The 117,114-nt window shown below is 40.4% G+C and overlaps 5 protein-coding genes, 1 long non-coding RNA gene and 1 pseudogene across 6 annotated transcripts; 4 read left to right on the top strand and 3 right to left on the bottom strand.

Annotated features, from left to right (window-relative positions):
• Positions 1 to 14,365: 14,365 nt before the first annotated feature.
• Positions 14,366 to 21,250, top strand: LOC133871555 (uncharacterized). Its single transcript, XM_062308985.1, has 5 exons — positions 14,366 to 16,077; positions 16,174 to 18,128; positions 18,489 to 19,105; positions 20,035 to 20,201; positions 21,102 to 21,250. Exons 1-5 carry the CDS (start codon positions 14,427 to 14,429, stop codon positions 21,248 to 21,250), a joined length of 4,539 nt encoding a protein of 1,512 aa, XP_062164969.1. The 5' UTR covers positions 14,366 to 14,426.
• A 6,712-nt stretch (positions 21,251 to 27,962) lies between these two features.
• LOC133871554 (uncharacterized) lies at positions 27,963 to 31,347 on the top strand. The gene is made up of 7 exons (XM_062308984.1): positions 27,963 to 28,100; positions 28,787 to 29,121; positions 29,489 to 29,564; positions 29,817 to 29,997; positions 30,069 to 30,224; positions 30,986 to 31,100; positions 31,344 to 31,347. The coding sequence occupies exons 1-7, from the start codon at positions 27,963 to 27,965 to the stop codon at positions 31,345 to 31,347; spliced, it is 1,005 nt and encodes a 334-aa protein (XP_062164968.1).
• A 5,142-nt stretch (positions 31,348 to 36,489) lies between these two features.
• On the top strand, positions 36,490 to 96,476 carry LOC133870369 (uncharacterized). Its single transcript, XR_009900704.1, has 4 exons — positions 36,490 to 36,607; positions 94,925 to 94,994; positions 95,151 to 95,203; positions 96,245 to 96,476. It is a non-coding gene; the product is annotated as an uncharacterized LOC133870369 (long non-coding RNA).
• On the top strand, positions 44,084 to 50,096 carry LOC133870209 (NADH-ubiquinone oxidoreductase chain 2-like; annotated as a pseudogene).
• Positions 70,669 to 73,428, bottom strand: LOC133870519 (cytochrome c oxidase subunit 2). The gene has a single exon (XM_062307680.1). The coding sequence runs from the start codon at positions 73,426 to 73,428 to the stop codon at positions 72,322 to 72,324; it is 1,107 nt and encodes a 368-aa protein (XP_062163664.1). The 3' UTR covers positions 70,669 to 72,321.
• A 1,774-nt stretch (positions 96,477 to 98,250) lies between the features above and the next one.
• LOC133871553 (secreted RxLR effector protein 161-like) lies at positions 98,251 to 98,559 on the bottom strand. The gene has a single exon (XM_062308983.1). It carries the CDS (start codon positions 98,557 to 98,559, stop codon positions 98,251 to 98,253), a length of 309 nt encoding a protein of 102 aa, XP_062164967.1.
• Positions 98,560 to 104,011: 5,452 nt separating this feature from the next.
• On the bottom strand, positions 104,012 to 105,208 carry LOC133871552 (protein JINGUBANG-like). The gene has a single exon (XM_062308982.1). The coding sequence runs from the start codon at positions 105,206 to 105,208 to the stop codon at positions 104,012 to 104,014; it is 1,197 nt and encodes a 398-aa protein (XP_062164966.1).
• Between the last annotated feature and the right edge of the window lie 11,906 nt (positions 105,209 to 117,114).

Here is a 117,114-nt window from a genome sequence, read left to right as displayed (position 1 = left end):
GCACAACAGGTCAAAATTCTTGGCAAAGGTAAAACATTTTTTTTAGGATGATTCCTACTTGTTTAAATATTGCTCAGATCAAATTATAAGGAGATGTATCCCTGAGAGTGAGCAGAAAAACGTCCTCTTCTTTTGCCATGATCATGCATGTGGAGGCCACGTCAGTTCTAAAAAGATCGCTATGAAGATTCTATTGGCCATCCAGTTTTTTGTGATGCCCATGCTTACTATTTACCATGCGAACGATGCCAGAAATTAGGGAGTATTGGAAGAAGGAATATGATGCCGTTGAACCCGATCCTGATTGTGGAGCTGTTTGATGTTTGGGGCATTGACTTTATGGGACCCTTCCCAAATTCTTAGGGGTAGTTCTACATCCTAGTGGTTGTTGACTATGTTTCCAACTTCTTATGAAAGTGGAGGCTTTACTCTAACTGGGCTGGTGACTCTTAGCTCGATAAGGGAGGAAGGGGGAAAGCACTTTTGCAATAAATTTTTCGAGCAACTCATGAAGAAGTATGGTATCACTCATAAAGTTGCAACTCCCTATCATCATCCTCAGACAAGTGGTCAAGTTGAGCTATCTAACAGAGAAATCAAGAGGATACTAGAGAAGACGGCGAACCCGACAAGAAAGGATTGGCTTTTGTGACTCAATGATGCAACTGTGGGCATACCGGATAGCATTCAAGGCTCCGATTGGCATGTCTCCCTACCGACTTGTGTATGTGAAGGCTTGTCATCTACCTGTAGAATTGGAGCATTGAGCATATTGGGCCATCAAGCAGCTGAATTTTGATCTCACCAAGGCTGGCTCTCAAAGGAAGCTCCAACTCAATGAATTAGAGGAGCTGTGAAATGATGCTTACGACTCTGCCAAGCTGTACAAAACTTAGATGAAGAAGGCCCACGACCAAAACATTTTGCGAAGATCTTTTGAAGTTGGTCAGAAAGTCCTCCTCTACAATTCACGTTTGCATCTATTCCCAGGGAAGCTAAAATCTCGATGGACTAGACCATTCCTAGTTCGTACAGTTTTCACTCATGGAGCCATTGAGATAGAAGATCCAAAGAATGGATACACTTTCAAGGTAAATGATCAACGGCTGAAACCATTTCTAGAGTTGAAGATCCCTGAGATTGAAGAACTGCCCTTGGAGGACCCAACTTATCCTCACTGATCCTCATATGTTGTGGAGCATCTGGCTAAAGACGGTAAACTTAGCGCTTGTGGGAGGCAACCCATCTTTCCCTTTCTCTCCTTGCCACTTTATTTTGTTTGTTTTGTTTTTGTTGTATTTTTTAGGACATGTGTCTGCCATTCAAGTTTGGGGGAGCATTCTTTTACGGTACAACCGGCTTGCATTGCCCATTCGGTATTGTATTTCTAGTCACATTGGGGACAATGTGTCATTTTAGTTTGGGGGTGGGGTAGACATTTCTGTTTGTTATCTTTATTATTTTTGTTGTTGTTTTGCTATTATTTTTATTGCTTTTGAAAAAAAAAAATTGTGTTATGTTGTTGTTTGAGCATGATTACATCGCAACTGTGGTTTGAATATCATTGGTTTGTTTAACAATTTGAATCTTTTGACTCATCTGTTGGATTAGAGAGACTTCACTTGTTTGAATTATTTATCACAAGCACATTAACATTAGTTCTATGAGGTATGAGATTTGAATTGAGGAATGTGTCTTAAGATTTGTAGGATGATTTGTTGATGAAACATTGGCTTAATTCTTTTTTTTTTTTTTTTTTCAAAAAAAGAAAAGAAAAGAAAAGAGAAAAAGAAAAATAATAATAATAATATCATCAGTTTGAGTTCTCATTGAGTAACCGGGCCTCTTGCCTCACTAAGCATTGAGTATGAGAAAATTCAATTTGGTTGATTGTTTGGCTAGTTTGACTTCGTAGCCTTTTTGACTTGAGTAATTAAGCCCTTAGGGATGTTTCTACATCTAATGCCCTAAAATCATCTGGTTTGGGAGACACTGGCCCAACACTCGTTACTTAAGTTAATTAGAAAGCTTAAGGGAGTTAAGCATTGCATAGCCTATTAAAAAAAAAATGCACATTTTGATTTAAGCCTTGGTTATATTCATCTGATGAAATTCCTACGAATTTTGGGGTATACAAACTTTGAGAAAAACTGAAACCTCATGAGTCTTTGTTAATCTCACTTTGCACACATTTGAGCATGAGTGTCTCAATTTTCCAGCTGTGAGTTAATTGATTTTGATGTCCTGATGATGTGATTGTGATGTTCATCTTGTTAAACCTACTCATGATGTCAAAATCAGGTGTTTGTATGGAAGTCATTGTTTGTCAACAACACAGTGCTTTCAAATGTTTGTGGGTATCATTTCTGGCAAACCCTCACGAGATGTCACTTGTCAACTAGGGAGTCCTAGGGGTTTAAAAAGCTTGTTGCATATGCTAAATGCAATCGTCTCTCCCACGACAGCGGACTTATGTTTAATGCTTTGATTTTATTTTTCATTTTGTTTTGCTAAGAGACTAGCAAAATGTAAGTTTGGGGGTATTTGATGAGTGCAAAATATTGCATATGTGATACCTTAATTTGCATTTGTTAGACATTTAGTTTTGTTATTTTTTAATGTTTTTGGTTAGTTTTTGGTGCTTTAGCATTTTCCAGGACATTGAAAAGAAATTGTGGTACTTTTGTGGAATTACAATCTAAAAGAAAAGAGACAAAATTTGTGCCCTTGGACTTGAAGAAACAACAAGAATAATAGTAAAGTGTCTCATCAAAAGCTCAAATTAACATAAGAGAAAACCAAAACTTCAAGATATCACATTTCCTGAATTTGAGCCACTTCGGCCTCTTGCTCCTGAAGCCGGGAAACCATAGACTAAAAATTTTCAGTCACTTGAGTCTTCTAGCCCGAAACTGATCATCCGCAGAAAGAAATCCTCTAGACAAGTGGTCTGCAAGATGATAAAGAAGATTCACTACTGAATCTCTAGCTGGTACAGATCTAGAGGAAAAGGTTACGGAAGACTTTGTATGAGCAGAGGGAATGAGCTCATCTAAAATTTGAAATCTCTGGAACATATGATTTCAACACTGGTCTGCTTTCCAAAGAGCCCTCTGTCTGACATTATGCTGGAAGCCGCTAGATAACATATTCCTGAAAATATTTAAACAGAATCTATCCAAAAATAACACCACAATGAAACCAAATGAAAATAAATATTAGATCCTGTTAGTTTCAAACAGAATGTGGTATTATGATGGCTATCAATTGGATGCATAAAGAAATACAAAAGTAGATATAGCAATCCAAAAGGCATAGATTAGTAATATCCATCCAACATAAAGGCAGAAAAAGATATTCATGCACAATCTCTCAAATCATAATCAATTAAAGATTCCAATATTCTAAAAAGAACCATAGCTTAAGAGAATAAGGAAAGTCAAAGGAAATACCTGGGAATGAGAAAAGATGTGTAAATGCCAAAATCTCGGGATCAGTCCGAGAGAAAACACACACAACACAACATGATAGAATAGGCAAAAACTAGTAGTATGTGATTGGCAGAGAAAGCAAAATGCTCATGTCTGGACATGGTACATATTCGTCCGGACGGCATGCTGTCAAAAAAGAGATCGACAGAGCCAAGCGCGTCCGGACTCAAGAACATGTCCGTCCGGATGCTTCACACGAGAAGCTGAAAAACAGAGGGAAATATGAAGGAAATTTTTTTTTCCTAACGTTAGATTCAGAACACGCATGTATAAATAACTGATAAAACAGTCAAATAGCATTTCAAAAATATACCAAGATATAATTGAAAGTTAAGAGTCAATAAGCACAAAAATTTCTCTGCAGATAGAAATTTTTCAATAGTAAACTTAACTCATGCAATGTGTGTGTGTGAGAAAGCATTCTCAATAAGGTATGAAGTTCACTGGTATGACTTAAACCAACCGGATTTTCTAAATAAGAGAGAAAATCAATGATAGATCAGTCAAAAGTCAAACCTTATTTTACTAGGACCTAGCCACCCTCATCTGATACACTCCCCCTAAGCTGCAACACTTTTCTTTCACTTCGTCCTTTAGTGACTGTCTATTTTCGCAATGATTTGGTCACTGACTATTTCTATAGGGACAAGTTCAAGAATAGATTTATAGCAGAAAAGCAGTGGATCATTTTATTTATCAATATTTATTCAGTTTTGAATGCTTTTTATCATTTGGTGCTGCAACCTAGAGAGAAAAAATATACCTTAGGGGAGCTTTGGATAGTGCACAATTTTCCATCGCATAAGAAAAGCAACTATCTAGCATTAATATGCAAAGAAAAACTTAGTAGATATCAGACATAAACTCTCAATCATATATAAGCATACTCAATTAATGCACAATGAACTGAGATATCAGGCAAAAACACATACAATATCTGAAAAGCAACTCTCAAAAAAATTAAAATTCTGCATCTTCTCCCCCAATTTTTATTTTTTTTGTTGAAAACAATAAAATAGAAAAAACAAGAAGGACATGCTTATGGAAAAGGAAATAACATCTAGTCCAGCATGTAAGGGAAAATCAAACATGTCCTTAGGGAGAGAGGTTTAGAAATACCAAGACAGAAAAGCAGCCGCCTGACTTGCTTTAACTGTTATCCCCAAAAAAAATATTTGCAGAAGTTTCTCAAGACAACAAGAGAAAATATGGGGATAGAATAAATGGTTCCTTAAATAGAATGCAAGGTACGAATAGGATATGACATGATAAACTATGCAATGCAAAACATACCTGACATGCACTAGGATTTAGGAACCAAAAAGGCATGGTAAGACTTCACCTCTACTAGGTGAGTCCACTCCCCCTCAAGGGGTGAATGGTCTCATCGTTCCTGACCCATACCTGCTTGACCCATGGCGGTGGTTTGCAGGTCTTGTTCATGTTGTCCATTCTTCTTAGCATACATTGCATTCGGCTCAGCAATCCTTCATAGCCATGGTTGCTAATGGGCTTCTGCGGCTTTCTCTTGTAGCGCCTTGATTTGTTCTTCTTTGATTTACCACTCTAATTGGTAGGAACCTACTTCAGCTGTCGCTGCTGATGCCGTGGAGCCTGGAATGCAATCGGAGGTAGAGTGCCTGATGTAGCTCTTATTGGCAGCTCCTTCTGAACCTTCGACTTCTAAGCCTGAAGATGTAGACATTTGGGTCGGATGTGACCGGTGATGCTGCAGTGATGACAGGTGGGCAGGCTTCTTTTGTTGGAATTCTGCTTGACTCTCTCTGCAGAAATATGGTTAGCATTCTTACAAACAATATTGCCCTTACCTTTTATATGTCTCCTATGCGGAGGGACATATTTTGATGAGAAAGAATCTTCAACTTCACTTTTCCTTAGAGCATCCTGCTTAATCCAAGGCCTGTGGGATTTCAACAAATAACAATTTGGCCTAATACGACCAATCTTCCCACATAGGAATAAACTTACCTTGTATTCCTAATTCCTTGGAGTTAAGCATCACATGATTAGTTAAACAAGAATTATCTAAATAAGTTGTATCTTCTATCATATGCTTAATATCAATAGAATCTAATTCAGAATCAGAAGCATGTGAAGTAGAAGTACTTAAATCATTAACAATTAAATCAGACTTGTTAGAAATATCTGTATGAATACAAAGCATGCTTTTCAAATTATTACTAGAGAATTTTTTCAAGAGATCCTCTGATTCTTTTAATTTATTCTCTAGTGCATAAACAGTATCAAAAAGTATGGTATTCTTAGATTTCAAAGAGTCAATCAAAACATGTGATTCAGATGATTGTAAAATCAAAGACTCTTTTTCTTGCTTAATCTTCTTGAGTTCTTTATTAGATTTCTTAAAGAGTTTACCTATCAAAAGGGTATCTTTAGAAAAATCATAAAATCATCTTCAAAGAACTCAGGAAGAAGTCATGATGGATCACACTTAGGAAATAAATCCAAACACAAATGTACCCGCTCTGACACCAATTGAAAAAATAAAATAATGACTTCTAAAAGAACCAAGTGTGTGTTTGTGTGCAACAAAATATCTTAAATGAGGAATTTAAAGAAGACAAGATATTTGTTGACGAAGTAGAAACTCTATGAAGAGAAAAACCACTCTCGGGCAGCCAAACCCAGGAAATTCACTATCTAAAGACAAAGCAAATTACAAAGCACTCGTACTCACAAAACCTATTGCAGTAGTCATACTTCTAACTATAACACGAAGCCCATCGTGAACGGTTCCCAACCAAGTCTCCTACTTGAAAGGGTGTTTGATGGATTCCTTTACCTTAGGGCTGACCCCTAAGATAGACTTCACACGAACAAGAAGCACACACCGGCAACGGCTTGAGAGCTAGCAGATCTTAAATTCTCCCTAAACACCCTCTTAAAGCTAAGAGAATTCAATATCGAATTATGTACAAAACACATGCCTAGAGGCCTCTATTTATAGGCTTCAGAAAACCTAATTCTACTCAAAATCAGAGTCTTATGGACGGCGTCCGGACAGCAAGCAAAGGGCGTCCGGACGGTCAACTGTTTCCATGTCTGAAAAGGAATTCTGAAATTTCTCAAATTTCTAGCTGCCGTTCGGATGCTACTTTCTTTTCTTCTGGACGTTTCTATTTACTGTCTATACATTCAAGTTGTAGGAATTTTTCTTAGCTTTCCAACGACACCAATTTCGTCTTAATCCGATACTCGAACAGAGAGGTATGATAAAAACACTGAGACGTGTGCAGAAATCTTCCTGAAAACCTAAAAAGCGTTTGGACGGTGTTGACCTTACGTCCCGACGATTGACCTTACGTCCTGAACATGAAATCCAATTTCTACTCGGATTCTGAATAGCTGAAGCTTCTAGACACTGCGGGGCGTCCAAATGCCTTCAAAGGCCCATCCGGACGGTTGCACAAGAACCGGCTGTTCTGACTTGGAAATTGCACGGAATCTTCATGGACATCTTCTTAGAAACTTGTGACCATACACATGGCATGAAATGAGATACTATCCATATTACTTGAAGACTCTGAATAGAACCGATAATTCTGTTAAAAAGCAAACGTTATATAAAGTTTTTTTGTCAACCAAAATGTTGCCAATATAAAATAGGGGTAATTACCTTTTCCCCCCATCAACTACCAGCCATTGTCAACCTGCCCCCATGAACTGACACCTCGACCAAAAGAGAGTATCCAACTACCAACTTTACATACTTTGCCCCCTTCCGTCAGGGAATTCCGTTAACTTGGACGGAATATTCCATTTTTGGGCGTTAATTTTGGTTTAAAGACCAAAATGCCCTCCAACAATAATTAATAAAAAAATATAAAAATTAATATATTTAAAAAAGTGATGGAAACCAAGGAGCTGGACATGCTGATCATACACATGGGAATGGGGCTGAAGTTGTGCAAGACCCTTTGTCACTTCCTAGTGGCCCAATTACAAGACTTAGAGCCAAACGTTTCAAGGAAGCATTAAATGGGCTAATCCAAGAGAATTGGGCTGATTCTAAAAAGACCAAGATGGGCTCAAATAATAATCAAGGCTTAGTCCATGTCATCAAAGCAGTTGAAGAGGATAATTAGCATGCAAAAACGTGACCAGCTTGGTTTGACCATTAAAGGGTGTGAACTCGTTGAGTTTCAAGGATATTAAATAGGGGAATGAACTTGGTCTTGGCTGGTTATGAATTTAGTCATTTAGTTATTTTGGTTGCCTCTAGAAGTCCAAAGAGACCTAAAAATATTGGGACTTGTTTATGTTGGCACTTGTGTTGCTTTTAAAGCTATAATTAAGACTTTTCCTATTCTTGGAGGGTTGTTCCAAGTATATATATGGGCATAACGAATTTTGTAAGGGATATAGAATTTTGTTTTCAGAAAATTATTATTGTGAGGTCTTGTGTTCCTCTTTGTTCTTGAAAGAACTTTTTGAGCTTATCAAGTTAATCTTGTGGCGTTCAAACAACCAAACTTATCACCTTGATTCTTGAAGAGATTCAGATTCTTGGTGTGGCGTTTCAATCCTTCGTAGTCTTGGTTTCTCATCTAGTTAGGTGACGGGTCAAGCCTCAACAATTCTTGTCTACACGATCTTGGGGTTTCAAACCATCATTGCTATCGGGTTTCATCACATTTGTTGGTGGAGTTCATATCAAAAAGTTGAGGGCATTTATGTCATTTTTGAATTTGAGTTAGGGTATTTAAGTCTTTTCACGAATTAGACTGGCGGAAGGGGGCAAAATATGTAAAGTTGGTAGTTGGATACTCTCTTTTGGTTGATGTGTCAGTTCATGGGGACATGTTGACAATGGCTGGTAGTTGATGGGGGGAAAAGGTAATTACCCCTATAAAATACTAACAATTGTAATGACAATCAATACTAACACATAATATTTTCTAACTCTAATTTCCCACTTAACTCTTGAATTGCTCACTTAATTTGTCTAATTAATGTTTTTAACACCTAATTAATTACTTGGACATTACATAACCCATGTGATCTTTATATATCTCTATTCCTCTATTATGGTGCAACTTAGTTTGCAAGCATGCATGAACATAACTACAAGACAACACACACATGTCATAAAGCATTCAACTGAGGTACCAACCTAGTAACTAGCTAATGTCAAATTGAATTTTTTAGCCTGGATGCTTTCCTTGTATATTTCCATGTAATTTGAGTTGCATGGGATGTAATTTGAGTTGCATGGGATGCAATTTGCTCCTTGCACTACAAAAAAACATGAAATTACTAACATGTAAAATTTTACACGTGAGTGAGTTTAGTAACTTGACACTAATTTCTGCGTTACTGAAATATATAGTTACGTGCAAAATTTGACACGTATAACTACGTTGTAACGTGTAAAATTTTGTGTGTTACTAGGTAGTAACCTGGTAAATTTACACGTTACTACATAGTAACGTGGAAAGATACATGTTACTACATAATAACGCGGTAAATTTATGCGTTACTACATAGTAACCTGGAAAGATACATGTTACTACATAATAACGCGGTAAATTTATCCGTTACTCTGTAGTAACGTGGTATTGTGCATGTTATTAAATATATAGTAACGTGCACATTGATCACGTTACAATTATAGTAACATGATAGTTTATTTTGTTACCATATTTGCCACGTCTTAAAATTGTATATTTTATATGCATGTAAACCCTAAACCTCCCTAATTAACCATATATACCCTACATATTAGTAATATTGTATATATAGTATTCATGTATTAGTATACTATATATATATATGTGTGTGTGTGTGTGTGTGTGTGTGTGTGTGTGTGTGTGTGTTATGGTATAACACATGTATTTAATGATTAAGTTGGTAAATTTAAAGTATATATTTAAGCCTTAAAATAATTTTTAATTATTTGTTATACCATATTTATATTTCGCAGTTGATATATTTCCATTGATTATCAACAAGCATAATCATTAAAAATCAAAACATTAATTACAATAACAAAATACAATATACCTTTGTCATATATATAATCATTCAGTCTCCACACAAAAAATAAAACTATTGTTTTTTTTTCAAAAAAAAAATAAAAATACAACTATTCTAAAGGGGTGGATTTGTCACGACTATCTATATCAGCAGTTGTCGTCTAATCCGTATGGGCAGCACCATGGTGTTGAACCGTATTAGCCTAAACAGCAGCACGTACGAATGATAAAAAAATACAAAATAAAAAAGTTAACAAACAATATGATATAATACCCACAGATGATCTCACAAGCTAGCAAGGTGCGATGACGTGTGACAGGTGGGAGGGTATCCTGATCAAAGGCTGTGATCGTTGACGTATTGTGGCTCAAACGACACTATTAGCCTCGCGCCTTGCCCACAAAACATTGAATTGTTCCTCTGCCGCCTTGCGCTCTCTCTCTCTCTCTCTCTAAATAGCCTCAATCTCAGTTGCGCGCGCTTCTCGTTTAGCCTCCAATATTAAAGCGTAAACTCGGTTGATTTCTTCTTGTGAGGCCGGGGTGGAGTGCCTAGCACGCTAAGATCGTCCCTGTGTGGGGGTATAGTATGTGTGTGTGGTCCCTAAGATAGGCCTAACATTCTTCCCAACCCCTCTAACCTCTGCCTAAGTACTCGGGCTTATTCCCAAACGCATGGGAATACGCATCGTGTGGAAGTTAGTACACCATCCCTTCAGTGACGCTCTCTGATGCAGCAAGGTCATTTGGTATTAGATCCTTCATTCTTTCCTATATTAAATTAGTGACATTAGACATATGTCAATTGTAAATAAATAATTAATAAACAAAAGAGCATTTTACATACACATCTCTCCCGCGTTATGTCGTTTGGATAGGTAAAATTTGGTATACATACATCCTCGTGTGACACCCTGGCAAAGCTTTTGTTGCCGCAACAATGTGGTAATCGTTCAGATTTCATAAACCCTTCATATGAGTGGCGTACTCCTACACAATTCACATTTCCAATATGTTAGTTATATGATATGCACAACGACATGAAATTAGGAAAAGTACAGAAACTAGTAATATAAGTCCTCGATTATAACCTACGTACTTGAAACGCCTTGTCACACCATCTGGCCAATAACTCTGTCATGTCTTCAAGGTCCCACCCTGTGAAAGGCACATCCCCTACTCTTTCCCGTACCATTGCAGGCGTTTTGCCCGGTTGAGTTTTAAGCTTTTGCTTTTTGTAGCATCTCCTAGTTCGCATCTTTTGGCTCACGTCCATGAAGACTTCTTTTTTTACTTCCTCGGAATTAAACTGAGGCAGGATGAAGAATTCTGTCTGTGCAATTTAAATTTTGATATATTAAATTCTAGAAGAAAAAAAAAACCAAAACAAAAACAAAAAAAAAAATATTAATAATGTGTTATGGATATGACATACCATCAATGCCTCCCATAAACATGGCCTCTTAACAAGGTCTACACTCCCCCATTCGTCATGCATATTGACGAAGGCCCCATTTCTAATTAACTTGCCACGATTTCGTCTGAATTTGCCAACGCTCAGTCCTAATGGCTGGTATAAATTATTGAATTGCAACACTATCTTCTTTCCCGGTGGGATCTCCCAATACGAAGGCGGTTTCGTAACTACTTCGTACTAGGTGTCCCCATTGGAATTGGTACCTAACACATGCACATTATTTATTAATGATCTAAATTTGAACTATATATATATGTATAAAAATATTTGATATATATATATATATACCAGTCAACATGAGCTGGTCAGGGTGCAGCAGCTCCTATTCAGTAGGGTCAACTACATGTGCACCCTGCGGGCCCTCCGGACCATGCGGCACCCCAACATCCCCATGCTGTGTCTTAGCACCACTAACGTTTGGCATACTTACATTAGCGGATATGTCTGCCATCTGAGTAGGGGAAGGAGTATCAAAATTAGTCTTGAAATCTGGCATGTCTGATAGGTGTGGTGAACCATGCTAGGTGTTGGACTAGGAATTCGTGATGGGCCCCATGGTAGACCAAATCTTAAAGATCCCTTGCAAGTTCCAGATGGGCCAATCACAAGGTCAAGAGTGAAGAAGATCAAGGAAGCAATGCAATGATTGGTGCAATCCACTTTGGCCGAGTTTGCAAATTTATCAAGCAAGACCCTAACATTCAAGATCGGCTTGAAAGAAGAAGATCCAACTTTGATCCATGTGATACAAGCGGCAGATTGAGGGTGGCATAGCCTAGTGGTTTAGTGCAGACTTTTTATTTCATTAAGTATAGGCGTGTAGGCCTATTTTTATGTTTCTATGGTTGTAGTCTTTTGGGCCTATTTATTTCATTAAGTGGACTTCTTTTGTTAGCTATAGAAGTGTGGTTTATGATGTTTTGGGCTTGAAGATGTTTAATCCATGTCTTTTAATTAATGTAGGCCTTAGCAGGTTTAGGGTTTCATGGAGAGATTTTAAAAAGACTTATAGCCGCATTTGCTAGACAAGTTGAAGGTGAATGAAGTTTTTGTTCTTTATAGAAAACTTTTCAGTTTTCTCTACTTGTTCTTGATTGAACTAATAACTTATCAAAGGCAAACCCTTTGTGGCGTTCTCATTGAATCTAGGTTCTTGAAACAAGATTTCAACGGGTCTAGATCTTCTTGACTTGATTCTTGGCTTTCTTGGGTAGGTTTTAATTTGATTGTGGGTTCAAGAGAGTTCGATCCCACGGGTTCACATCATTTGGTATCGAGCTCAGTTCCAAATCAGGTCTAATTTATCCTTTTTAATTGTTGCATTTGGGTTTTTTTTTTTTTTTTTTTTTTTTTTTTTTTTTCTTGTCTTAGGCGTGTTCTAAGGTTCTCTAGTCTCATCTCCAATTCCTTCTTCATTCTTGTTAATTTGGTGTGTTTGAATTCAGATCTATGATTTTCACAATTGATTATTCGTGTACTTGATTCAAGAATTCAAATCTGCGAATTCTTTAATTGACTATACAAATCTTTGCTTTAATTTCTAGATTTGAATCATTGCTTTAATTTTCAGATTTGAATCTTTGCCTTTAATTTCCAGATTTGAATCTTTGCCTTAATTTCCATATTTGAATCTTTGCCTTAATTTTCAGATTTGAACCTTTTCCTTAATTTTCCAGATTTGTATCTTTGTTTCGATTTTCCAGATTTGAATCCTTGCTTTAATTTCCATATCTGTAATTTTCCAAATTCGAATTCCATTTTCGTTATCGTTTGTCCTTTGTCTATTTCCATTTCTTGTTGTTGAAATCAAATCAATTTTTTTCTTTCAGAAATTGCAATTCAATATTATTGCTTGTGACCGAATTTGTATTCAAAAAAAAAAAAGGCAGCGTATTCAAAGGTTGTTGCATAGTTATAAAATAAAATAAAATAAAATAAATAAATAAAAAGAAGAAGAAAGAAATTTCGGAAATAGTTGTTTGATATACTTTGCAATCCGAAAATTGAAGTGATTTGGTGTTGATTGATCTTTATCTTCAAAGGGATCAAATGTGATGGAAACCAAGGAGCTGGACATGCTGATCATACACATGGGAATGGGGCTGAAGTTGTGCAAGACCCTTTGTCACTTCCTAGTGGCCCAATTACAAGACTTAGAGCCAAACGTTTCAAGGAAGCACTAAATGGGCTAATCCAAGAGAATTGGGCTGATTCTAAAAAGACCAAGATGGGCTCAAATAATAATCAAGGCTTAGTCCATGTCATCAAAGCAGTTGAAGAGGATAATTAGCATGCAAAAACGTGACCAGCTTGGTTTGACCATTAAAGGGTGTGAACTCGTTGAGTTTCAAGGATATTAAATAGGGGAATGAACTTGGTCTTGGCTGGTTATGAATTTAGTCATTTAGTTATTTTGGTTGCCTCTAGAAGTCCAAAGAGACCTAAAAATATTGGGACTTGTTTATGTTGGCACTTGTGTTGCTTTTAAAGCTATAATTAAGACTTTTCCTATTCTTGGAGGGTTGTTCCAAGTATATATATGGGCATAACGAATTTTGTAAGGGATATAGAATTTTGTTTTCAGAAAATTATTATTGTGAGGTCTTGTGTTCCTCTTTGTTCTTGAAAGAACTTTTTTGAGCTTATCAAGTTAATCTTGTGGCGTTCAAACAACCAAACTTATCACCTTGATTCTTGAAGAGATTCAGATTCTTGGTGTGGCGTTTCAATCCTTCGTAGTCTTGGTTTCTCATCTAGTTAGGTGACGGGTCAAGCCTCAACAATTCTTGTCTACACGATCTTGGGGTTTCAAACCATCATTGCTATCGGGTTTCATCACATTTGTTGGTGGAGTTCATATCATTTTGGTATCAGAGCCTTGGTTCTAAGGCAAGTTTGACTATCTTTTATTATTGTTTCTATTTTTTTTAATCTCCTGTTCCCTGCTGTGAAAAAAAAAAAAAAAAAAAAAAAAAAAAAAAAAAAGAAAAGAAAAGAAAAGAAAAGAAAAAGTACTCGATTCCAGTAAGAAAATTTCTTACTTTCTATCTTGTTTCTCACCTTATTCAAGTTCTTGACCTTTCTGAGTAAGAAAATTTCTTCCTTTCTATCTTGTTTCTCACATTATTCAAGTTCTTGACCTTTTTGATGAGTTTTGGTTATTTCTCAATTGCTGCTGGATTATTTTGAATTAGTTTCTTGAAGTTCGATTAAGAACTAAGAAGACACAAAAGAGTGGAAAAAGGCAAGAGTGTGTGAGACCAAAAGAGGGTAAAAGCCGTTTAGAGTGAAAACACGAGTGTAAGTGTATTAATTCTTGAGTGAAACACGTGAGGGAGTGCTTGTGAGGATTCTAACCTTGTTTTGCAGATTCTAAACATGTCCAATAATCAAGAAGAATACACAACCGAAGAATTTCGACAACCCGCAGCTTCGAACCTCCAAATGCAAGCGTTGTTAGGGGAGATGAGGCGTATGTTGAGGGCTGAATTAGAACCTATTCACGAGAGGTTGGACAGGGTAGAAGCAGAAACTCCTAGGGGACAGCAACAAGACAATCCCAATAGGCAACAAGGTGGGCGTGTTCCGTGGCGGAATGTTGAGGAAGAGGCGGAGTTGGAGGAATTTGATGAGCCATATTTGAACCGAGGCAGGTTTGAGCGTGGGTATGGGAATAGAGAAGCTAGGATGGGTAGGCCTAGGAGGGATAATGATTTAGGAAACATAAAGATTAAAATTCCGTCTTTTCAAGGTAAAAATGATCCTGAAGCTTATTTGGAGTGGGAAACTAAAATGGAGATGGTGTTTGATTGTCACAACTACTCGGAGATAAAGAAGGTTAAGTTGGCTGCAATTGAATTCACAGATTATGCCATTGTTTGGTGGGATCAATTACTGATTAATAGGAGGAGAAATAGAGAGCCACCCGTGGACACTTGGGAGGAGATGAAAATGCTTATGAGGAGGCGTTTTGTACCCAACCATTATTATAGGGGATTGTATCAAAAGTTGCAGAGGCTAACTCAAGGTTCCAAGAGTGTGGATGAGTATTACAAGGAGATGGAGGTAGCAATGATCCGGGCTAATGTAGAAGAGGACCGAGAAGCCACCATGGCTAGGTTTTTGCACGGTTTAAATCGTGAGATTGCAGATATAGTCGAGTTGCAGCACTATGTTGAGTTAACAGATATGGTGCATCAAGCCATAAAAGTGGAGGAACAATTCAAACGAAAGGGATTGGCTAGGAGGGGACAACCTATGGCTACCACCAGCCCATGGAAGACAGCTCCAAAAAGGGACGAGCAGCTTCAAAATAAGCAAAAATTTGAACCCTCTAAGAATGCCAAACCAACAACCACCACTACTTCAGGTAACACCGAGGCTTCTATTTCTAAAACACGTGATATTAAGTGTTTTAAATGTCAGGGGCGGGGACACATAGCCAGCCAGTGTGTAAACAAAAGGGTGATGGTGATAAACGCCCAAGGAGAGCTTGAGTCGGAGAATGAGGAAGAAGTAGATGATGATGACATGCCACCTTTGGAGGATGCCGATGATGAGCAAAATGCTGTGGTTGGAGATTTATTGGTAGCAAGGCGAGTTCTCAATGTGCAAGTTAAGGAGGAAGAAAGTAACCAAAGGGAAAACTTGTTTCATACTCGGTGCTTTGTAAATAACAAAGTTTGCAGCGTCATTATTGATGGTGGGAGTTGCACAAACGTAGCCAGCACTTATTTGGTGGAGAAATTGGCCTTAACCACCTTGAAACATCCTCACCCTTACCGGCTTCAGTGGCTGAATGAATGTGGCGAAATCAAGGTGACAAGGCAAGTGTTGGTGGCATTATCCATTGGCAAATATGAGGATGAGGTGCTTTGTGATGTGGTTCCTATGCATGCATGCCATTTATTGTTGGGAAGACCATGGCAGTATGATCGGAGGGTTACGCATGATGGATTCACAAATAGGTATTCTTTCACTCTTAAAAGGCAACCCATTACTCTTGTGCCATTAACTCCAAAACAGGTCATGGAGGACCAACTAAAGTTACAAAGATCAAATGAAAAGAAAAAAGAAAAAGAAAGGAAGGCCGAAAGTGAAAAAAAAGAGTTGAAAAAAAAAGAAAGAGAGAAAAACATTGATCAGAGTGAAAAAGAAAGAGAGAGGATTTCGGCCATAGTGAGAGCAAGAGAGGAAAAATTCAGTTACATTGCAAAAAAAAGTGAGATCAAGAGAGCATTATTTTCACACCAGCCCCTTATTGTACTCATGTACAAGGAGGCTCTTTTATGTACTAATGATCTCGTCGGTACTTTGCCGAGCAATATTGTTTCTCTTTTGCAGAAGTTTGAAGATGTCTTTCCCGAAGAGGTACCTAGTGGCTTACCTCCAATCCGAGGGATTGAACATCAAATTGATTTCATACCCGGTGCATCAATTCCTAACCGACCTGCTTATAGGAGCAATCCTGAGGAGACCAAGGAACTTCAGAGGCAAGTAGGTGAATTATTGGAGAAGGGGTATGTGCGTGAAAGCATGAGTCCTTGTGCGGTCCCGGTGCTATTAGTTCCTAAGAAGGATGGAACATGGAGAATGTGTGTTGACTGCCGGGCCATCAACAACATAACGGTAAAGTATCGTCATCCTATTCCTAGGTTAGATGATATGCTGGATGAATTGCATGGTTCTTGTGTCTTTACAAAAATTGATCTTAAGAGTGGATATCATCAAATTAGGATGAAGGAAGGTGATGAATGGAAAACTGCTTTTAAAACTAAATATGGTTTGTATGAATGGTTAGTGATGCCTTTCGGCTTAACTAATGCGCCAAGCACATTTATGCGTTTGATGAACCATGTTTTGCGTGCATTTATTGGCAGATTTGTAGTTGTGTATTTTGATGATATCCTAATTTATAGCAAAAACTTGGAAGAACATGTGATGCATTTAAAATCTGTTTTGGAAATCTTGAGGAAAGAAAAGTTGTTTGCTAATCTCAAGAAGTGCACCTTTTGCACGGATAAGCTTGTGTTTCTTGGTTTTGTTGTTAGTAAGAGAGGAATTGGGGTGGACGAGGAAAAGGTGAAGGCAATCCAAGAGTGGCCAACGCCTACAACAATCAGCCAAGTGAGGAGTTTCCACGGCTTAGCTAGCTTCTATAGACGGTTTGTGCGTGATTTTAGTAGCTTAGCCACCCCTCTTATTGAAGTCATCAAGAAAAATGTGCCGTTTAAGTGGGGAAAAGAACAAGAAAATGCATTTAATCTGATCAAAGAAAAGTTAACTAATGCACCTTTGCTTGTTTTACCTAACTTTGCTAAAACTTTTGAAATTGAGTGTGATGCTTCAGGAATAGGTATTGGAGCTGTTTTGATGCAAGGTGGTCATCCAGTTGCTTATTTCAGTGAAAAGTTGAGTGGGGCAGCCCTAAATTACCCCACTTATGATAAGGAAATGTATGCCTTGGTAAGGGCTTTGGAAAATTGGCAGCACTATCTATGGCCAAAGGAATTTGTGATTCACACAGATCATGAATCTTTGAAGCATTTGAAAGGACAGCAAAGGTTGAACAAACGCCATGCCAAGTGGGTGGAATTCATTGAAACATTTCCTTATGTGATCAGATACAAGCAAGGTAAGGAAAATGTGGTGGCTGATGCATTGTCCCGAAGGTATGCTTTACTTTCCATTTTAGATACAAAATTGCTTGGCTTTGAATATATTAAGGATTTGTATGCACAAGATTCTGATTTTGCTGATGTGTTCAATGCATGTGAAAAAGTGGCGTTTGATAAGTTTTATAGGCAAGATGGATTTTTGTTTCGGGAAAATAAACTGTGTGTGCCTATGTGTTCTTTGCGTGAATTGCTTGTGAGAGAAGCTCATGGTGGTGGTTTGATGGGTCATTTTGGTGTAGCTAAGACTTTAGGAATTTTGCATGATCATTTTTTTTGGCCTCATATGAAACGTGATGTGGAAAGAATCTGTGAGAAGTGTATCACGTGTAAACATGCTAAGTCTAAGTTGAAACCCCATGGTTTGTACACCCCTTTGCCAATACCTAGTGAACCTTGGACTGATATTTCTATGGATTTTGTTTTAGGTTTACCTAGGACTAAGAGGGGGAGAGATTCAATTTTTGTGGTGGTAGATAGATTTTCCAAGATGGCACACTTCATTGCTTGTCATAAAACTGATGATGCATCACATATAGCTGATTTGTTCTTCAAAGAAATTGTTAAGTTACATGGCATGCCTAGGACCATTGTTTCTGATAGGGATGCAAAGTTTTTGAGTTACTTTTGGAAGACTTTGTGGGGAAAGTTGGGAACCAAATTGTTGTTTTCTACTGCTTGTCATCCACAAACGGATGGTCAAACTGAAGTAGTAAATAGAATTTTGTCTTCTTTGTTGCGTGCTATCATTAAAAAGAATTTGAAAACATGGGAAGATTGTTTGCCACATGTTGAATTTGCTTACAATAGAAGTATACATTCTGCAACTAAGTTTTCACCATTTGAAATTGTTTATGGCTTTAACCCATTGTCACCTTTGGATTTAACTCCTTTACCTTTGAGTGAACGTGTGAACTTAGATGGCAAAAAGAAGGCAGAATTTGTAAAGATGATTCATGAAAAGGCACGGCTGAACATTGAAAGGAGGACTCAACAATATGTCCATCAAGCCAACAAGGGACGCAAGAAGGTAGTATTTGAACCAGGAGATTGGGTTTGGTTACACTTAAGGAAGGAACGTTTTCCAGAGAAACGGCGTTCAAAACTCCTACCTCGGGGTGACGGACCATTCCAAGTAGTGGAGCGCATCAATGATAATGCCTACAAGCTTGACTTACCGAGTGAGTATGGTGTTAGTGCAAGCTTTAATGTTGCTGATTTGTCTCCATTTGATGTAGGTGATGATTTGAGGACAAATCCTTCTCAAGAGGGGGAGAATGATGGAAACCAAGGAGCTGGACATGCTGATCATACACATGGGAATGGGGCTGAAGTTGTGCAAGACCCTTTGTCACTTCCTAGTGGCCCAATTACAAGACTTAGAGCCAAACGTTTCAAGGAAGCACTAAATGGGCTAATCCAAGAGAATTGGGCTGATTCTAAAAAGACCAAGATGGGCTCAAATAATAATCAAGGCTTAGTCCATGTCATCAAAGCAGTTGAAGAGGATAATTAGCATGCAAAAACGTGACCAGCTTGGTTTGACCATTAAAGGGTGTGAACTCGTTGAGTTTCAAGGATATTAAATAGGGGAATGAACTTGGTCTTGGCTGGTTATGAATTTAGTCATTTAGTTATTTTGGTTGCCTCTAGAAGTCCAAAGAGACCTAAAAATATTGGGACTTGTTTATGTTGGCACTTGTGTTGCTTTTAAAGCTATAATTAAGACTTTTCCTATTCTTGGAGGGTTGTTCCAAGTATATATATGGGCATAACGAATTTTGTAAGGGATATAGAATTTTGTTTTCAGAAAATTATTATTGTGAGGTCTTGTGTTCCTCTTTGTTCTTGAAAGAACTTTTTTGAGCTTATCAAGTTAATCTTGTGGCGTTCAAACAACCAAACTTATCACCTTGATTCTTGAAGAGATTCAGATTCTTGCTGTGGCGTTTCAATCCTTCGTAGTCTTGGTTTCTCATCTAGTTAGGTGACGGGTCAAGCCTCAACAATTCTTGTCTACACGATCTTGGGGTTTCAAACCATCATTGCTATCGGGTTTCATCACATTTGTTGGTGGAGTTCATATCAAAATGTATCATCTTTAATATCTTGTTTCCTAATTGCTCTTCCCTCGTACAAATTCTTTTAGATCCGTGTCAATTTTATTCCTTTCTTGTTTCTGGAATCTATTGCTGGTTGGAATAATACAAGGTGGTGTCTTGATTTTTAGTTCAACTACTTCTTAAAGAACTTGAAAGGGAAAATAGGTGAGGTGAAAGACCAAAAGAGTGAAAACACGAGTAGAGTGACAATATTTGAGCGTAAACACGTAAGGGAGTGTGTGAGGTTTTACCACTAACATTTTTTTTTGTTTTTAGTGCATTGAAAATGTCTCATAAGAATGAGTCAACACCTAAGGAGGAGGCAGATAATTCATTCTTTGTATTGCGGGCCATGCAACAACAGTTTGAACGGTTGAATTTGGTGTCGGAGGAGGTGAAGGATAGGATGGATCAGCAAGAGGCAGTGATTAGAAATCTGCAAGGTGGGCAAGATAGGAGGAGACGTGCACCTAGCGTTGAAAATGAGTTTGCGAACAAAGGAAAGATGATGATGATGAGGAAGACATAGCATCTGAAGTTGGAATGGGTGGAGTTGACAGACCTAGAGGAGGTAGGCGTGAAAAGAGGACATGGGAGAAATCCAAGGGGTCAAGATGGGGTAGATAGGAACCTTGGGAGCATCAAAATGAAAATATCATCTTTCCAAGGTAGGACTGACCCTGAAGCCTATTTAGAGTGGGAGAAGAAAATAGAGTTGAGTTTTGATTATCACAATTATTCAGAGGAGAAGAAGGTGAAGTTGGCAGTAATTGAGTTCATTGATTATGCAATTAATTGGTGGGATCAATTAGTGACCAATAAGAAGACGAATCATGAGAGACCTATAGAAACATGGGGTGAGTTGAAAGCTCTCATGAGGATGAGATTTGTACCTAGCCACTACTATAGAGACCTCTACCAAAAATTTCAAAACCTTACACAAGGGTCTAGGAGTGTAGAGGATTACCATAAGGAGATGGAGGTGGCTATGATTTGGGCTAATGTAGAGGAGGATCAAGAGGCCACAATGGCCAGATTTTTAAATGGTTTGAATAGGTACATAGCCAATGTAGTTGAGTTGCAACATTATGTGGAGGTAGAAGACATGGTGCACATGGCTATGAAGGTGGAGACGCAGTTAAAGAGAAAGGGGGCAGCAAGGTATACTTCAGTTTCTAGCACTCCTTGAAAACCAAAGTGGGATAGAAATGATCAAGCTGTAGTAAAAGGGAAGGCTGAACCACATAACAGAAAAGATGAGGGAACTAGCAAGAACAAACCCAAGGTAGATTTCCAACCTTCAAGGAATAGAGATATTAAATGTTTTAAATGTTTGGGTTCAGGGCATATCGCGTCTCAATGTCCAAACAAGTGGGTGATGGTTATGCGAGACAATAGGGATGTGATGACTAATAATGAAGATGATAGTGATGAGATGCCCGAGTTGGTCAATGCTAGTGATGATGATGGAGTGAAATACCCCGTAGAATGATATGAACTCCACCAACAAATGTGATGAAACCCGATAGCAATGATGGTTTGAAACCCCAAGATCGTGTAGACAAGAATTGTTGAGGCTTGACCCGTCACCTAACTAGATGAGAAACCAAGACTACGAAGGATTGAAACACCACACCAAGAATCTGAATCTCTTCAAGAATCAAGGTGATAAGTTTGGTTGTTTGAACGCCACAAGATTAACTTGATAAGCTCAAAAAGTTCTTTCAAGAACAAAGAGGAACACAAGACCTCACAATAATAATTTTCTGAAAACAAAATTCTATATCCCTTACAAAATTCGTTATGCCCATATATATACTTGGAACAACCCTCCAAGAATAGGAAAAGTCTTAATTATAGCTTTAAAAGCAACACAAGTGCCAACATAAACAAGTCCCAATATTTTTAGGTCTCTTTGGACTTCTAGAGGCAACCAAAATAACTAAATGACTAAATTCATAACCAGCCAAGACCAAGTTCATTCCCCTATTTAATATCCTTGAAACTCAACGAGTTCACACCCTTTAATGGTCAAACCAAGCTGGTCACGTTTTTGCATGCTAATTATCCTCTTCAACTGCTTTGATGACATGGACTAAGCCTTGATTATTATTTGAGCCCATCTTGGTCTTTTTAGAATCAGCCCAATTCTCTTGGATTAGCCCATTTAGTGCTTCCTTGAAACGTTTGGCTCTAAGTCTTGTAATTGGGCCACTAGGAAGTGACAAAGGGTCTTGCACAACTTCAGCCCCATTCCCATGTGTATGATCAGCATGTCCAGCTCCTTGGTTTCCATCATTCTCCCCCTCTTGAGAAGGATTTGTCCTCAAATCATCACCTACATCAAATGGAGACAAATCAGCAACATTAAAGCTTGCACTAACACCATACTCACTCGGTAAGTCAAGCTTGTAGGCATTATCATTGATGCGCTCCACTACTTGGAATGGTCCGTCACCCCGAGGTAGGAGTTTTGAACGCCGTTTCTCTGGAAAACGTTCCTTCCTTAAGTGTAACCAAACCCAATCTCCTGGTTCAAATACTACCTTCTTGCGTCCCTTGTTGGCTTGATGGACATATTGTTGAGTCCTCCTTTCAATGTTCAGCCGTGCCTTTTCATGAATCATCTTTACAAATTCTGCCTTCTTTTTGCCATCTAAGTTCACACGTTCACTCAAAGGTAAAGGAGTTAAATCCAAAGGTGACAATGGGTTAAAGCCATAAACAATTTCAAATGGTGAAAACTTAGTTGCAGAATGTATACTTCTATTGTAAGCAAATTCAACATGTGGCAAACAATCTTCCCATGTTTTCAAATTCTTTTTAATGATAGCACGCAACAAAGAAGACAAAGTTCTATTTACTACTTCAGTTTGACCATCCGTTTGTGGATGACAAGCAGTAGAAAACAACAATTTGGTTCCCAACTTTCCCCACAAAGTCTTCCAAAAGTAACTCAAAAACTTTGCATCCCTATCAGAAACAATGGTCCTAGGCATGCCATGTAACTTAACAATTTCTTTGAAGAACAAATCAGCTATATGTAATGCATCATCAGTTTTATGACAAGCAATGAAGTGTGCCATCTTGGAAAATCTATCTACCACCACAAAAATTGAATCTCTCCCCCTCTTAGTCCTAGGTAAACCTAAAACAAAATCCATAGAAATATCAGTCCAAGGTTCACTAGGTATTGGCAAAGGGGTGTACAAACCATGGGGTTTCAACTTAGACTTAGCATGTTTACACGTGATACACTTCTCACAGATTCTTTCCACATCACGTTTCATATGAGGCCAAAAAAAATGATCATGCAAAATTCCTAAAGTCTTAGCTACACCAAAATGACCCATCAAACCACCACCATGAGCTTCTCTCACAAGCAATTCACGCAAAGAACACATAGGCACACACAGTTTATTTTCCCGAAACAAAAATCCATCTTGCCTATAAAACTTATCAAACGCCACTTTTTCACATGCATTGAACACATCAGCAAAATCAGAATCTTGTGCATACAAATCCTTAATATATTCAAAGCCAAGCAATTTTGTATCTAAAATGGAAAGTAAAGCATACCTTCGGGACAATGCATCAGCCACCACATTTTCCTTACCTTGCTTGTATCTGATCACATAAGGAAATGTTTCAATGAATTCCACCCACTTGGCATGGCGTTTGTTCAACCTTTGCTGTCCTTTCAAATGCTTCAAAGATTCATGATCTGTGTGAATCACAAATTCCTTTGGCCATAGATAGTGCTGCCAATTTTCCAAAGCCCTTACCAAGGCATACATTTCCTTATCATAAGTGGGGTAATTTAGGGCTGCCCCACTCAACTTTTCACTGAAATAAGCAACTGGATGACCACCTTGCATCAAAACAGCTCCAATACCTATTCCTGAAGCATCACACTCAATTTCAAAAGTTTTAGCAAAGTTAGGTAAAACAAGCAAAGGTGCATTAGTTAACTTTTCTTTGATCAGATTAAATGCATTTTCTTGTTCTTTTCCCCACTTAAACGGCACATTTTTCTTGATGACTTCAGTAAGAGGGGCGGCTAAGCTACTAAAATCACGCACAAACCGTCTATAGAAGCTAGCTAAGCCGTGGAAACTCCTCACTTGGCTGATTGTTGTAGGCGTTGGCCACTCTTGGATTGCCTTCACCTTTTCCTCGTCCACCCCAATTCCTCTCTTACTAACAACAAAACCAAGAAACACAAGCTTATCCGTGCAAAAGGTGCACTTCTTGAGATTAGCAAACAACTTTTCTTTCCTCAAGATTTCCAAAACAGATTTTAAATGCATCACATGTTCTTCCAAGTTTTTGCTATAAATTAGGATATCATCAAAATACACAACTACAAATCTGCCAATAAATGCACGCAAAACATGGTTCATCAAACGCATAAATGTGCTTGGCGCATTAGTTAAGCCGAAAGGCATCACTAACCATTCATACAAACCATATTTAGTTTTAAAAGCAGTTTTCCATTCATCACCTTCCTTCATCCTAATTTGATGATATCCACTCTTAAGATCAATTTTTGTAAAGACACAAGAACCATGCAATTCATCCAGCATATCATCTAACCTAGGAATAGGATGACGATACTTTACCGTTATGTTGTTGATGGCCCGGCAGTCAACACACATTCTCCATGTTCCATCCTTCTTAGGAACTAATAGCACCGGGACCGCACAAGGACTCATGCTTTCACGCACATACCCCTTCTCCAATAATTCACCTACTTGCCTCTGAAGTTCCTTGGTCTCCTCAGGATTGCTCCTATAAGCAGGTCGGTTAGGAATTGATGCACCGGGTATGAAATCAATTTGATGTTCAATCCCTCGGATTGGAGGTAAGCCACTAGGTACCTCTTCGGGAAAGACATCTTCAAACTTCTGCAAAAGAGAAACAATATTGCTCGGCAAAGTACCGACGAGATCATTAGTACATAAAAGAGCCTCCTTGTACATGAGTACAATAAGGGGCTGGTGTGAAAATAATGCTCTCTTGATCTCACTTTTTTTTGCAATGTAACTGAATTTTTCCTCTCTTGCTCTCACTATGGCCGAAATCCTCTCTCTTTCTTTTTCACTCTGATCAATGTTTTTCTCTCTTTCTTTTTTTTTCAACTCTTTTTTTTCACTTTCGGCCTTCCTTTCTTTTTCTTTTTTCTTTTCATTTGATCTTTGTAACTTTAGTTGGTCCTCCATGACCTGTTTTGGAGTTAATGGCACAAGAGTAATGGGTTGCCTTTTAAGAGTGAAAGAATACCTATTTGTGAATCCATCATGCGTAACCCTCCGATCATACTGCCATGGTCTTCCCAACAATAAATGGCATGCATGCATAGGAACCACATCACAAAGCACCTCATCCTCATATTTGCCAATGGATAATGCCACCAACACTTGCCTTGTCACCTTGATTTCGCCACATTCATTCAGCCACTGAAGCCGGTAAGGGTGAGGATGTTTCAAGGTGGTTAAGGCCAATTTCTCCACCAAATAAGTGCTGGCTACGTTTGTTCAACTCCCACCATCAATAATGACGCTGCAAACTTTGTTATTTACAAAGCACCGAGTATGAAACAAGTTTTCCCTTTGGTTACTTTCTTCCTCCTTAACTTGCACATTGAGAACTCGCCTTGCTACCAATAAATCTCCAACCACAGCATTTTGCTCATCATCGGCATCCTCCAAAGGTGGCATGTCATCATCATCTACTTCTTCCTCATTCTCCGACTCAAGCTCTCCTTGGGAGTTTATCACCATCACCCTTTTGTTTACACACTGGCTGGCTATGTGTCCCCGCCCCTGACATTTAAAACACTTAATATCACGTGTTTTAGAAATAGAAGCCTCGGTGTTACCTGAAGTAGTGGTGGTTGTTGGTTTGGCATTCTTAGAGGGTTCAAATTTTTGCTTATTTTGAAGCTGCTCGTCCCTTTTTGGAGCTGTCTTCCATGGGCTGGTGGTAGCCATAGGTTGTCCCCTCCTAGCCAATCCCTTTCGTTTGAATTGTTCCTCCACTTTTATGGCTTGATGCACCATATCTGTTAACTCAACATAGTGCTGCAACTCGACTATATCTGCAATCTCACGATTTAAACCGTGCAAAAACCTAGCCATGGTGGCTTCTCGGTCCTCTTCTACATTAGCCCGGATCATTGCTACCTCCATCTCCTTGTAATACTCATCCACACTCTTGGAACCTTGAGTTAGCCTCTGCAACTTTTGATACAATCCCCTATAATAATGGTTGGGTACAAAACGCCTCCTCATAAGCATTTTCATCTCCTCCCAAGTGTCCACGGGTGGCTCTCTATTTCTCCTCCTATTAATCAGTAATTGATCCCACCAAACAATGGCATAATCTGTGAATTCAATTGCAGCCAACTTAACCTTCTTTATCTCCGAGTAGTTGTGACAATCAAACACCATCTCCATTTTAGTTTCCCACTCCAAATAAGCTTCAGGATCATTTTTACCTTGAAAAGACGGAATTTTAATCTTTATGTTTCCTAAATCATTATCCCTCCTAGGCCTACCCATCCTAGCTTCTCTATTCCCATACCCACGCTCAAACCTGCCTCGGTTCAAATATGGCTCATCAAATTCCTCCAACTCCGCCTCTTCCTCAACATTCCGCCACGGAACACGCCCACCTTGTTGCCTATTGGGATTGTCTTGTTGCTGTCCCCTAGGAGTTTCTGCTTCTACCCTGTCCAACCTCTCGTGAATAGGTTCTAATTCAGCCCTCAACATACGCCTCATCTCCCCTAACAACGCTTGCATTTGGAGGTTCGAAGCTGCGGGTTGTCGAAATTCTTCGGTTGTGTCTTCTTCTTGATTATTGGACATGTTTAGAATCTGCAAAACAAGGTTAGAATCCTCACAAGCACACTCCCTCACGTGTTTCACTCAAGAATTAATACACTTACACTCGTGTTTTCACTCTAAACGGCTTTTACCCTCTTTTGGTCTCACACACTCTTGCCTTTTTCCACTCTTTTGTGTCTTCTTAGTTCTTAATCGAACTTCAAGAAACTAATTCAAAATAATCCAGCAGCAATTGAGAAATAACCAAAACTCATCAAAAAGGTCAAGAACTTGAATAATGTGAGAAACAAGATAGAAAGGAAGAAATTTTCTTACTCAGAAAGGTCAAGAACTTGAATAAGGTGAGAAACAAGATAGAAAGTAAGAAATTTTCTTACTGGAGTCGAGTACTTTTTCTTTTCTTCTTTTTTTTTTTTTTTTTTTTTTTTTTTTTTTTTTTTTTTGCTCTTTTCTTTTTTCTTTTTTTTTCTTTTTTTTTTTCACAGCAGGGAACAGGAGATTAAAAAAAAATAGAAACAATAATAAAAGATAGTCAAACTTGCCTTAGAACCAAGGCTCTGATACCAAAATGATATGAACTCCACCAACAAATGTGATGAAACCTGATAGCAATGATGGTTTGAAACCCCAAGATCGTGTAGACAAGAATTGTTGAGGCTTGACCCGTCACCTAACTAGATGAGAAACCAAGACTACGAAGGATTGAAACGCCACACCAAGAATCTGAATCTCTTCAAGAATCAAGGTGATAAGTTTGGTTGTTTGAACGCCACAAGATTAACTTGATAAGCTCAAAAAGTTCTTTCAAGAACAAAGAGGAACACAAGACCTCACAATAATAATTTTCTGAAAACAAAATTCTATATCCCTTACAAAATTCGTTATGCCCATATATATACTTGGAACAACCCTCCAAGAATAGGAAAAGTCTTAATTATAGCTTTAAAAGCAACACAAGTGCCAACATAAACAAGTCCCAATATTTTTAGGTCTCTTTGGACTTCTAGAGGCAACCAAAATAACTAAATGACTAAATTCATAACCAGCCAAGACCAAGTTCATTCCCCTATTTAATATCCTTGAAACTCAACGAGTTCACACCCTTTAATGGTCAAACCAAGCTGGTCACGTTTTTGCATGCTAATTATCCTCTTCAACTGCTTTGATGACATGGACTAAGCCTTGATTATTATTTGAGCCCATCTTGGTCTTTTTAGAATCAGCCCAATTCTCTTGGATTAGCCCATTTAGTGCTTCCTTGAAACGTTTGGCTCTAAGTCTTGTAATTGGGCCACTAGGAAGTGACAAAGGGTCTTGCACAACTTCAGCCCCATTCCCATGTGTATGATCAGCATGTCCAGCTCCTTGGTTTCCATCATAGAAGGTGAGTCTCTTGTTGCTAGGCGTGCTCTCAATACGCAAATTAAGATAGACGATATGGAGCAACAGAGAGAGAACATATTTCATACTAGATGTTATGTAAACAACAAGGTATGTGGTATATGATTATAGATGGGGGAAGTTGCACCAATGTAGCTAGTACCACCCTAGTTGAAAAGTTGAGCTTACCTTTACTGAAGCATCCTAGACCTTATTAGAAGTTGCAATGGTTGAACAAATGTAGGGAAGTCAAGGTCAATAAGCAAGTTTTGGTAGCTTTTACCAATGGGAAGTGTAGTGATGAGGTGCTTTGTGATGTAATTCCTATGCATGCTGGCCATATTTTGTTAGGAAGGCCGTGGCAGTATGATATGAGGGTGATTCATGACTGGTTTAGAAATAGGTACAACTTGTAAAGGATGGAAAAACAATCAAGCTTGCTCCTTTAACCCCAAAACAGGTCTATGAGGACCAACTAAAGCTGAAAAGTGAGATTGAGGAAAAAAAAAGAAAAAGGGTGAAGCCGAAAAACAAGAAAGAAAAAGAGAGAGTGAAAAAGAAAATAGAGAGGTGCCTAAGAATAAAGAAAAAATAGTGGAGCCACGAGAGAAAAAAGAAAGAGAACCTGCAGAGAGAAAAGGAAAGGCAAAGATGAGTTTTTATGCAAAGGCAAAGATGAGGTTAAGAGGGCCTTCTTAGCAGATCAGCCTATGATTTTTCTCGTTTACAAGAATTCTTATCTTAATCTTAATGAAACTAACCAATTTCTTCCTAGTTTGGTTGTTTCTTTGTTGCAGGAGTTTGAGGATGTATTTCTGGAGGAGATTTCGAGTGGGTTACCACCCATTAGAGGCATTGAGCATCAAATTGTTTTTATACCTGGAGCCGTTATTCCAAATCGACCAGCCTATAGGAGTAATCCGGAGGAGACCAAGGAGCTTCAAAGGCAAGTTGAAGATTTGTTAAGTAAGGGGTACGTGAGGGAGAGCATGAGCCCATATGCAGTATCAGTGCTACTAGTGCCAAAGAAGGATGGGACTTGGAGGATGTGTGTTGATTGCAAAGCGGTCAACAATATTACGGTAAAGTACCATCATGCCATTCCTAGATTAGATGATATGCTTGATAAATTGTATGGCTCATGTATTTTCAGTAAAATAGATCTTAAAAGTGGATACCATCAAATTAGAATGAAAGAGGGAGATGAATAGAAAACTGCTTTTAAGCCTAAATATGAATGGTTGGTTATGCCATTTGGACTTACAAATGTGCCTAGTACTTTCATGAGATTAATGAACCATGAATTTATTATGTGCGTTCATAGGCAAATTTGTAGTTGTGTACTTTGATGATATCCTAGTGTACAACACGAATTTAGATGAACATATTGAGCATTTGAGATGTGTGTTAGATGTGTTGAGATGTGAAAAGTTGTATGCTAATTTTAAGAAATGTACCTTTTGCATGGAAAAAGTTGTTTTTCTTGGTTATGTTGTTAGTGCAAAAGGTATTGAGGTGGATGAAGAGAAAGTCAAGGCTATCAAGGAGTGGCCAATGCCTAAAGGCATCACTAAGGTAAGAAGCTTTCATGGTTTAGCTAGCTTTTATAGGCGTTTTGTTAAGGATTTTAGCACCATTGCTGCACCACTCACTGAAATAATTAAAAAGAATGTTGGATTTCATTGGGGGAGTGATCAAGCAAATGCATTTGCTACTATTAAAGAAATGTTATGTTCTACACCTGTGTTAGCATTACCTGACTTTAACAAAACTTTTGAGATTGAATGTGATGCCTTAGGAATAGGAATTGGAGCCGTTTTAATGCAGGATAGGCAGCCCATAGCCTTCTTCAGTGAGAAGCTAAGTGGGGCAGCCCTGAATTACCCCACTTATGACAAAGAACTTAATGCTTTTGTTCGCGCTCTAGAGATGTGGCAGCACTACCTTTGGCCTAAGGAATTTGTGATCCACACCGATCATGAATCATTAAAGCATCTCATGAGTCAAGGTAAACTAAGTAAGCGACATGCTAGATGGTAAATTAAATTTGTGATCCCTATGTCATCCGTTACAAACAAGGTAAGGAGAACATTGATGCTGATTCTTTATCACAGAGGTATATACTTCTTACTTCTCTGAGTGCTAAAATACTTGGGTTTGAATATGTGAAAGACGTGTATGCCAATGACGCTGATTTTTCTAATGTGTATATAGCGTGTGATAAAACGGCATTTGGTAAGTTTTACAAGCATGATGGTTATTTGTTTAAAAAAAGCAAATTGTGTGTGCCAAATTGTTCAATGCGTGAATTATTGGTGCATGAGGCACATGGTGGGGGATTAATGGGACATTTTGGTGTGAGGAAAACCTTAGAAATTTTACATGAACATTTATTTTGGCCTAGGATGAGAAGAGATGTCACTCGAATATGTGGTAGGTGCATTACATGTCGCAAGGCCAAATCTAAGGTTTTACCACACGGGTTGTATACCCCCTTACCCGATCCTAGTGAGCCATGGGTAGATATATCTATGGACTTTGTTTTGGGGCTGCCTAGGGCCAAAAAAGGTAGAGATTCTATTTTTGTGATAGTGGACAGATTTAGTAAAATGGCACATTTCATTCCATGCCATAAAACAAATGATGCTACCAACATAGCTGATTTTCTTTCAAGGAAATAGTGCAACTCCATGGTGTAACTAGGAGTATTGTTTCTAATAGAGATGTTAAATTCCTGAGCTACTTTTGGAAGGTTTTGTGGGGAAAATTAGGTACCAAACTTTTATTTTCCACTACTTGTCATCCACAGACTGATGGATAGACTGAAGTAGTCAATAGGACTCTAACTCAACTCTTACGCACTATCATTCAAAAGAATTTGAAAACTTGGGAGGACTGTTTACCATTTATAGAGTTTGCATATATTAGGACTATGCATACTACTACTTATTCTCCCTTTGAAATTGTTTATGGTTTTAATCCACTTACTCCTTTAGATTTGATGCCTTTACCTATTGATGAAAGGAGTAGTTTGGATGGACACAGGAAGGCCGAATTGGTGAAGTTAATTCATGAGAGGTTACGGCTTCAAATTGCACAGAAGAATGAAAAGTTTGCTTCCTAAACCAATAAAGGTCGAAGGCGTGTTATCTTTGAACCAGGAGATTAGGTTTGGGTTCACATGCGCAAAGAAAGATTCCCAGCCCATAAAAAGGACTAAATGGCATCCTCGAGGCGATGGACCTTTTCAAATCCTTGAGAAAATTAATGATAATGCTTATAAAGTGGATCTTCCTGGTGAGTATAATGTCTCTGCTACTTTCAATGCTTCTGATCTTTCTCCCTATGATGCAGGTGATGATTCGAGGTTGAATCCCTTTGAGGAGAGGGGGAATGATGGGCCCATGGTAGACCGAATCTTAAAGATCCCTTGCAAGTTCCAGATGGGCCAATCATAAGGTCAAGAGCGAAGAAGATCAAGGAAGCAATGCAAGGATTGGTGCAATCCACTTGGGCCGAGTCTGCAAATTAATCGAGTAAGACCCCAACATTCAAGATGGGCTTGAAAGAATAACCAACTTTAATCCATGTTATACAAACGACAGATGGGGGTGGCATAGCCTAGTGGCTTAGTGCAGACCCTTTATTTCATTAAGTATAGGCGTGTGTGCCTATTTTTATGTTTCTATGGTTGTAGGCTTTTGGGCCTATTTATTTCATTAAGTGGACTTCTTTTATTAGCTATAAAAGTGTAGTTTATGATGTTTTGGGCTTGAAGATGTTCAACCCATGTCTTTTAATTGATGTAAGCCTTAATAGGTTTAGGATTTCATGGAGAGATTTTAAAAAGACTTATAGCCGCATTTGCTAACAAGTTGAAGGTGAATGAAGTTTTTGTTCTTCATAGAAAACTATTTAGTTTTCTCTACTTGTTCTTGATTGAACTAAGAACTTATCAAAGGCAAACCCTTTTGTCGCGTTCTCACCGAATCTAGGTTCTTGAAACAAGATTTCAACAGGTCTAGATCTTCTTGACTTGATTCTTGACTTTCTTGGGTAGGTTTCAATTTGATTGTGGATTCAAGGGAGTTCGATCCCACGGGTTCACATCAATGCGGGGACTGGTACCCCGGCTCATCGGGGAGTGTCAGTTAGTAGATTGCCTGTGTTTGCACAGTGTCGCCAGGTCCCGACCCCTATGCACTAGTGCTAGCCCCGTCATCCCTAGACAGTATCTGTAGTTGTGGTGGCCTCTATGCTGTGTGATTAAAACCCCTAAAACTCCTAGAACTCATCGTAACCTGCGAGTTAGAGAAAAAAAATTAGTAAGACAAACAACAATTCAAATACATTTGATATTACAAGCAATAGACCACTTATTTTTATATTCAAGGGCGTTCTCGTAATTTCAAACGTGTGAAATTATGAAAATGCCCCTGGATAATTTCAAACACCTGAAATTACCCAATTGGCACATTATGTATGCTGAAATTGTTTTGTAAGCAATAGACATCTTAATTTTACATTTAGGGGCGTTTTTGTAATTTTGAACACGTGAAATTACAAAAATGCCTGTGTAATTTCAAACACCCAAAATTACCCAATTGGCACATTATGTACACTGGAATTGTTTTGCAAGCAATAGACGCCTTTTATTTTACATTCAGGGGCGTTTTCATAATTTCGAATGTGTGAAATTATGAAAATGCCCCTGTGTAATTTCAAACACTTGAAATTACCAATTGGGACATTATTTATACCTAAATTGTATTTAATCAACAGACGTATTAATTTTCTATTTAGGGGCATTTTTGTAATTTTGAATGTGTGAAATTACGAAAATGCCCCCATGTAATTTTAAACTCCTAAAATTATCCAATTGACACATTACATATATCTAAATTGTATTTAATCAACAGACGTCTTAATTTTACATTCAAGGGCATTTTCGTAATTTCGACCGTGTGAAATTACAACAATGCCCCTGTGTAATTTCAAACACCTGAAATTACGAATTGGCACACTATTTATATTGAAATTTTTTTGATTCGACAATGAGCTACTTGTTCAACTATTCCAGCGCAATTTGACTGGACCCGCGTTGACTTGGTTGGTGAACACTGACCCAAATACCATTTGTACATGGCCAAATTTGGCTAACGCCTTTGTGACGCACTATGCATACTATAAAGATACTCAGTTATCAAGGCGTAAGCCCACGCCACTACCTCCTAAAGTTAAGCCGTCTTCAATCGAAAGGAAAGATATGCAGCTACCAAGGTCTTCTCTCTCTTCAGCAGTCTTCCTAGCTACAATCCTTTAAGAAACATTATGTACAAGAGTTAAGTGAAAAATTTATTTTATATTCTTATATATATTACAAGTCGGATCATGCAGACTGACGAGATACGCACTCCTCCTATTCAAACCAGAGTTTGAAACGAAACTCCTCCTCTTATGTGAGCATGTGAATTAACATATGCTCAACACGTGTAACGTGTATCGCACATTAGCTTATAAGAATTAGCTCTTGCGAGCTACCTCTCTTTCCTCGAAATTGAAATAACCCACCTAGTCCCCTCTTTTATGGGGTCCTCTCTTCGGATTCCTTTGCTAAGGTGGTTTCTCTCTTATTAGCATAGCTGAACACGTTGATTTCTCTTGTCCAAGACCAAGCTCATTTATTTTATATAATATATAATAAATAATAACTCATGGGCTTTGCAAGCAACAGACATCTTAATTTTATATTCAGGGGCGTTTTCGTAATTATGAACGTGTAAAATTACGAAAATGCCCTTGTATACTTTCAAACACTTGAAATTACCCAAAACCCCAAATCAACAATCCTATACTAAAATTCCCTCCCAAGTCCAACATAACATCGTAACCAAGCATTTGATTTCACTGCCAATAGAGCTACAACACAACACAAGCATCAAAACAGCTACTACACAACACAACACAACAATCAATGTCGACACACAACATAGCAAAGAACAATACCCAATCCGATATATGGAGCATCAAAAGAAAATTTGTAGGAAAAAAAAAACAAAAACAAAAATGAGAGATAGATGATCAGGGATACCTCTATTAATCGGTGTTCGAACTAGAATACTGGAGATAGAGACGAGAGAGAGAGAGAGAGAGAGAGAGAGAGAGATGATCGAGATATGCAAAGGAAGCTAGCCGGCCGAGGAAGAAGAAGAGCTTTAGTAACGTGGCAATTTATTGCATGTTACTATTATTATGAAATAGTAACGTGATTAATATCTGGACATTATTGATATAATAGATTAGTAACATGTAGAACATCACGTTACTAGAACGTGATAACATACTGGCGTTACTGCAATTGTAACGTGACAAGGACAACACGTTAGTACTTCACTAACGTGGCAGTTTCTCACGTTTCTAAAAATTTGTGAATGCGCGAAAATTCCCGCAATTTCCCGAGAAAGGTATACTAACCTGTGAAATTGCCACATTACTATACCAGTAACGTGGACAATACACATTACTAAAAATTGTAATTATTATTTTAAAAAAAAAGAAAAGTACACATATCCCCTTCAAATTATCAAAAAATGTTAATGTCCCCCCTAAGACCCACAAAAAGACAAAAAAGACCCTAATTTTTTTTGAATAAGACAAAAATGTCCTTATAAATTCGAAAAATAATAATAATAATAATAATAAAACTGAAAAAATTATTTTTTACAAAAATTAAAAAATTAAATAAAAAACGAAAAAAAAATTTTAAAAAGAAAGTTTTTTTTTAAAAAAAAAAAACGAAAAAAAAAACTGAAAATTGTAAAAACAATTTTTTTTTTTTTTTAAAAAAAAAAACCAGTTTTTTTATTAAATTAAAAAAACGATTTGTTTTTTTTTTTTTTTTTTAAAAAAAGAAAACCATTTTTTCTTTTTTAAAAAAACAAACGAAAAAATAACTAAAAATTATAAAAACAATTTTTTTTTAAAAGAAAAAGAAAAAACAGTTTTTAATTTTATTAATTTTATTATTTTTGTATAAATTTTTGTTATTTTATATTTTTTTAGTTTTTATTTTATTTTAATAATTTTATGAAGGGTATTTTTGTCATTAGGGGACATTGACATTTTTTAGTAGTTTTGGGGGGGACATTGACAATGTGGTAGTAGTTTGAGGGGATTATGTGTACTTTTCCTTTAAATAAAAGTTAAAAATAAAAAAATAGGATCAATAGATCATCCGATCGATCGTGATAGATTAATAGGATCGATAGATCATGCAATCGATTATGGTAGATCATTCGACCGATCGTGATAGATTAATAGGATCGATAGATCATGCAATCGATTATGGTAGATCATTCGACCGATCGTGATAGATCAATAGGATCGATAGATCATCCAATCGATCTTGATAGATCAATAGAATCGATCGATCATGATTATCAATAAGATCAATAGATCAAGCGATCGATCATGGCAGATCATCGACCGATCATGATAGATCAATAGGATCGATATATCATCTGATCGATCATGGTAAATTATCCAACCGATCATGATAGATAAATAGGATTGATAGATCATGAGATCAATCACGATAGATCATCTGATCAATCATGGTAGATCATCCGATCGATCATGATAGATCGATCCTATTGATCTATCATCCAATCGATCATGGTAGATCATTCAATCTATCATGATAGATCATTTTTCAATTAAAAATTAATAAAAAATTTAAAAAAGTAAAATAACTTTAAAAAAATGTAAAAAAAAATTAAAAAAATTAAAAATAAAAAAATAAAAAAGATAAAAAAAAAAATTGAAAAAAAAAATTAAAAAACTAATTTTTTTTTTTGAAAAAATATTGTGATCGACCAGAGGACGTACTGCTTCTTTCCAGCATTGTAGTTGAGCACGATGCATGCCTGTAGCTTGGCAAACTCGTCCTGGCTTCTTCAAAGGCGGACATGGCTAATTTCCTATCCTTCGAGCAAGCCTCGATCGGTTTCTAATGGTGAAATCAACGGCCTATAAAATCAGTCATGACGGCGTTGCAAACGGACGGTGATCAGAGAGGTTTTCAGGAAGATTGGGTTGCGGCTGGGAAATAACGCCACCCCAAACACCAATCAATTTTAAAATAAAATAAAAATAAAATAAGAAATAAAATTTTTAGTATTTTTATTTATTTTAATTTTAATTTTTTAAATATTTTGAAATTTTTTTATATTATTTTATATTATTATTATTATTATTATTATTAATTGAAAAATGACACGTGGCAGAGACAGATTCCTAAAGTAGTAACATGCTATTATACTGCACTTTTTACTACGTTTGTGACGTGTAAAGTGTTACAAGTTACTGTTGTGTAAAATAGTAACTTCTAAATGTTTGCGTGCTACTGGTATAGTTCAGTAACTTGCAATATACTATTTCTTTTTGAGACCCACGCTACTTAGGTTTCTTTCGCCCAGCCTGTTCCCCCCCCCCCCCCCCATTTTTTCTGAAATTTCAGAACTCTCCCTTAGCGTCTTCTCTCCCTCTCTCATGTCCGTCTCTCCCTCTCCCTCTCCCTCTCATTCTCACTCTCTCTTCTACGTGACTCTCCTCTCCAAGTAATTCTTGTATAAATTTTTACTCTTGTATTTTTTTTTTATTTTTTTATAAATACATGTATTTTATAAATTTATACATGTATTTTACTCTTGTATAAATTTTTGTATATAATTTCTTGGGTTGTGAATTCTCAATTGTGATTCAATGTTCATTGGAGATGTTGTTATGCTGGGCAAATCATAGCGCTTGAAATTTTTGTGGGTATTTGGGTGTGTTAGATTTAATTGATATTTAGGTTAATTAAAATTTTAGTTAATTGATTATTTAGATTTATCATATTATATAGTGGTATTTGATGTTTGTCCGTTATATTTGGTATATAAGTTGTTGAATTTTTTGTGGGTATTTGGGTGTGTTAAATTTAATTGATATTTGGGTTAATTCAAATTTTAGTTAATTGATTATTTAGATTTATGATATTGTATAGTGGTATTTGATGTTTGTCCGTTATATTTGGTATATAAGTTGTTGAATTTTTTGTGGGTATTTGGGTGTGTTAAATTTAATTGATATTTGGGTTAATTCAAATTTTAGTTAATTGATTTTTTAGATTTATGATATTGTATAGTGGTATTTGATGTTTGTCCGTTATATTTGGTATATAAGTTGTTGAATTTTTTGTGGGTATTTGGGTGTGTTAAATTTAATTGATATTTGGGTTAATTCAAATTTTAGTTAATTGATTTTTTAAATTTATGACATTGTATAGCTGTATTTGATGTTTGTCTGTTATATTTAGTAGATAAGTGTTTGATTTTTTTGTAGGTATTTGGGTGTGTTAGATTTAATTGATATTAGGGTTAATTAAAATTTTAGTTAATTGATTTTTTAGATTTATGACATTGTATAGCTGTATTTGATGTTTGTCTGTTATATTTGGTATATAAGTGTTTAAATTTTTTGTACGTATTTGGATGTGTTAGATTTAATTGATATTTGGGCTAATTAAAATTTTAGTTAATTGAAAATTTAGATTTATGATATTGTATAACCTCCTTTTACTTTCTTAATAATAAAGCCTTTGGCCTTTGTATTCGTTCGCCAAATCTTGTTCAGTTCCATCCAAGCTCGGTTTTGTCTGAATCTTCGTGGAAGAAGAAGAAGCGGTTCACCAGCCACTACATCTGTGGATCCCACCAAATCATTAAACCTGGCGGCTGCTCGCTCTTTGATCAGTGATTCACCGGCCACTAGATCGATGAAGAATCTCTCCAAAATCTGCTCTTTGATCAGTGATTCACCGGCCACTAGATCCAGGAATCCCACCTTATTCTAAAACCTGGTGGCTCGGTTGATTGGCACTCCTGTAGGCTCATCTTGCATACAAATTCTGGGGGTCTCGAGTCCTGCATCCACCAAGAACATTTCTTCCCTTAAACATAAAACTTCAGATTGTAAGGCGTTTCCACTACATAAGAAAAAACTTGAATTAGATCTTGGAAATGATCGACTCAAATAGATGCTCATCATAAGCTTTCTTTTTTTTTTTTTCCTCCTCTTCCTATTGATCAAAAGCATCCAGCAGCGCCACGCCAGTAGAAAGAGTTAAGCTACTAAGCTAAGCTGCTGTTGGGGAACTTGGTAGAAGCGATTTGCCGCTTCCGCCTCTCTAGGCTTCACAATAGCCCCCTATATAGAATGAAAAATTAGTCTTCTCCCCTACCGCCCCCTCCACTATAAGAAATCCGAAAGGCATTTTCAATTCCGAAGGATTACCCTTTTGTTTGAGCAGGAGGCTCCGAGTCCTGTGTTGACAAAGATCAGATAGGATCCTGCTGTGATCCTCGATCTCTTCCTTTTCCACTAAGTGATTGCTTAGGGACAGGGACCTTAGCGTACGATCTGGGAAGGAACTGCTCGCTACTACTACATACGATGCACTATTGAAAGGCTCGACCCGACCCGGAAGAGAGATCCAGGCATTTTTAAATCGTGATCCAAAGAGAGTCCTAGTCGCCATAGTCAGAGATTTAGATGTAGTTCCGGATGATCCAGACCCAGTCTATTTCGCAGTCGCGCTGTTGCCCCCGAGTCTTGGTTTGAGAAGCATGTGAGTTGGAATGTGGAATGTACTATCCTCCCGACCGGCCAGCGAATGACGCGAGCGCGACAGGTAGAAAAATTCATGATGTGACCATGACTCCCAAACATATCGACCCGAGTTGCGGAATAAGATCGACTTTTTTGAGCAGGGAACGAGTCGAGTAAAAAAGGCACGATCTCGAGGCAAGAGGAAGTGGAAGCACAGGGGGAAATAGAATCCACAAACCAAAAGTAAAAAGCAAGATGAAGAGGAATTCAGACCAATATAAGAGCAATAGAGTTGGCAAATCCACTGCCCGAGAAGACAGAAAGAGGTCTTTATTTGAAAAAGACAGAGACAGAAAAGAGGATATATTGTTCCAGGGGCAGAGAAGCCAAAAAAAGACATTAATCTTGCCACTGGACTATAAGTCTATCAAACCAAAGACAAGATGCGCAAGCAAGTCTATCAGAACGAGATACCGATACAAATACCGTCGGGGTAAGCCAATGGGATACCAAAGGGGTAAGGCAATCCGATAGAGAGATGCCGTTCTTTTGTGCTCTAGCGTAGAGCTCCTGTTACTTGAGTCACAGAACCCGAGGTAAAGAGCTTATCAGCATGCAAGTCGATAAAACCTAAAGGCAAGATGCGAAGATACGAGCTTGAAGTGTCCATAAGCTTGAAGCATATAGGGGCAGCGAGCCCTTATTAGTAAAGTAAAGCTCCAAAAAACGAGAGATTAACCTGCGGTGCGGATCTGACTCGACTAAGGAAAGATCTACTACGAAAGATCAGAGAAAGAAGAGCGTTTGATCTACTAATAGCGGCATAAGAACAGTAACTATACTGGCATTTGCTTCAACCTAAGCAAGACGCATTTTTGAGACATAGTGATCCATACTCTCTGTCGGGGGGCTTAGGTTTGGCGACCTAGACTCTGTCCACCAAACCAATATCAAATATCTCTGTTGGGGACCTAGGCTTGTGGCACCCCCTATCTCTTAAAGGCTGTTCAAAATTAATATATCTTTCTTTCTTCTCAGGTACAGTTGCTTTCCTTGATTCGGGCACAGTGTCTTCGACAAATCGTTGTCTCAGTCTCTGTCTCATCTCTGGTCCTGTGGGTTAGTCACCTTAGTCCAGTGTATCAGAAAGGACATCTGTCTTTCCGAGACATAAGGAGTTAGACTCAGCCTTGATATATAAGCAAGGTCAAAGTATAAAAACCAAAGCGAATCTCGTTAAACCCCGCTCCTCGGCTTTCTTTAAAGCCTTGTGACTCCCATCCCATCAAGTCAGGAACCAAAGACTGAAACTAGCCTAGCCCCGGTTAGGCGGAGATCAAGGGATGCGCGGAGCTCAATCCTTTTTGTTAAGGTTCGGGAATCATACATCCCTTATCTGTGAGTCGAGAAAGATTTCCATCGCTGGCGAACTTGAAGCAGAAAGCTATATTAAAAGAGAGGGAAAACCCCTCGATAGAAGGAGTGAGACTATACCCTTATCTATGAAAGACCGGTTTAGAGTGAAGCATCTGCCCATTTCTTCAACATAGGGGATATTGAACCCTAGATTTCCCTATCTACTTTCCCATTACTTCTTACCAGGAAAAGGCATACCAAAGATTTTGGGAAAGACACATTGAAATGGAAGTTCGAGGAGTAGGCGCCTGATCAAACACCTTACGTGATAGGGGCTTCGAGGTCCAGAGCTTTAGGAACAATAAGAACCTGTGCTTACCAGAATAGTTTGTCAATCAACCACTTGCACTTTTTTTCCTTAACTTACTTCACTTACCGCTACTCGCCCAAGCGCCTAGAACAAGACATTCTCGTTGTGTCGCACCCTAACTTCCTTCACTTTAACTAGCTCTTCCCGGAAAAGAAGTGGTTTTCTCTTTCTACTCACAAGGCTAGGTCTTACACCCGAAAGAGTCTTTCACTTTATCTATCTTAACTTATCTAAATAGGCTATCACCGCTAATAGAAAAAGTACTTGCTTGACCCGGCTTACCATTCTATTAAATTAAATGAAAGGGCTACGAAATACCTTTCGACAACTTACTAATGAACGAACCTTGGGACTCGCTAGCGCCTGTTAAGGCTAGTCATCATTAGCTCTTTGTCTTTCTAGCCGCTTTCCTTGCTTCGCCATACCGGCGAATGGACTTACTGACTAAGTTACTTAAGGTTTGGAACCCAACAAGCAAGGGCCGAGCGCGCTAGCACTAAAGCCGTTGCGCTAACGCGCTTTAGTTTTCTTGCTGCTTTTGTGGAAAGAAAAATCTCCCTTACTTTGTTAACTTACGTAAGGAGAGCACCTTTAGTACGCCTCCTTTTTGTTCACGCAAGCTGTCTAAGGTAGTGTATCGAGGGGACCGAGAGACACGTCTTTCTTTATGGCATAACCCGAAAAGAGTTGTCTTAGTCTTTCTCCTTCGGTCAGTGACTAGTACGTCTTATTCAAACAATTTAGTGGTCGCCTTACTCTAACAAGTAAGCCAGTAAACTACCTTCGACTTATATAAAAATGGCCGTAGGTTCCTTAGCACAAGCGCTAAGCGATAATAATTCCTTTTCTTCAAGTAACACTGAATGCATTCCATCAAATGTATTCTTATTTAGTGTAAGTCGTATTGTTGCTGGACATGTGGTTGCTATTCAGTAAACAAACAGTTGGGTAGCTTGGATTCAAGTTGACTGCTCTTCTTCATCATAAAATGGTTACACAGAATCTCTTTTAGCTTACAGTTGACAAACACGCTCCTCAGAAAACGTTGGTTAAAGTCGTCTAGTTGGGGCCAATCGAATGTAGAGGTTCAGGAAGCGCTAAGATGGCGAAACCAGAGGGATAGTACTAAGGCGGGGGTTAAGTCCAATGAGAGTGTAGTTTGCTAGTGTAGTGGAAGTAGTATAGTCAATTAAGCCGTAGTTAACTATTATCAGCAGGCAACGTCAAGGTCAAGCATTGAAGTAGCATTCTTTCTCTCTTTCTCTTTTTGTTTTATTCTGTAAGTTAAGCCGTATGTGGAATCTGAGTTTGATTATGTTTCTTCTGCAGCAGTAGATAGAGTAGAATCTGTCGCCTTTCGAAGACATTCACCCCTATCTCTAAAGGGGCTTACGACTTTATCGAAGGTAACGTCAATTGTAGTCAGTGCCTAAAAGCGCTATCATTATGGTAGTGTGGTTAGCCTACTGGATAGAGAGTTTAGTCATTAGCCTACTAAATCGGGAGTTTAGTACCAGTACCTAAAAGTTGGAGTTGGTACCTTTCCTTTGAGTCGAACCAGTTGCAAGCGGAGGCTGACGACTGAATATATAGTTCATGTTTCTCCCTCTATTCGTTAGGTGGTTTATTCAATTAAGGAGGAGTCGGCTTAGTAGTGAATAGGGACGTGAGGCTGCTGCTTCAGAAACTGAATCCACGGCTTCAAAGTAAACTCGATAGACTGATTCACCTAGATCCACTTCTGAAACGAGATCAACTGCTTCTCCTGAACCAGGTAAGGCTAGTTTCTTCAGAAGAAAGAGAATCAACTGAAGAATCTGCCTTCCTTTCTTTGAAGAAGTCATTGGGTGATCTCCTGCCTCTGGATTGCCTACGAAATGCAACTGGGGACATAGGAACGACCAGGCCTTTCCTGATAGTAGTGTGCCTCTATATCAGTAAGTAGTTTCCCGCTTTCCAGAAGAAGTCGCTATTGTTCCTAAAGGCAAGAGTAGGGTCCTGCTCTGTTCCCTACTAATTGCGTAGTAAGAGAAGCAGTTGCCCTTCCCCCTCGTAGGGTTGCTCTTTTCCCTCGGTGAGTAGCTTCCCGTCCTTGCTTGTCTGGTAGTTGAATAAAGGTTGTTTTGCTTTTAGCTTCCCCTTTCTGCGAGTGTTCGGTTCCGAGCTAAGATGCCTTCCGACTCTCTATTAGTAGTAGAGCTATTAGTAGTAGAGGTGAGGATAGGGGTATAGCTAACGTCCGCTTGTCCATCCTTTAGGTCTGTATCTGATCCGATGGGATCTAGGTAAATAGGTCTATACAGAGTAGCCACCTATCACCTATCTTTGTAGATAACTGCTTTTTTACTATAATAGGTGGTGGATGAGGAAAGGGGCTCTAAGCCCTTAGTAGCACGCACATTGGCGGGACCTTTCTTTCCTTCCTCTGTCCCACAAGGGAAAACCCGAACCAAGCCTATTTATTATATTATTAATTATATATTATTTACAAGTGAAATTCAAATCGAAATAGCGTATGAAATGAAATCCCAACCAATGCGCAAAGACTCCCATGCCTTTCTTGGTTGGACCAACCCAACCGGCGATTTCCGTCTTCCTGAATTAGGAGAGCAAGAACAAGTCTCTCTTTTTTTTGGGGGGGGGAGCAGAGCAGTCAAAGAAGAAAGCAAAGCAAATGAAAGATCTAGTAACCGATAATCCACAATTAAGTAATCAACAATTAATAAATTTATTTGATAATATTAAAAGAGAAACAAATAAGAGCATCAAAAATGAAGAAAAGAAAGAATTTGTAAATACAATGTTGGATTCCCTATGTAATGATCTAATCAGACATGGTAATCTAATTATAAAAAGAAAGAATATCCTTCGCCCGTTATCTCCTCATCTTCCTATTTATAAGCCACAGCTCACTTCAACGTTTCCAATTTCCCATAAAATCTCCGGGGCTTTCCTAGCCACTATAGTTTTGTTTTTTTTTTTTTTTATCTTCTTTGTCTGAAAATAGGTTTGATTTGCTTCACCTATGAGATTTTCTACCAATTCTTCTTTTTTTGCATCAAAGCTCATCCTAATCTACGTAGAGATTACTGCCTTAGCCCTGTCCTATCATCTGTTTAATGGGCTTCGTCATTTATTTACGGATTTTTCGGGATTTTTCTTTCTTAGAATTGGAAGAAAAAGATTGAAATGACTGTTAAAAATTTCACCTATACCTTTGAGATTAAAAAAAAATTGATTTTATTATGAAATGTTTATTATTATTAGCGTTGATAGCTCTCTTCTTTAAAGCTTATGCCGTAGAAGCTGACATCAGGCTATTGGCGTTTTATCCGCATCTTCCCGACCAAGACCCGGAAGGGGTTCGCTTTGTTTGGGATGAACTCGCAAAGACTCGACCCGAGGACTTCCCCCGTAGAGTGGCGTCTTTTATAAGACTCGAGTTTCTCAGTGGAACTCAAAAAAAAGAGTTTAAGCTCTTTTGGCTTACTTTTAGCCACGCGGGGCGGCTGGCTATCCGCATGTGTCCCAAAGTGACGTCCATTTTTTGGTAATGGGTATACTCGAGAGAAAAGTTTGGAATTCGACCTCTCCTTATACGCTCTAAAAAGGGGTCATGGACTCCTTTTTTGTTTAGGATCCCCTTAGCTTGACAGCTAAAATATTTCATAACCTTTCTACATTCAATTATTTATTGAGCCTGGTGTGGAATCACCATCATTGTTAGTCTGGCTGCTGGTCTAGCGATCCCTCCTAGCCGTCGCCGTCAATGTAGCCTGCCTTTTGAAGACCATAACGTAAGTAACTCAGTGCTCCATACGGGGGAAATGAAAGCAGAATTTGCTCGGATCCTCCCACATGTTCAATCTTTTTTTAGCGGTTTCCCCAGAGATCTTTGTCATTAATGCAACCTTCATTTTACTCATTCATGGAGTTGTATTTAGTACCTCTAAAAAATATAATTATCCACCGTTAGTCAGTAATGTGGGTTGGCTTGGATTACTTAGTGTTGCGCGCCTAGGAGGGCAGCGCGCTTTGGGATGCAGAGGAGCTATTATCGTCCAGCTCCCTAACCTAATGCGGCACCGGGTTCGAATCGCAGGGAACCGTAGCATGGGGGGACGTCTAATCCTTTTGTCGCCGCAAGGCTGGCTAATCGTACGCAGCAGGCTCGAAGACCCTTGGTTCTGGAAGGCACATGAGTCCGAACGCTATGTTGAATGTGCGACCGACACTACACTACGTAGGTACCTGTGCAGGTGAGGCGTCGGTCGGTCCTAGAAACGGCGGCAGCGGCGCGAGGAGTTAACGACCGGACGTGCTGCAACCTAGGGATCACCAGGCAGCTCTTTCCCTCTATAGGGATCGGGGGGGCATAGCACAATTCTTCTTGGAGGAGGGTTGGTTGGCCTGGGTGACTGATCCTGCCATAATGTACTCCTACCTATAGCACCGGCAACCGAAGTCGAGCATACATACGACGATCTTCATGCGTGAATAGCCGGGAGGAAAGAAAGGGCGGTAGATGATAATGAAAAAGGGCGCCACGTCTGGGCAGGCGGGCGGAATGGATGAGCGAAAGATGCCATGCCATGGAGTGAGGAATATCCCGAGTCTCATTTAAGACAACTAAATGCACCTCGAGGTGTTGCCGAGGAACTGGTGGGGGACCTTCTCGAGCACAGGATAGGCAATTGAGAGATAGAGCTAGCCTATTCGTTATGGGGAATCCATGCTCCGGGCCGAATAGAGCTTACCTCCGGCACCTGGCTTTCTCTGGCGCATATTAGCTTAGCTGCGCTTAATAGGCCGGTTTGGCTTCCTCTCTGGCGGCCACTTTCCTTACCTTACCCACGCTACACTCCCACTCCAAGCTACGCCTGCTGAGCAAGATGCATTGCGATTTCCTCTTCTTCCTCTTCTGTGGACGCACTGGAATATGATCCGGGATGGGAAGAGAAAGACTTTTTTCTTCGGTGGGCTTTCTCTCGTCAAGCCAAAGACGCCCCAAGACAAGGTAGAACTGTTGGGAAGGGGACATGATCCATAGAACCTGGCTGGATCCGGGCTGGGATAGTGGCGCCCATTCCTAACCAGTTCCGAAAAGGTTTGCTCATGCTGGATGGAGCATCCCCACTTAGTGATCAGTCCGCTAGTTCACGCAAATCCGAAGAAGTTATCACGGACGAGCCACATGCAGGGAAACTTGCACGTGTGGTTCTGGCCGGGCTTTCCTGAGGTATCTAATAACCTTGCTTCTGCTCGCCGCTGGCGCACCTCTCCTAACTATTGCCCATTTATTCTGGAATAATCTTTTTAGGAGGGACAATTTTACATATTTCTGTCAAATCCTTCTATTATTAAGTACGGCTGGTACCATTTCGATGTGTTTCGATTCTTCCGAACAATAGAGGTTTGATGCTTTTGAATTCATTGTATTAATTCCACTTCCTACTCGCAGTATGCTCTTTATGATCTCGGCTTATGATTCAATTGCCATGTATTTAGCTATTGAGCCTCAAAGTTTATGTTTTTATGTGATCGCAGCATCAAAAAGAAAGTCTGAATTTTCCACGGAAGCCGGCTCGAAATATTTGATCTAAGGTGCATTTCCCTCTGGAATATTACTGTTTGGGTACGACCGGACAACTACCGATATCTAAAAATATCCTTTCTTAGAATGTTGTTGTTAAATATATATCTATCTATATCGTAAACTATCGGATCAGGTATTACTTAGATGTGAAACTTGCAGACCTCATTGGTTGTGATATTGATCTTACGGGGAACGAAATCAAAGAATATATATATAGACTTGTAGAGACCCTCTATGTAGTTGTCTATCTAGGGCGATCGATCTACATCTTTCTCCATAGCCCTAGGGCTGTGTCTCGATCTCCTACGTGCGAAATCTGAGGGACTAGTTAAATTGGGGATTCCCCTTGGTCTAATTCCACGCCTTATGATGAAAGGAGGGTCGGCGTGGCGTAAAGTGAAGATTGAGGGAAGTAGAGCAAAATTCCCTTCTGGGGTATTCCGAAGGTGTAACCTGGGCAACGAAAAAGGGGCCCGATACTTCAACTAGAGGAGTGACCAGTTGGTTCACCAAACCCCGACCCAGCGTCACACGTTCTCCAGGTCCGAAGGGATCCAGTGCCCAACTACCGACTCCTCCCGGAATTGCGTTATCGGAGCCGAGCCAGGAATGGACGTTAGTGGACACCCACCACTTTTCACCGGTTAGAGAGGCCCTCTTTAATACATTAAGAAAAGATGTTCACAGGGGCCAGAAAGACTCGGTCATAGGAACTTAGACCACCTACGCTCTGGTAAATGAAAACCACCTCGACCGGATCAGAGTAAACAACAATGTCGAATCAGGCCGCCCCTTGCCTTGAAAGAATTCACACGCGGCCACCAGCTTTCCAAAAATAAGGGGAGATCTGCTGCTTACTGCTCACGAAAACATCCGACCTATACTATAGTCAAGTCATCCGCGTATCTTTCTGATCTCCTTTCCTTCTATTTATCATATTTTTGGCTTTGACCCATTCAAGGTGAAAAAAGGGGGAGAGAGGAGAGCTTTGGGGTACGCTCACTTCTGCATTTTTGTTTAGGTTATCGAGATTATCAATCGCTCTTTTTAGTGGGTCGGAATCCGTGTGATGGTTCGAGAGTGGTTTCAAATATTCTTCGCATCCCTTCGAGGACAACTTTATCCCGCGGGACTGAGTTAGTGGTCGAGTCGTTTTTGGTAATTGACACCCGTCGCATTAGGTTTCAATTCATATGTTACCATGAATGGTGAAGTAGCCCTCTTTTTGATGTCTGAGTGCCTTATTCTATCTATCAAAGTCCTTCTTTGTCTATAGCTCGGGTCAGTCCCCCACGGTCTGCTTTGATTTTCTCGAACTAATCCTAGGCACGTGGACTCTCGTGCGAGCCATGCAACGTTCTCAGGCAGGAACTGCTCCTTTCCTTGAGTTTAGTTCCTCCCAGGCGTTGATCTCGCAACGCCATGTCCTAAAAGTCTTCGATCCTTAGCATCTCGGGTGCCAACGAATGCCTTTGGTTTCGCTTGATTCGAACCATCTCCGTCGAGCCACTGCTTACAGCCTTCCGTAGTATGGGGACCTCGCCCCTACTCTCTAAAGCTTGCCACCCCTATTTATTAGTAAAGCTTGAAACACTTCCACGACCCCCTGTCCTTGGCCTTCCATGATGGTCCGCTAAGGACAGGGGGTCGTGGTTGGGTCTAGAGAGAGTGTGACAATAAATTACACTGAATCATTCGAAAGGGATGGGCAAGGAAAGTCAGAGCTCAATTTCGAAGAAGGTCGGAGGGTATAAAACCAGAACCAAGTCTTTGAAGTTTCGTATCTTGACCCAATGTCGGGAGAATTTGCTTACCGTGCCTCCACTGCTGTAGTTGACGTTACAGCTGGATCGGTTCATGCTTTGGCGAGCAAGCGCTAAAGCGCGCTTTGGGCTGGCATTGAGTGGTACCATACATCATCCCCTTATAATAGCGAAACTCAACAAGGCTCGACGCGAAGCACAAAAGCGCTTTAAGGCGCATTAATCAGGCTTTGAAGGTCACACAAGAAGGCTATTCGACCGACAAAACGTAGGAATTAGTGCGTGCTGAAAAATGGACTTTTCCTTTTAAGTGAAGGGTAGGAAAAAGAATCTTGCATCTATCTCGAGTTGCTCCCTTGAGCGATCTATCCATGGTTTTGTGACGTCGAGTTTGCTCTATTCTCTTAGCTCGGGCTCCTATCAAGCTTCGCTTCGCGCATGATAGCAGCATTATTGGGGAAGGAAGTCGCTCGCTAGTGCACCTCACCCAAGGTTCACGTCGCTAGGTCAATTCATGCTTCGACGCACTCCCGCCTCGTGTTTTCGACAAAGTGTTGTGCCATACTTCGAGAATGACACGGTTCGAAGGAACTCTAACTCATTTGGGCGAAAGCCCCTTCTTCCAATCCCGTAGAGAGGCTTGGAAGAATTGATTGATAATAACAAGACGATTGACCAATTGAATCATCTTAAATAAAGACATCATGCCCTAGACACGAAGGTGAGTAAGAGACCCAGGTGAATTCTGCGAAGATAGAAGAGCGGACTTCTGAGGAGACTGGAAGCCTATAAATAATAGGAATGGCGAACTGGAACCTCATCCTTCAAAGGTTTGGTGTATATTTGTCCTATTCGTAACGACCCTGACCTTGCGTCAGGGAAAGTGGGAAAAACCCTAATACTCTACGGGCTAGCCGGGCCTAAAGGAGCTTATAAAATTCCACCTATGTAGTGACTCGCATTCAAAAACTAAGAGTCTTCCTTAGCACAAGCGCTAAGCGATAATATTTCCTTCTCATCTCCTTCTTTGGAATTTAATTCTTCTTCATTTCCCACCCAGCAAACACGGAGGTATTGAAAATAGCTCGACCATAGGGAGAGGAAGAAAAGCCGTAGTGCGCGTTAGAACAAGCAACGGATTGAGCTGCCAACGCGCGAAAGCCGTTGCTTGTTGGGGTGAAGTTCTTTGGCGTGCCCCTGGAGTTTTGGACTCCCAATGGCTTGAGTTAGATTGCCAGTGCTGTTGGTAAACCACTGCACACAAACGGTCTAACTGCTGTTAAGAGCAGGATTTGTTTTGCTAGAATCTGTGTTGAGATCGATGCGTCTTCTGACTTTGTGGAAGAGTTTAATTTACAGTGTGGGAATGGGGATTGGACTACGGTTTTTGCAGAGCGCAGAAGGTCTCCTGCCCGGTGCCCTGCTTCTTGTCTTTTTGGCCATTCTGCTTCCGCATGCTTGAAGAAGAGTAATCAAGCTGCCCCTCATAAGAATAGAGCCACCACCTCTGAGAGTGAGTGGACTGATGTAAGGAAGAAGAGAAAAGACAAGGGGGTCTTGGTTGAAATCTTGGATTCAGCTTCTATCCAGCTTTCAGTGGAGGATGCTGCTGGTAGCCCTCCTTGCATGGCTGAGAACATTCTCCCCCCTTATTCGGGTGATGCTGCTTCGGTTGATCAGGTGGATCCTGGCCCTCCTAATCTTCCATCGGACAGCGCCCCTAAGGCCCCCCCCGGTCCTCCTCCGGATAAGGTTTCTGAGGCTCCTCTTACCCAAGCTGGTCCGTCCAAAGACCTGGGTACCGAAGAACCTCTGTCTCCTACTCCTGACCTGAATCCTCTTGGCCGGTTGGTTAGCTGCTGACTCTTTGGACAATAAGGGCCATGCTCAGTTACCCAGGATGAATAAAAACAAGAATAATTCCCCCTCTTCGAGGTGGAGGATAAGGTAACCCTGACTGGTTGTCTCTTTCTTTTGTCAGCGATGGTTTTTGCTTGCTGGAATGTCAGGGGCCTTAATGACCCATTAAAAGAAGGAGAGGTCAGGAAATTGATCTCTGAGCATCGTCTGTCCCTTTGCGGTCTCATTGAGACTAGGGTGAAGGAAATTAATAAAGGTTATCTTTTGATGGCTTTGGCTAGGGAGTGGAAAGCGTTATGTAATTATCAGTGTGCCCCTAATGGCAGAATTTTGCTTTGTTGGAACCCCTAGGGAGTTGGATCTTGTTCTTCTTGGCCAATCTGCGCAAGTTATTCATTGTAGAGTTTCGGCCAAATCTAGGGCTTGGAGTTGCATTCCTTCTTTTGTTTACGGTGAAAATTGTCATTCGAAGAGGAAAGCCCTTTGGAGTGATTTTTCCTCTTTTCCTTCTCTTGTGGAATCACGAGAGATTGGGTCGTTCTCGGGACTGGCCGGATTGGATGGGAGACCTTGATAATTGTGTACTTTCTGCGGGGCTCTTTGATCTTCGGTTTTGTGGCCTTCTCTTTTCCTGGTCTAATAGGAGGGAAGATGACCCCATTCTGAAAAAGCTGGATAGGGCCCTGGTTAACTGTAGTTGGGAGGCCTCCTTCTCCGGGTCGGAAGTTTCTTTCTTACCTGCTGGGGTATCGGCCACTCACCCATTAACCAATTCGCGCCAGTAACGAGGTCCTAAATAGTAACGTCTAAGGGATCTCGAAGATCCTGAATTAGTTTACACATGTGACGAATTCTTCCCTACCAGACGCCGAGCAGAAGAAAGATTTAATAAAAATTTTTGAGCTATTACCACTATCTGATAATCAAATGGTGATTCCGCCTATATCTTTTACAAATATTGCTTTTTCAACATTGCTACCAATCTATTGCTAGCACAGGTATCAATAGCCTTAACTACCCGTTCATGCCATGTTTGGAGTTTCTACGCACGAATCATAAGTTCTTTGGTTCGTAACGATCACAATGAACCATCCACAAGATAGAGATAGTACTTTATTAATGCCGTGATAACTATAATGTACGAGTTGATTCCCAGATCAGAAATTCTTTGATTGGGTCCACAAGCCAAATCGAACGCTTACTTTCTCAACCAACCTAATTCGGGGTTACATTCCATGAAGAAGTTATATGATAGAGAGAATGGAACGCCAAATTCATACATCTATTAACTTTTTCTTTCTGCTCACTCATTGATGTAATAGAGAGAGAGGGAATTGCCACACATTTATGGCAACTCACCGCTTCATCCGTGTACAAACCATTAAGCCGACCTTGGCAATTTGTCCCTTCCATCGATTTATCAATGCCTAGCACCTACCAAACGCCTACTCAAAACTAAGAGGGGGAGGGATGGAAGAGTAATAGCAGCATTCCAGCCAGCATACCTTTATCCGAGCCAATAATTTTTACATCCTTGAGTTGCCAGCCATTCATAGGTTTTTCCTCGTTTTGGGATAGCAAAAAAAAAGCCGAAGATCGGTAATCAATGCCAGGTGAAGCTGGAACCGTAAGGGCTATTGGGTGGGTGTCGATCTATGCCCCTCGCTTTTATTTCATCGAAAGGATCAAGTGGTTTTCGATCACGAAATGTCTGTCTCCCTCTCTCCAGTTGCTCAGATGCTACTACGCCTACGCCTGCAACAACTAATAAGGGCCCTTTTTCGAATGTTTGGAGAGGCTCACGTATTCTATATCGGACCCCCCAAACTCGCCTTTTGTCTTAAGAAAGATGGTCATTCTTCAGGTTTTCAAGAGCCGGACACATGTCGACAGACCAAGCAAGGACGGTATTCGCGATTCCTTCTCTTCCTTATTCCCGATATCGTACGACATGTACGACATATGCCTGCCAGATAGAGGCAAAGAGATGCCGACCCTTACAAGACAGTATTTGTATACAGGACACGAGCCTTTGCTACAAAAGCTAGGGAATGTGCTATATTAATTAGAGGAGTTTATGAACGTTACCAGCGGATCCGAGCCTTACCTTATATTGGAGAGTTGACCCTCTTGGCTGGGCCTATTCGCTTTAACATCGGGCTTGTCTTGCTTGATTGATTGGCTTACCCTCGTGTGTCGTGCCATATTCGCTATTGGCTTATAGTTGTTTAGTTATTCTTCTATTTGTTAAACCAACGTACGTACTAGCTTGAACACCGTGCTACAGTCATGTTGCATCCCCAAAAGCTTCTCCTTCTTTTGCACCTTTGGGTCATAGAAGACAGCTCCTTATTCTTCTTGCTTATGGGATTAAAAGATCTCTTATTCACCGCTCGGGCTTCAGGACTCGACAGACACAGGTCACCGATGTGTGGGTAGTTATTATTTCTTTTGCCAGTGATGAGATTCTCGCAAAGCCGCCTTACTAACCCTTCTATCCTGCATACCAACAACTTGTCACAAAAGCCCGATAAATTTACTTCAAAGATCAAAGAAAACCAGAGATGGCATTTCGAGAGAAAGCTGTGGATTGAGGGTTGCTTGACCCGCTAGACCAGAGCGCCAACCAGGTTCAAATTCAAATGAAAGATCTTCAAAAGTCTCAAATGAAAGCCAGGTTCGTTCAACAGCACGGGCAGATGCTTCGGGCCAAGCAGACTGATGAAGATGAAGTGGTGGTCATTCTAGAACTAGAGATGCTCTCTCAATCTTTGGAAAGCTTTCTCCTCTCGGAAGTAGCTTTCTCGATACCAATAGGGGGGCAGGTTTGGAACCCTCTTTATGTGAGCCTCGGGAGATAGTGAAGCTGTAAATTTTTGGTCTCATGGGCCAAGAAGCAGTTTCGCCATTTCAAATGAGACATTGGTTCCGGGACTCTTCATAGTGGACTATTGTCCGCTTTGACCGCGAACAGCTGATCTTGGCCAGTCTTGAATTGTGACTCGACGGGGCCGTTTGGGAGATCTCGATTGCCTTTCATTGGTATCTGAATGGAGGCGGTCTTCAACTGTGATCCTATACTCTTGCTCTTGCAAGTGCTGCATCTGAACCGAAGGATACACGGGGCTCTAGAGGACGAGCAATGGGAATTCATTCTCTACTTTCGACTTCCTTTCTCTCGCCGATAGGGCAAGCGCTACACTCTGCACTGCGCATACTTGGATACCAGCTCTGTTTGAAGAGTTCCTTGAGTGAGCCTTCTTCACACCGACTTCCTTTGGTGCCCCTCCTGAGACCAAGCCCTTTCCTGCCTGCAATGCTTGCTGATCGACGAGCGCCTTTGTCCTGTCTCCTTATCCTCTTTCCCGCTATGACGTCAGTCACTCCCCGAACCCAGACAGACCCTAACGGCTTCTTTGCTAACTCGCCCTATAGTAAGTATAAATAAGGAGAGGAAGCTGTGTTTTGGATGACTTTTCCACTCAGATAGATAACTGATCTGATCTTTATGCTCTTCCTGGTCTTGGACTATCAACTACCTACCGCTGCTTCAATCAGTGACAGTGTACCCTGTCTTTGTCGATGTCCGAAAATGTAGCCTTTTGTAACCCTCACCGTCATCATAGCTCCCACACGTAGTAGGGGGCTCTATCTAGACTACTGGACGAGCAAGCCTAGTCTCCCTTTTTTTTTGATCGAACGAATAGGGCCCAACAACGAACGCTTCAATATTCAAGGAGCGAAGCCCCCCACCAACCACTACCATGGTGCTCCCAACCTTTACCACTAGCCTATTAGCCATCTCATTCTTTGCCATCTAATGGAGTCAAATAGTAACTATTAGCCGCCTAACCAGTACTACTCCAATCCCACTTTCTTGCTTGGCGCATTCGTTCCTTTCGCTCAGAGAGCAGTGGGCTTGAATGTCCCTAGCAAGGACTACGCAGTCGAGTTACGATTGGCCGAGGGGAGTTCCATCATCATGTAGCTGGGTACAAATAAGCCAGTAAAAGACAAGTAGAAGCCAGTTAAAGACGAGTAGGCAGGGTACTATGAAGCCAGTGGGGTACGTCAACGGGGACAGATCACATGGTTTTGTACCGGTCAGCTTTGGGCTGGAGATTGATGATTGGTTGAGGTAAGATAGCCTCGTGGTTTTGTACTCTAACAGAATTGACGCTTCGCTTGGGCGCTCTATTATTGCCTCCTATTCCTGAGGGGGTGATCGAGGTTAAGCCGCGTGGCGAGACCCGCGAAAAACAAAGGACTATTCGCTTGATTTTTGGGGGTGGGCCTTTCGTACTACAATCCGTATGGGGAGAATGGAATTCTTCAGCGCACTAAAATCTAGTTTTTGGGTTCAATATTCATGAAAAGCCAGGTTTGAAATGATCCATGTTACGGAACCAAGACACTGCTGGGTTAAGGGCCTCAACGCCTATAAATAGAAGCTTCTTTCAGTCTCTATTTGGCAAAGGGAGACGGGGCCGAACTTAGAAGTCGGCAAGATAGAGCTTTGAGTAGCCATGGATATCGCTGGAAGACTTGATAGAATTGAGCAAGAAGTCAGGTGGAAAACGAGAAGCTCCAACGGGGGCAAATGCTGGGTGCGTTCTGGGAACATATGCCAGCTATCGATCAAATTCTCATACGAGATCGTATGCTTTTTCTCCAGAACGAAATACGCTCTCTCGAAAACAGGAAGAGGGCGCTGCTCGAAGAACAGCAAGAGCTCATTGTGCGGGCTGTCACCCTCGGTGACCGATCCACTGGGGAGACTAGAAGAAATGAAAAAATAGTTACAGTCTCTCCCGTCTACTGGTTTTTCCAATTTCAGGCCTACCCTTTGACTTATTCAAGTTTCGAAAATAATGTAGTTAGCATAATGCTTTTTAAGCTCCATAAAGGCTTCAGTGGTAGTTTATGTAGTTACAAAAATGAAGTTTTTCTTTTATAATGGGTTGCCCGTATTAGTTGTTGTGCTTCCTACTTGAAACAACCAGCGGTTGAGGCTGACTCCAACTAAGTTGTCATTGGCTCAGAGAGCTCTAGCTCTCCTTAAATATATATAAATTTATATATATATATATATAATATATATTTATATATTGATCCTCTTGTTAGGAGAATTGAGCAGGAAGACGAGTATGAGTGAGCGGGTTCCGGAACTGGAACTTCTGCTCCTCCTGCTCCTAAAACAGTTATTCTTCCTTTGTTTCCTTTTGTGCCTGCTTTGTTCTTTCCTTTGTGCCTGTTTGCTATAGTCTCACTTGGTTGACTCGATCCGTCGGACAAGGAATCCCCTGCTTCTTTCGCCTTCTCCTGCTCCTTATGCTGTGCCTAGCTGACAGGCAGGTAATGGACAAAGGTATGGGACTACAGTAACTTATGAATAAAAGCATCGCGGGACTAAGTAACGAAAGTCCATTCAACACTTCACTTCTCTATGTCTATGTCTATGTATCTGTATCTGTCTGTTCTTTTCTTAGTAGTGACTAGTGCTGTTGTAATAAAAGTGGGAAGGAGGCAGTGGTCTTGGTCTCCTCTCCTGGTCGAGTAGCCCACGGAGCGGTCGTTCGAGTAGGGCGAATAGGGATAGGGACTCGATTGACCGAGGGAAAGAGCGATTGATTCATTACACACGTATACGAGCACACCAGGTAATGAAATTGAGCAGGTATGTATTAGAAAGCAATCCCAAGCTGGTATATAGACAGCACCCCCGCGTTCCAGCAATCCTACCAGCTAGAAGAAAAGAAGAAGACTCACTTTTCCGCCAACAGGAAGCGGAATAGCAATGCCAATCCCTTACCTCCTTTTCCTACTCCTCCTTCTCATCGTTGATACCGACTAGTGGGTAGAACGAATAGTTAAGCATTAATCGCAGGCAAACAAGCCTTCCCATAGTCTTTCCGCCTCTGTCCCTTAGGCTCTCTGTCCTGCTCCCCGAAACAGGAAAGCAAACAAGCCACCAGCACTTCAATCAGTAAAGCTAGCCACTCAACTCGCTCTCTTCCAATTCCTTCTCACATTGTCTTTCAGATCCTCCACCTAGCCAAGTAGGTCTCAAAAGGTTCACCCCGCATATGCTTAGTCGCCGCAAGCTCCATATAGGTTACTTTGCGGGCTACTGAATAGAATCTGCGGTGAAAGGCGTCTACCATATCGGCCCAACTATTGATCGAGTTCGGCGCGAGGCGTGTATACCACGTGAATGCGACACCCGAAAGACTCGCAGAAAAGTGCTTCAGCAACAAACTCTCATCGTGAGCAGTATCTCCGCTGGCAATTTCGAAATGACTAATATGCTCTGCGAGATCTCCACTTCCATCATACAACCGAAACCAGCTAAGGAAGGAGCGAGGCGAGATCCAAGCGAGCGAATGAGCGAGACTCTATCCGTTTAGAGTGAGTGTACGAACATATTGAGTTAAGACTTGATTCAAGCGAGTGAGTTCACGAACGAGACTTTCTCTGTTTTAGCGAGCGGAAGGAACTTGCCATAGGCATCCTACTCGAACCTTCCCTTCAATCGCAACACCCGTCCCTGCAACAGCAACTGAAATAGAGCCACAGGATAGAGCCCATAGAGGTAATAAAAGAGATCCTCGCCTTCGAAACTTCCCACCACCAGCCCTCAGTCTTTCAATTGAAGGCCTTCCCTTCGACCCTTCGCAAGAAGAAAAGAGCTACGGACGCAAGGCTTTTACGGTAAGGCGATCCCTTCAAGTAGAACAGAGCACCTGCGAGCTACAGGACAGGAGCGATCCATAAGAATTTCCTCGAATAGCCGAATAGCCCTAACCTCATCTTGCCTTCCACCGCACCAGCAACAGGAAACAGGAAACCGAATTAGAGCGGAAAGAATACTAGAGCCATCGTAGGAGAACCGGATTCTTGACCGATCTGCTCTTGACCCGAGATTTCTTCACCGATCGACTTGCCCGAGGTCGTTAGGTCGCGTAGGTACGGTTTGAGAGAACACGATTCAATCCGCCGTTGCTTTGACATGACAAAAGGGAACGGCTACAAAGCCTTTTTGGGCCATGTCTCTCGAGAAAAGGAACGACTGCTGCAGATAAGGAAGTACTCCTTCGGATGAATATATAAGCGAAGGGACCAGGGCAGAAGGTACCTAAAACATATAAATAGGGGTTGGTACCTTAAACTATGGCTTGCAAAATAAAGATTTATCATAATACGAGAGAGGTTATAACAAAAAACAAATCATGATTAAAAAAAAATACCCTCAACATTTACGTAACCTTTAGGAAATAAACTGAAATGTTATCGGGAAGAATTCCCCCAAATCACCAATATACTCATCAACGGGAAGTTCAAGGTCTAAAGCTCGGGCCCTGTGATGCTTAGGGTGGGGCCCATCATACTCTTTGAACATTTATATGTTTTCCACGCTTGTTGAGCGGTCAAACTACTTGTAATTGCGGATGGGCACAGTATGAATTAAACTTGCTTTCTAAAGCCCCAACCAACTGAGGCCCCAATTGTAACCCGACTGGACCCTAGAAATCGAGATCTAGGGAGAAGAGAAATAGAAATCGTAACAAATCTGGTTGGAGGTAATGAAGGAAGGGAAGGTGGGGAAGGAAGTCGCATGTGCTGTGCCGGACAAGCTCTATGTTCTTTCCCTTATCGCTGAACGTACGGCTTGTGGTACCGCTTATGGTACTACTTGCGGTACGGACTGCTCTTCTTGCCTATTACTTTCTTGTTGTAGGCTGCGGGTTGTATGGCGACACCGGCTCCACCCCATACTGGGGAGTAGGACTAATTGTCCTTAAGGGAATCTAACTCTTAAAGCAAAGGCATTTTGATATTCTCAATCGGCAAAGTCTCGCTGCATTGAAAGCGGTAGACTGGTGCTTCTTATCCAGTGAAGCACGAGAGCCTCCCTTCTCAGGCATTCACTAGAAGGCTAAACTCCAGAGTCACTCATCTAAGATAAGAAAAGATACCGGTATCAAACAAAACATATTACGATTGAAAGGAAAGAGTAAGAAGTAGCTCTTAGGGAGAAAACTCCTAATACAGTCAACTACAGCTAGCGAGGAAGGGAATGGGAAGTGGAAAGAGGAGAAGCAAACAGCACAGCTAAATAGGCATTAGCGCGCTAACACTCATGCTCCTTTGCTGCGCTTGCTTCCTAGCTAGAACTCACGGAGCACACAGCGCAAACATAAGGGCATTAGCACGAAGCAAAGGCATAGAGGCTAGCGCGCAGAGCAATAGTAAGCTACTTCACTCGAGAAGAAGAAAGACGCTCTCGCTCGACTCAGATAATGATAAAGCTCGAGCTCATCTCTTGCCAAGCTAGCTCCGATGCTACTGCTCAGCTCAGCTCTGATACTTCAAGAACAGTACTTTATTTAGGAACTGCACTTCTACTTGATTTATTCACTGGCCTTCCTCTTGCTGGTGGGCCTGCTTTCTCCGGTGCCAGCTCTGAAACCGGAGGTATCTGTACCGGCTTGCTCGTCTTCCTGCCTTCCTTCCAAGGACCCTTCTGTCCAATAATTAGTCTCCCATACTTACTGCTTGCCGTATGGCCTAACGGCCTACTCTATTCCGCCTAAAGACAAGTCCTATACTTAGCTTTCTTCATACCGGTGATCCAATCAAATATTCAATCAAACCGGATCACCTGAAGGGCTACCTTTCTGCCTATAATGGTGAATTTCATTATCTTAGTTAGATAAGGTGAAGTCCTTATTGAATCAATAAAATTTTGAATAAAATATATGAGCAGTGGTCTTCTTTCCGCTCTTCGAGGCTCTTCTTGTAAAGAAAGGCATCGATACATACACCCCATAGCCCAAAAGGCCTACGAGGTCGCGGTGTAGGCTAAGATCCTTTACGAACTGGAAGAGCAAAACAAGACACTGGAGCTTACTCGAAAGGGAGGCGTAATTGCATGCTTCACTTCCAGTGCACTAGCGGTTTGAGGAACCAGCGCCCAATGAGCCTGCGCGGCCGGTCCCCGTTGGCTAAGAACCCCTCTTTCCCATACAGATAAAGAAGTGAAGCAATCTATTTCGCTTCGCGGGTAGGAAGATTTACATGCTATGGAAAATTCAATAAGTGAGCAAGAAAGCAAACATTGATTGAAAGTATAGCGCGAAGAGAGCAGAGCAGCAAGCAAGCAAAGCTATAGCGCGCTCCGAAACAAACAAGCTAGCCATAGCGAGACCAAATGCTTTAGCAATTGCGCGAAAGAAGACCGGAGGAGAGATTCTTTCACAGAAGAAAGAACCGATATGAACAAACCCTAGAGCTGGCATTTAATGGTACACCCCCTTATCCACCACTTCCTCACCATTAGTCCGCCTACGATCAGAAAGGAGGAAGGCTGGAACCGGCCCGACGAGTAGTCAATCCGTGCAAAGGATTAGATTTTCAGCACGGACCTTTTGATCATTGCGCACCATTTCACAGCATGGATCGACGATCCAACGCAATAAATAAAGGATTGAACTGAGATCGAGGCCTGTCGGGAAGCTTGGAGAAGGAAAATCCGTAAAATAAGTTCTTTAGCGGGGAAGTTTAAGAAAGGGGAGATGAACTGGGCACCCACACACACGGGGTGGGTAGGTCGGCGTGATCTATGCGAGGTGAGGTTGGTTCAAAATCAATAGGAAAAGGATAATCCTCTGATTCCGTTTTTACTGGATTATTGTGTTCCGAACCGGGATTCGTCCTTTCGGCGATCGAGCAGAGCTCTACGGGTGAAGTGGTGGGAGGGGGGGTACACTACCCTATCTTTCTGGAAAAGAACGAATGCGAGAGAGGTTTGCTGAACAGTCGGGGATTCTCGTCCTGCGGGTAAACAGGAGCAGAGTCAACCCCTCAATTGCATTCCGAGCGAGGCACATTCCCTTCTTTCTCTGTTTTCTACTTCATAGCTCCCGGTACGATTAGTGAGGGAGGCATTTTCTTTGTTGTTGTGGAATTTGCCTAAGAGGACCTCTAACCTGGTTATGTGACCATCGTTTGACTAGGTTTCACAGATCAGGATGCAAACTCTCATTCAACTTGACTCGCTTCCCGGTCACTCCCCTAGATTATTGGTTTGAAGATTCGGCACAACTTCTTATATATATACAGTTAGTGTGCAGGAAAGATGGAAGCATAAGCAAAGTTTCCTTCATAACTGCAAGAATTGGTTCGAACTGGTTATGCAACCACAATTCCTAATGCCTCTTTGGATGTTTGATGCCAGCAAGGGGCCTTCAATCACAGATCAATGGCCATTGAATCGATTTACTACGATCTGATCCGAGTATACTTCTCCTTCTGAATGGAAGGCAGGTCTGAAAGAAGGACTGCAGCATATGATCTAAGATCGAAGAATCGGGACAATCACGAAAGAATCATGACCTCAACAGCTCGAAGAAGAGCAAAGCCAGCGCGCTTCGGGCTATATTATTACGATTACAGAAAGTCTTTCTTTGTTTGGAAGGTAACCATTCCTGGAGAAGGACCCCAACTTAGTGATGAACTCGAAGGCCAGGGAATTAAGAATGCCTTGGCTTGGGCGCCTGGGCCAACAAGAAATGGGGCGAAGTCCGGGGAGGATTGACTCACAGACTGGGGATCGGAAACCAATGAAAACCAGATCCGGTTTCTGTTTGTGAATCATGTCAACTTGGAAATGTGACACGACACCGGGGTGACAAGCGCCTCTTGAACCCTTTCGACGTGGGTCAGCTCAAGAACTCTATTCAAGTAGACGATTTAGCACGGGCAATTCCTCCCGTTAGAGGTGCAGCGTTCACACTGTCTCTTGTGACAGAATCTTCTGGTAAATGCTCAAAGATGAATCCGAATAAGCCTCTGCCTTGATTGAGCAAAGGCAATCCCTTGTCTTTTAGAGTGCAACTCGCACAGAAGATTCTTAAATAGGTGAGTTCCGCTCCTTGGAATGAATCGGTGAAAACCCAGAACCAAGCGTTCTCATGAGCTAGTTCACATCAAATTCTGGGAATGAGTCTCACCCTCTTTGTTGTCCCTTCCCCCTCTTAGTCAGGTGTTCCCGTCTTCTTGTTCTCACGGATTGGCATCTTTTTGTTCAACCAGGATTGGAACCCTTTACTTTTGCCTTTGCAGGTACCTACCTAATAAGAGGCCGTGGTTACCTACTCTAATTGCCTGAGGGCGCTCTTTACCTAACCTACCTGTGCTGGAACAAGCTATGCTACCACCATTAGCTTAATGTGCTGGCTTTTTGATGCAAAATGATGGTGCTAGTGAGGATGCTGCCTTTAGGTCTTCACCTAGAAGATCAACCAACCAATGATGTGAGCATCAGGTGGTGGCTTGACTAGAGTCCATGTCTTATTCTTCTCAATGGCCTTCATCTCTTCATCCATGGCTTTCAGCCTCAGAATACCTTTCATAGGGCTTGGTGAAAGCTTCAGACACAGTTTCCGGTTCCGGTGTATGAATAACAACCTTAGTCATAAGAGCTAAGTTTACCTCCTTTCTCTGAAATAGTGGGTTCTCATGTATCTCTTTGAACTTTCCACGAGTAAGAGGACCTTTCTATTCTCTTTCTAGTGTTCCTCCAGACTGAGAAAGACTTTCCACCTATCTTGGTCTCTTAGGTGGTAGCAATGTTGAATTATCTCCCCCGAATCTGATGAACTGGCAGGAAGAGGCTCGAGAGACCTTGTGGTTCTGGAGCAGATGTAGACGGGAATGATGAGCTCTTCAAATGCCCTCTTTTCCACAGGTGTCTTCAAGAAGGGCACTGACTCATCGAAGTATACATCTCGACGGATGATCACTTTCTTCGGGTCATATCACTTTGACCCTTTAGTCATAGTTGGGTATCCAATGAATATAAGCTTTTCCCTTTTCCCCCAACCACTTACAACATAGGGGGCTCTAACTTATGCCTAAGTTGCCTAGGTATATATGTCTGTAAGCAGTACAACCAAAGACTTGAGTCGTACAGCCTTATCCTATGAGTCTGCCTATGCTACGCGCCTGCCTTTCCGTTGGGCTCTCGCCTTTCCGCTGGTTCCCTTCGTCGGCGTCATTGAACCTCGTTAGCATTTCGGGAGGCTCAAAACGAATGGTCAAGGGAATTGATCCGTTTAGTTCTGTTCTTCTCCTAGTTTTATAGCACACCCATGTAGAGGGATCTTTCCGACGCTAAGCGCGCTGCATCTCCTGTCCAAGTGAAAAGAATATCTTGTCCAAGTCCTTCCAGCTTGCATCCTTCTTCTGCCATTGGGAATGGAGCATCTCTCAACTTGTAAGTGGTAGAAATTAAGGACTCTGTTGCAGGTTTTGGTTGATTAAAGAATCCTCTCAGAAGCCCGTGTATATTAGTCAAAGATGTGACTTTCACAGGTCCGATTGCTCTCGTCAAATGAAAAGTTAGCTCATAGGGCTTTTCTGGTACTCTGCGGAAGATGCGTGAATTGGCCTGCTTTTTCCCTTTAAGTATGCGCGAGTTGCAGGGCTTCAAGCTGCTTTGACATATCGGGTGCAAGATATCTTCTATCCCCTTACCGAATTCCCTGTCATTTTCTGTAATATTAAGTGTTGTAAGATGTTGTAATAAATGTTATAGTTGAAAGAAATTCCACCTCCTCCTTTTCTCATCCCTTAGCTCTTTGATGAGCTCTTCGAGAGTCATGATATAGGCGTAGGCTCATGACTCTGGAAAGTGAATATCGCTCGCAATGGCCGCCCTGATAGTGGAAGCCTTCAACGGAAGATTTCGTATGCTAGCTCCAATGAGTAGTAGAGGAAAGCTCGGCCTCAGTGCATCCCACTTGTGTCGTGTTTTAAGCCTGCTATGCATCCTTGCTCCATCTACCATTCCTGACAATCCATCCGAGATCATCCCTTGGGGTTAGTTCATTCTCTTGGTTAGTTGATCTCTTGCTTAGTTCATTCCATTTACAGCCCCTCTTTTGCTTGATGAAAGACATCCTGGCAAAGGCCGTGTATATTAGTCAAAAAAGGGGGCTTTCATGGGTCTGATGGCTCTTTGACTGGTGTGCCTGAAAATTGGATTGATAAATGGGCTTTTGAAACTCGATTTGTCGCAACAAGAGGTATTGTCTCCGCCTTTTCAAGTAGGGATTCTCTCTCAAGTGTTATGATCCTCCATTGCTGTTCGGTAGTGGCCTAAGGCTCAATGATTGATCTTTTGCGCTAAGGCTAGCATCTTATCCCATCTTATTGCTTCGAGCTCTCTTCGGGAAAGTGAAAAAGTGTACCCTCTTGCTCCTTGATTTCACATAAACAACTGAGTCCCGTCTGCTCCTTTTTGTCTTCTCTTTCTGTGTCTATTGATCTCCTGCCCACTCACATTCTCTTTATCGAATCCTTCTTGGCGGATAGGACTACTCCTGGTTGCTCTTGGCCTTGGCTGCTTAGAGACATCCCTTTAGTTCGTCTTAGAGAATGGAATTAGGAATTCGATTTTCGTCTTATTGTAGGTCGGTCATCTGTTCAATCTGGAATTCCATCTCTTGTTTGGTTTCTGGTATCGGTTTCAGTTCCTTTGTTCAAATCAATATCTATGTCAGGCTTCCCTTCCCGGTTGTCCTGTCCTGTTCAATCCGTTGTTCTTCTGTCTGAGGCAAAGGCGAATCCCTTATACTGTATACGGTCGAGCTGGCTTGGCTGGTACATCAAGCATATCGGCATATTGCTTGTTTGGTGTGGTACACATACCTGTCAATGTCAATCAAGTAATAGAATTCAACAAGACCAAAAGGATCACCTAGGGGTTGGCCGACACTATAGATAATAATGTTCTCTCGTCTAACAAGCGGGGGAACTAGACTAAGTTCACACATTCCAAAACCTGTATCAACGACAGCGGAAGCCACCTGATGACCAAACAACTCAGATAGGATTGAATAGATGACCATCCTAGGCCACCCATCCGTGGCAGACTTCAAGTCAAAACTATATACATTCTTGAAGCCTGTTACCCATCTGAGGGGTTTCGTCTGATCATAGGTCCCATCATTGACGAGCCGACGCAATATACTCATCGACCAGTCATGATAAGGGCGCAACAATCGCTGCTTCACGTAGTTGCCTATGATGAACAGCCGTCTCTTGCCCGCTCCCGCGGCTACCGAGGCCACCCGGCTGAGGATAGCACCAGGACACAGAGGTTCTAGATCTTGGAGCAATTGCCCATTTAGATCTTCGAACGCCCAGTCCATCTCATCAGCCTGCTCACGACTCAAGTGGTCAAACGGAAAAATTACCCTTTGGTCCCACAGGATCAATGAGGGTGTCATTATTGACGACAGTCCATACTCGGCACGATAGTGCCTGTAGAAGGCCGTCAATTCCATCCATAATGACATAAAACAGAAATAATGTTTCTTACCTGTTTTAGGGTCAATAGACGGATTCGGTAATGACTTCCAGGTGGGAGCCCATGACATGCCCTGATAAACAGGCATATTACGGACAAACAGAATTAGATACGAGTGTTCCAAAATGTCTTTCTACCTCGGAACACACCTCTAGTACTCCTGGCAGATGATCATTGAACTTGGTAATCGGAGTGAAGGTGTCACTAGTAACTCTCTTCATAACAGTGACACATCTTCCCAACGAGAACCAAGACAAATACATCTTGACCAGCCTATCTGATTGATCATCCTTCATCTTTATGACTCTCCTATTATCGTACTAAATGAGTGATACCGCCATTACAGTGGTTCTACCTTTACTGAATTGAGCTACGCATAACGAAGGTGAACCACGAAGGAGAGGATCTCACCTCACCACCTCCCGACGGTGTTGGATCAACGTTTCCACCCCACCTTGAGCGTGGGGAGAATCGTGATGCTTCTTGGTTCAGGTAGGTCACAAGCATGGGCGGCATAGCGTATTCTTCGAGATAAGGTGGCCCTTCTCTTGATTGAGGCAATGCCCGATCTGCCGCCAATACGTTCTTCGAGACGTCCGTCTATTCCTGTTCCTACGCTTATTCTTCAGCTGTAGAGAACCCGTGACCAGGTTGACTGACTCGAAGCTGTTCTACCACTCACACTTGATACCAAACGCCTAGAGCCTGCACCGGTTGATGTGCCGGCAGGACAGGACTTGGACAGATTGATTTAGCCGTGTATGCAGCAGGTATGTACCAAAAAGCACTTGATATTCGAGCGGTGTAACTGCCTTTCCCGCAACAGCGAGTCACCTGTAACGGGAAACCAATAGAATAGAACCAAAGGGCACAAGGACAGACAGAAATGGCAAGTCTACGCTTTCAATAGACCAAAATGGGCGACCGACCCTCCCTTATATTCTAAGAAATGGCAAGTCTACAAGTCTATCTATAATAGTGATAGTTTCTAGTCCATTCTATTTTCTATTGAGCCTCAAAGCGTGACGGGTCATTGCTCCACCCGCTCGGGGCCTATATAAAGGGAGAGTAAAGGTATACCTCAAGCAGCCGTCCTCTACAGCCCCGGAATAGGATGAAGAGTTATATGGCATAGGTCCTCAGCGGGACGATCGATAGTTACTCCACAGTTGAAGGAGAGGGTTCCCCTTACCCCTGACGACTTATAGTATAGGTTTCCCGTAGTGGATTGGATGTTACTGAACACAAGGATCAGCACTACATCCTCTTCCTGCGTGCGCATCACCAACGGCCGATCTGATACCGCCATTGTATCTACCCCGCTATGATCAATGGTTCATCCCTTCGTTGGTTAGAGGGGAGAGATAGAATCTGTCCTAGTAGTCCGTGTGAACGTCCTAGTTCCAACGAAATACACCCTGTATTCCAGTCTCGTGTTTAAAGAAGTGACATTTCAGCACGGCCATTCATGGCTCAAGCAAACTCAAGATGCTTAGAAGAGAGTCGTAGGACCGCCTATTTGAGACCGACAGACTTGGGATCCCCCCCTTTATTGAAGGATTCCCACTTTTCGTCAAGTATTCCATTCCCTTGATTACCACGTAGCTCTTTATACAGACAAACTTCGCTCTCCCTTCGGGAATATTAAGATAGAGGGGGTCGAATCCATCTAATCTATTATATACGTGATACGACCGAGGATCCTCTATTCTATGGGGCTTGTAGTTGGTTTGGTAGTAAAGGTGAGTAGCTCCTAGTTCAGGTTGGGAGTGCACCCTATCTCTCTATGGTGGCTGTGAGTATGGGTCTATTGCTGTTATTGGTGCTGCTGATGCTGCTAGTAGTGGTGCTACTGATGCTGGGTCTACTTCTGCTAGTGCTGCTACTGTCTCTACCCCCAATTGTGTATAAAATAACTTAGGATACCTCATTTTGGGTGCATGGTGGCCAAAATCCATTTAGACTGACTATTTATGGGTTATGAGTGTGTCAAACATAATTAACCGTTCTTCATCTCTAGGTGGAAAGTGTACTGCGGATTCCTTGGATAAGTCAACCAATGCCAGTAACCAAAGCGGAAAAAGAAAGGTCCCATTTTCATAAGATCTTCTTTCTTATTATGCATTCTTCTATCCCACATCTTTTTCCCGACAACAAAAGAAAGAAGGGAAGAAAGCAATTAAAATAATCTCACTATTCAACAAGCAAAGACGAGCGCGTTAGCGAAAGCCTAAAGCGTTAGCAACGCGCATCCGTTTTCTTGCTCGGTGGAGCTTCCGTCATCCATCCGAAGGTCGCGCTTTATGAGCAGACATAGATATATGTTGACCTCAAGTTAAACGTTGACTCCAAAAGGGGGTCATAATTTTTGCAAGACAGAATGCCTATGATTCAAAAGAAAGAGAAATGACAACGAGGGCTTTCCAACGAAACTAAGCACTTGAAGACGAAGAAGACGAAATCCACATATGATCAAGAAAAGAGTCCAAGGGAACACAGCGCATGTGTTAAGCATATAGCTAGCGTTCCTCCCAGCTCTCCGAAAACAACGTTTTCTGTATTTCCGGAATATGAGTGTGACTCAAACTCAAGTTCTCCTTTTAATAAAAAAGGTAAGCTTTGAAGCCGCAGCTTCCCGGGGAAATAACAAACAAGCCAAAAGAGCAGAGGAACGTAGTGAACCATACAGGTTCTGATTATTTCAGGGCCTCCAACAAGAAAGTCCGGAGAAGAGAGAGAGAGAGAGAAGGCACGAAAGCTTCATTGATAGTGAAATTCCTAAAGAAATAAGTAATAACGAAAGGGACATCTCCCAGAGCGAAGCGGGAACTGCCTTTTTAGCTCATCCATTGGGAAAATCCATCAAACAAGGGAACAACAAAGCACTCAATCCGAAAAACAATCGAGAGTCTTCGTGGTCCAAGATTCCGAAGTGAGAGAAGGAGGGAAGGCGCGCTAGAAGTGGATTCAAACCACTGACACAGGGATTCGGTATACACAAAGAAAACAAAGAAAGGGGCTCCAGAAACCACACGATTATATACCACGTCAAAGTATAGTGTATATCTATAGGGGAAGATGTGCAATCCCCAAAGGTAATCCACCCCGCCCTTCCCCAACCTATTCTAGTTGAACGTCTTATTTCCCGGTTAGCGAATCTCTCCTTAAATCGGCCAAGTGCCCCAGCGAACCCACGCAGTCTCAGCAGTCGAACCTATGGCCCTCTGTAGCCAAAACAGAACAACGGTAAGAGTGGGCTTAATAAGAATCCTTTCACACCACTTTAAAATGCTTCCATATTTTCCTATCTTTTCGACCTCTCTAATCCTGTGATATGAGTTCCAATGCAAGAGTTCCAAAGAAACAAGACAGAATCTAAGTAAAAGGTAGAACCATAAATAGATCTCCCATCCCCGCATGCAAGACCCAGCTCGAAAATATGTAAAAACAAAAAAGAAAAGAAAGAATTCGCTGGTCGAAGGTGAAATATCATGATCGGGTCGACCAGGCCAGATCATGAGTGAACTAAGCATCCATAGTTTGGACAGGACAGGTGGGAACCAGGAGGTAAAGCGTCATTATAGATTGAGATCTTCTTCGAACTCGAAATGTGATTAGATATCAAGAGTGCCACGACGTATAGCTTAGGCGGTCTGCCCGCCACTGTTCCAACGCCTATAAATAGAAGCTACGGAACCAAGACAACCTAGCACAAAAAAAAAAGAAATGGTTTCGCGCCAATCTCCCCCTATGAGAGGAAAGTCGCAATGAGCTCAAAAAATGGGTGATCAAAAGGCAAGACAAATTCCACTATGGCCAAAAGCTAACACCTCGAGAAAAGTCAGGAGGATTTGGGCGGCTTCAACCAATGCCGCACTGTAAAAGTGGCGAAAAAGGCTCTGTTGGTCAAAGGAAAGATGGAAACAGGGGAATCGCCCTGTAATAGTTGAATTGCATATTCAAACGAGGAAAATTGAAAGGTAGAGCCGAGGCGCCGTCTCCACTACGCCATCAGTCTCCAATAAATAGTGAAAAGCGGTCCTTAAGGAAAGACACATTGGGTCGGTAACTCCCTCGATAAACAGTCAGCCCTCGAAACTTCTAGCGATTGCCTCAAAGAAAGAAGGCCCAGCGACTGCCCGAATCTCAAGAGGTTCCAACAATGTACCAAATCAAAAGAAAAATGGGCTCGCAGAGCGATAGATTATAAGATAATCATTGGGCATTGACACTAGAATAGATTTTAATGACTTTATAGAGTCCTAAGGGTAGTCTCAAAGATAAGGGATTCCTCTCTCGGATCAAGATTTGGGTTCTTTCAATAATCAAACAATGTTAGCGAAAAGAGCCTAGGTCAGGTTCATACTCCTCTACATGGGTTAAGGTAAGTAATAAGAATTCTCTGACGGTGCTTCATGAATGAGCAAAATGAAGGTCTTTGTAACTGTGAAGCTATAAGGTATAAAACGCTACCACCTTTCTTCAAGCATTGGCATACCTTACCAGCCCTTGACGCTTTTCTTCTGGATCAGATGCATTTCAGAAATATAGAATAATAAGAAAAAAGAATGGAACGCAGTTTTATTCGTTGCTTTGAATGGGTAAATCAATCATTTTTTACGCAACTAGAGCCGGCGTGGGCTAGGCATATAAGAGCTAAGTCTCTTCCGCAGAGGCAGTTTGTCCATGTACCAGTAGAAGATTCCGCAGCTCCTTGCACCAAAATGTTATATCACAAAAAATGGCTTTGTCACCCGGCGGGGGACAAAGAGGGTATTTATCTAAAGGAGAAGGCTTCCAAGTGAATTCTCCCTATATAGATCTATTATCCTTAGAAGTAGGTAGAGCGAAGGACGAAAACTAGTTCTCGCCCTCGTATTAGAAGATTCTCTCACCCTGTGGTCGACATTCCATTCCCCTTAGTCGTAGGTGCTAGTTTGGCGACCTAAGGGGAATTCTCTCCTTCACTAGAAGCAAGGCAGACGTCATCCAAAAGCGAGAGAAACCCCATCCCTCCTATCCTCCTGAGGAGGAGTTTTTTTTCAAACCCCGGTTCGAACAGGAGGAGTACGTATCTCGTCAGTCTGCATGATCCAACTTGTAATATATATAAGAATATAAAATCAATTTTTCACTTAACTCTTGTACATAATGTTTCTTAAAGGATTGTAGCTAGGAAGATTGCTGAAGAGAGAGAAGACCTTGGTAGCCGCGTATCTTTCCTTTCGATTGAAGACGGTTTAACTTTGGGAGGTGGTGGCGTGGTAAGCCACTCATAGGAATAGTCAAGTAAAGGCTCTCAAATCTAACACACAAAGATGCGCCTCAGAGAGTGTCCTTTCCTTCCAAGGGAAATGTGAAAAGCACGGTCAGAGATCGAAGGATTTTTATGGGGTGGAGTGCTTGGTCGTAATTCGCGTGTCAGCAGCCCTGCTAGGAATTTGCTTGGCATCGTCATCGTCACTTCTTCACATCGGTCACTTTTAGTTAAGGAAGAAGCAGGTCAACGGAGGTCTAGAGAAGGAGGTTCAGCCGGGCCAAACCTGGAGAGCGAGCAAGAAGAGTACACGAGGATGGAAGAAGTTCCAGCGCTTGCCGGGATGGTAGGGAAGAATGAAAAAGCCAGCACGTAGCTGTCAGTAAGAAGAAGGATGTAGCTCCTACTCGTTTTGGTAGATGGCGACGGAATTGTTGTAGATATAAGATCACCGAAAGACTAATCAAGGATGAAAGACCAGATAGATGAAGCGCTCGCAGCTACAGCGATAGATAGAACAATCACGCGATATTGATCAATGGATCGGGCTTTCGCCCATTGTCCAAGATTGGGCACCAAAAGCCAGCTCCCCACTGCTTGGACACTCCTCAGCCCGAGGACAATCTCTCAAATACACATTAAGATGATGACCCGTTTTCTTTTCTTTGCTGATTCCTCTCAATGAAATTTGCCATGTTGCACTAAGGTTACTTGCGGATGTATGCATGCGGTCCGGGAACACTTTGGGGATCCGACTATGACTATGAAATTTAACTTCCTTCATCATGGTCTTTTATCAGTTCCTCTTCAGTAACTCCAGTTAGATCATCTTTTACCTCTATGTCGAGGTAAGAATTGAAATAAAAATATGCCCGACTCATCAGGCGATTTTCCTGTATTTCCTTGGCAATTCCTGCTAGACTATCACTCTCTTTTTTGTCGGGAGCACTAAAATTCTCCCTGACTCGATCAATAGATCGGTTTATTCGGTGTGGCTCGTCGGGGAGTGGCCTTTTTTCTTCATCTCTTAATTCATGGACGAGGTCGGAAATGGTATCTTCATAAAAGGTTATTTTATCCCCCTCTTTATCGAGGTCAAACAAATCGGAATCGGGGGTACTTGGATCCACCTCTATAGGCTGCTGCCCTTCCCCATCCAATTCCTGAAATATTTCCTCTTGGTTAACGGAAGGGGGGAAAGATAAATTCGGAGAGAAATCCACTGGATTAGAATCCATAAACAGATAGAGGGATAAGGGGAGATCTAAAAATGGTTCGAAATTCTGAGTTCCCGAAAAAAGCTTGAAAAGAAGGAGTCTCCACATATAGCCAACAAGAAATGGAAAAAGCACTCCATAAATTCGTTCAAGGAGCTTTTTCATATGATCTTTTTAGGTTATTTCCTTCCTTATCAGAGAGGGGCCCAGGCGGGGCTTATTGAAAACGGGGAAAAATAGGGCTATAAGTAGGCCGTTTGCTATAGCTATAAGGGCTGCTCGCCTTTAAACGGCTTGGCTTCGCTATCGCTCCTATGTAATGGTCGGCCTAATAAGTAGTATTCCTACCATACATGAATGCCTATTATCTAGTGCTAGAAGCTTCGCCAGAAGCAAGCAAGACGAGGTCGCTCTGCTTCGTAGACAAGGCTCATTCCGTACTTGACTTACGAGCTCGTGTAGTACTCGCCCCTATCTCTAAAAGGGCTTATGCACTCCACTCGCTGTCTACTAAACGAGCGTTAGAGCGAGCGAGCGAAGCCTTCCATTTAGTGGCTTCCCCCCTTATCCCTCACCCTACTCTTTCATTTCCGCTTAAGCTTCCCCGGTTTGGGGGATTAATTGATTGGATACCCGAGAACCATAATCTTTCCTAGGAACAGCTTCTACAAAGATAGATAGGGGTCAGGTTTGTTTGGCATCTATGCCCCCTGCCCTCCAAACAGTATGGGAGCCTTTCAGCTCGTACTGCTCACACTCCTAGATCTTCACGGCACCTCCTCCACCATAGTGTGAGCTGGGAGCAGCTCCGAAAAGCGAGGCCTACTTAAAAATTAGCTTTCAACAACGTCAACAACACCACGAAAAAAGTAAACTATGGTTGCCCACTGATCTGATCATAGGTGAAATCCAATCCCTTCGCTTCGCGCCAGGCTTGGAAACCGTAAGTCAGGCTCCCTTCGCCTCTCGGAAGCGAGAAAGCGAGCAGCAAGCTGAAAAAGCCCTTTTCCCTTTTCATAATAATAAGCTAAGGGGGCTGAGAATCGCAAGAATTGAGAAGTCCTCCAATGAATTGAATGGGGTGGGAAAGACAGGTTCGGAAATGGCCGGATTAGCAGGAGGAAGGGCGGCCCCACCCTGAAACAAAGGTGTACGTACATAAATAAAGAGGCTGGTTATGCCCTTAACTTGATAGGGCCCCTTCCCATCTATCTTGACCGGGAAGAGGGGTGAGGCCCTTGCGGAAGCCCTGCCCGCCCTTCTCTATTTTGAGGGATCCCTCATATTTAGGATTCCAGGCTTCCCGGACTCGTAACAGACGACTAGGAACAAGAATAGGGTCAATAGTCTCTGCCGTTGCAGGTCCTTCTCCTGTAGCGGAGACGGCCCTCTTTTTTTTTTGGTTTTGTTTGTTCACCGCGGCACGAAATCATGAAGAAGCTGGAATAACTCAGAAAGAGAGTGGCGCCTAGCCATTGAGAGCGTCTGTTGTCTTTGTAGAGGAACAGTACGATCTTGGACTGGCCCCCTTCGCATGACCTAGAAAGAAAAAGAAGTCCGTGCTACTATAAGGCCTCTAAACTCCTCCCTCAGGACACTGTTGCGTTGCCCATGGGGACGGGGTAGCCCCGACTTCCATAGGTCCTTGGTTCGACCTCCTAATGAGAATTGAGGTCCTTGCGCGGGCGTCTCATCCCTAAGACTTGCTTGCTCCGTATGGAGTGCCCTGTGGTTCCTCGAGTGCCAGCCGCAGAGAGGAATGCCATCAACTAGGGCGCTATTGGCCACTAACCACTCGCTCGCCGGCCGCTCGGGCTCCGCGTTTCAAGTTCGTTATCCTAACCGTCTCCTCTGCTCCACCGGGAGCCTGGCCCCTTCTTCTATCTTATCTACTGCCTTGCTCCTCGGCTCCCTATAGCTCCAGCCGCTCGCTGTAATAGCTTGCTTCTCGGGTGGCTCGCACCACAGGTGGTGCGGCTGAGCCAGAGTGGGCTCAGCAGTCGGCCTATGTTTCCGAGCGCACGCGTAAAGGCATGATTAGTTCCACAAATCTCACTGCACTGACCATAGTAAACTCCTTCTCGTTGTACCGAAATGGAGATCTGATTTAAACGACCAGGTACAGCATCACATTTGACACCTGAGGAAGGTACAGCCCAACTATGAGGTACATCAGCAGATGTTACAATAATACGTAGATGAGTTTTGGCTGGTACAACCACTCTATTGTCCACTTCTAATAAACGTGATTGACCAAATTCTAGATCATCTTCTGGAATCGTATAACTGTCAAAAGTGAGTGACTGTTCATCGGAATTGTTATAGTCTGAATACTCATAAGTCCGATACCATTGATGTCCAATAGCTTTGATAGTAATGGCTGGATCTACTACTACCTCGTCCATTGAGTGTAAGAGAGCAAATGATGGTATAGCAATGAACATCGGGATGATACTAGGAAAGATGGTCCGAAGAATCTCGATAGTAGTTCCATGAACAATCCTTTGCGGGATTGGATTTTTTTGATAGTGGAAATGCCATAAAGCGCGAACCAAGATCCATGATACGAAAACCAAAATCAGAATGAGGAAGAAAAAGATATCGTGATGTAAGTCCATTATTCCTTGCATCATAGGTGTTGCTGCGTCTTGAGATCCTAATTGCCATGGTTCCGCTGCATCACAACGAGCAATAGGAAGAGGAATCATTTCAAATGATGCACGAGGGCTGTCGATAACAGCGCTATGGAACGACTCCACCAACCCGGGTGAACCGGGAATGTTAGAGACCACTTCCTGCAAGTTACTGTCCTGGTGCGCTGTCTCATGGGATGTATGAAAGGACAAAGTGGCACCAGGATTACAACAATTCACAGAAATGTGATTGTGTGTCACATTCCCAGTGTGAGCACCACCAGCTTCTTGACTAAGCAAACATTTATTGAATAGCTTATAAACGAATTGAAAAAAAGGTACGATATCCCCATGTACAACCATCATAGCCCCATTAAAGTATCGTTCTGCTTCCTCCTCTATGAAGAAAGGCTTGTCGAAAATAGCCAGCCGGTTGGGCCAAGAAAGGCATGGGAGTTTTTGGGCATTACAGCTCCGAAGAGCATTCTTTTCGATCTTGTACTAAGTTACACTGAACACTAAAAAAATCTGAAAACTACAAGCAACTACGAAAAGTACAACAACCTCCGCGAACGGACGCTTTGTCAGTTAATTAGAGCGTTATAACTATATAAAGAAATAGAACAAGCGTGCGATACGCAGCATCAAGGTCATCGATGGCTTGGCTTTGGTGGCTTCGGGCTAGATAGCCGTAGTAGTATAGCTGTCTTCCCTGCCTTCGCTCTTGCTGCCTCTACTGCTGCTGGATAAAGAACTAGCTCATATGCTTTCCTTGCTCTTGCTCCTGCCTTTCCTGCTACTGGTGATGGATCTACTAGTCATAGGTCTGGCTCTGATGCTGCTTATGCTGGCTATGGCTCTGAAAGTGGATCATCAGAATAATCATTTGCTGGATCGAGATCAACCGCTTAGTCAACAGCTTAATCGACTGGTGTACCTGTCCTTGTAGGATCTGCACCTGCCCTTGTAGGATCTGCATCTGGCTTTGCCTTCGCTCTTGCTATTTATGGTTCGGGTGCTGGATATGCTGCTAGCGTAGGGTCTGGCTCTTCACGATCTGGAATAAGCTCCGTTCCTATATCCCTTGGTGTGTAGCTTAGCTAGCGAAGGTCCAAGTGGAAATGACAGAAAATCCACTGACGCTTACTCTGATGCCTTTGCTCAGTCAACTCCTTCAATAACTACAGGTGCATCACCAGAATCAACTGACCCATAAACAACTAAATCACTTGCTTAATCTACTGCTTAACCGACTGATGCTGCTGGATATACTACTGCTGATGCTGGTGTTTCCTTATTAATATAGGCAAGCTATCGATCTCGAACAGGATCTCGCTTTCGAAAACCCAAATATGGATCTCGATCTGGAAAGGAAAAAGCTGGTGGAATCACCTAACCAAAAGAAAAGATTAATGGAGAATCATCCCTCAACTAAGTATTCTTATTAAAAGTAATTATTTATTTACCGGCTTTCTACTTGCTTACTGGCTTGCTACTGGTTCTATAGTCACTAGCTTTTGACTGGTTCTAGAGGAGAAGGCCCGTAGAGCTACTGTCCTAGGAAAGACTGAGAATCACTGCTAAAGGTAGGCCGGGGGGCATCACTAGGAGGTGGAGCGTAGGGAGGCTTGAATCGCTGCTTAGGTAGGTTGGTCGAGCACCTTCAATCTGATATGAACTCCACCAACAAATGTGATGAAACCCGATAGCAATGATGGTTTGAAACCCCAAGATCGTGTAGACAAGAATTGTTGAGGCTTGACCCGTCACCTAACTAGATGAGAAACCAAGACTACGAAGGATTGAAACGCCACACCAAGAATCTGAATCTCTTCAAGAATCAAGGTGATAAGTTTGGTTGTTTGAACGCCACAAGATTAACTTGATAAGCTCAAAAAGTTCTTTCAAGAACAAAGAGGAACACAAGACCTCACAATAATAATTTTCTGAAAACAAAATTCTATATCCCTTACAAAATTCGTTATGCCCATATATATACTTGGAACAACCCTCCAAGAATAGGAAAAGTCTTAATTATAGCTTTAAAAGCACACAAGTGCCAACATAAACAAGTCCCAATATTTTTAGGTCTCTTTGGACTTCTAGAGGCAACCAAAATAACTAAATGACTAAATTCATAACCAGCCAAGACCAAGTTCATTCCCCTATTTAATATCCTTGAAACTCAACGAGTTCACACCCTTTAATGGTCAAACCAAGCTGGTCACGTTTTTGCATGCTAATTATCCTCTTCAACTGCTTTGATGACATGGACTAAGCCTTGATTATTATTTGAGCCCATCTTGGTCTTTTTAGAATCAGCCCAATTCTCTTGGATTAGCCCATTTAGTGCTTCCTTGAAACGTTTGGCTCTAAGTCTTGTAATTGGGCCACTAGGAAGTGACAAAGGGTCTTGCACAACTTCAGCCCCATTCCCATGTGTATGATCAGCATGTCCAGCTCCTTGGTTTCCATCATTCTCCCCCTCTTGAGAAGGATTTGTCCTCAAATCATCACCTACATCAAATGGAGACAAATCAGCAACATTAAAGCTTGCACTAACACCATACTCACTCGGTAAGTCAAGCTTGTAGGCATTATCATTGATGCGCTCCACTACTTGGAATGGTCCGTCACCCCGAGGTAGGAGTTTTGAACGCCGTTTCTCTGGAAAACGTTCCTTCCTTAAGTGTAACCAAACCCAATCTCCTGGTTCAAATACTACCTTCTTGCGTCCCTTGTTGGCTTGATGGACATATTGTTGAGTCCTCCTTTCAATGTTCAGCCGTGCCTTTTCATGAATCATCTTTACAAATTCTGCCTTCTTTTTGCCATCTAAGTTCACACGTTCACTCAAAGGTAAAGGAGTTAAATCCAAAGGTGACAATGGGTTAAAGCCATAAACAATTTCAAATGGTGAAAACTTAGTTGCAGAATGTATACTTCTATTGTAAGCAAATTCAACATGTGGCAAACAATCTTCCCATGTTTTCAAATTCTTTTTAATGATAGCACGCAACAAAGAAGACAAAGTTCTATTTACTACTTCAGTTTGACCATCCGTTTGTGGATGACAAGCAGTAGAAAACAACAATTTGGTTCCCAACTTTCCCCACAAAGTCTTCCAAAAGTAACTCAAAAACTTTGCATCCCTATCAGAAACAATGGTCCTAGGCATGCCATGTAACTTAACAATTTCTTTGAAGAACAAATCAGCTATATGTGATGCATCATCAGTTTTATGACAAGCAATGAAGTGTGCCATCTTGGAAAATCTATCTACCACCACAAAAATTGAATCTCTCCCCCTCTTAGTCCTAGGTAAACCTAAAACAAAATCCATAGAAATATCAGTCCAAGGTTCACTAGGTATTGGCAAAGGGGTGTACAAACCATGGGGTTTCAACTTAGACTTAGCATGTTTACACGTGATACACTTCTCACAGATTCTTTCCACATCACGTTTCATATGAGGCCAAAAAAAATGATCATGCAAAATTCCTAAAGTCTTAGCTACACCAAAATGACCCATCAAACCACCACCATGAGCTTCTCTCACAAGCAATTCACGCAAAGAACACATAGGCACACACAGTTTATTTTCCCGAAACAAAAATCCATCTTGCCTATAAAACTTATCAAACGCCACTTTTTCACATGCATTGAACACATCAGCAAAATCAGAATCTTGTGCATACAAATCCTTAATATATTCAAAGCCAAGCAATTTTGTATCTAAAATGGAAAGTAAAGCATACCTTCGGGACAATGCATCAGCCACCACATTTTCCTTACCTTGCTTGTATCTGATCACATAAGGAAATGTTTCAATGAATTCCACCCACTTGGCATGGCGTTTGTTCAACCTTTGCTGTCCTTTCAAATGCTTCAAAGATTCATGATCTGTGTGAATCACAAATTCCTTTGGCCATAGATAGTGCTGCCAATTTTCCAAAGCCCTTACCAAGGCATACATTTCCTTATCATAAGTGGGGTAATTTAGGGCTGCCCCACTCAACTTTTCACTGAAATAAGCAACTGGATGACCACCTTGCATCAAAACAGCTCCAATACCTATTCCTGAAGCATCACACTCAATTTCAAAAGTTTTAGCAAAGTTAGGTAAAACAAGCAAAGGTGCATTAGTTAACTTTTCTTTGATCAGATTAAATGCATTTTCTTGTTCTTTTCCCCACTTAAACGGCACATTTTTCTTGATGACTTCAGTAAGAGGGGCGGCTAAGCTACTAAAATCACGCACAAACCGTCTATAGAAGCTAGCTAAGCCGTGGAAACTCCTCACTTGGCTGATTGTTGTAGGCGTTGGCTACTCTTGGATTGCCTTCACCTTTTCCTCGTCCACCCCAATTCCTCTCTTACTAACAACAAAACCAAGAAACACAAGCTTATCCGTGCAAAAGGTGCACTTCTTGAGATTAGCAAACAACTTTTCTTTCCTCAAGATTTCCAAAACAGATTTTAAATGCATCACATGTTCTTCCAAGTTTTTGCTATAAATTAGGATATCATCAAAATACACAACTACAAATCTGCCAATAAATGCACGCAAAACATGGTTCATCAAACGCATAAATGTGCTTGGCGCATTAGTTAAGCCGAAAGGCATCACTAACCATTCATACAAACCATATTTAGTTTTAAAAGTAGTTTTCCATTCATCACCTTCCTTCATCCTAATTTGATGATATCCACTCTTAAGATCAATTTTTGTAAAGACACAAGAACCATGCAATTCATCCAGCATATCATCTAACCTAGGAATAGGATGACGATACTTTACCGTTATGTTGTTGATGGCCCGGCAGTCAACACACATTCTCCATATTCCATCCTTCTTAGGAACTAATAGCACCGGGACCGCACAAGGACTCATGCTTTCACGCACATACCCCTTCTCCAATAATTCACCTACTTGCCTCTGAAGTTCCTTGGTCTCCTCAGGATTGCTCCTATAAGCAGGTCGGTTAGGAATTGATGCACCGGGTATGAAATCAATTTGATGTTCAATCCCTCGGATTGGAGGTAAGCCACTAGGTACCTCTTCGGGAAAGACATCTTCAAACTTCTGCAAAAGAGAAACAATATTGCTCGGCAAAGTACCGACGAGATCATTAGTACATAAAAGAGCCTCCTTGTACATGAGTACAATAAGGGGCTGGTGTGAAAATAATGCTCTCTTGATCTCACTTTTTTTTGCAATGTAACTGAATTTTTCCTCTCTTGCTCTCACTATGGCCGAAATCCTCTCTCTTTCTTTTTCACTCTGATCAATGTTTTTCTCTCTTTCTTTTTTTTTCAACTCTTTTTTTCCACTTTCGGCCTTCCTTTCTTTTTTTTTTTTCTTTTCATTTGATCTTTGTAACTTTAGTTGGTCCTCCATGACCTGTTTTGGAGTTAATGGCACAAGAGTAATGGGTTGCCTTTTAAGAGTGAAAGAATACCTATTTGTGAATCCATCATGCGTAACCCTCCGATCATACTGCCATGGTCTTCCCAACAATAAATGGCATGCATGCATAGGAACCACATCACAAAGCACCTCATCCTCATATTTGCCAATGGATAATGCCACCAACACTTGCCTTGTCACCTTGATTTCGCCACATTCATTCAGCCACTGAAGCCGGTAAGGGTGAGGATGTTTCAAGGTGGTTAAGGCCAATTTCTCCACCAAATAAGTGCTGGCTACGTTTGTGCAACTCCCACCATCAATAATGACGCTGCAAACTTTGTTATTTACAAAGCACCGAGTATGAAACAAGTTTTCCCTTTGGTTACTTTCTTCCTCCTTAACTTGCACATTGAGAACTCGCCTTGCTACCAATAAATCTCCAACCACAGCATTTTGCTCATCATCGGCATCCTCCAAAGGTGGCATGTCATCATCATCTACTTCTTCCTCATTCTCCGACTCAAGCTCTCTCCTTGGGCGTTTATCACCATCACCCTTTTGTTTACACACTGGCTGGCTATGTGTCCCCGCCCCTGACATTTAAAACACTTAATATCACGTGTTTTAGAAATGGAAGCCTCGGTGTTACCTGAAGTAGTGGTGGTTGTTGGTTTGGCATTCTTAGAGGGTTCAAATTTTTGCTTATTTTGAAGCTACTCGTCCCTTTTTGGAGCTGTCTTCCATGGGCTGGTGGTAGCCATAGGTTGTCCCCTCCTAGCCAATCCCTTTCGTTTGAATTGTTCCTCCACTTTTATGGCTTGATGCACCATATCTGTTAACTCAACATAGTGCTGCATCTCGACTATATCTGCAATCTCACGATTTAAACCGTGCAAAAACCTAGCCATGGTGGCTTCTCGGTCCTCTTCTACATTAGCCCGGATCATTGCTACCTCCATCTCCTTGTAATACTCATCCACACTCTTGGAACCTTGAGTTAACCTCTGCATTTTTTGATACAATCCCCTATAATAATGGTTGGGTACAAAACGCCTCCTCATAAGCATTTTCATCTCCTCCCAAGTGTCCACGGGTGGCTCTCTATTTCTCCTCCTATTAATCAGTAATTGATCCCACCAAACAATGGCATAATCTGTGAATTCAATTGCAGCCAACTTAACCTTCTTTATCTCCGAGTAGTTGTGACAATCAAACACCATCTCCATTTTAGTTTCCCACTTCAAATAAGCTTCAGGATCATTTTTACCTTGAAAAGACGGAATTTTAATCTTTATGTTTCCTAAATCATTATCCCTCCTAGGCCTACCCATCCTAGCTTCTCTATTCCCATACCCACGCTCAAACCTGCCTCGGTTCAAATATGGCTCATCAAATTCCTCCAACTCCGCCTCTTCCTCAACATTCCGCCACGGAACACGCCCACCTTGTTGCCTATTGGGATTGTCTTGTTGCTGTCCCCTAGGAGTTTCTGCTTCTACCCTGTCCAACCTCTCGTGAATAGGTTCTAATTCAGCCCTCAACATACGCCTCATCTCCCCTAACAACGCTTGCATTTGGAGGTTCGAAGCTGCGGGTTGTCGAAATTCTTCGGTTGTGTCTTCTTCTTGATTATTGGACATGTTTAGAATCTGCAAAACAAGGTTAGAATCCTCACAAGCACTCCCTCACGTGTTTCACTCAAGAATTAATACACTTACACTCGTGTTTTCACTCTAAACGGCTTTTACCCTCTTTTGGTCTCACACACTCTTGCCTTTTTCCACTCTTTTGTGTCTTCTTAGTTCTTAATCGAACTTCAAGAAACTAATTCAAAATAATCCAGCAGCAATTGAGAAATAACCAAAACTCATCAAAAAGGTCAAGAACTTGAATAATGTGAGAAACAAGATAGAAAGGAAGAAATTTTCTTACTCAGAAAGGTCAAGAACTTGAATAAGGTGAGAAACAAGATAGAAAGTAAGAAATTTTCTTACTGGAATAGAGTACTTTTTCTTTTCTTTTTTTTTTTTTTTTCACAGCAGGGAACAGGAGATTAAAAAAAAATAGAAACAATAATAAAAGATAGTCAAACTTGCCTTAGAACCAAGGCTCTGATACCAAAATGATATGAACTCCACCAACAAATGTGATGAAACCCGATAGCAATGATGGTTTGAAACCCCAAGATCGTGTAGACAAGAATTGTTGAGGCTTGACCCGTCACCTAACTAGATGAGAAACCAAGACTACGAAGGATTGAAACGCCACACCAAGAATCTGAATCTCTTCAAGAATCAAGGTGATAAGTTTGGTTGTTTGAACGCCACAAGATTAACTTGATAAGCTCAAAAAGTTCTTTCAAGAACAAAGAGGAACACAAGACCTCACAATAATAATTTTCTGAAAACAAAATTCTATATCCCTTACAAAATTCGTTATGCCCATATATATACTTGGAACAACCCTCCAAGAATAGGAAAAGTCTTAATTATAGCTTTAAAAGCAACACAAGTGCCAACATAAACAAGTCCCAATATTTTTAGGTCTCTTTGGACTTCTAGAGGCAACCAAAATAACTAAATGACTAAATTCATAACCAGCCAAGACCAAGTTCATTCCCCTATTTAATATCCTTGAAACTCAACGAGTTCACACCCTTTAATGGTCAAACCAAGCTGGTCACGTTTTTGCATGCTAATTATCCTCTTCAACTGCTTTGATGACATGGACTAAGCCTTGATTATTATTTGAGCCCATCTTGGTCTTTTTAGAATCAGCCCAATTCTCTTGGATTAGCCCATTTAGTGCTTCCTTGAAACGTTTGGCTCTAAGTCTTGTAATTGGGCCACTAGGAAGTGACAAAGGGTCTTGCACAACTTCAGCCCCATTCCCATGTGTATGATCAGCATGTCCAGCTCCTTGGTTTCCATCAATCATAGGTGAGTGGAGGCCTCTCAACCAGTAATTAAGATATGACCTGAATTGGAGCTAGGGTAGATAAGTAGGTGAGAGATGGGTACCATGCTCCCAGAATAGATGAGTTAGGTAGGTTGGGTACCATGACTCACTGAGTTAGGTCGATGGGACGGGAACCCTAACCATGAGTTCGACAAGTGGCCTGGTCATCAGAATTATATGATTCAGACCAGAAGGTTGGTCTAGGATAAAGTAAAGGCTGATGTGCTCAAATTGATACCTTATCTGGATCATTCGTCTGCCAAGGTGACTGGACGAAGATGTGAGAAATGAGAAAGCTGAGTTATAAGCCGCGGATTGCAAACCATGCCATTTAGAATATTAGAGTTGGGTGGGAGGAATAATGAGATTCGATGCATGCATTTTCATAAGAATTTCCCAACTATTATAATAAGGGCTCGACCCACAAACCCTACTATGTAATAACCCGGGCCTGACAAGAGATAAATTCATTACGGCCCATCATGATGCAAGCTCCATAATATGAATCGGATATGACGGACCCAGAAGCGGAATTGATGAGGCGGTTGCCCCTACTATTATTATTTGTGAGAGAACCATCCGATCCCGATTTCAACTATAGCCCTGGACTCTTCCCAGTCTGAGTGTTGGCGGCCTATCCACTTCGAAGGTTGGATCAACATCAGGATGAATGCCGAACAGCAAGGATTGGGTGGGAGCGCGAAGAGGTATCGGGAGTGGTTAATAGATCGGGATTCCCCACTATTATGAGAAAGGGTGGAAACAAGTGTTGACTCCACGCTCGACTTTATTTGTTTTTAATACATCGCCCGGGCATTGCTGCCTAGGCATAATACCTCTTCAAATACAGCCCTTTTCTGGGCCTCTCTAGAGCGTTCCCTTCATAATCTTCTAATTCATAGGCTCCTTTTCCTAGGACTCGTCTCACTATGTAAGGACCTAGCCACATAGACAAAAATTTTCCTGCCCCCAGCTCATCTTTGTCCTGGTCATAAACCAATACCAAGTCTCCTTCAGAGAAAGTTCGAGGTATAAAAACCTTGTCATATTGTGTCTTAACATGTTTCTTATGTGCCTCGTTTATAGTAGCCGCATCTCTGCGGTGTTCATCCAGTTGTTTTAAATGAACAAGACGTTCCTCTTCAGGGGTGGTTTCAGGTAGGAGCTCTATTGCTAGTTTCAAGGAAGGTATTTCACATTCAATGGGTAAGATGGCCTCCACTCCGTGAACCAATTGGAAAGGAGTAAAGCCTGTAGCCGTTTTGACCAAGGTTCGATAGGCCCATAATGCCGGAAACAACATTAGATGCCAGTTGGTTTTCTTTTTGTTAACAGTCCTCTGTTTTGAGAACCTTGTTTACCGCTTCAACTTGCCCATTAGACTGAGGGTAGTATGGAGACGACTGCTCTTGTCGAAATCCAAGTTTGGCAGATAGTTCCTTCATCATGGTCTTTTCAAAATGAGAGCCATGATCCGTGACGATTTGTTTTGGCACTCCGAACCTAGCTATGACCTGATTGAATATGAACAACGCTGCTGTCTCGCCATCATTCTTGAACGTAGGCATGGCTTGCTTTTCCCCAGCGGTGTTGGTTCAAATCCAGCTCGTGACAAAGCGCATATAGATGCATGATATTTATATACATTGGTTCTTCCCCTTTTCTTTACTTCAATAGGCCTATCAAGCAATCTCGTTCAATCCATAAACAGGTCCCCCTACGAATATGCAGTAGTAGTCTTCTCCAGTACTTACTAATACACGTCTAAATCACTCTTTTACACTGGGCGAAGCATGATGAAAATAAGGAAGATATTTTATCACTACTTTTAGCTGCTTGCCTCACTAACCCGCCCTATTTGAGTTTGAGTAAGGGGGGGGAACCACAAGTAGCCAGGTCTTCTCAAAACCATAACTATCAAATTCTTCGTTATTCCGTGTTAGGCGAAGCATTAAGAGAAACCCGAAAGGAAGCTCAAAGTCCAATTTTAAAATATAGTCAGATTCATTTCCCTTCTTTTAAGCTACCTTGCTTGGTTTGGTATTCGATTTTCGAATATAGTAACGCAACCTTATGTGCTATCTCGGATAGTTGGGGGCTGGTATCCACTTGGGGTCACATCATGCTTGCATGATTGGGTATTGCACTTTATCTCAAGACCGTAAGGGTAAGCATTGCAGACCCCTATATAATAGCCCATCATTAGGACTTGGTGGCATCGAAAGGCCTGACAACACTAAATCTAAAAGAAAGCGGACAACCTTCGTCGCCCTACTCGCATGGGCACAACAACACCGGGGTCGAAGTCCACCATTCCCCAATCAGTTTAACATTTGGTTACTCAGGAAAGAGAATCAAACTGTAGAAGGATATCCCAGAGGAGCAAAGGACTCACGTTCGTTCTTCGTTCCGTGATACCTTTTTCAATATCATATCAATAGCGCCCGAGGGCTTGAGATCCTTCCTCAGCACAAGCGCTAAGCGATAATAATTCCTTTCTTTATGCTGCTGGCCTTTTCTAGCCTGATAGTGAATGAAAGTTCAAGCAAGGTATGTCGAATTCCGCTCTTGCTTTGAGGACTATAGTCAGTACTTTACCTTTTGCTCTTCTCTTGGAGTTCCTTGGAATTCATAATCAATAGCGGGATCTCTCTCTCGACTGTGGTAGGTCACTCACATCTGGGCAGACATGCACTACGGGAATTCACTAGAGATAGAGCCTTCTCCTAGCCATCTCCTTCACTAAATCAAGGGAAGAAACTCGAGAAAGAGCCCTATCTATATCTACGCCTTCTATGGCTCACACTTCTTTCATCGGGAAAGATAAAATCAAGGGGAAAAGACAAGATCAAGGGAACTGAACTATATCTTTAGTCGTCTCTGTCTCTGCGCCTTCTCTTTCTCTTAGCCAGATCTACGACTAAAGCTAGACTAGACATTCTCAATAGCCTTCTCTTTCTCACCCTGATTTATCTCTTCAGCGGGAAAAAGACGTGCAGGGAAATTAGAGAATGAATTAGATCTCTAGCCATCTCTACGACTACTGACTTCACTTTGGGCTACTACTTGAAGGGGGAGGCTCGCTTCACTCTAGAATACGAGCTACTATCCCTTCGATAACTAGGGATCCTCAACTGAAACTGAGGAAAACAAGTCAGATACTCTCTCTCGGGCGAGAACTAGAGTATTGAGTACCAAAAGTACCGAGATAAAGAGAAAGAAGACTTTTAGCTCCCTACTTTGAGGAAAAGAACTAAGATCAAGTAGAACCTCACCGAAACTATCCTTGAAGGAATAGTCACCCAAAACCTAGAGAAAGGAAAAGCAGACTATCTAGCGGAGGGTATATACTCAAGCTAAAGAAGAGAAGGTAGACTAGACTAGATCAATAGCCTTGTCCTAGACATAATCTCTAGCCGGATCTCCCTTATCTCAGATCTGGGGACTTCACATAATCTCTAGCCGTCTCTACGACTATATCTCTAGCCGGAGCAACCACTGGAAGGAAGCCTTCCGACCCGGACCGGATGAGGCCTATTCCGCTGGTTCGGATTGGGAAAGAGCAGCCCTAGACTCTGGTTCTTAGGAATGATTCATCCCTATGCTATGTATGATTCATCGGATTATTCTTATGCGTCTTCGGTGGGTGATTTAACGTATTCGGCGTCTGAAACAATGTACTCGCATGCTTACTTATCTATTCCCATCCACCACCCTTCTCGGGATTTGAGAAACTACTCAGCCAGGAAAAAGAAAGCTGCTACTGGAAAACAACTCCCTCCGCCCTTGTTCTGGTTCTATACCAGACAACACCCCTTGCTGTCGGACTTGCCTTTTAGTCATCGACTACTTCTGTATATTTGAAAGAATCTTATTCTTCAGGCTTAAAAGCCTTATTCACCGCCCTCCCAAATGGACGTCTTTTCTTTTTAGTGGTGGCATCTTCTTCATTTGAAAGAGTTGATTCATATGCTTTTGTCTCAGCGGATGAAACAGCATATTTAGATGCAGCAGATGGGGATTGCTCTCTGAACCGGAAATGGAGATCTTGGAGCGCACTGTTCTCCGTAATTGGATGCAACAATGGCTTCAATGGTTGAAGTGGTACACTACTGTAGCTGAGAATCCATATACTCGGCTCCTCACGCTCTTAGATTACCTGTAGAAACCTCCAGGTATCGCCAGAATACGGACCCTACATTGGTCCGCTTCGGCTTACTTTGGAAGTGCTATGATTGGGCGTCTCAAGAACTCAAGGTAAAGCCATTAATATTGGCTCCCTTGTCACCTTGTGTGAGGGAGGAATGTCACAAAATGATTCTAAAGGGCCTGGTGAGGTAGCTCCTTGCCAGGTTGACGACTAGGCCTATAAGACCGTAGAAGAGGAGAAGACGGAAGATCAATGGTTGCTGCTTCTCGTCTGCTGCGTCTGCTAGTCCAATAGCTATTCCAACTACGGCTAGCTGCTAGGAGAGGAACTCAAACTACTAGCTCGTACAAATAAGAAAAGCAGTTAGGAAGCCTTATGGAACTACCAGCACATTAAGGGAGAAAGTCTTATTCCTAGAGGTCAAACTCTCATCACCGGAAAAACAAGAAATGAGGGATATAATACCATTCTTATCCCGCCTATCGTGCTATAACACTTTCTACTTCAAAACTTTACTCCTTAGCACAAGCGCTAAGCTATAATAATTCCTTCAAAACATCAGAACATGTAACATATGCTAGTAAATCCAAATTTAGATAAATACAAGTTCCGTCTTTCCCGTGAGCTCGGAGGTTTCAGTCGATAGAAAAAACCATTCATTCTTTCTTTCTATATGCTATTTCTTCTAACTACTGAGATCTCTCACTCTCAGGTAATAGAAGGGCAGGCAAAAGCCTATGAGTAAAGGAACAAAAAGCTGCTGAATTGGCCCATTTCTTTTTGTCTTTCGGTTGTTCCAAAAGCAGTTCCAGAGCGCCAGTTAGCAATCCTACCTATTAGGGGGCTAGAGCACATAAAGTTTTTCCTCTATCCTTTCTCCCCACACGGAACAAAAAGACCTTATTTTGCACCCGAGGTCTGGGCTGCTGTTCACTGCGCTTTCTTTTTCTTTGAATCAAATTGCACTAGCCCGAGTTCCACTTTCATTCTCCTGCCCGTACCATTCCCTTAATGACTCTTCTTATGCGCAAAGAACTGTCTAAAAGTGCACTTTCCTTTCTTAAGATAACAGGATTCGACTGATGTGACCAAGGATCGGGAGAACCAGTTAAATTGCCAGATATTGACCGTGGAGGAAAGAAAAGAAGCAACTCTATTATTATGAAATTTCTCTTCTTCACGTCCAGGACAGCTGAAGTCTACCCTGTCTTCTAGACCTACCCGCTTTTTTGCTTTCTATAGTTGCAGCAGCAAACTCTTCAACTCTAGTGTCATACCTTGAAGTTAGATATACTGTTCCAGATGCCAGTAGACTCATATTTTGTTCGTACACAATCAAAACAACGGGGGCCTACCCGATCCCAAGGGATTCCGCACTTTCTGAGGACATCTTAGCCAAAGAAAGCCCAAAGCTAATAGGAATCCATATCTGCTTGGTGAAAGAATGCCTTCGTCTTCAACCGAGAACTCTCATTCATTCCGATAACTATAACGAAACGAGCATCCCACACACCCGAAAGTATGATTCCACACGTGTGCACTTTACTTTCTTCGATTCTGGTCCCCCCGTCTCCATACGAAAGAGTCGTACAATTACGACAGGCTTCTTTAGCACAGGCACAGGAAACTCCAGCCACTACAACAACATATCAAAAAAAGGGGAGTTATCACCGAATTAACTTATCGGGCATCCATTCAATACAGGTAGCCTGCCTAATTATAGAATAGAGTACTAGCCTCGTGAGACTTCCCCAAGACCATTCCCCGAGAGAACTTTTTCTTCTAAATAGCCTTCCCCGAAAGCTGTTCCTTGCCCTTTTGCTCGAGCAAGATAAGGCATACGCTTTCCCCCTTATTGCCTTGAGGCGTACCCACACTACTCGGTAATCAGTGACTTCCTATCAAGTTGAGAATCATCTTACTGGTTTTGGTGGAATGGGAGCCCCGTCTAGTCATTAATGCTATACCCATAATCTGTACACCCCAGGATAGGTGCACCTCCAGTAGAGGCATCGTAATGTAGAAGCGTGGATTGCATTTGTTGGAAGTCGAATGCTTTTTGAGTCATCACAAAGATTCATGTTCAGTCAGGTAGGCGGGCAGAGAAGGCACTTCCGGGCAAAGCCGAAAGGAGTAGATCCATCTCTCTTTTCGCATTACTTCTCTCTTCTCCGTTTGAGACTTGCCACAGGATTTAGTGGTAGAGGCTATACTCCAGTCGAGATATTCTTGGTTTTGTGAATCTTTTGAATATCTAAATAAATAGAAAATGCATTTCTTCTTGAGCGTATGCCATCGGTGAAGAGGTTGAGGCCTTCGTTCGATACGGGGCATGAAGCCCCCATACATCTTTGTCCATTCACGGTCTTTCCTTTTTTCCACCAAAGAATGAAAATCTTCCTCCACTAAAAAGAGCTATGGGATGCTCTACTCTGAAGAATCTACTAAGGCAATAACATGAACCAGATATCCTATCATAGTTATAAGGAAATCCTCGATTTTCTTATTGATCGACTGACTAGGAAATTTCATTGATAGCCTTTTTTGCAAACAAGCGTGCGTATCAATACATTTTCAAGGGGGGTTAGGTGGGTATTCACCTTTGGCATCTGCCTTCTCCTTTCGGAGGGTTTCAAGTTGCTGCAGAATCTGCTGATGCGCATTCTGCTGGTCTCCTCGGCTGCTTCAAGTCTTGGATGCTGATCGTGTGGGTAGAGACGAGATAAAGAGACCCCACACTAGCTCCATTGCTCCTCGAAAGTAAAGAAAAAGATAAAGTTTATGAATACTTTAGTTGCCAAAAAAGGGATCATTATCAGTATAGGACGTTGGCAGAGTAATTGAAAAGAAATCCAATCAAAGGGTTCCACGGAAGCATTAGTAAACCGAATTGCTGCATCTACTATGTAGTCGATTTCTGATTTCTTAGCTTAGAGAAGGGGATCCGATTCTACTGATTGATGTGACAAAGCAAGGGCCGGTAAAAAGCCTATTTTCGAGTGTTGATGCCCTAAGAGCTATGGGATGATGCTCAGCTTACTCTTTCAAACCTAAGACAAGAGATCTTAGAAATGGCATCCTCACAAGGCTCCGTTGCTGGTGGTGGATTGGCCTATTTCGTTCGTGTACCTATTTCAATATTTTGAGAAATGAAAAGACCCGCAGCCGTGCAAGATGAGATTGGAAAGAGATCACGATCCCTATTTCCGTTAAGGACAGCTTTCTTGTTCATATGTCAAGGTCTGGAACAGCTTTCGATGAGCACATCGCTAGGAACCCAATCATCCAATGGCTTTGGTAGAACTCCCCTTATATAAGGAATTTAAAACACACCTTAATACACCATAGGGATACGCAATCTGGTTTAATTAAGATTCAAAAAGATGCCCCGCATCAAAGATTGGCGTAGCAGCATATACAGAGTTCACGATCAGAAGCAAGGCAAGATCAGAACTGTGGTTGTACTGAGACCCAAGTCCGGTACCAAACTAGTAAGCGTACAGACGTCTGCATTGTATTTCATAAAAGTCTCGGTCGGCGGGGTGCCAGCTTGTGAGAAAGATAGCTACCGAGAGAAAAGAAAATTCTCATTTGAGAACTCTGTCCGGTACACCTTTCAAAGGGCTTCTTTCTCGAAACCTTCACCTGCCTCTTGTTCATAAGGCAGGGTCCTCAACCCCGATTCCACTTTCTGAATAGCTCTGAATAGCTAAGGATCTTGATCCCAGTATATCCTCTTTGTCGTTGGGATCAAAGCCCCCCTTTGCCCCATGTTTCGCTAATTTGATGATAGGCCAGACTCGGCCAGGTTCGCTTCTGGAGAATGAGAAGATTCATCATCTCCAAAATTGCACAGGAGAAAGATTAAGAGAAAGAGAAAGAGGGTTACCAAGATAAGGGAAAGACTCCGCATCTTCACGGAGAATTCAACGTAACCAGAATGCTCGGAGATATGTTCCATTCTTTTTAGAACCATTTCTCCTCCTTCAGTCATGCACAACTGCAGAACCTCCTATATACATCAATAGTGGTATACTTTTGCGACCAGAGGACTCGACAGTAAAGACAAAACAAGTGGTAATTCTGTCTGTTTTGCTGAGAGGGAACCCCTTTACAAATAAGGAATACGAATACGAAGCCTGATCCGTTGTTTATGTTTATTAGCAAGCCTTTCTCCGGTTAGGTGATCAATATGTTGATCTGGATTGGCTTTCGTGTCAATTAGTCGGCCAACTTCCGGGCAGTAATAAGTTCTCTTTCATGGATTTCCTCCTTTTACTTTCTTAATAATAAAGCCTCCTTTTATTCGTTCGCCAAATCTTGTTCAGTTCCATCCAAGCTCGGTTTTGTCTGAATCTTCGTGGAAGAAGAAGAAGCGGTTCACCAGCCACTACATCTGTGGATCCCACCAAATCATTAAACCTGGCGGCTGCTCGCTCTTTGATCAGTGATTCACCGGCCACTAGATCGATGAAGAATCTCTCCAAAATCTGCTCTTTGTCCGTTATATTTAGTATATAAGTGTTTGAATTATTTGTGGGTATTTGGGTGTATTAGATTTAATTGATATTTGGGTTAATTAAAATTTTAGTTAATTGATTATTTAGATTTACGATATTGTGTAGTTGTATTTGATGTTTTTCCGTTATATTTGGTATATAAGTGTTTGAATTTTTTGTGGGTATTTGGGTGTGTTAGATTTAATTGATATTTTGGTTAATTAAAATTTTAGTTAATTGATTATTTAGATTTATGATATTGTGTAGTTGTATTTGATGTTTGTCCGTTATATTTGGTATATAAGTGTTTGAATTTTTTGTGGGTATTTGGGCGTGTTAGATTTAATTGATATTTTGGTTAATTAAAATTTTAGTTAATTGATTATTTAGATTTATGATATAGTATAGTTGTATTTGATGTTTGTCCGTTATATTTGGTATATAAGTGTTTGAATTTTTTGTGGGTATTTGGATGTCTTAGATTTAATTGATATTTGAGTAAATTAAAATTTTAGTTAATTGATTTTTTAGATTTATGACATTGTATAGTTGTATTTGATGTTTGTCCGTTATATTAAGTATATAAATGTTTGAATTTTTTTGTGGGTATTTGGGTGTGTAAGATTTAATTGATATTTGGGTTAAATAATATTTTAGTTAATTGATTTTTTAAATTTATGGCATTGTATAGTTGTGTTTGATGTTTGTTTGTTATATTTGGTATATAAGTGTTTGAATTTTTTGTGGGTATTTGGGTGTGTTAAATTTAATTGATATTTGGGTTAATTGAAATTTTAGTTAATTGATTTTTTAGATTTATGACATTGTATAGTTGTATGACATAGTATACACTCACACATATATAATTACCGAGTAAAGCTTACATAATTTTGCTTTAAAATTACATTATCATTTATGTGTTCGTTTGTTAAATGTCATAAGTTGTATTTGTAGTTTTATCTTATATATGTGTTCATTTGTGACATGTGCTACGTATAGAAAAAATATGCACAGGACTTGGATTACAAAGCCTCGAGGTACGAGGGAATACAATAATTGGTGTAGAGCATTTGTGAAATTTGAAATTAGTAACTGTAGAACGTCTAATGGTAAAATCTGATGTCCTTGTAAGATGTGTCACATAACCGCCGCCACTCGCCTGATTATGTACTTGAACACTTGACAGTGGGTGGGGGAATGATGACTAGCTACGTAAACTGGTGGCATCACGGTCAGACGACGCCTTACAATCCTGATGCAGCAATCCTATCGAACCATCCGGCCACAGATGCGGCGGGTGGAAGTATAGAATAGAGTCACGCAATGTTGCGTGATGCATTCGGCATGCATGAAGACGGGGAAGACAACCATGGGCGTGAGGGTGTTGAGCAGGTGGGTGAGGAAAATGTTAATGAAGAACCAGCTGCAGGTGGTCCTCAGAAGTACTACGACATGCTTAAAAAGGCGAATAAACCAATTCATTGGGGGGTACTAAACATAGTAAACTGAGTGCTACAATACACTTGTACAACTTGAAGTGCGTTGGCAGACTCAGCAACAATATTTTCTCAGCTTTTCTTAAGTTCATCAACTAGTTGTTGTCTGCATGTGATGACACTTTGCTAGTTAATACATATGAGGCAAAGAAGTATCTCATTGACATGGGGCTCGAGTAAGAGAAGATCTCTGCGTGTCGTAATGATTGCATGTTATTCTGGAAGGCCAATTAGGAATTAGACTCATGCACTGTCTATGTTGAATCTAAGTGAAAGGATGAAATTCATTTGGACGAGGATGGTCAACCCATATTGTCGAGAAAGAAATGTTCAGTGAAAGTGTTGCGGTGGTTTCCACTCATCCCACGCCTACAGAGGCTTTTTATGTCGGAGCATATTACATCCCATATGAGATGGCATGCAAATGGCAGCACTAAGGACGGCGTGTTAAGGCATCTAGCCGAAGGTGAAGCATGGAAGTCATTCAACCTATTACATCCATAATTTTCAGTTGATAGCAAAAACGTGAGGCTTGGTCTAACCTCGGATGGATTTAATTCATTTGGGAATATGAGCATTTCCCCCAGTACTTGGCCAGTAATGCTTGTCTCGTACAACTTGCCTCCTTGGATGTGCATGAAACAAACATTATTCATACTAACGCTGATTATCCCGGGCCCAAGTTCACGTGGAATGGGTATAGATGTTTACCTCCAGCCATTGATTGAGGAGTTACAAGAATTGTGGAAAGTAGGGGTGCGCACATTTGATTCATTAAAGAAAAATAATTTTGTGATGCAGGTGCAGTTGATGTGGACAATTAATGACTTCACTGCATATGCAGATTTGTCTGGGTGGCCTAACAGGGGTGAGAAGGCATGCTCTGTCTGTATGTATTCAACAAGGTCTAGATGGTTGAAACATGGCAAGAAATTTTGTTATATGGGGCACAAGCGGTACTTGCCGATGGATCATCCTTGGAGGAGCAACAAGAGAACATTTGACGGCAATCAAGAACTAGAATGTGTGTCCGATGTGCAAATTGGTGATGACATCCTGGGATAGTCAGAAGGGATGGTATTTGGGGATGTGACTGCGGGCAAGAAAAAAGAGAAGAAGCAGAAGAAGAGGGACAATCGGCAGAAGCGGCAACTGAGAATGTCGTGTGGAAAAAGAAAAGTGTTTTCTTCCGGTTGCCGTACTAGAAAGATAATTTATTGTGGCACAACCTTGATGAGCACATAGAGAAAAATGTGATGGACAACATACTTGGCACAATTCTCGACATCAAATGGAAAACAAAGGACGACCTTGCAACCTGCACAGACTTGCAAGATATGGGTTTGAGGCCTAAAACTACATCCGTACACGGGTGATGATGGTAAAACCTATATGGCCATGGCTTGCCACACAATATCCAATGAAGAGAAAACAAACTTTTTGAAGGTGATTCGAAATCTAAGGGTGTCCGACGGACATGCATCGAATGTTTCTCGGTGTGTACGCCTTAAGGAACATATGATATCAGGATTGAAGAGCCATGATAGCCACGTAATAATGCAACAGCTTCTCCCTATTGCATTAAGCTGGTCACTGCCAGATAATGTGTTTAGACCTCTTGTTGAGATGTCCGCATTCTTCAGGGGCCTATACTCAACAAATTTAACCCAAGAGGACATGGATCAGCTAGAGGGTGACGTTTGTGTCGCTTTGTGCAAGATGGAACAAGTATTCCGCCCTTCCCTGAGGTTTTTTTACCAGCATGGTTCATTTGGTCGTTCACCTTGTTCATGAGTGCAGACTCGAGGGCCCCGTACAGTATTGGTTGATGTATTCGGTAGAGAGGTAAAATATTGATTTCGTATATTCATTATTTTAATTAGTGTGTGTTTTTTATTTATCACAATGATTAATTGGCTGTGATTGATTGATTTTAATGGGTAGGAGCCTCGGGGTGTTTAAGTCTAGTGTGCGCAATAAAGCGCTCCTGAGGGTTGCATTGCGGAAGGCTACATAGCAATCGAGCTGGTGACTTTCTGCTTGAGGTATTTGGAAAACGCACCAACCTTCCACTGCAGACCCCAACGAAATCCTGATGGCCCGAAGGGGTGGGAGCACGAGTCAGCCTCAACCGTACTCAGTTGAGCTAGATTCACCGATATATTACGTTCAACTTTGACAAGTTTCTTCAACTGCGGACGTAAGCTGAAAAAAGTTCTAGCATGTGTTCTATAATGTTGCAGCCTGGAAAGGTGAATAATAGACAATGAATTTAAATTATAAATTGTAGGATGCACTTGGATACGCTTAGGCAATCATGCAATAAAGGGCGAACTACGGTCAATCAGTTGGAAGCCCAACATCACCGGCAGTTCTGCAGTTGGTACCGTGACTACGTAAGAATAATGTGATGTTTAGTTATTACATGTTGAGCTCCTGGTTCATAAAAACTAACCGAACTAATTAACTTTTGGCTAACCATTTTACGTAATTATGCTCGTAGGTCGATCAATTGGAGGATCAACGTAGGACAAAGATGAGTGAAAAGCTGGTTATGCATTGTAGGAGCCTGAAGGAGACAGTAGTTAGGTACAACAGATACGTGGTTAACGACAAACTGTTTCAGATTGTTGTACATGATGTGGGGAAGAGGACTCAGAACAACGGGGTGTTTGTGCTGACCATTGATGGCTTAACGTACTACGGAAAGTTAACAGATATAATTGAGGTCGAGTACTACGACAGGACTAAGTACGTCATTTTCAAGTGTGATTGGGTGGACACCACGAGAGATAGAGGGTATGAGGTGGACGAGTATGGCATAGTACTTTTCAACTTCAATCACCTTGTCCACAGGGGAGACCGGGAGATTGATGACTTGTACACGCTAACTTCACAAGTTGACCAAGTATTTTACATCGAAGATGAAAGGAACCCAGGTTGGGCTTATGCCGTGCAGACTAAATCCAGGAACGTCTACTACATTGGCCAGGGGTGACGGGTCTCGTAATGCATGTGACAACTACCACGAGTGTGAGCCCTTCCCGTTAACCAGAATTAACGATAATGATCTGAGTGATGATTTTGACCACGTCTGACCAGACTCAAATCCAATCTTAATGTACGTGATTTAATAAAACTTGACTAGTTTCCTGTTATTTATTTCTACATTGATTGGCAATTGTTAACGAATTGGTGAATCATTAATACATGTGGTAATAATTAATGTGTGCATTAGGTAAAAGATGAAGTTATCATTGTTAATCAATTAAAATCAATTCATGTTCGTGTGCATTATGTATAAATATATACCATTAATTTGGGTGCATTGTGTATTTCCCAGGTTACCCTAGCACTTGACAGATATTCCACACCTCGTTTGAATGTTAGATCGTCTGCTTGTAGCGGTTCAAGTAATAATTAATTACTTTTCTATTTATCCTTACTTTTTTAGTATTGATGACGTTTCTTTACATTCCACGTGTTGCTCCTTAAGTGTTGGACTTAATACGATACATTGATACTATCGTATTTTTGTTTGCTGAGTTTGTTTGTTTTATTATTTATAGGTAATATAGAGCACGTTGTTGCGTATCCGTTATTTGCTGTTCATGTATCGGCGGTGAGAAATCCAACTAATGCGCAACTATATTCTTTCGACTCATTCATTGTGTTTTGCGTGTATTCTTTATGTATACTTTGTTCATATATATGACAACACAAAGATTGGTTATATTATTTTCAACGGTTGTGATTGTTGACGATTGCTTGTTGTTGGAATTAAATGTAAAATGTTGTGATTGTTGACAAATAGATGGATGGAAAAGTAAAAATTGTTGTGATTTTAGAAAGATTGATGTAAATGTAATTCGTCTATCAGGTCAACCGCTAAAAAAAATATTTGGGAGAGCAAAAATCTGTAATTTTTTTTTCCTGTTTCAAAAATAGTAACCTGTAAGAAACACCACATTACTGTTTTTAGTGCCTACTATTTCAAAAATATAATAACGTGACAAATAACTACATGTTACTAAATACAGTAACGTGATAAATAAATCACATGTTACTGAGTGTAGTAACATGGTGATAATTTCCACGTTACTATAACTAGTAACGTGGTTTTGTTGCACGTTACTAAATCAGTAACCTAACCTGTTTTTTGGGTTACTAATTATTGTAACGTGAGAGTAATGTCACGTTTATTACCGCGTTACTATATTCTATAACCTGTTATTTTCACGTTACACAAATTCAATAACGTGGAAATGAGTTGCACGTTACAACAAATCAGTAACTTATTATTTACACATTACAACAAGTTAGTAACATGCAATTTCATGTAACAAGAGTGCAGTAACGTGGACCATTTGTTGCGTTACTATACAGTAATGTGGTGTCAAATTTATGCGTTACAAAACGTATTTTAGTAACCGGAGGTATAGTAACCTGAGCTTCACGTCACTAGTGCCACGTTACTGGGCCCCAGTAACATGAGTAACTCATTTGCACGTTACTGCACTGAGGTTACTAAATGAAAGGATTTTTGTAGTGTTGTATATATTCACGTGTATATTGCATGCCTAGCCTTCAAGAATGCATCGTATTTTGTGTAAATGCAAAGTTGCAAACACTTTCTAAGATGGTTGCTTCCTAAGTATTTCAGGTTTCTGATAACTACTAGAGGACAGATTTGAAGAAGGGAAGCCTTGCAAGGCTTAGTGCGCGTCGTTCATAGGAGCCTTAAGGTTTCAAAGTCTAGCTTCAAGAAGAGGAACATGCAAAATGTTAAGATCCCTTGTACGAAGTGAGATGCTAGGCGACTAGGCTGTCATTTCGTTATAGTTTCTCTTGCTCTCTCATGGTAGATTCCAATGTTCAAATTATATCTATGGAAATTTGAACGATGTGTACTGAAAATCTTAACCATTTATTTTCTATACATCCTTCCTTTTATCCTTTTATATGTAGTTTCAGAACTTCGATTAATGTCATGAGTGTTGTATAGTGTGAATATTTGTTGATTGCATACTTGTATGAGGTAGGAATTTTATTTGTTCTTTATCAGCTGACTACCCATGCCAAAAATCAATGGAAATGGGCAATAATATAAATAAATTTCATTTTTTATTTTAAAAAAACACGTACAAAATTATCATTAATGACATATCGGTTTAGGTTCTTAACACTAATTGTGATGACAAAACTCGTCACTGATATGTCATTATTGTCATCGAAACTATGGCCATTACTGATAACCTCTCTCAAAGAAGCAAGCGCAACGACTGATCTTCACTAAAAGTTATTAGTGACGACTTTTAGTCGTTGATGAAAGTTGAATTTCTTGTACTATACATTTCTCCCCGGTTGCAAGCACGTTCGAAGACCGTTTGAACGGACGTGTTTCACAAGGAGTCATAGAGATGTCTGATCGCAAGCCCGTTCTGTAAGCATAATATATATAAATAAAATGCTATTAAATTAAATAAGTGCGGAATTATAAATACCTCCAGCCATATCTTTGTTCAAGCGAGACGAAGAACGAAGAAATTTTCTGCAACACCAAGAATTCTAAATAGACAAAAAATTATAGAGTTCTTCTAGCCTGTGCCTATGAGTGTATCAATAGATGGATACACAGAACTCTTTATATAGGTAGGTTAGGGACCCTCGTTATTAATTGGATAGCTGATTATTCTCCTCCCATCAAGGAGAATAAATCAGAAATATTAATATAAAAAACCGTTTTAAACCCTTTTGATTTCATATAACTTAATGTGGAATAAATCATATTCAATCTTTATATTAAATAATTACCATTATGATAATTATTTAAATTCCAACCGTTACAGTAAATTAAATAATTACCGTTATGATAATTATTTAAATTTCAACCGTTACAACGAATTAAATGTGTCTGAGGGACACATATGTAATTTCTTACATTCTCCCACTTAGCCCTTATGACACATATAATTTCTTATGATATCTAGTTCTTTAATATGATTATCACTTTATTTATTCCAACCATTCATGAAATTCTCCCACTCACATAAGGAATACTATACATGAATCATGGTGGTAAAACTTTATATAATAAGTCGTCCCTTCCATATATTACATATACAATATTCCTTAAATGAGTACTATATGGGCAATCAAACTTTATGAATAAACTTCCTATAAGTTATTCGGGTCTAACTTTAATTTTATCCCCATGGATATTGTAACAAATGTGCACAAACTTTATTAACAATAACTTTATGTCTATAGACAAATTAGAAAGAATTAAGTACAAAAAGAATCAATGAGTCCCATATGCTCCACATGACTTTTAAATAGCTTTACCGGTAAACCTTTAGTCATAGGATCCGCAGTCATCAATTCAGTACTGATATGCTCAATGAGCACTTCATTTCTTTTGATGTTCTCTCTCACACGAAGATACTTGATGTTGATATGCTTACTTCTGCTCCCACTTTTATTATTCTTAGAAAAGAATATAGCAGCACGATTATCGCAGAAGATCTTGATTGGTCTTGCTATAGAATCGACAATTTTGAGACCACCAACAAAATTTCTTAACCATAGTGTCTGTGTAGTGGCTTCATAGCACGTAATAAATTATGCTTCCATTGTAGATGTAACAACTATAGTTTGCTTGTTACTTCCCTAGGATATAGCCCCTCCAGCCAAGAGAAAGATATACCCTGAAGTAGATTTTCTACTATCTACACATCCAGCAAAATCTGAATTTGAATACCCAACCACCTCCAAATGGTCAATGTGTCTGAATGTCAAACCATAGTCCTTTGTTCCTTGCAAATGCCGCATGACTTTCTTTGCATCTTTCCAATGTTCCATTCTTGGGTTGCTTTGATATCGACCCAACATTCCAACTACCATTGCAATGTCAGATCTAGTGCAAACTTGTGCATACAATAGACTGCCAATTGCAGATGCATATGGAATGTTCTTCATCTACTCCTGTTCCAATCCATTTCGGGGACATTGATCATTACTGAATTTGTCTCCTTTAATGATAGGTGCTACAGAAGCCGAACAGTTCTTGATTCTAAATCTTTTCAAAACCTTTTCAATGTAGGCCTTTTGAGACAGTTTTAATATTCTTTGTTTTCTGTCTCTGTGAATCTCTATGCCAATGACATAAGAGGCTTCACCCAAATCCTTCATTTCAAAATTTTGAGAAAGGAACTGTTTGGTTTCATGTAGAAAACCTAAATCATTACTTGCAAGTAAAATATCATCTACATATAGGACTAAAAATATGACTTTACTCCCACTAACCTTAAGGTATATACATTGATCAACAAAGTTCTCAATAAAACCAAATGAGGTAATAACTTTATGAAATTTAATATACCATTGACAGGAGGCTTGTTTTAGTCCATAAATAGATTTATTTAGTTTGCAAGCTTTTTGAGTGTTATCATCAAAACTTTCAAGTTGTTTCATTTAAACCTCTTCTTCAAGATCCCCATTCAGAAAGGCTGTTTTCACATCCATTTGATGTAGCTCTAGATCAAAATGAGCTACTAATGCCATAATTATCCTAAATGAATCATTCTTGGATACTGGAGAGAAGGTTTCATGATAATCAATGCCTTCCTTTTGTGTGAAACTCTTAGCCACAAGTCTAGCTCTATATCGTTCAACATTACCAGAAGCATCCCTTTTGGTTTTGTAAACCCATTTGCAGCCTATGGCTACAGCTTTCTCTGGTAAGTCAACGAGATCCCAGACTTGATTTTTAGCCATGGATTTCATTTCTTCCTTCATGGCTTTTAAACATAATGTGGAATGTTCTCCACTCATGGCTTGTGAAAATGAATTTTGGATCATCCTTAAACCCAACATCAAAATCGGACTCTTGAAGGTATACAATATAATCACTAGAGATTGCTGGTCTAATTATTCTAGAAGATCTTCTTAATCCTACTTCCTCCTCATTTGGAGAGGGTTGAGTAGGTTCAATATGAACTTGTTCCTCATGAGTTGACTGTTCTGAAATTGATTGTGGTTCAAGGCAATCTGTTTGGATTTCCTTAAACATAATCAAACGTCCTTTAGATAAAGGAGCATCAGTCAACTCTTGTGCTTCCTCTAATTCAATCATTTGAAGATAAGCACTCCCATTATGTTCAAGATCCTCTAAGAATTTTGCATTCATAGACTCAACAATTCTACTATTATTAGAAGGACAATAAAACCTAAATCCTTTGGAGTTGACTGCATAGCCAATAAAATGACCGCTGGTTGTCCTTAGGTCTAACTTCTTTATATTTGGATTCTAAATCCTCACTTCAGCAGGACAACCCCATATGTGTAAGTGATTTAAACTTGGTTTCCATCCATTTCATAATTCAAAAGGTGTCTTAGGGACAGCCTTGGATGGTACCCGGTTTAATACATACACAACAGTTTTTAAGGCTTCACTCCATAGAAATAAAGGTAACTCAGAATTACTGAGCATGCTCCTTACCATGTCCATAAGTGTGCCATTTCTTCTTTCTGCTACACCATTTTGTTGTGGTGTGCCAGGCATTGTGTATTGAGCAACAATGCCTTCTTCTTCAAGAAATTGCACAAATGGACCTATCATTTGTCCCTTTTCTGTGTACCTTCCATAGTACTCTCCGCCTCTATCAGATCTTATGATCTTAATTTTCTTTTCTTTTTGTTTCTCTACTTCTACCTTATAGGTTTTGAAAGCATTGAGTGCTTCAGCCTTATCATTTAGAAAGTAGAGATACAAATACCGTGTATGGTCATCAATAAAAGATATAAAATATCTTTGACTATTTAGGCAGGGAGTAGGAAAAGGTCCACAGATATCTGTATGTATGATTTCAAGAATCTCAGATTTCCTTTTGGTACGTTTAGTGGTCTTGTTGGTTTGCTTTTCCTTTATGCAATCCACACAAGTACCAAAATCAGTAAAATTAAGAGTTTTTAAGACTCCATCAGTTACTAATCTTTTGATTCTCTTTATGGAGATATGTCCCAATCTTCTGCGCCATAACAAAGCGGAGTTTTCATTCACAAGGCTCCTCTTTGTGCAAACACTAGAATGCAATGATAAATGATTGTTTTCAAAGTTGGGATCTAGATCAATTTTGAATAAACCATCAATTTTGGTTCCACCACCAATAAAATTTTCACCTTTAAAAATACTAAAGGTAGAGTTTATAAACCAAAAACTAAAACTAATAACATCCAGTTTAGAAACAGAAATTAAGTTTCTAGAGAAGCGTGGAATAAAAAATACATTTTCTAAATCTAAAACATAACCAGTTTTCAAAATCAATCTAAAGGTCCCAACAGCTTCCACATGAGAAAACAACTTATTTTCAGAATAAACCCGTTGCTCATTGCTTGCCGGTTTCCTTGTGTTGAGAAAACCCTGCATTGTATTAACAATATGGATTGTAGAACCAGAATCAATCCACCATGTATTACAAGGAGCCTCAACAAAAAAAGATTCATGACATACTAGAGATATGATATTACCTTTCTTTTCAAGCCATCTTTTGTACTTTTGTCAATCCTTCTTCATATGCCCCCCTTTCTTGCAGAAGAAACAAGTATCCTTATTGTCATTTTTCTTGATTGACAACTTGTTATCTTTCTTGGGATGTGGGGCACTTTTACCTCTTTTACTCTTTCCCTTTTCATGAGTAGCCACAAAGTGAACACTTTGTGGTTTCTCATGCTTTAGCCTTTCCTCCTCCTGAACACACATGGTCAGAAGTTCATTCACTGACTAGTTATCTTTATGTGTGTTATAGGATATCTTAAAAGGAGTGTACTCAGTCAGGAGTGAGTTCAAGATGAAATGAACTAAGAAGGATTCAGAAATATCAACCTCTAGAGACTTCAATTGAGCTGCCATGTCCCTCATTTCCATAATGTGCTCTCGCACACTTCTGGATCTGTCAAAGGTTTTACTTGAGAGTTTCTTCATTAGGGTGCTTGCCAATGCCTTATCGGAACTTACAAATTGTTCATCAACGGCCCGCATGAACTCTGTTGCCTTATTGCATTCAGGGATAGAACCCCTAATGCCCTTAGTTACGTGAGACTTCATAAACATGAGACTTAGGCGATTAGATCGCTCCCACCTCTCATGCTTCGTAACTTCTAATGGCGTACTTGTATCCATGAGGGCGAGTGGTTCATCCACATGGAGAGCCAAATCAAGTTCTAAACACCCTAAATAGAAAAGTAAATTTTCTTACCCGACTTCTCTGTGTCGTTACTCTTCTTCTTCCTCAGTTTTTTTTTCTTTTTTTTGGGACGTCGACCGTCGGCTTGCTGCCGCCATATGCAGCGGCCTTGATGGGCCGCTGCTTAGCAGCAACGGTGACCCAGAGGGGTCGCCGTTGATCCAGGAACCAAGCAGCCCGTAAGGGCCGCCAGTCCCTGTGACGGGGGGAGGCCGCTTCCAACGGCCTCTCCTTCGACGAAAGATGCCGGCCACGACAGCCGGCACCTACTGTATGCTGAGGGTGATAGGTTTCACGGTAGTGGATCCGAACAGTGGAGGGCAGTGGGTTTCGGGTTAGTGCAGCATATTTGGTTTAAGGTCTCTTATACCAGGTTTCACAATGGCAAAATTGTAAATATGAATAAAAAATATCCATATCTAAGCTTTCACGTTTTACAGTGCAATTATCCAGATAATTTTACAACAAAACAGTGTGGTTTTTTGTGCATAAAATGGTGTAATTTTACATGCATAAAACAGTAAATAAACATAGGCAAATTTTTATGCACAACAAAAAATTTACACAATTCAACTAACGAAGAATTGTCAAAAAAATTAAAAGCTGAACACATTGGCATAGAGGCTGGCTCTGATACCACATGTAAGCATAATATATATAAATAAAATGCTATTAAATTAAATAAGTAGCGGAATTATAAATACCTCCAGCCATATCTTTGTTCAAGCGAGACGAAGAACGAAGAAATTTTCTGCAACACCAAGAATTCTAAAAAGACAAAAAATTTAGAGAGTTCTTCTAGCCTGTGCCTATGAGTGTGTCAATAGATGGATACACAGAGCTCTTTATATAGGTAGGCTAGGGACTCATGTTATTAATTGGATAGCTGATTATTCTCCTCCCATCAAGGAGAATAAATCAGAAATATTAATATAAAAAACCATTTTAAACCGTTTTGATTTCATATAACTTAATGTGGAATAAATCATATTCAATCTTTATATTAAATAATTACCGTTATGATAATTATTTAAATTTTAACCGTTGCAATAAATTAAATAATTACCGTTATGATAATTATTTAAATTTCAACCGTTACAATGAATTAAATGTGTCTGAGGGACACATGTAATTTCTTACACGTTCAAGGAGGTTCGAACGTGAAGGTTTTCAAGCTAGATCCAAGACACTATATCACAATGTTATTTTAACTCAATCTGTTCGAACGCCGCCAACAATAAAATTGTGAAACCCTACCATGCGTTATGTTCCAACATGTCACTAACTTGTTTGACGTTGCGGCCTCACTCATTGTTTTTCTTAAACCGACTTGAGACTAAAACATCTCGTTTCCCTAGAGCCTATATATATATAAGCATCATAAGCAATGATTTTTAATAGATCCTAAAAGCGAATATTTTGTGTTATTGGAGAGAGCTTTCATGTCGATATACCCTCATTGTCAAATCTCTCCTAAACTTTGTTAAACCACACAAACATTACACCTTAATTTCAACCACTGAAATTTCGGATTGCAGAGAAAGATTGATAGAAAGATTGGCCAAAGTTCTGAATCTGCTGAAGTAGGAAACAAACGGATCGTTTGCAAAGTGAAATTCAGATTTACTGTAAGTTTTATAAGTATAATTTATTGTAATTGAATCTTCTATAGTGGATTAATTAGTTTCTTAAATGGGGTAGGTTGCCCCATAGTTGTTTAATTTTTGAAGAGTTCCTCAAAATCTTTTGACTCGTCATAAAAAATGTTATGTTTAATTTTTTTACTGCTTTATTTAATTTATGTGAAATTGTTAATTTGTGGTTGGAATATTTTTTTAATTGGTTGTGATATTGGAAAAACAGTTATTCACCCACCTCAAGGTATCATCTGGGGTCAGTCGGTGAATTTCATTCTCAACTTAGAAGGATGAAAAATCATAGAAATGAATTTAGCTTTCCCTTTTTTTTTTCGATTCCAAGAAAATTTATTTGTTCTCCCTGACCCTGATATTTATGGACAAATAATGAATATGTAAATTACGGAAGAGACATGAGATTTTAAAAGATTATAAAGTAATGAACGTGACGTGGAATTAATTGAAAATAAAAAAAGCATTCCTCAACTGCTCCAATTAATTTCTGTTATAGATGAGAAATGGAGTGAAAACATTTGTGATTAGTCACATCTAGGGAATGTCGTCAACTTGAAGCTTCTTCTCTACCCACGAGGGAGACAACACAGGGCTCGTCTCACAGTCCATTGTCTTGGTGGAATCGCTTTGGTCGAAATAATCAAAGCAGATTTTCTCATCAGGCAAAACCTTAACCCTCCAAATCTTAAAAGTTTGGTCCAAGCTTGCACTATACACTAAAAACCCCATCACAACCTTTTCCATCTCCAAAGAAACAGCCAAGCATCTCACAGGTCCTCTGTGTCCATCCATCACGGCCAAACATTCATGGAAACAACTCCCCTCCTCTCTCCTCCAAATCCTAATCGTTGTGTCCTCTGACCCGCTAAATATCAACTTCTCAATAGCCACTAGGCAAAGAACAGCGAAACGATGGCCCTGTAAAAATCCTCCATGGTTAAATCTGTAACACATTTTTTCTTTCTCCCAAAAGTGAATGCTACCGTCTGAGGACCCTGAATAGAGGAAAAAAGTGTTGAAGGATGTCTTGCTTAAGCCTAATGTATAAACTGGGGATGGCTGGAATTTCAGAGTCATGGTGAGGGTGTGAGAGTTTTCTGTGTATACCCTTCTCCATATTTTAACAGACCCATCAGAGGAGCATGTGAAAACGCACCCATCATCTTGGTTCACCAATATCGCATTTACATTATCTGCATGCGCGACAAACGAGTCCACGCATTTCTTATCTGAAATCCGCCAAGCCTTGACTGTTTTGTCGTAGGAGCCAGTGTATAGTAGCCCTTCTGCATGGTAATAAGCAATGCAAGAAACAGAATCCTTGTGTTTTTGGGTTGGGTACAAAAGAAATGAGCTTCTTCTAGGAAGGGAGGAGACCTTCTTGCACCGAAAGCTATCTGAAACCGTGAAGTTCCACACTCGGATTTTGTGATCTTTATGCGTAGTAAATAGCATGTTACCATATGCTAAAATGGCCCGGACCTGACCGGAAGGAGCCTTAAGACATCCCCGCTCCATGCCGTCTGGTTGCCTCCATGCACGAATTCGGTTACTCTCACAGCCGGTGAAGACTAGTCCCTTAGAAACTGCGATGGAATATATGTTGCCGTCGTGGCGGTGGAGCGAGGCTATGCAGTGATAAAGCAGTGAAGGAGAAGGGGTTTGGAGAGGGGAGAGTGTCCATGGTGATTCCGGGCTTTCCATGGATATGTGGGTGCTGGGTGATTCCATGGATTGGGCTGTAGCCTGTAAATATAAAGATTGGTTGGATGGTGTATAATTATGAGCTCATTCAAGGGCTTTAATTACGTAGGACTGGTCTCTCTGCCACCATTAAATTAAGGACACTAGACAATGAACGGGTTGACATAAATTTGATCAGCTTAATTTATTCACAATTAAAGTCATGCTTCTGGTTGTGCTAATTATTAAGAATGTGGAAGATCTCAAGACAATCATTTCGTTCCCAAGCTGTCTATTACAGTCTATATATGGACGTGGTCGTAACTAATCTTGGACACTCCCAAGAAAACTGATCACTGTATCCTCCATTCTTTTAGATCCTCAAACGTATATGAATTTGTGTTCTTTTCATATATGGTGGTTATAATCATTCCCATGTGAGACTTCCCTGTAACCATTAGTATGGTGGTTCTGATCATTTACAAAGTATGTTTGCCATTTAATTCAGTAATAAATGTTGTTAGGTAGGGCCTGTACCCCTCTCATCAGCACCAAGCTTCTGATGAGAGACCAGCAAAACTGATGGGCTCCCACCATTGGAATGGCAGCATGGGCTTCCCCTCACCAATCCCACTGACCCTCCAAATGACGTCAGACCCAAAGGCGTGAGACGCATGCCCAAAATCTACTTCAGGCAACAAATCCTTCTTCCAAAAAAAAAAAAAAAAAAAAGGCAACAACCGCATGCCCAAAATCTACTTACGGCAACAAATCCTTCTTCAAAAAAAAAAAAAAAAAAAAGGCAACAAATCCATATCATTCGCAGCTTTTCAAAATCTTATTCTTCTTTTTAGATTTATAAAAAAAATTCATTGGATCATATTCTCTTATTATTTCCTAAACTAAGAAAATACCAAGACTATTCCCTAGCTTGTTGTTTTCCCTACAATTCATTTGATCAAATTCCATTATTGTTAGCCGCACAACTTATGCACAACAATTGCACAACAATACTTACATGTAAATTAGTTTCAATTCTTTTTTTATTCTTTTCTTTTCTTTTTTGGATTTGAAAATTTTCATTTCCCCTCTAACGCACACGTTCTCTCTCTCTCTCTCTCTCTCTCTCTCTCTCTCTCTCTCTCTCTCTCTCTCTCTCCTTGTTGAGCTAACATTTTTATGAGTAAAACGTTTCTCTACGTTTACAGATCTCACTGCCATTCTCTGTCTCCCTCCACCGTTGTTCTTATCGCTTGGACTGATTCAGTCTTAGGGGAAAAAAACAAAAAACAAAAAACAAAAAACCGATTTGTTTTGGTACAGTAGATCTTTTGATTTATTTTGGGTTCAGATTTTGGAAATAATATAAGCCGATTGTTGGTGGACAGTGTTGGTGATTTTGCTTGGTTTTGATTGCCTGAGGGAAAAAAAAAAAAAAAAAAAACCAAAAAGGTTTTGGTCCTAGGTATTTTGAATTATTTTGGGTTTTGATTTTGGTTATAGTTTGTAGTTAGTAGGTGATTTTGTGATGGAAATTTTTGCTTGAAGAAGATTCGGTTTGAGGGAAATAAAAATTAAAAAAAAAATAAAAAACCGATTTGTTTTGGTACTGGGTATTTTGATTTAGTTTAGTATTAACTTTTGATATTGTATAAGCTGATTATTGAATGGTGTTGGTGGCCGAAATTAGAATTGCGAATAAATCGGCAATGTTTGGTATCATAAGCAACAGGGGCTTTACATCACTTACAAAAACTGGGTACAAACTGCATTTACACTACTCAAAAAATTTCACTATTTCCTTATTCAATTTTGTGCATTTCCTTTTATCAATTCATACACCATACGCATAAAAACAAGATTTTATATGTATCTTCCAGAGATGTGGAGATTTTAGCAATTAATTCCACATTGGAACTAAAATATGTTCACATTACTTTGGGGAGTTTTCCCATGTCATAATATTTCTGGCTTCTGTAAATTCTGCAGTGGTGTATTCATAGATCGCAAGTACTATTCTTTGCTCTCTCAAAAAGTGTGGACAATCAATTCAACCCGGACAACTGATTCTTTGTACTTACATGGTTCTGTAACTTCTTTTTATTTTATCAATTTTTAGACCCTTTAGTAACAAACAAGTATCCTCCTACTTAATTTTCAGTGTCTAGTCTAAAAAGATAACAATATAGGCAATACGTACAACATCTAAAATGTTGTATTTCAACCAATCAGCATATTCTGTGAACCATGCTAGATTAAAATGCCGTCATGTTTTTTCATAGTGTTTTTGAAAAATCATGATCAATTGGTTGACAAGGTCTTTTTTGTAGATATGTTTTTCAGATTTGATCTCTATCACTAGGATAATAATCAATTTTTTTTTTTTTAAGCAAGAATTTGCAGGCAAATTTGCTATATTTACCTCGACACGAGCTCCTTTAAAATTTGATTAGAGTTTAATAGAATTATAATTGTTCTCCATACTCGAAAGTAACTACAATTTTATATTTCATTCATTCAAAATATGTAACATATGTATTTATAAATAATTAATTTTTAAATAGTCCGTGTACCTTTTTTATTTTTTGAAGGGAAAAATTTTGTGTACTTGCGTGGACTAAGAATTGATGTTCAGATTTTTTTTGAAAAAAATTGGCCTCTCACATTTAAAGAGACTCACGTCTCACTCACCCTTCATTATTTTTTATTTTTTATTTTTTTACTTTTTTTTTTTTTTAACTCTAGCCCTTCACATCCGTCCCTCTCATGAGTCTCACCGATTCAAGATAAAAACACAAAAGTCATTAAGTCAAACATGCATTTGACGAAATGTAACTCCAAATAAATGAAACGTTGCGTTTTGAATCAAAACTTTTGTTTTGCAAATTCTTCCGCATGAAACACTGCGTTTTACAAATGTACTATTCATCTTCAAGCTTGGTTCTTTCTTCTGAAGATTCAAAACGCGTGTACACAGTGACCTAATTTAACAAAACAAGATAAATCGTTCGTTTTAATGGCTTGAGTCAAAAAATTTAAAACTTCTAAAAAATAATTTGCCCTTTAATGAATGGTTGAGAGGGGGGGGGGGGGGGGGGGGGCGGCAACAAGGATATTAAGAAATAATTATAGGGAGTAAAGAAATTTTGGGAGGTGAGGGGGGCACTTGGCCCCCTCTTGACCCCTGGCTCCGCCCCTGGCAATGGTTCCTCAGCCTATTTAAATCTGTGTTAGCAAATGCATATAAAATGTTCTCTGCCCCACCTTTGTAATGTACCTTCTCTACATCAAAAATTACAAAAATTCTCTTAAATTTTAATGAAAACATAACAGAATAACACAATGCCTGTTCTGTTTCCAGCTTAGCAAAATTACAAAAATACGCGTTGTATTTTGTCAGTTCCGTTTCCAGCCTAGTAATTTCAGCTTGCAATGTATGTTCCGTGGCATTCATCCGTTCCATCAAGAAATTAGATTGAATTAAACAATTTGTAGAAAAACAAGAAATTAGAAGTAATAACATAGGAGTTTTGTTTAAACAATTTGTAGAAAAACCTAGTTTTTAGTGCTTGGTTCGCCTTTCAAACTAGGAGGATTCTCGTTTGAACGACACTTTAAATGAACAGAAAAATGCATTCCAGCAAGTTTGATGAGAATCAACGTGTACCATTAAAGGATCCATTGCATGTTCCAGTTGGATCTATTACAAAAGCAAGATCCAATAAGATAAAAAAAAGCACTTAATGAGTTGATTCAAGAGATTTGGGGTCATTCTAAAATGGGGCATTCTAAGCTTTGCTCAAAAGAAATTGAAGGCGTAATAAATTTAATTCAAGCTATTGATGGGGCAGATCTTGCTTGATTGGGTGTGGATTAATGGCTGTAACTTCCTTAAAAAAGGCGTGAATTAATTGTTGATTATGGCTTGATTGGGGGTCGAATTAGAAGGAGAAGGTGGTTGAGGACAAATTAGTTGGCTGATTCTTGCCTATTTTATACCAATTAATTGGCTGATTGACTTGCCTATTATTAGTGCTAAATTTTAGGCTCCTATGTTTTTAGTCATTTTTTATCTATTTTCTTATTTTCGAAATACGTTAGTTTCCTTTTCCCTTATAGTGGGTGTGTATGGCTAAAAATGTTATAAGTAGCCTGCATTCATTGTAATGAAGAATCATTTAATCGAAAATGTAAGGTTTGTTTTCTTCTATTGGTTCTTCAGTGAACTTGTGAACTTATCAATGATTCTTTCTTGTCAGGTCCAAATTTTATACCTTTGGTTTGTGATTCAATTATAATCATTGGGCTGGGGTTTGTTACTTTATACCTTTGGTTCGTGTTTCATTTATAAACGTTGGGTTGGGGTTTTCTATCAAAAATCTAAATTTTAGCTTTCTTGGAAAAATATTCCAATATTGTTTGTTGGGTCTCAAAGCGTGTCGGTTGAGATTCACATCAAAGTTTCATTCCAAGTTCGTCCCATTTTCATTTGAATGGGAATAAGTCAGAAGGCCTCGTTCCATTCTCGTTCAGACAGGAGGCTGATAGGAACTATCATTCCATTCTCGTTTCATTTCGGTTCAAAGTGAAGTGTTCTAGTGAGTTTCACTCCAAATGCATTCCAAACTCCATCAAACGGCAAGTCATAGTGAGTCTCGTCCCATTCTTGTTCGATTCTAGTTCTGACGAGTGTTTGTGCTACAGGTGGGAGTTTCGTAAACCGAGACTTCAATTCTACTGGGTAGTTTGAGGTAAGGCCCAATCCCTATTTCTATAAGTGTATTAAATGGGGTATTTAGAGTTAGAAGTGTTATGGGTTGAGTATTATTAATATATCTCATTATCATTGTTAACCCTTTTATAGCTTGTTATTTATTTACTTAAGTTACCAAGGTATATTTGGCCATTATATATATAAACATAACACTTATCAAGCTTAAGCCTAATTCAATAATACCCTTAAGTACTTTTAAAGTACATGAATAAATGCATTGCTTATTTAATTACTACACCAAATGGATTCAAAGCCTATATACATGTACTTTTACAATATCACTAATTTAAACTTATTGAGTTAGGGTTATTTCGGACAACTTACAATTCCATGACATTCTCAACTTTAGTCTTTATCACACTCTACGGGTTTACATCTTTATGACTACATAGACTAATGCTCCAATTCACATGTTTAACTAATGATGTGGTGTAGAGTCAATAATAAATAAACCACTCGCAATAGAACGAATCTTTGTAAGATAGGGTCTATATGAGAGTGTCGAACCTCAAGGACTGTGGGTTGTTGTTAAGTTGTTGAAAATAACTCTAAACTAATTCAGAAAAGATATTTGATTGTTACTTTGTGATTGGCTACATTCTGTTTGACAAAATCACTTTTATGTAATATTGCCATTTTATCAGGGATGCCGTTTATTTCAGTGTCTTCGTTTCAAAAATGTACTTCAAGAAGTTCAAAGAAGATTCTATACAGATTCCAAGTCAGAGATGTCGGATCCTAAGCTTCCATCCGGATGGCCCATATATGAGTTCGGACGCTCAACAGTGTCTATAAGATTTGAACTATTCAAGATTGCATCCGTCCGGACGTCGCAGCAATGCATTTGGACGCTCTTAAGATTTTGAAAAGAATCCAATGTTCAAAGTGCATCTATCAGGACGACGTGAAAATACCATCCGGACGCCAGTCAGTGTTCGACAAGTAAAAGGATTTCCTTCGCAGACACAAATATGGGAAGACAACTGCATACGTCTGGACGTCAGGTCTACATTGTCCGAACGTTATCCTTGATAAGGCAAGACGTGGAGAAGGATTGCAACCATTCGAACGTCAGAGCAACACCGTCCGGACGCCAGTCCTTATTATGGAAATTGCATGCAGTAGAAGAGCAATCGTCCGGATGCTAAGGCAATATCATCCGAATGCGGCCCTGATATGGTATTGCGTGAAGCGCGTTATGGAAAGCCGGTTGCACAGTTGTCCGTCCAGACGCTTTCAACTACCATCCGGATGCCGCCTAGAGATATCCGTTCTCATCCGGCTAGAGAAATCCTTTCCAGACTCAATTGAGGTGTGCTAAGCCTATAAATAGTGGCTTCTAGGCATGTATTATTTACATAATTCGGTATTGAATTCTTTATAGCTTAAAGAGTATATTTTAGGGAGATATTGTGCTGATCCATTAGCTCTCAAGCCGTTGCTGTACTCGTTTATTGAAGTCTATCTTAGGGAGGAGCCCTAAGGTAAAGGAATCCATAGAAGACCCCTTCAAGTAGGAAACTTGGTTGGGAGGCATTCACGTTGGGTTACGTGTCAAAGTGCTAGATACGATTGTTGCATTGGGTATGTGAGTGTTACTGTTTATGTTCTAACTTTGTCTTCTGATAGTGGATTTCTTGGGTGTAATACTTTTGACTTCTACTCTTTTTTTTTTTTTGCTATGTCTCAAAATCTTAATACTATTCTTGCGTTTCTTTTTAAAATCCATTGATTGTTGGCAAATTATTGAATTTGGTTGGACTAAGCTGGGATACAACTCTCAAACTAGTTCCTGCAAGAAACGCATGACCTGCTAATGATAAAGCCTTCCATCCTATTTGTCAAGCTCTTTCGCCGTCTGAATTTGCAAAAATTTCAAACTGTGAAATCACTCAAAAAACATGGCAAATCTTAGAAACAACATATGAGGGCACAAAATTGTTAAATCTGCCAAGCTCCAAATGTTGATTTCCAGATTTGAAGAAATTAAGATGCTTGAAGATGAGACATTCAGAGAAAGTCAATGGTGAGTCTAGAGAAGACCGTCTCAGATGTAAACCTCACCCGAAAAATTCTAAGATCTTTGCCTAAGCTTTTCAGAATTAAGGTGACTACCATTGAAGAAAACAAGGATCTAGAAGTGATGAAGATTGAAAAGTTGGTGGGATCTCTTCAGACATATGAGCTTTCTCTGCCTCCAGTCAAGAAGGTCAAGACTATTGCCCTCAAGGTATCCAAGAAAAAGGCCAGAGTCTCTCATCTAAAGAAGACTCTGATAATGAAGAAGATGCTGTGGCAATGCTGGCCAAAAATTTCGAGAGATTAATGAAGAATGATAAATTCAAGAAGAAATTCTCCGAAAGACTGAAGAAGGCCCCCAAAGAATCTTAGCCTGAAGAAGTTGAAAAGAAAGACCAAGAGGCCCCAGATGTTTTTAATGCTTAGGCTTTGGGCATATACGGGCTCACTATGTGAATCTCAAGCAGGGTAAAGGGAAGGCCTACAATGCGACTCTTAGTGATGAGTCAGAAGAAGAAGAAACTCCTACTCAAGATCAATTTCTAGCCTTTGTAGCTCAACATGAAGACTAGGAGGATTCTCAATCCTACTATTCTGAGCACAATGATGAAGATGGGGAAGAACTCAAAGAGGCCTATAAAATCCTCTATGTAGAGTTCGAGAATGAAAATAAATATTGACTTCTAATTTAACCAAGTGTGTGTGTTTAAGTGTAACAAAATATCTTAAATGCCGAATTTAAATAAGACAAGATATTTGTTACGAAGTGGAAATTCCATGAAGAGAAAAACCCCTCCGGGGCAGCCAAACCCAGGAACTCCACTATCCAAAAACAAAGCTAGTTACAAGACACTCGTACTCACATACCCTTATGCAGTAGTCATACCTTTAATTTTGACACGAAGCCTATCGTGAACGCTTCATAACCAGATCTCCTACCTGAAGGGGCTTTTGATGGATTCCTTTACCTTAGGTCCGACCCCTAAGATAGACTTCACACGAACTATTGAGCACATATCGGCAACGGCTTGAGAGCTAGCGGATCTCCGATTATCCCTAAACACCCTCTCAAAGCTAAGAGAATTCAATATCGAATTCTGTACAAATTGACAAGCCTAGGGCCCTCTATTTATAGGCTTACCAAAAACCTAAAACTACTGAGATTCAAACTCTGGCTGTCGAGCGTCCGGACGGAAGTTTAGCCACGTTCGGACAGTCTTCTGCGATATCCTTTCAGAAACAGCGCAATTCTATCCTTATTAGGTCCACGTCCGGACGGCTTGGTCGAGCGTTCTGACGGTCTTCGCTATAACTCCTTTCTGTGTTCGAACGGAACACTAAAATATTCTGAAATACTGGACAGCGTCCGGACATGTTGCCATGTCATCCGGAAGACTTGCAGAGACTTCCCAAACAGTGTCGACTTCTGAAATCCAACTTCGTGTTGAATATGACCTAGTAGTCCAGACGATGTTGCTCTGTCGTTCAGACGTCTTCAAAGAAAACTGCTGGACATTGCGGGTTGTCTGGACACCTTCAAAGGCTCGTCCAGACGGTTGCACAGGAACCGGTTTGTTAGTGTTTTATATTGGCAACATTCTGGTTGACAAAAACACTTTTATGTAACGGTTGCTTTTTAACAGGATTATCGGTTCTATTCAGAGTCTTCAAGTGATATGGACAGTGTCTTATTTCATACCTTGTGTATGGTTACAAGTTTCTAAGAAGATGTCCATGAAGATTCCATGTGATTTCCACGTCAGAACAGCTGGTTCCTGTGCAACCGTCCGTACGGGCCTTTGAAGGCATCCGGATGCCCTACAGTGTCTAGAAGCTTCAGCGTTGAAGACGTCCGGACGGAAGGACGGTTTAAGCTTCTCCAATTTCTACTCGGAGTTGGATTTCATGTTCAGACACTGATCAGGAAACAGCAACCGTCCGGACGCTTTTTAGGTTTCTAGGAAGATTTTTGCACATGTCTCAGTGTTTTTATCATAACTCTCTGCTCGAGTATCGGGTTGTGACGAAATTGGTGTCCTTGGAAAGCTAAGAAAAAATCCTACAACTTGAATGCCCGGACGGCCAATAGAAACGTTCAGACAGCCCACCGTCCGGATGGAAGGAGAGTAGAATCCGGACGGCCTCCAGAATTGCGTTGTTTCTGAAAGGAGGTCGCAGAAGACTGTCCGTACGAGGCTAACTTCCGTCTGGACGGTCCGTAGTCAGAGTCTGATTTTGAGCAGATTTAGGGTTTCTTTAAGCTTATAAATAGAGGGCTCTAGGCTTGTAAATTGTATGAATTCAGTATCGAATTTCATAGTTCTTTGAGAGTGTGCTTAGGGAGAATCGAAGATCCGCTAGCTCTCAAACCATTGCCTGTGTGTGCTCGTTGTTCGTGTGAAGTCTATCTTAGGGGACGGCCCTAAGGAAAAGGAATCCATCAAAAACCCCTTCAGGTGGAAGATTTGGTTAGGAAGCGTTCACGATGGGTTTCGTGTCAGAGTTAAAGGTATGACTACTGCATAAGGGTATGTGAGTACGAGTGTCTTGTAAATAGCTTTGTTTTTTAATAGTGGATTTCCTGGGTTTTGGCTGCCCCGAAGTGATTTTTCTCTTTACAGAGTTTCCACTTCGTAACAAATATCTTGTCTTATTTAAATTCCGCATCTAAGATATTTTGTTTCACACAAACACACGCATTTGGTTTATTTAGAAGTCAATATTTTATAACAACTGGTATCAGAGCTTGGTACACTCTGTTTAAGATTTATTTCTTGAGTGTGATCTTTTTTACTTCAATTTTTTTTTTTAATTTCTAATTTTTATATATAATGTCTCAATCTCTTCATTGCATTCCTGCCCTTGATGGCACGAATTATGGGTATTAGAAAGCTCGTATGTGCTTCTTTTAAAAATCTTTGATGTTTGGCAAATTGTAGAAACTGGTTGGATTAAGCCAGAGGCTACAACTGCCAAACTATCTGTTGCTCAAAATAGTGCACGACTTTCCAATGATAAAGCCCTCCAGCTCTATGTCGAGTGCTTTCCTTATCTGAATTCCCAAGAATTTCAAATTGTGAATCCGCTAAAGAAGCATAGCAAATCTTAGAAACAACGTATGACGGCACCAAACTTGTTAAATCTACCAAGCTCCAGATGTTAATTTCTATATTTGAAGAAATTAAGATGTTAGAGAATGAGACATTCGGTGAGTTTTATACCAAGTTCAACGACTTGAGAAAACTCGATGGTGAGTCTCGGGAAGAAGGTTGTTAGCCCTATGGCGTCAATCCGATTATATTGCAAATATTTTGATGATAACAAATTATATCTTGTTGCTCTAATGTATTTACTTCAAGTATGATAGTTGCAAAGAACATTCGAGCACACATTCTCAAAGGACCAAAAAGAATCAAAGGCATTTGGAATTATAAGCAAGAAGCCCTTAAGCTCTGAAGAACTCAAGATTGAAGAATCCGTATTTTATTAGGGTATTCTTGTAAAGCTCTTGTATGATTGAACTCCTGAGACTCCTCACTCTAGAATGAACTAAGGACCCTTCATACATTGCATATATGGATTTTTGAAAAACGAAAATCATTAAAAATCAAACTTCAAGTTTAAAAATTCTGCTGGAAATTATTTTGTCTTGAAAAATTAGATTTCAAGTTTAAAAATTCTGCTGGAAATTATTTTGTCTTGAAAAATCAGATTTCAAGTTGAAAATTCTGCTAGTTATCATTTTGTCTTTGAAAATCAGATTTCATCTTTGGAAAATTAGCTAACAATTATTCTTGTCTTTGAAAATCAGATTTCATCTTTGAAAAATTAGCTAGGAATAATTCTTGTATTTGAAAATCAGATTTCATCTTTGAAATATTAGCTACCAACAATTTCTGACTTTGAAAATCTAGTTGCAAATTTGAAAAATTGTCTAGCAACAATTTCTGACTTTGAAAATCTGGTTGCAAATTTGAAAAATTGTCTAGCAACAATTTCTGACTTTGAAAATATGGTTGCAAATTTGAAATATTAGCTAGCAACAATTTCTGACTTTGAAAATCTGGTTGCAAATTTGAAAAATTGTCTAGCAACAATTTTTGACTTTGAAAATGTGATTGCAACTTGGAAAATCAGCTAGCAAAATTCAAATTCTCTCCAACGGTTATGTTCTTTCTAGACCTATAAATACATGACCTTGGTTCTCATTTTTTATTATCAATCTATCATTCAATTAAGTGAGAAACAAACAAGCTTAGAGCTCAAAGCATTATTTCATTTCATATATTCAAGTTCATTTGAGCCATTCAAGTTCAATTCATACAAGAGTTCTAGTGAGAGAGATATTGTTGTAAAAGCTTTATTTGTATATCCTTCTCAAAAATGAGAATTGTCATTGTGAGAGAAATCTCAAATTCGATCCACAATCTATTGTATCAAGAGGGTTGGTGTGACCCTTGTGAGGTGTGAAGGAGATTTTCCACCTTGTGAAGAAGAGTAGTGTACTCTTGAAGTATAAAGGTTTTAACTCCACCTGCAAGGAGTTTGGTTTAGTGGATTGAAATCTCAAGTGGTGTGCTTGGGGAGTGGACGTAGGTCAGGTGGACCGAACCACGATAAATTGCTGAGTTTGAATCTCTCTCTCTCTATCTCTTTATTATTGTTCCAATATTTATATTGTTTGCATTATACTGCATTTTATATTGTTCTAAATTCTTAATTCAGTATAATTTTTATTAAAAGAAAAGTTTGCCATCAACCCTATTCACCCCCCTCTAGGGTTGATTATCTGGGCAACAAAGGTCTCTGATGCAATACTCATCAAAAAGATTCTAAGGTCTTTGCCAGAGCGTTTCAAGATTAAAGTAACTTCCATTGAAGAAAGCAAGGACTTTGATTCTATGAAGATTGAAGAGTTGGTGGGATCTATTCAAACTTATGAGTATTCCTTACCCCCAGTCAAGAAAGCAAAAGGGATCGCCTTCAAAGCAATTAAAAGCAAAGTCTCATCAGATGAAGACCCAGACAATGAAAAAGAGTTAGCCATGATCGCCAACAAGATCGATAAATTGATGAAGACTGATAAATTCATTGAAGGACTGAGGGAAACTCCAAGTGAAGCCAAGCCAGAAGAAGATCCAAGAGGTCAGAGATGTTGTGA

This window comes from Alnus glutinosa, chromosome 6 (genome assembly GCF_958979055.1).
Source record: "Alnus glutinosa chromosome 6, dhAlnGlut1.1, whole genome shotgun sequence".
Lineage (NCBI taxonomy): Eukaryota > Viridiplantae > Streptophyta > Magnoliopsida > Fagales > Betulaceae > Alnus > Alnus glutinosa.
Note: the sequence above shows the minus strand (reverse complement) of the source record. Positions and strands in the feature narration are given on the sequence as shown.

What these genes read in the sequence shown, in the direction of transcription:
- LOC133871555 (XM_062308985.1), top strand. Translation starts at nt 14,427, where the DNA reads ATGCAAGCGTTGTTAGGGGAGATGAGGCGTATGTTGAGGGCTGAATTA. An exon ending in TGGGCTGATTCTAAAAAGAC is followed by an intron (nt 19,106 to 20,034) that starts CAAGATGGGCTC and finishes TTTTGTTTTTAG; the next exon opens with TGCATTGAAAATGTCTCATA. An exon ending in AGTGATTAGAAATCTGCAAG is followed by an intron (nt 20,202 to 21,101) that starts GTGGGCAAGATA and finishes GTTTGGGTTCAG; the next exon opens with GGCATATCGCGTCTCAATGT.
- LOC133871552 (XM_062308982.1), bottom strand. Translation starts at nt 105,208, where the DNA reads ATGGAATCACCCAGCACCCACATATCCATGGAAAGCCCGGAATCACCA.
- LOC133871553 (XM_062308983.1), bottom strand. Translation starts at nt 98,559, where the DNA reads ATGAAGAACATTCCATATGCATCTGCAATTGGCAGTCTATTGTATGCA.
- LOC133870519 (XM_062307680.1), bottom strand. Translation starts at nt 73,428, where the DNA reads ATGGTTGTACATGGGGATATCGTACCTTTTTTTCAATTCGTTTATAAG.
- LOC133871554 (XM_062308984.1), top strand. Translation starts at nt 27,963, where the DNA reads ATGTCCAGCTCCTTGGTTTCCATCATAGAAGGTGAGTCTCTTGTTGCT. An exon ending in GATGATATGCTTGATAAATT is followed by an intron (nt 29,122 to 29,488) that starts GTATGGCTCATG and finishes TTATGTTGTTAG; the next exon opens with TGCAAAAGGTATTGAGGTGG. An exon ending in AAAGCATCTCATGAGTCAAG is followed by an intron (nt 29,998 to 30,068) that starts GTAAACTAAGTA and finishes GTTACAAACAAG; the next exon opens with GTAAGGAGAACATTGATGCT.